General features: G+C 39.9%; 7 protein-coding genes across 10 annotated transcripts; 4 read left to right on the forward strand and 3 right to left on the reverse strand.

The window, feature by feature from the left end:
* Window positions 1–8840: 8840 nt before the first annotated feature.
* LOC110953669 (trafficking kinesin-binding protein 1-like) lies at window positions 8841–28865 on the reverse strand. Its single transcript, XM_022197787.2, has 18 exons — window positions 28695–28865; window positions 27855–28049; window positions 24443–24519; window positions 24085–24201; window positions 23903–24003; window positions 21510–21615; window positions 21336–21414; window positions 20526–20656; window positions 20355–20429; window positions 20110–20247; window positions 19957–20033; window positions 18461–18709; window positions 18019–18296; window positions 15046–15164; window positions 14248–14455; window positions 14014–14119; window positions 12607–12732; window positions 8841–12407 (listed from the first exon to the last, which is right to left on the reverse strand). Exons 3-18 carry the CDS (start codon window positions 24491–24493, stop codon window positions 11813–11815), a joined length of 2556 nt encoding a protein of 851 aa, XP_022053479.1. The 5' UTR covers window positions 24494–24519; window positions 27855–28049; window positions 28695–28865; the 3' UTR covers window positions 8841–11812.
* Window positions 28866–33128: 4263 nt separating this feature from the next.
* Window positions 33129–54917, forward strand: si:dkey-166k12.1 (solute carrier family 22 member 13). Of its 4 annotated transcripts, none has more exons than XM_051955603.1 (11): window positions 33129–34842; window positions 37996–38099; window positions 42360–42514; window positions 45198–45366; window positions 45545–45659; window positions 50612–50718; window positions 50810–51021; window positions 51142–51250; window positions 51333–51376; window positions 51461–51545; window positions 51740–54917. In XM_051955603.1, exons 1-11 carry the CDS (start codon window positions 34504–34506, stop codon window positions 51840–51842), a joined length of 1542 nt encoding a protein of 513 aa, XP_051811563.1. In that variant the 5' UTR covers window positions 33129–34503; the 3' UTR covers window positions 51843–54917. The 4 variants fall into 4 exon arrangements, with proteins under 4 accessions (XP_051811563.1, XP_022053482.1, XP_022053481.1 ...); XM_022197790.2 differs by having other exon boundaries at window positions 33132–34842; window positions 51737–54917; XM_022197789.2 differs by having other exon boundaries at window positions 33132–34842; window positions 51333–51545.
* On the reverse strand, window positions 54314–64879 carry LOC110953671 (digestive cysteine proteinase 2-like). Its single transcript, XM_022197791.2, has 11 exons — window positions 64702–64879; window positions 63889–63948; window positions 63701–63793; window positions 62041–62213; window positions 61299–61557; window positions 61009–61204; window positions 60649–60842; window positions 60475–60566; window positions 57307–57468; window positions 55491–55680; window positions 54314–55405 (listed from the first exon to the last, which is right to left on the reverse strand). Exons 1-11 carry the CDS (start codon window positions 64745–64747, stop codon window positions 55221–55223), a joined length of 1650 nt encoding a protein of 549 aa, XP_022053483.1. The 5' UTR covers window positions 64748–64879; the 3' UTR covers window positions 54314–55220.
* Window positions 64880–68676: 3797 nt separating this feature from the next.
* Window positions 68677–84196, reverse strand: LOC110953672 (SH3 domain-binding protein 5-like). The gene is made up of 9 exons (XM_022197792.2): window positions 83845–84196; window positions 83426–83488; window positions 78301–78429; window positions 73435–73599; window positions 73168–73298; window positions 72825–72867; window positions 71354–71570; window positions 70872–71234; window positions 68677–69924 (listed from the first exon to the last, which is right to left on the reverse strand). The coding sequence occupies exons 1-9, from the start codon at window positions 83920–83922 to the stop codon at window positions 69749–69751; spliced, it is 1365 nt and encodes a 454-aa protein (XP_022053484.1). The 5' UTR covers window positions 83923–84196; the 3' UTR covers window positions 68677–69748.
* Window positions 84197–89193: 4997 nt separating this feature from the next.
* On the forward strand, window positions 89194–102666 carry mturn (maturin, neural progenitor differentiation regulator homolog (Xenopus)). Its single transcript, XM_022197793.2, has 3 exons — window positions 89194–89637; window positions 95321–95443; window positions 101115–102666. Exons 1-3 carry the CDS (start codon window positions 89479–89481, stop codon window positions 101220–101222), a joined length of 390 nt encoding a protein of 129 aa, XP_022053485.1. The 5' UTR covers window positions 89194–89478; the 3' UTR covers window positions 101223–102666.
* Window positions 102667–104700: 2034 nt separating this feature from the next.
* znrf2a (zinc and ring finger 2a) lies at window positions 104701–114140 on the forward strand. Its single transcript, XM_022197795.2, has 4 exons — window positions 104701–105466; window positions 109365–109460; window positions 111784–111889; window positions 113243–114140. Exons 1-4 carry the CDS (start codon window positions 105148–105150, stop codon window positions 113298–113300), a joined length of 579 nt encoding a protein of 192 aa, XP_022053487.1. The 5' UTR covers window positions 104701–105147; the 3' UTR covers window positions 113301–114140.
* A 1630-nt stretch (window positions 114141–115770) lies between these two features.
* On the forward strand, window positions 115771–119746 carry txnl4a (thioredoxin-like 4A). Its single transcript, XM_022197796.2, has 4 exons — window positions 115771–115938; window positions 116133–116307; window positions 119097–119200; window positions 119284–119746. The coding sequence occupies exons 2-4, from the start codon at window positions 116155–116157 to the stop codon at window positions 119453–119455; spliced, it is 429 nt and encodes a 142-aa protein (XP_022053488.1). The 5' UTR covers window positions 115771–115938; window positions 116133–116154; the 3' UTR covers window positions 119456–119746.
* The last annotated feature ends 13461 nt before the right edge of the window (window positions 119747–133207 follow it).

Here is a 133207-nt window from a genome sequence, read left to right on the forward strand (position 1 = left end):
TAAAGAAATCCACAGCGGCGGTGAATTGTAATGAACGATGCCCATTATGCTGCTCCTGGCACCGTGTGTTAAGTGAAAGATGTGTCTGTGTGAATGAGAGGTGGAGAGGGGGATCGATGAACAAAACAGACTCAGTGAATTATTCAGAGAAGTGGTTTTGGATGCCCTCGGGGAAAGAGGGAGCTCGCTGTGTGTTTGTGTGTGTTTGCTGGGCATTAAAGCCACTGCCTTGGACTGAGGTCGCACTTGAAGCAGAAATTTACAGAGACTTGAGATTCACAGAGATCCATGGGAATCGACTAAAACTTTGTGTTAAAAGAGCTGAGGCCAAGAGACTTCAGAGTTAAAGGTGCAGCAAAGCTTTAAAGGTTTGAGTGGGACCGCCACAAAATGTCTCCACTGTGTGTTTGTTCGTGTGTGTGGATGCCTGCCAGCAGTGTCAACGTAAAAAAGGTCAACAGGAAAATGCATGAGAAGCCTACCGTGTCTTACGTAGAGTCATTCTAGCTCTTACACATGCATAAGTGCCCTGGGTTTGCATGCTAATGGGCAAAGCCACACTCTCTTGAAAGGAACATGAGCTCCATGAGTGTGGCTTTAATGAAGATCCAGCAACATTGACGAGCAGATGGTCCAAGCTCTTCCTGAAACTGGCTGAACATACTGTCTTTCATTCTGTCCAGTGTGTCTCCAATATTTCCTTTCTCTGACTTCACATGAGTCAATTCAGTTGCATTTTTACTGGCATCTACAACAGAAGAACTTATGGTAAAAGCAGGAATGCTTCCTCTCTTTGATGTTTGGCGATGCACTCTAAAACCCAAGCTTACATAACGTAGACTCATCTAACAACCATCAGCACAATACAGAGACAAAGAGAGAGATGCAGGAAGCATAACTTCTCAATTTAATGAAGAAATAGTTTAGCACTTTGAGAAAGACGATTATTAGCTTTCTTGCTGAGATTAGCAGAAATACAGTGCCTATCATAAGTATTCACCCCCTTTGATGTTTTACCCTTTTATTGCTTTCATGAATCAATTATGGTCAATAAAATTGAGCTTTACTAACAAAAAAAAAATTGGAAAAAACTCTTTAATGTCAAGTGAAAACAGATTTCTAGAAAGCAATGTTAGTGAAAGAAAATTATCTAAATGAAAATAATTGTTTGCATAATTATTCACCCCCTTCAAGTCAGTATTTAGTAGATGCACCTTTGGCTGCAATCACAGCAGTGAGTCCCTTCCTTGAACAATAATTTGAACAGAATATAGATTCTGATATTGCTGTAAAGAATAACATACTAAACTATGATGTTTTTGGTCACATTTTTGACGACATACAATACTATGACGTTTTTGTGATATTTTGGACCACATACTATGACGTTTTTGTCATAGTTTGCATGACATACTAAACTATGATGTTTTTGGTCACATTTTTGACGACATACTAAGCTATGATGTTTTAGTCATCTTTTGCATGACATACTGAACTATGACGTTTTTGTCACATTTTATACGACATACTAAACTATGACGTTTTTGCCATATTTTGCATGACATACTACACTATGATGTTTATGGTCACATTTTGGATGGCATACTAAACTATGCCTTTTTTGGTCACATTTTTGACCACATACTAAACTAAGACGTTTTTGTGATATTTTTGAATGCATACTAAACTATGATGTGTTTGGTCACATTTTTGATGACATACTAAACGATGACATTTTCGTCACATTTTAGATGACATACTAAACTATGACGTTTTTGGTCACATTTTTGATGACATCCTAAACTATGACGTTTTTGTGATATTTTGGACCACATACTAAACTATGACATTTTTGTCATATTTTAGACGACATCCTAAACTATGACGTTTTTGGTCACATTTTTGACCATATATTAAACTATGACGTTTTTGTCATAGTTTGCATGACATACTAAACTATGATGTTTTTGGTCACATTTTTGACAACATACTAAACTATGACGTTTTTGTGATATTTTGGACCAAATACTAAACTATCATGTTTTTGGTCACATTTTTGATGACATACTAAACTATGACGTTTTTGTGATATTTTGGACCACATACTAAACTATGACGTTTTTGGTCACATTTTTGACCACATATTAAACGATGACGTTTTTGTCATAGTTTGCATGACATACTAAACTATGATGTTTTTGTCATATGTTGCATGACATACTAAACTATGATGTTTTTGGTCACATTTTTGACGACATACAATACTATAACGTTTTTGTGATATTTTGGACCACATACTAAACTATGATATTTTTGGTCAGATTTCCTGGTGACATACTAAACTATGACGTTTTTGTTATAGTTTGCATGACATACTAAACTATGATGTTTTTGGTCACATTTTTGACGACATACTCAGCTATGACGTTTTGGTCATCTTTTGCATGACATAAAATGTGACAAAAATGTCATAGTTTACTATGACATTTTTGTCACATTTTATACGACATACTAAACTATGACGTTTTTGCCATATTTTGCATGACATACTACACTATGATGTTTATGGTCACATTTTGGATGACATACTACACTATGACGTTTTTGGTCACATTTTTGACCACATACTAAACTAAGACGTTTTTGTGATATTTTTGAATGCATACTAAACTATGACATTTTTGGTCACATTTTTGACAATGTACTAAACTATGACGTATTTGTCATATTTTGCATGACATACTAAACTATGAGGTTTTTGTGATATTTTGGACGACATACTAAACTATGACGTTTTTGGGCACATTTTTGACGACATACTAAACGATGACGTTTTTGGTCACACTTTGGACGACATACTAAACGGTGACGTTTTTGTCATATTTTGCATGACATATTAAACTATGATGTTTTTGGTCACATTATCGAGAACATACTTATAACTATGACGTTTTCATTACATTTTAGATGACATACTAAACTATTACGATTTGTCATATTTTGAACGACATACTAAATTATGATGTTTTTGGTTACATTTTGGGCGCCATATTAAAGGATCAGGTTTTCTTATATTTTTGACGACATACTAAACTATGACATTTTTGTGATGTTTTGCACAACATACTAAACTCTGATGTTTTTGGTCACATTTTTGACGACATACAAAACTATGACATTTTTTGATATTTTGGACCACATACTAAACTATGACGTTTCTGTGATATTTTGGACAACATACTAAACTATGACGTTTTTGGTGACATACAAAACGATGACATTTTGAACAACATACTGAGTTATGATGTTTTTGGTTACATTTTGGACGCCCTATTACAGTGTCAGGTTCTTTCTTGGGCTTTATTTTATAGGAGAGAAAGAGGGAGAATGATTGGGGGAAGACATGCAGCAAGGGGCCACGAGTGGGAATCGAACACGGGCCACTGCGTAGGAGACCAGCCACTATACATGGTTTGCCTGCTTAACACATTGAGCTATACAGGTGCCATATAGTGTCAGGTTTTTTTTTGACGACACACTAAACTATGACGTTTTTGGTCACATTTTTGACGACATACAAAACTATGACGTTTTTGGTCACACTTTGGACAACATACTAAACTATGATGTTTTTGGTCATATTTTTGACGACATACTAAACTATGATGTTTTTGGTCACATTTTGGACGACATACTAAACTATGACGCTTTTGGTCACATTTTTGACAACATACTAAACTATGACGTTTTCGTCACATTTTAGACGACATACTAAACTCGAAAAGCACTCAGAGAGTGTTGACCTCTGCCAAAGATAGAGAGGAAAACAGGAAACCCATGCAGTAAAGGATCATGAGCTGGATTTGAACCTGTGTTTCTAACACAGTTCTGGTTACAAATCACCTTCTTATCCAGTTGAGCTATCTGGACACCTTGTTCCAATTTGTTGGACGACATACTAACCTATGATGTTTTTGTCATATTTTGGTCCACATACTAAATAAAAAATTCAAAGTGATCCAGAATCCAGGATCCTTTCCGTATTGCCACCAAAATTAAATCTGCTCTTCCTTTTACCTCAGTCTACATCCCCTCAAAATTTCATGTAAATCTGCCCAGGCATTTTTGAGTTATCTTGCTAACAGACAGACAGACAGACGGACACACAAATGACAGACTAAAACATAAACTATGATGTTTTTGGATACATTTTGGATGACATACTATGATGTTTTTGGTTACATTTTTGACAACAGACGAAACTATGATGTTTTTGGTCACATTTTTGACGACATACAAAACTATGACGTTTTTGTGATATTTTGGACCACATACTAAACTATGACATTTTTGTCATATTTTGCATGACATACTAAAATGATGTTTTGGGTCACATTTTTGACGACATACTAAACTATGACGTTTTGTTGTATTTTGAATGACATACTAAGTTGTGATGTTTTTGGATGCCATATTACAGTATCAGGTTCTTTTTTTGGCTTTGTTTGACAGGAGAGATAGAGGAAACAGGGAGAACAATTGGGGGAAGACATGCAGTAAGGGGCCACAAGCAGGTATTGAACCCAGGACACTGCGCAGGAGACCAGCCACTATACATGGTTTGCCTGCTTAACACATTGAGCTATACAGGTGCTGTACAATATCACGTTTTTTGTTTTTGTTTTTTTTAAATATTTGACGACATACTAAACTACGACGTTTTTGGTCACATTTTTGACGACATACAAAACTATGACGTTTTTGTGATATTTTGGACCACATACTAAACTATGATGTTTTTGGTCACATTTTGGATGACATACTAAATTATGACGTTTTTGGTCACATTTTTGATGACATATTAAACTATGACGTTTTTGTGATATTTTGGACCACATACTAAACTATGACGTTTTTGGTCACATTTTTGACGACATACTAAAATATGACGTTTTTGGTCACACTTTGGACAACATACTAAACTATGATGTTTTTGTGATATTTTTGATGACATACTAAAGTATGATGTTTTTGTGATATTTTGGACGACATACTAAACTATGATGTTTTTGTGATATTTTGGACCACATACTAAACTATGACGTTTTTGTCATATTTTACATGACATACTAAAACTATGATGTTTATGGTCACAGTTTTGACAACATACTGAACTATGATGTTTTTGTCATATTTTGCATGACATACTAAACTGATGTTTTTGGATGCCATATTACAGTATCAGGTTCTTTTTTTTGGCTTTATTGGACAGGAGAGATAGAGGAAATGGGGAGAACAATAGGGGGAAGACATGCAGTAAGGGGCCACGAGCAGGTATCGAACCCAGGACACTGCGTAGGAGACCAGCCACTACACATGGTTCGCCTGCTTAACACATTGAGCTATACAGGTGCTGTACATTAACATGTTGTTTTTTTTTTGTTTTTTTTTATATTTGACGACATACTAAACTACGACGTTTTTGGTCACATTTTTGACGACATACTAAAATATGACGTTTTTGGTCACACTTTGGACAACATACTAAACTATGATGTTTTTGGTCATATTTTTGACGACATACTAAACTATGATGTTTTTGTGATATTTTGGACCACATACTAAACTATGACGTTTTTGGTCACATTTTTACGACATACTAAAATATGACGTTTTTGGTCACACTTTGGACAACATACTAAACTATGATGTTTTTGGTCATATTTTTGACGACATACTAAACTATGATGTTTTTGTGATATTTTGGACCACATACTAAACTATGACGTTTTTGGTCACATTTTTACGACATACTAAACTATGACATTTTTGGTCACATTTTTGGACGACATACTAAACTATGACGTTTTTGTCATATTTTGCATGACATATTAAACTATGATGTTTTTGGTCACATTTTTGAGAACATACATAACTATGACGTTTTCATTACATTTTAGATGACATACTAAACTATTACGTTTTTGTCATATTTTGAACGACATACTAAACTATGATGTTTTTGGTTACATTTTGGATGACATACTAAACTATGACGTTTTTGGTCACATTTTTGACGACATACTAAACTATGACGTTTTCGTCACATTTTAGACGACATACTAAACTCGAAAAGCACTCAGAGAGTGTAGACCTCTGCCAAAGATAGAGAGGAAAACAGGAAACCCATGCAGTAAAGAATCATGAGCTGGATTTGAACCCGTGTTTCTGACACAGTTCTGGTTACAAATCACCTTCTTATCCAGTTGAGCTATCTGGACACCTTGCTCCAATTTGTTGGACGACATACTAACCTATGATGTTTTTGTCATATTTTGGTCCACATACTAAATAAAAAATTCAAAGTGATCCAGAATCCAGGATCCTTTCCGTATTGCCACCAAAATTAAATCTGCTCTTCCTTTTACCACAGTCTACATCCCCTCAAAATTTCATGTAAATCTGCCCAGGCATTTTTGAGTTATCTTGCTAACAGACAGACAGACAGACAGACGGACACACAAATGACAGACTAAAACATAAACTATGATGTTTTTGGTTACATTTTTGACGACAGACGAAACTATGATGTTTTTGGTCACATTTTTGATGACATACAAAACTATGACGTTTTTGTCATATTTTGCATGACATACTAAACTGATGTTTTGGGTCACATTTTTGACGACATACTAAACTATGACGTTTTGTCGTATTTTGAACGACATACTAAATTATGATGTTTTTGGATGCCATATTACAGTATCAGGTTCTTTTTTTTTGGCTTTATTTGACAGGAGAGATAGAGGAAATGGGGAGAACAATTGGGGGAAGACATGCAGTAAGGGGCCACGAGCAGGTATCGACATTTTAGACACCACATTTTAGACGACATAATAAGCTATAACGTTTTGGTCATATTTTGAACGACATACTAAACTATGATGTTTTTGGTTACATTTTGGATGACATACTAAACTATGATGTTTTTGGTTACATTTTGGACAACACATTAAAGTATTAGGTTTTTTCATATATATGACGACACACTAACTATGACATTTTAATGATATTTTGCATGACATAATAAACTATAACATTTTTGGTCACATTTTGGGTGACATACTAATCTATCACAGTTGTAATGACATTTTTGACAACATCCTAAGCTACGACTTCTTAAGGATATTTTGGACAACATACAATAGATAGATACTTTATTAATCCCAAGGGAAGTTCAAGTGAATCCCAAGGGAAATTCACACTCATCAATCCATTCAGTGACCACTTGTGCTCTGTGGATGATAGAATAGTCATCCTGGAAGAGACCGCTGCCCTCAGGATGAAAATGTCTTATCATAGGACAACGGTGATCACTCAGAACAACTTTTTATTGATTCGCAGTGATGTTCTCCTCTAAGGCCAGTCTTAAGCCTTGATAGATTCTCTTGCAGACACACAGATGAACAGTTTCAGACAATACAGATGGATATTTGTTATTACATTGCTTTTCTGGTCCACGGGAGTCTTGGCTGACTTTATTTCATACGTGCGCTGTTGGTCGTATCTGCATATATTGTGCAAACACACTACAGCTTAGCATGCGCAATATTGCTCTTGCATCATAGTTGCCAGGCAAACGAAGAAGAGAGAGAATTCTGGGATGCACGTATATACGTGTGAATGGGTCCATGTGGATTTGTAGACTTGGGGAAATGATGAAAGTTATTTCATGCAGACTTCAGAGGGACCTGTGTGGTCTTACAGATGCAGAAAGTATTATACAGTCCTTATGCTGTTTTTCAGACCACTCGGAGGCCACCATTCCATTATGTACTAGGTTGTATCTATGTCTACACATTACTGCTGAGCATGAACACTATTAAATTTATAGTGTGATTGCTGCCTGGAAAGAATTGTGACACAAATATTGGACTGCCTGTGTAGGGGTTCATGCAGACTCTCACAAACTGCGGAGACAATAAAAGTTACATCACGTGGACCCCAGCAGATTCTCACATCCGTGTAGACAAAGACTACAGCAGTGGCTTTAGAGCTAAATCATGTTTTGTACATATTTATAGGGGTCTGCAAATGTAGATGTGACATAAATTTTGTCATATTCCCACATCTGTGATGGTCCACGCGCAGTCCAAACTTTACAACCACAGGGACTGTTCACATTGCAAGAACAGCAACTTGGCATTTGCCAGGAAAACAATGTGCTTTAAACAAATGCTTATTTTAAGTAGAGGTTGTGTGATGACATGCACAATAATCACAAGTGAAGTAGTGGACTTACACCAATGAATCCAAACACAGTATGAAGTCTAAATTCTCCAGAAACCTTGTGCTATGTCTGCTCACTGTGCTCAGGAATAATCACTGACACAGTGCTACAGTTCAATCAGTAAACAGCTGATCAATTCAGTAAAAAGTTCCATGTCACTCCCAGCCAGTGTTTGTCTGTGTTTATTATAAACAGTTAAAAGACAGTGAGAACCTATTGTCTGCTTTGGTCTATGAATGGGTCTGCAGTAACTATGAACTGACCTTAAGGAGAACTATGTCAGTAAAATGCCCCTCACAGCATAACAACCTACTGGGCAGCTTCACTCTGAGGTCAAGAGTTCATAATTTTTCCTTTCATTCATCACCCATCTGAATTTCAAGGGCAGCTGTGTATATTGGAAATCCAGACTGCAAAACACCAAAAATTTGTTTTCAGTGACTCACAGTTAATTTTGAAGTTTGATACATCCATGGATTAACAAGCTGATCACGCTGAGCTCTGGCTACAGCACACTTATATTGCAGCACACACGAGGCACTCTACTGTGTAAGTTAATAAGAATAGAATACGATACATTTTATTGTCATTTGCACAGGTACATCACAATACAGGTATATTGGAATTCTTGTCTGTGACTCCGAGTCAAAAAAAATTAGAATTTAGCAACAATTAAAAAAGAACAAAAGAAACAAGAGCCCTGAAATAAATCACACTAAAGCACATTATCAGTGCAAATAACATAGTCATAATGATTTTTGTACAGCAAATTAAACTAAACTTAAGGATATCTGCAGCAAAAGATGATTTGACGACAAACTTCTACACTATGTTTTGATAAATAACCAAAAGGGCTCCAAACCTGCTCTGTGGAATTTCACAACTATGAAGCTGTGACATCTTGAAATTATGGAAGTTGGGGAAGTTTAAGGGGTGGTAGTTGAACATCACACAAATACAAAAGTAATTTTAAATCTGGCAACACTGGTCCGAACAAAACCTTGTGCCATTCATTTTAATTGATGTTGAGAAGTGTTCACATATCAAAATAATACCTCTTCATCGCTGTTTAATAGAACCAGAAATTAACTTATCTGAACTATTATGAGAACCAATGCCACACTTCACATCATTTCTGTGTCCAGAAGAGGAAACAGCGTGATACTGTTTGCACCTCACTATGAATCTTCTCTTCCAGCTTTGGAAGTGTTGCTCTTGTGACAAATAGAATTATCAAAATATTATTCCAAGATGACAAATATCAACATGATAGATGTCAGTGGCATTTGAATCAGTTTCATCTCTTCTAATTACACTCCCCGCCTGTCATAGTGGCATTTTTCTGTTATTGCTAACCTCTCGCTCAGAAGTAGAGGTTTATTAAACAGCCCTCATCATGTCCCTCATAGCTCAGGAGCTGCAGATGGTGAATGGCTAATGGATTATGACTGCACCAACGTGGACAGATGGATAAACACAATGTACTACCCTCACATATTCACTACGTATTGAGTTATTTGTGAGCACCATCTGCTGGAGGAGGGCAAAGAAGTCGAATCGTTTTCCTGTCATGATTACCCCAGACCCGAATGAGTCATATTTTCATGAAGAAAAAAATAACATCTCAATGAGCGGAAAAAAAGATTAATTATTGTTTGATAACTTTTTATTTGGAAAAAAAACCCTGACTACATGCTCACCCCGATACTTACAGTGACGTGTGGTTCTTGGTTATGCACTACACATAACAGTTCATTTTTAAGTGTGCCATTGCTGACATTTCAGTGACAATGAACAGTATATACAGTGTGTAAGACAATGTGATTTTCAGGAGAAATTGTTTCGATCAAGGGTAGAATTTTCAAAATAAATAAATACAAGTGCAACTACAGTCGTGTGAGCTACTTAACAGCTGCATGAGAGACATAAATCACCAAACACAAAAGGCTGAGGCACTATATTGCTTCATCTCTCCGACAAAACCTTAAGAAAAATGTCCAAAAGCTTCCGACCGTGAAGGCTGATTAGCCCCTCATCTCTCTCTGTGCTCTTTGTGAGCTGTGGCTTCAACGTATTGATCCATCCAGTTCAGTGAAAGCACCATCAGCTTCCCTGTCTAATGGCCAATTAAGAAACTAAACCAGTGTGTCTTTAATACTGACATAAAATCTATGCAGTGATTTGCTGAAAGTACTTGTGTCAGACTCAAACGTAATCACTTCAAGAGGGATTAAGGTAAGGGTACGAGAGGGAGGAAGAACATGACGGATTTTATGAATTTGGTGTAAAAGTTTTCATCAGATATAAAACGTGGATCTTAATTCCATCATACTGAATAAGAAAAGCATGGTCTAGTCGTGCTACAGCGACTACAAATAGCCCAGCCAGTGCAATGGAAGATCTAACAGTGTGCACCTGTGTGTGTCCGGATGTGTGTGGGATTTTGTGGATGCGCTTCAGAAAAGGCAAGAGTGGGAGTACTACATCTAGCCAGCAGAGTCAGTCTCCAAAGCAGGCATCTGAGTGATCTCAGTCGCTCTCGTTTCAATATATTCTCATATTAATGGGTCAGTTCACCCAATTATATAAAATTAAATTACATAAAACTAGTTTTGTGTGTCCAGATTTTTTAATATCTGAGAGTCAACCTAGCTCTGAGAAAGAAGGCAGGGAACATGAAAGCTATTTAGCTGGTACTGTTCACCATCTTAATTTGAAAATGGAGATTTATCTGCTGCTGTAAATGGGAATTATTTTAGTTTTAACAGAATTTGGGCATAAAGCTTTAGATATGTTAAACTCTAACATGGTGACACTATGATCAGAGGATCATCAAAATGGATACAATTCTGTTTAAAGGGCTTGTGCATGTCTGTGCCAAATTTCACTCCAATTTATGAAAGCATTGTCAAGACACTGAAGTAAAAACGATGCAAACATTTTTGAATGTAATTGCATGTAGTAAGAAATTTCTGATTCAAGCATTAATTTTAGAGATATTGCAAAATCTGGGCACAAAAAGCAAAAAATACTGTGTATATATGGTTCCAAACCAGGACAGGGGTATGAGGAAATACACCAATCAGCTGCAAGACTAAACCACTGGCATGTAAAGTATAGATCACTGATTATCTCTTAGTCCTGGCATTCATACGGGTGTTACTTTGACATGTACCACTGACCTAAACATAGCTGTTGACCAAGCTTCAGGACATTGTGACCCACTACATCTACACAATATCAGGTCAGTGGTTCTAATGTTGTGGCTGACTGCTGTATGTTGTTGTATTTTGGGTGAACTAATCCTTCGTTATTTTGCTTGTATTTTAAGCATGACTTGCCACTTAAAAGCTTTAAAGAGTGGATAGCATCCAGGTGGAAATGGGTCAGTGGTACCATGTTGTAGTCGCACAGTATGAACCTGGTCAGTCCGTGTTGGGGCTCCAGCTGACTGCTCAGCAGCCGGTCCTTTATTCTGCCTGGCTCCTTCTCTGTCACCCTGATGGTCAGCAGCAGTCCAGACTACTCCTGAGGCCCCGGGGCTTTCATGACCATGCTGGCTCCAACCATGCCTGGATAACTCCGGTTCCTTCTTATTCCATCGGGCCCGAAAGGGGAGCCAGATCTGCGCAGCCCCCCCAGAGGCCCCAGGATGGGGCTGGGACTCACCGCTCTGCCCCCCGAAGCTCCAGCGACACCCAACCGCTTCACCTTGTCCAGCAGGTTGAGGTTGTGGACGGTCACACTAACGTCTGTTTGACTTTCACAGTCCCTCCCTCTCTGCCGGCCTCTCATCCCCCCCGTCACTTCCTTCAGAATGGACCGGGCCGGTTTGGAGGCCAGGAAGTTGTCATACGAGGGACTCTTGAAGTCGAAGCCTGCGGAGGTCGGCACAGCTGAAGCTCCCTGTCTTGTGGGGGAGTTTGGAGGGGTAGAGGGTCGCAGAGGGTCAGGGTTGGGGGGTCGGTTTGGGGCAATGGAGGTGCTGAAGAGGACTCCTCCGCTGCCCTGACCGTGCTCCAGGCCCTGGCTCTGGTGATACATGGCTGCTGAGATTCCTCTCTCCTGGAGAAGGCGCACTAAGCCCAGGGAGGTGCTGGTGGTGCGTGTTGCATCTCTGCACAGCCATGAGACAGTCATGAGTGAAAAATCACACAATCTGATTTCTTTTTACAGTCAGTGATCTAGAGTGGATGCCTTTATTAAACTATATAAGTAACAATCAGCTAATTCAATTACAGGCAACATTCTGTTTCCTACAGTAGCAAAAATAAGCTAATGTCTTAGATAACAATCTACTGTATGTGGTGCCTTGCCTGAGGTTAGTTGAGGACTCAGAGGGCCTGAGACTGAGCCTGCGAGGCGTGCAGGGAGTAGCAGCAGGAGTTCCCAACAGAGTGCTGGTCATAACGCAGGAGGACGATGCAGGGACTGGATTTAGACTGGAACGAAGTAAAACAAGACTAAACTACACACTGAGACATAATAATATGAAAAGATGCTACTTCTGGCTGACTTCAACAACTTAAATCGCACTTTCGTGATATGTCATTGTTATAATAACCAAAACAGCAGTTGTTGCGCACAGAGAATGTTTGAACCATAAGCGCCTACATGCATTATTTAGCACCCTCCCACTGTCTAGCACAAAACTGACTTGTTGCTTGGACACAATCCCACCTCATTTAGTCCTGTGAGATTTAGTCACACTATAGGCTTCTACAAGCATAATACAAGATAATTACAAGAAGTTGCATAATATGTTAAAGCTGCATTTATGTTTCTCCCTTAAGTAGCTTTATAGCTTTTTAAAAGCATGCACCATTCAAGAGAGGAGAAAATGCCCATTTTTCTGAGGCAAACACCTGACAGCTCTTATATAAATCTAGTGTTTCGTTATTACTCTGCCAAGGAATGCTGCAGAGTTACGTGACAATCGGCATACATCTGTCGGTCTGTCTTTCTGTCTGTAACATGACTCAAAAACTAAATAACAGATTTGTATGAAATTTTCAAGAAAGTTCATATATGACACAAGCACCAATTGATTAGATTTTGGCAGTGATGCAGCTTATAGTCTGGATCCACAGATTTGTTAAAGATTTCTGTATCATTGCGAGATAGTGACATGGCATCACTGTAACTATGACAACAAGTGAACGCTACGTCAGCTGCCTGCTGCGATCACATGATTGTGATCCAACTACAAATCAACCACTGCGGACTTTTTGGGACTCATCTGTCGGAAATGATACAAGGAACAATTGATTAAATTGTGGGGGTGTTTCCGAGTCCCATCAATTCCCGCCGCCTGCTACATCTTTAGGTCACGCGATTCAATATCTGTACATATCGTACACATGCATAACACACGCTTGCACTCACTGCAAGGTCATTTTGTTTGTGGTCGCATGCATACTAAATGGTCACATTCTATAGTGCCGTGATTTCTGATCATCAATAACTAATAAAGAAATGTTGTATTTATATAAAAAAAATCTGCATTTCTGACAATGCCATATGAGGGAATGAACAGCCTCATTGTAGTACCACGCGTTCTGAGTACTTTTCTAGTTATTATTGTAATGAGGCACATGTCAATAAATAGCAGAAAAGCAAAACTTTGCAATAGTTGACAATGATTGAATTGTGGTGGATCAACAAAGAGTTGACGGGGATTATACATTTTCAGTCAGCAGCAGAGGGATCATGTCCGTGCTTACCTTGGCGTCACCCGCGTCTGCTCATCAGTCGGGTGGAGGATCCGACAGGTTGTAAAGGTGTAAGTAGAGCTGGTGTGGGCCATGCATTTACCAGGGTAGTATGCAGCTGGAAGTCATGCAAACACCGGCAATCATTTTCAAGCAACATGACACACTCGAGGTGTTTCTATCAGGTTCAACAATGTGACAGTTTCACATATACGCATGTAAATGTAGTGCACAGTCTGGCCTCACCCAAAGCGTCGGTGTTACTAAGATGCGGTGATGGGGATGGAGAAGGCGGAGAAGGTGGGGCGAGGCTGGCCGGAGGCTGGGCGAGGTTGGTGTCGCCCGTGCTGAAGGTGGAGGGAACAGCCGGGGAGGCAGAAGCTGAGGAGGTGGGCAGATTTTGGAAGTATTGCTCTCCTGGTTCATCCTCCTCAAAGCCACCCCATGGATATACCTGCAGACACAACAACACAGAGAGGACAAATCAGGATGAACAATTATCAACAAATAAATGAAGAATTATTAGGAGGAGGGTCAGGGTGAACAAATGCAGTCATGATGTATGGGCACATACACAAGGTTTTTTTTCATTTCCCTCTAAAGATTCTAACAAAGTTTCACTTAATTTATTTTTGTTTATGATTCAGTGGACATCGGGAAATCCACAACATTTATCCAATGCATTGATGCATGTATGGTACTGCTTACTTCCAGTGATTGTCTCCAGAAGCACCTTTATATTTTGAAGTTCAGTCATCCTGTCTGAGCAATGATTTATAGTGGTCAGTATATAATTTGGTCATCACTGTACCTTCAGAGCTCAGGTAGATGAACAGCTAGTTGGTATCATCACATCAAAAAGTAGTTTCTGGAGCATTTTACTGTACACTATGCAGTCTGGTTTACAGACTAGTTGATTTACAGTAAAACTTTAAACCTCAATACTTGTTAGCAGTAATATGCTAAACCCAACACAGTTGTACATACAGTATGGAAAACATACAGAGATGCATTAGCTGTAGATGTGGACTCTGATACACAGACCTGCTCCAGCTCTAGTTCCAGTGGTCTGTAGCCTTTTGACACGACTCCCGGCCGGGCATCCAGAATCACACCAAGGTGAGGCTGAGCTAACTGCTGCCAGTGGTGCAGGGTGGCGGAGCCTGGTGGACAGAAAGGAGTATAACTGCACACACAAATAAACCCCCGAGGGAATGTTTAACGTTCAAATGGGTTTTTCATCATCACCAGGCACTTTTACTGAAGAGATTTGTTCACGTGGAAGTGTCCACTGGGTTCTGTTGAATGTATCACCTGTAGAATAATAATAAGTAGTAACTGGTTCTGTATTATGGTGCAGGAAAAACTTGCGGCTGTTCTATCGCAGCAAAGTAGATGTGACATATTCCACACAGGGAATATTTGATGATATGGGCTACAGATCATGTGACAAAAGCATATGGCCAATAAATTCATGTATTTGATGCCAATAACATCTTTTCAATGTCTCTGTAATGAACATATCCACGAAAAAGGAACAACTGAAGAGAAGGATAAGTCTCAGTGACATACACTACCATTCATAAGTTTGGGGTCACTCAGACAATTCCATGCTTTCCATTAAAACTCATGTGCTAACATAACTGCACAGGGGGTTTCTAGTCATCAATTAGACTTTCAACACCATTAGCTAACACAATGTACCATTAGAACACAGGAGGGATGGTTCCTGGAAATGTTCCTCTGTACCCCTATGTAGATATTCCATTAAAAATCTCCTGCTTCCAGCTAGAAATTTCCACAGAAACAATGTCTAGATTGTATTTCTGATTACTTAATGTTATCTTCATAGAAAATAAGGACATTTCTAAGTGACCCCAATCTTTTGAATGGTAGTGTACGTACATGACAAAGGTGAAAACAGAGGCAGTAAAAAGCGATGGATAGCAGAGAAGTAATATGAAAATGAAATGAAATGGAGGAGCAAACCAGCATGAGAAAATGTTTTTATTAGTCACACACATAAATTGATAACAGACAACAGAGGGAGCAAGAAGTGACAGAGTGAGCAATGAAAAACTGAAAGACTGTAAATAAATAAACTGATCATGAAGCACATAAAGAGGGAAGAAAGAAAAAGAAGAAAAAGAATGCACATATAAATAAAATGTATGTAAAGAGAAGAAAAAGTAGGGCTTCTAGATATTATGGGCGTCAAAGGGAGAGCACATTATAAATGAGGTATGAAGTATTACCAGCAGAGGGCAGCACAGGCAAACTGCAGCCACAGTTGAAACTAGAAAAGCACTCGGAGAGTGCAGACCTCCGCCAGGCCATCTGTTTGTCTGTCTGTTTGTTTGTCTGTTAACAGCATAACTCAAAAAGTCATGGACGGATTTTCACCAAATTTTTACAGAATGTCCGGAAGAGCATCGGGTCTGGCGGCCATCTCTCAATTGTACATACTCCTTCAAAAAAATCCTGGATCCAGACGGTGATCCAGATCACCTCCTAAATCTAATCGATTGTTACTTTTGCTCTTCCGGACATTCTGTAAAAATTTGGTGAAAATCCGTCCATGACTTTTTGAGTTATGCTGTTAACAGACAAACAGACAAACAAACTCCGATGATCACATAACCTCCTGGCGGAGGTAATTAGATCAATTCTGAATTGAAGGAGGATGATAAAATGCTGCTGTGAATTTAAAGCATATGTCCACACTCTATTCACTGTCATATAAGAAAAAACTCCAGCTAAGATCAGTCACCACCAAAAAATTGAGTAAAGGTCAATTTACTGGACAACCGCATGTAGATCATCATGTGTTTTCTCTTATATGTCAAGATTATTGAGAAAACCAGCAGCAAATGATTTGAAAGTATTCAGAGACTGTATATAACAGATGGACGAAACCTCTAGGTCTTAAAAGTGAAACCACTGCAGAAGTACCTTAAGCCTGCATTCTTTTTAACCACCAGCAGGGGGAGAATCTACCAGTTAGGAAATAAATCAAACTATATAGAAGTAACTCTACTTCTCACTTTATTTGTTACCTTAGTAAATATATTTCTAATGAGTTTATGGTCTCAATCACTAGTTTAAATACTTCTTCTTCTTTTCCTTTCGGCTTTTCCCTTCAGGGGTCGCCACAGCGAATCAATTGCCTCCATCTAACCCTGTCTGCTGCATCCTCTTCTCTCACACCAACAACCTTCATGTCCTCTTTAACCACATCCATAAACCTCCTCTTTGGTCTTCCTCCATACCTCCTGCCTGGCAGTGGGAAACTCAGCATCCTTCTACTAGTTTAAATACATGATGTTCATTTAGTACAACATGGTTTAATTTGGAGTACAATACACAATGACGAGTATGTTTTAAGGTGTCTCTTATGATTGACAAGTTGCTAACATAATGTAAGCATAGTGCCCTCAACTTCTTGAGAATAAAAGACCAAGATGATAAAAGTCAACCGTGAGGCCTCAAAATAGTAGTTTCTCAAACCAACAGCACAATAGCTACATTCCTCTTTTATATACAGACTATAGACGCCTTGTATAACCAGAGAGCCATCCCCTCTTTCTTCCTCTTTTTAATCCTGAGTGTGTGTCTACAACCACCCTCTGGGCTGTGTGTCTTTGTAACAGCTGTGTGGAGATGCGAAGCTGCCTGACTTGTGATGATGCATCAGAGACCAGAAAGAGTTGAAGAGCATCAGCGACAGTGGCCTCTCCTTCCTCTCCCTCACACTGCTCGTCTTCCTGCCACCAGCTCGGTCTCTGGCCCACCTCTTTCCTCTCTCCCTCTCTATCGCAGCTCCAGTCCTCCTGTCCCACGCCCATCCTCTCTCCCTTTCCCCCTCTAAAGTTCGCCCATGCCAGTTCTCCCGCCTCCTCTCCCCATCGGCCCCCCACCCTCGTTTGCTCCCTTTCTTTGCCCCGACCCCTCGATGCCGCTCGCCTTCCTGATTCTTGCCCACCTTGCAGCTTGACCCACGCTCCTTTTCTCCCTCACCTTCGAGTGGTTTGACGATCTGGAGTTTATCGGGGAGGTAAGGCCCTCGTGAGGCCCACAGGTGGAGGTTCCCGAGGGACATGATGCTTTCGGAGGGGGTCAACACACTCTCCTGGCCCAGGGTGTCCTGGAGTCCCATGTGTCCTCCCCGTCTCCGCTCTCGCTCCTCTTCAAAGAAGCGCCTCTCGCTCAAGTTGTTTTGTCGTCGCAGAGACAGACGACGGAGGGCCAGCCGAAGGTCCTCAGCACCAGTCGACTTCTTCTCTCGGGCCTCTGCACTGTTGACGGAGCAGGAATGAAACAGAAACCAGAGAACAAGAAAGCTTTTCAAAAACTGATTCCTGACAGCACTGTTGTGTAAAGAAGTACTTCTTCACTGATTCATTCACAAATGATCAGTCTTAAAGGTCACTCTGAATCATTATTCATTACTCCTCCTCACCTGTCCTGACTGGATGCCGTCTCCATCAGGATGCTCTGTGTTCGGTTGTCAAGGGCGAAGCCGTCTCCACTGAGGTCACCTCCATACATACTTGAGTGGGGAGTGGAGAGACCACTGGACTGAGGGGATGTTCGAGCTGACAGAGACTGGTTGGATCCCGGGATGTTGGCGCTGGTTGGAGTCAGTGATCTCTGACGAACTGTCTGGTTAACGTTTTTAACCGTCTCAAACACACGCTTCCGATGGCTCCTGAGCAGTCGAACACATAAGCATTAATGTTCTTCTCTGTTATTAGTGTTGGTCAGAGACCTCTTGCTGTTTCTAAATGTGAAGTTCCTCATATTTCTTCATGTATCTTGGGGGAAGAGTTAAATCTCAGTGAATTTCACCCAACTTTCTGCCCTGTAACACTAGTTACCTAGTTGAGCACCCACACTCCAAAAAGCCACATCATTTATTATTTATTGCTCTGGATGGGCTACATCAGCTACTATCAGCTGACAAATAAGACCATTATTTTGAGAGACACGAACACTTGTATAAAATAGGTTGATGAAATGTTCTTGCCTCTATTTATGCCCAGTAACAGCCATGCAGGAGGCCATCCATCTTGTCTCATGAATCCAATATCTCAGGAAGGTGTTTAAGGAATTTATTCAAAAGTGGTACAAACATACACTTAGACTTATGAAAGAACAGATTAGATCTTGGTGCTCAAAGATCATGCTAATTATGCCAACATTTCACACAAATGTCTAACAGGATAAAATAATGATAATGTCTCATATCCAAAAGGTCAAGTCTGGACAGACACAGATGTAAACTGCAACTTGACTGTTTGATGGAGGCAAATAAGTGAGGCGACAGTTGCTTTTCTGCTGTACTCAACATCAGCTAATATTTTTGGTATGTATTATTTCTTAAAGGAGGAGTCAGCAATTCCAGTTCAACACAGTTTTTGTCATTTAAGATGCTGGACAAATTCTGCCTTTCGTCCTACTGCAATAGATGAAATGTCCCAGCAAACACCAGCGTTTCTTTTGATTAGCGCGGTCATAATGGTCATTATAGTTTTTACACAATACAACAAACAAAGTAACTCAAACTGAGCCTCACAACAATAGTCCAGCATGTGAGCACATATCAACACATAAATATACACTAAATATCAACACTCTTTCTCTTGAACTGCAGACTCCACCTTCAACCAATAAACCTGTTTTTTGTCGTCATTCTACACCCCTGAATGAAATTGCAATTCTAAGTTTCTTAGTTTTTCCCACTATTTGTACTTTTACTTGGTTTTCTTTTTCTGTAACACTAAATGGGGCCTGTGTAGAATTATATGTGGAAGATGGCTATTTTTCTTTCCCTAACCAAATTACAAGTGGTATTGTACACTGTAAAAACATCACGTCAAAATAACCTGTAGAGTATACTGATTGTCCACGATACACAATTCTTACAGTGTCACATTGGGTACATATAATACATACTTCTGTTCTTCACACTCAGGGTCATCCAGACTCAGCTCTTTCCTCATGGTTCCCTCAATCTCAGCGGCCAGAGAATCCTGCAACACAAAAACTCGTAAATAAAGGGTGTATGATAATGTGCACACACCGACCCAACGACACACGGTCCCTCACCATCGGGTACAGCCCCAGTGGGTGGTAGCGGCGGGGGGTTCCTGCAGAGTAGTTTCTGTTCCTCAGGTTCTTTAGCTCCTCCTGAGCTTCATGCAGCATCTCGATACACTCGGAGTACTTCTCCTCCAACTCCTGGAGCTGTTGTACAGATGTAGATATTTAAAACAGCCTGATATCATGACAACACTCATAGAAATACAGTGTTAACAAAGAACGAAGCATGATTGGACAATGAGGAGAGTTACCTCTGCTGTGAGCTGCCTTTGAGCATCTTTAGCTGCCATCAGGTGCTGAGACAGCTCCTCATTTTCCACTGCATACTGGACACACATGAGCTTTGCTTAGCAACACGAGACTATCACATTACACCACTTAGGTTGAAATGTGCATGTATGTGTTTAGAACGGTGTACTCACAGATTTGGCTTTCTTTTGCAGATCTACGATCTGAGAGAGGAGGTGTGTGATCTCTTCCTGCTGTCGTGAAGCATCCTCAGTCTTACGAGCCAGTTCTTCTGCTATGGTGGAGATTTGGAGGCTGGACAACCCTGAACATGCATGTAAAGGAAATGGTTAGGTTTAAGAGAAAAGTGTAAGGGTATCATGTGCTGTGTAGAGAATGAAACGGTGAACAATGATGAAAGAGGAAAAAAGACTGTTTTAGTCAAAGCCTTGTTTAGATGTGCACATGCACTACCGTTCATGTTTCTCATGAAAACTCACACTTTTATTCATGTGCCAACATAACTGCACAAGGGTTTTCTAACCATCAATTAGCCTTTCAACACCACTAGCTAACACAATGTAGCATTAGAACACAGGAGTGATGGTTGCTGGAAATGTTCCTCTGTACCCCTATGTAGATATTCCATTAAAAATCAGCCGTTTGCAGCTAGAATAGCCTTTACCAAAATAAAAATATGTAGGCCAGGAGTCACCGGCCTTTTTTAACTTGAAAGCTACTTCAACGGTATTGTGCAGTACGAAGGGCAACTTGTTTGATACATGTTTCCTCAATAGCCAGCTTGTATCACCATCTTTTAATAAAAATAAGTAAATAGACTATCAGATCACTGTATTCCTGATTCATTAATTGTTATCTTCATTGAAAAAAAGCTCTTCTTTCAAAAATAAGGACATTCTTAAGTGACCCCAAACTTCTGAAAGGTATTGCATATGCAGGAAAAAAATGCCACAGAAAAAAAAGAATTCTAAGACAAAACTTACTGAGTTCTTTGACACAGTCATTGACAAGCTGTTGCTCCTTTTCTTCATAGGTTTCGGTCTCCGACTTGAGATGGTTAGCCTGCACACACACATCCCTGATTAAACCAAACATTCTGAGCAGTTTCAGGTTCTCGGTTAACAGTTTCATGTTGCTGCTATTATTGTGTGTGATACCTCTGAGCGCAGTGACAGGTTCTCCTCTTCCAGCTCTTTGAGTTTTCTCTGGAGTGTGTCACTCACAAAGCCTCCAGAAGCTGTTTCCACTTTAGTCTTTTTACCCCTTTGGTTAGACAAAGAAAGAGTGAACTGACTCCACACTATAATGCAAGGTAAAGAAACCAATTTGGAGAGGACAAACTACCAGCCGAAGTAGAATATCTCTTTACTGCCAGAGATATCAGTGACCACAAACTCTCAAACAAAAAAAGAAGACAAAAAAAATCAATAATCACTAAAAGAAAACAGAATAAGTGTTCATTTTTCAACAGGTTGTTGTAGAGACAGATATACTCCTTCTCACAAAATACAATATTTAATGAAATAAGGAATATTTAACAAGTTCAACTCTGTAATTTCAGATTTCAAAGACGTAAAGGACCCTTCCATATCAAAAATCCTCTTATGAAAGGATTGCCACCCAATATGCATTAACAGTGAATGACAAAAACGCACATGTACACACAAAGAATATACTGTGCAAACTGTGTATAATTATTATATACACACGTGGACAAAATTGTTGGTACCCCTCAGTTAAAGAAGGAAAAACCCACAATTCTCACTGAAATCACTTGAAACTCACAAAAGTAACAATAAATAAAAATTTATTGAAAATTAAATAATCAAAAACAGCCATTACTTTTGAATTGTTGATTAACATAATTATTTAAAAAAACAAACTAATGAAACAGGCCTGGACAAAAATGATGGTACCTCTATAAAAGATTGAAAACTATTTGACCAGAGTGACATGATTAACTCAGGTGTGTCATTTAATTGACATCACAGGTGTTTCCAAACTCATAATCAGTCAGTCTGCCTATTTAAAGGGAGACAAGTAGTCACCCTGCTGTTTGGTGAAAAGGTGTGTACCACACTGAACATGGACAACAGAAAGCGAAGGAGAGAATTGTCCCAGGACATCCGAAAAAAAATGATAGACAAACATCTTAAAGGTAAAGGCTATAAGACCATCTCTAAACAGCTTGAAGTTCCTGTGACAACAGTGGCTCATATTATTCAGAAGTTCAAGACCCACGGGACAGTAGCCAACCTCCCTGGACGTGGCCGCAAGAGGAAAATTGATGACAAATTGAAGAGACGGATCGTTGGAATTGTATCCAAAGAGCCCAGAGCAACCTCCAAAGAAATTAAAGGTGAACTCCAAGGCCAAGGTACATCAGTGTCAGATCGCACCATTCGTCGTTGTTTGAGCCAAAGTGGACTTCATGGGAGACGACCAAGGAGGACACCACTGCTGAAAAAAACTCATAAAAAAGCCAGACTGGAATTTGCAAAAATGCATGTTGACAAGCCACAAAGCTTCTGGGAGAATGTCCTTTGGACAGATGAGACCAAACTGGAGCTTTTTGGTAAGGCACATCAACTCTATGTTCATAGACTCAAAAACCAAGCATACGAAGAAAAGAACACTGTCCCTACGGTGAAACATGGAGGAGGCTCAGTAATGTTTTGGGGCTGCTTTGCTGCATCTGGCACAGGGTGTCTTGAAAGTGTGCAAGGTACGATGAAATCTGAAGACTATCAAGGCATTCTGGAGAGAAATGTGCTGCCTAGTGTCAGAAAGCTTGGTCTCAGTCGCAGGTCATGGGTCTTCCAACAGGACAACGATCCAAAACACACAGCCAAAAACACCCAAGAATGGCTGAGAGAAAAGCGTTGGACTATTCTAAAGTGGCCTTCTATGAGCCCAGATCTGAATCCCATTGAACATATGTGGAAGGAGCTGAAACATGCCATTTGGAGAAGACACCCATCAAACCTGAGACAACTGGAGCTGTTTGCTCATGAGGAGTGGGCCAAAATACCTGTTGACAGCTGCAGAACGCTCATTGACAAATACAGAAATCGTTTAATTGCAGTGATTGCCTCAAAAGGTTGTGCAACAAAATATTAAGTTATGGGTACCATCATTTTTGTCCAGCCCTATTTCATTAGTTTGTTTTTTTAAATAATTATGTTAATCAACAATTCAAAAGTGATGGCTGATTTTGATTATTTAATTTTCAATAAATTTTTATTTATTGTTACTTTTGTGAGTTTCAAGTGATTTCAGTGAGAATTGTGGGTTTTTCCTTCTTTAACTGAGGGGTACCAACAATTTTGTCCACGTGTGTACTGATCTGAATTTTGTGTTAATGTTGAAATGACTACTACTGTGCACAACCTAAATATTTGTACTGTCATATTTTGATGCTGATTCTTGAATTGCTGCTCCTTGAAACTTACCTTACATGCTCAAGTTCTTACACTTTCAAAGGGGTAAATTACATATTTTTTTTACAGACTGGAGGAGTAACATTCGGCTGCAAAGAAAAGACACTAACGTTGGGGAGCTGCTGGACTCGTCCTCGCTCTCCTCAGCTGCATTGGTGTAAAACTGCAGCAGCTCATCCTTCAGGTTCAGCTCATGGTGCAGCTGGGCCACCTGGAAGAGGACGGACATGTTGAACACGTGTACATGTGGCGTCAGAACACAGCGAAGCCGATGGTGTGTTGGCGAGCAGACCTCCTCCGTGATTTGCCCCACTTGCTCCTCCAAATAGTCATTCTGCTCAGTCAGAGTTCGGTTCTTCTTCAGGAGCGACTGGCCGATCTTTGCAGCCAGCTCCAGATCTCTCTCTTTCTGTTGGTTGAAAGAGAAGAGTTGTAAAACACAGCTACAGTACCCTAAAAATCACACAATCCGAGATCAGTAAACCACATATATATTCTTGCTGATGTCCTGCTTACTATTACTAGGCATATCTACAGTGTAGGATCCTTTCTGACGCAGCTTCACACTGTGACTGAGTTTGATTAATAAAATCCTTCCCACTGCAGCTTTGAGTTTCGCTGATGAAACAGACAAAAATAGACCATCTCACCTCCTCCAACAAACGTGTGACAGCGTCAATGTCATTGTAGGTCTTCGTCATCTGGCCCACTCTGTCTGCACATAGCACTGTGGAGATCCAAGACACACAAGCACAGGGAGGAAATGGTGGATCAAAACTGAGAAAGAAGCTGCACACTCCAGTTGTGATATACCAACATGTCCAGCGGCACACACACACAGCCACATTATGTAACGTTTAAAAAGCTATCGGCTCAGAGGTGGTGGACGGGTCATGTATAGGACAACCGATGAGACAATGTCAGTGTGTGAACGAGCAGAGTTCAAGGTAAAGAGTTGTTTTCAATGCTGTAGAGTAGCTCTGCTGCCCTGAGGTGACAGTTAGCATTGACTTCACAGCTCCAGTCAATAACACACTGTACACAGTTATTGAATGCATTATGGTAAGCCTCTGCAATCACGTTAATAGTATAACCAGCACAGAATTATTCAGGTAAATCACCTTGGAAATTCTTGTTTTTAGAAAACAAAGATAGGTATCAGTGTTCAAACTACGATACACTCTGAATCACATGGACACAGCATCAAAGAATTTGTGTGTAAGTCTGTGTGTGTGTGTGTAGTCGAGTACTGATGTGTCACAACAGAGCAAATCCAAAGTCAGTAAGCTGCAGGCAGTTCATGTTAGTGATTAGGACAAAGCCAGAGGAAAGCTCCAGTGGACAAATATTAACCAGAAAAACATACACAACTGTTTCAAATTGCTCTGCTGCACTACTGGAGATCCTGAGATCATGAAAATACAGCCTGCAACCTCAAGAAACAAACCGTGACAGGGAAACCTTGAGCTGTAAAGGTCAGTTTCCACTTCAAAAATCAAACAAGAGCACTAGCAAGAAGGAAATGCCACAATGAAACTTATCACAGACTACATCTCATTAAACCTATCTCTCTTTCTGTCCTCTACCTGTCTTGTTTTCCTTACAGCACCAGTCCTCCAGGTCATTAAGCGCTAGCGCTGTCCATATCTTCCTGTGGCTTCACGATGATCGACGAGCACCGACATCCGCCGCTCCAAACACTGCTCCATTCACTTTCCAGCTCTCTAACTCTTACTGCTCAGCTGATGGGTAACAGGCTCAGAGACTGAATTACCCTCCGCCTACATAGACACCACTGTGAGCAACTGTGAGGGAGAAAGAGAGAAGAGTTTTGGAAATGCTCTACAGCTGCTGGAGAGAAACGGAAGCAGAGGTCGTGTTGTGATTGGACAGGAGTTGATGCAGGGTAGAAGATGAAGTGGGCAGTTTAGAAGTACTAGCACAACTCCTACATTTCTCTCCTTTCCACCTTTCTTTCACGACCTCACATCAGCTCTCTTCTGCTCTGTACAAGGCTGCCGAACATAGATTTGCTTATAGCAGCTGTTACCACGGCGACCCTCATCCACAAGCAAACCCCTGACACATGCATGAACATGCACATTATCGATCACACTGCTAACACACACAGGCTGAGCTCTAACACAACAGGCTGGGCACCAATAATCTAACGCCCTCCTGACTCCACACAGTAGGATCCTCAGTTACGATCAGTACTAACAACAATGTATCTTACAAAAATAACTTACATGCTATGTGCTCAGAAGAAGTACAGAAAATATGTCATATTTGAACCAAAAAATAGTTATTGGGCGATGACCCGATAGAGAGGTTAGAGAGCCCCGAACAGTGAGTCTCTGATTTGATTTCCAGCTGGGAGGACCATTTGCTGCATGTTATTCACTTTTTCCTACCAATTCTTCTCTCTCTGTCTCCACTGACATGATGCACTCTCAGTATAAATGAAGCATTAAACGACACACAGACAACTGTGAACCCTTCTGATGTTACAGGAATATTAATAAATTCAGCAACCGGCCAGAAACAACCACAGGAAAGTCTAGGCACAGATGTATAAATTCAACCAACAGTAAAATCAAGACTATAAGCAGCATGAAAGTGGGCACCACCTTGTGGAAGGAGGCTTCAATCTCAGTTACATCAAAACAGGAAAAGGACAAATGAGCCTGGAGGCAGACGAGATACATATCCATATGTATCAGACAATCAAAAACAGATAAAAGGTGGAAACAGATGTACACAGTACACATTATATGGCTATTTAAACAGCCTGTGTTAATGCAGATGAATGTAGTGAAAGTGTTTTTAATGTTGCTAATAAACATCATCAAAGCATTCCGAGCAGAATTTAATTCACCAACAGCAAGAAGCAATATGAATGTTTAATGTGAGGAAGTCTCTGCAGACAGTTCTGTCCTCACTCCCTGAAGCTACCCTCTGTATTCAGAAAGCCTCTTTGTGAACCGTATGTTAGTCAGAGTGGTGATATGGCACAGGGGGAGCAACAGTTATCTTTAATGTAACACGATGTATTGATGTTCCAGAGCCAGCTAACACAATCACTTCCTGTGGTAACGTCGATCACGGAGAAAAGAGCCTCACTGATTTTGACTCAGTTAGGAACTATGACTTTAAAGAGCGGCATGCACTCCATTTAAACAAGGAATCAGAGAAAGTCTATGTGACACAGACTACACAAACATCAGCTTCACTCCTCAGTTAATGTAACCTCGAGGATCAACTGAGTTAAAGTGAGCAGAATCACATGTTCGCTTCACATTAGCGATGAATGGACGCCAGCGTTTAGAAAACAGGACAGTCGAAGGCAAATACATAAAGTCGATGACACTTTGTGCACTTAGTAACAGTTTTTACAGGAGCTAGCAGCATCTCCTGCTACTGGTCTGGTATTTAAGTAAATGGAGCTGTGCTGCTGTTTAGGGATTTATCTTAGCTCATCTAATAACGCTAAACCTCTAAGCACAGCAGCTAATTATAACATAAGCTCACACTATTCATGCACCTGTTTTGTAAAGTTTCCTGCTAATTTAAGACTCTTTGTGTCCCTAATGTGCTATTCGTAGTTGTGCTAATTGCCTGTAGTAGTGTCTGCAGACATTTTTTGTTTGCCAGCCACATCACCCAGTGACAATTACGTCAAAATGGCTATAATCAGTCCAGTGTATCATTAATCAACCCAGTGTATCATATTCCGTTTAGCAATTTACTCAACTCAACACAATTAAATCTTTTTTTGTCTGACGACAAAATACAGCAGTTACATACTTGCAAGGTGCAAAAATACTCATCACTAAGCACAAAAGACGATTTCTGTGGTGCGATTTAAGAGAGTTTTGAGTATGTTTAACCCTGACATGCTCTTACACTCATTCTACAGTCCTGAAATACTGTGTTTTATTATAACTTCATTCTGTGCTATGATAAAGTCCCAGCAAGTCCCTGACTAATACTGTCTATTCTTTCCAAACTGCTTTCACACTGTCTGGATTAAAAGAATGACCCGACACCACCCTGACTTACAGAAGTATTTGAGGGTCTCTTCGATCTGCTCGGTGGTCAGGTCGAGCCTGGCGTCCGCTGCGACCAGGGGAGTGTGCAGCCAGTCATCGTGGTCGTAGCCGTAGACGGTGTCAGCCCGTAACCGGTACACCGGCAACTGCTCCTCCAGAAGACTGATGATCTCAAACTCTGGCAGGTCGGTGCTGTTGCAGACATCTGAGCATCACAGAGAGGACAAGTAAATCTCAACTCGCTGCCACTGAGGCCTCTGGGGTGTTTCTGATGGCAGATATCAATATTTATCAGACTAAATATGTTTTTTATTTTTAGCTTAGCCTCTGCTGGCCACAACATGGTACAAATGCATTCATGTATCAGTTTAAAAGTCACATATTTCAGATTTTAGACGTTTTGTAGTTAATGTTTATGCATTTTTACTTTTAAAAATACTAAATGTTTTAAATATTTTTACATACATACATCATTTCTAGCTGTGTGGTTAAATGGATGGACTATTCTGTACTTTGAATACTACATCCATGGCTTGTGCTTATAAAATGACACTATTTGGGCATTATTTTATAAAGAAAACTGTCAGAAACAATCAAAAATACATGCATTTTTACTAAACCAGTAGCAGAAGAAGTACTATACACATCATTTACTAGAGAGAAGAGCGATTACAAACATTATCGCAACACAATCTAAAAACTGACTCACATATTTCAAGCTGTGCTTCTATTTTTAGACACTTTGTTTTGAGTTCAGTTGGAGGTGTAGCTTTTTAACATTGTGATAAATGTCTAGAATCCTCGGGTTAAAAGCTATTTAATTGAAGCTGCCTGTTCCACACAAACATACCTGTGATGGTCTCGGCGTCCCTGCAGTCGGGAGGCGCCTGGTGGGTGTCGAGCTGGCTTGACTCGCCCTCGCTCACATACTGCTCCTCCTGTGTGTGCCGCTGGTCGGTCTCAGGGTCCGGGTCCGGGTCCAGGTCTGGGTCCGGGGGCAGGGAGGGGGCCGGGGAGGCCAGCTTGGCTCACCTCTCACTGGTGGAGACAGACGGGGGCCATGAGCCGCTGGAGCTGGAGCTCCGCCGGGTTAACAGAGTTGAATGACTGATGGGAGACGTCAGGTAAAAACACCTGGAGGGGACACAGCGCAGCACAGACTTGAACAGAGCCACACTTGATTTGCTCTAATCCAAACTCCACAATAACCAATGCATCGCTTTCCCTACAGAGTCTTTAACTTCAAGTGCTGCTGCTGACTCTGCAGTGTGCCGCCTGCCAGACAGCTGCATAAATCACAGCTTATCCACTGCAGTGTCCACTTTTCATCTGATGGGAAATGACAATGGAGGCAGATGAGGGTTACGAGCTACTGTACACAGGGAGCATGTTCCACTGAATTGATCCCAGTTTCTCTGCAGCTTACCTCCTGACCTCAGTCACCCTGCAGGCTCCTATACAGTCACAGACACTGCTGGGATCTCAGGTCACAACACCGTCTGAAGTGAATGCAGCAGCGGTCGAGCACGGCGACCTTGTATTTCTCTGCAGAGATCAATGTGTCGCTGCTGACCAACAGCAGGAGACAATCAGAAAACGCAGCACAGATCAGGGAATTAACCCAGATCAAACAGTGTGCGCTGCGGCTTGAGGAGGAGAATATAAATAGAGGCAGAAATAAAGGACCCTGTGCATATGCATGAGTGTCTGAATGGTTGGCTGCATCTGAAATGGACATCTGGAGATGAAAGAGTGCATAAAATGTCATTGTGACTGACAAACACCTGCACCTACAGTAAACGGTCCTCAGATCAGCAGCACCTCAACCTTGGGACGTCTTTCTCATTGCAGCAGTTTGAAAGCCGAACTCCCTGTTAGGCGAGTGTTTAGTAGGAAATTAGGCTTTTAAGAGCATTAACACTGGCCATTTGCAACATTACATAATCTGAGGGTGAAAGATGCACATGCAGATTAAAAGTCATGCATCCCTAACGCATCACACAGATGATTAAATCCCTAACTGACTCAACCATTCATTAACTATCTGCAAAAAATGAACAAAAGGCTGCTGGCAAGTAAAAGCTCACTATTAGATACAATATTATCTCCTAAACTGAGGAGAGATTGATTGAAAGTTTAGTCAGATTTGCTGTATTTCTAATTATCTAAAAGAAAAGCAGCAGCAGTTAATGATGTGTCCCAGACAGCCCTTGCAGCAGAAATGATGCTGGAAGTCCTGCAGTCCCACATATTACTCCTGTCTTGCAGTAAACAAGCTTCATTCATTCATTCATTCATTTATGTGGCATAAACAGGCTGTGGGTCTGAGGGTGTGGCCTCATCCTCATCAGCAGGTCGCGTCACGGATGAGAATGTGGGTTTTCATAAATCGTGTCCTCACAGCAACACAGCAGCGCGATCAGCTGACCTTCTGCTGCATGACATCAGCCATTAGGACCATTTGTTGTTGGGAGCAGCAGAAACAGAGTCTACTCACACTCACAGATCCGATGTGTTGTCCCCCACTAAAATGAATAAATAAATCCAACAGGGGGACTCAGGTGCAGTCGAGAAAATTTGTCAGAAGCAGTGAAATGCTGGGAGAGACGCTCCTCTCTGTGCAGCAGTGAGTGTTTGCAGGCCGGGACGTGATGTTTGTGAGCTCCGGAGGCTCCACGGCGCTGACAGCTCCCGGATGAAGGTCACCGCTGACGGGCTTCCAGACTCGCTCCTGACCCGGTCCAGTCCTCCTGCCCTTCAGCCATCTCCCTCCGTGTCTCTCCGCTCTGTCAGCGTCCCTGCATGGATGGAGCCTCCCTCACAGCGTCAAACCCACTGGAGGACAGGAACAGGGCTGCTGGCCTTCAAAATAAAAGCCTTCTTCACCACCAGATTGTCAAGTTACTTTCAGAAAATCTGAGAAAAAGCATTGACTGACATTTTACCTAATTAAAAAAAACGTGCATAAAATGTATATAATGTCCATATTGAGAATTTATGTTTTCATAAATGGTAGTTTGTTTTTATTTTTACTCTAATCAAATAAGCAAAAAATTAATTATGTCAGAGTTCTTTTACATACTAGATCTCTTTGAAAGAAAAAAATGCGTTGATGATGATTAAAAATTTGTACATAATTTGTTAAACTGTTAATTTTTAGACATTCACAGATAAACTACAGAAAATATCTTGTAAAATTAAAGGAAAACAAGAGTCAGTTTAGATGTTCATTGTAAAGAAAGGCCAAATAACAGTATATAATGTCCACGTCAAAAATCTTTGAAATTCAGGACAAAGTGCTTTCCAACAGAAAAATATGACTGATATCACCAATGAACCCGACAAGCTTAAATATACAGATTGCGATCCCACAGTGTTATTTATGCTGTGAGTTTACCTGAGTACTTACTGAATAAATATGACCCTACAAAAATTATATAAAGTGCGACTTCACCAAACTACAGTAAATATTAAGTCTCAGACTCGACAGTATTAATAATTATAGAGATTATCCTTTCTAACTCAGAGCTGAAGTTATGACCTGACAAAAATAGACATGAAAACCCAACAAGTCCAAGAATTTCCTAGATTACCAATCATCAAGCTTCGTTTTATTCTATTTTTATTCTATGTGTTTTTATGCATTATTTTGTTTCATATATATTATTTAGTTCTATTGCTATTGGCTATAATGAGTGTTTACAGTATTTTATATAAATTAATGTGTTTGCTTGTGTTTCATGCATTGGAATTGTTATTTCTGTTTTATTTCTTTCATTGTAAATATCAATGTTCTCTGTGCTTTTAATTTCAAGGCTGCATTTTATCTTCAAACTGCATCCTGGGTAACTCTAGATGACTTCACAGTTTTTGTCCTTGCTGCCATCCAGACATATCTATGTCAGCAACAGTCTCTGAACCGAACCCGTCCTGGGCCAGACTTCACCCACAGCAGGAAGGGGATAAACTAAACACTGTATGACAGACATATAAATAAGTAAACTTCCCTCTAAGTCGCCCCATAGTACATCACAGTTACAGAATATTTATTATTTTCACAGTTTTTTTTTTTTACCCTTAAGCTGGATTCCTATTCATATTAAACATAATAGACCTTCTTCGTAGCAGACATCTTGACTTGTCACTACAGATGGAGAAATGATGGCAACATTACATTTAGGATGATGTTCTTGTTTGGGACCCATATTGGTTCACTGTCGTGGCTCACTGTTAACTTAAATGGGTCATCATTAATGCACTTTTACCCACTGTGACAGGTGAAACTGGTCTATGTCTGCGGCGTATGAAAACATTTTTGGAATAAGATACTGATTAAATAGGAATCCGATTCCCATGATTCTCAGTGACTCCCTCCCACTTGCCAGTTTGACTGGTGAAAGAGGAGCCACTGTTCTCCAGCAAATAACTGAACATGACTGAGTCTCTCAACCCAAACAGAAATTCCTCTCCCTCACCCCTAGTCCTCGGACCTGAAAATGTTTCCATTTTCTAAATAATTTTTGTTCTATTCTGTAAGCAGGCCTGCCAACATCGTGAAATTATATTTCACAATTAGCTGTCATGCAACTACTTATCATTAATGATTTAATTGTCATTATTTTCAGCTGTTTTGAGAGAGGTGGTCAGGCAAATGCAATGATTACTGTATGGACTAATCTTGCTTTTCTGCAACGCAGCTCAACTTATGATAAGCAGATGATATGAGATATGATATGAGAGAAAACAAGGGCTGCTCAGTGGCTCAGTGGTTAGCACTTTCGCCTTGCATCTAGAAGATGCCCAGTTTACTGTGAAGGCAGGGGACATGTCATCAGTCCATCACATATAGAGACAAACAATCACTCTTACATTCACACCTATGGACAATTTAAAATTATTGATTAACCAGGATGTTTTGGGACTGTGGGAGGAAGCTGGAGAACGTGGAGAAAACCCATGCATGCACAGGGAGAACATGCAAACTCTATACAGAAAGAGGCCAGGATGCAGGATGGATCCACAATCCATAATCCCAAATAATCAGTGCCCTATGTTACTCAGTGCACTATTGTAAAGCCTAGATTATGTTTTCAGGAGAGCAGCACCAGGCTCTTCTAAGAAGCTGTGAGGTTCTGGGTTCAAAACCAGCTGGGTGGAATTTGCATGTTCTCTCTTAGCCAGGTGGACAAAAACATGCATGACAGGTAAGGATGTCTGATATTGGCTTTTGTGATAATAACCGATAAGCCAATAATTTCCAACTCTCAATTTCCGATTCAAAGATTAACCGGTATTGATACCGATATATGTGGGCTATTTCACTAATTTTAGGTAACATCACATATCTTCAGTCATGTTGGATGCATTCTCAAATGCAACAAAGCTTTTTCCAAACGTAAACATCGTCTGTGCAAAATACAGAAAACTACTTCAACTTAAGTTATGGAAAAAAATACATCTATCTATCTATCTATCTATCTATCTATCTATCTATCTATCTATCTATCTATCTATCTATCTATCTATCTATCTATCATCATTTGCGCACCAGTAAATGCTGGCAAAATCAAGGCATAATTTTATCGGACCAAATTTAAACTGTTAATCAAGGTAAAGTGCGTTATAAAATATTTAGCCATCTATGAGTAGACCTCCTTCGAACAAATTGATGATTGTTTGTTAGCCAGAAACTGTTCATTTTGATGTAGCAAATGAGAAACCCGAGAAGAAACAGCCATGAATAAAATGAACAATAGATATGATATCCTCTTTTACGCAGTCCTTTGGGTATTTCCGGAGTACAGTATGATCCAGAGCTTTCTTGTTCAAACAGCAGATGGCAGCAGAGAGCCTCCATTGAACAAAAGACATCATGTGTTGGAAATTGGTGGCTGGTTGTGTTGGAGGCTGTTTAATAATTGGGTTTTGTTGGATCAGCATGGTGAATGGCAGCGTGTACAGGAGGTGCTGAAGGCTTGCTGTAAGGTTGCATCTCCTGCAGGTTCACTGAGGGATCAGGGCTGTTGTGTGATGAGATTTTGTAACGACGCTGAGGCCCTGCCCTGTAAGTAACTGATACGTCACACCTTACGCGCTGCCAGCTGCCATTAATGTGTGTGTGTTTCTCCAGATTTACCACCCTGTGGAGAACAACAGGATCGTCTGCAGCAGCACTGGCGCTCCCCGGGATGCGCACTTTTTCATTCATTCTGAATTGTGGATTAAACTTTGAGCACTTTTGCATGTACTTTTCTGTGCATTTAGCTCATTCATTCACTTTACTAGCGCCTATATTATGCAGGGAATCTTTAGACAGAAAACTTTGATGCACCTTTAGGCGCACGTCTGGAGTCTTGACTCGGGTCCACCTGAGTGCAGCCTCCTTTGGAGACGGAGAGGCTGACTCCAGAGAGGTGGGAGCGCGTCGGGGGGAAGATGCTCTCAGCGCGTTTTCTTCAGGTCCCCTCAGGTCTGTGAGGTGTTGTCAGCTTGGACCCTGCGTGGACTGACCGCAACAACAGCAGCACATGAGAGCTGATTTATCTTGTTTAACTCCTTAATACCACAGCGCATCCTCCCACAGCCTCTGCTGGGTATTTACAGCAGCCTCCTTCTCCCCGGCTGAGCTCTGGTTTGGCCTACATTCCCTCCAAAAGGATATGGATTTCGATCAGATCCTCTCTGCCATCGGCGGCTATGGCAAATACCAGAAAATTCTGTACATCTGGATTTGTTTACCTCAGATCTTCCTCGCCTTCCACATGATGGTGAGCATCTTCACCGGGGCCACTCCGCCCCATCAGTGCCGGGAGAACTCCAGCTCAGCAGCAGAGAATCGGTCCCTCAGCTCAGCTACACTCACCCTGAACTTCAGCCTCACCAACTCCTCCTGCTTCTCCTCGGATGTTCAGCTGCACGGCAACCGTACTGAGCGCGTCCCCTGCGGCCACGGATGGGTCTACAGCGGGGAGATTTTCCAGAGCACCACTGTCACAGAGGTACAAAGATAATGTGCGAGAACAGAGTTGAAAAGCAACTTTTATCATCAGCAATTTGAACTGAAAACAAACTGTCAAGTCAGAGAGCATTTCTTATTTTATACTTAACATGACTAATAAAATAGATATGGTTCAAAATTCTACCACCTTACAGTAACTGCATTATTTCTAAGTTGAACAATACAGTATTCTGATCTTATCTGAGATTACATGCTATCAATTTGAAGACAAAAGTAATGCTATTTAGTAACTGCAGAATAAATTCACATGTACAAATCGAGTTAGATGGAGTGCAAATAGAAAGAGTTTCTCAGCATAAATTCCTCGGGGTAACAACAGATGAAAAGATTAACTGGAAATCGCATATTAAACATGTACACAATAAAGTGTCGAAAAGTATCTCAGTGTTATACAAAACAAAACAGGTGCTGGATCAGAAGTCACTCCACATTCTTTACCGTTCACTAGTCTTACCATACTCTGCTGTGTAGAGGTTTGGGGCAATAACTACAAGAGTTCGTTACATTCATTATTCATTCTCGATAATTCACAAGGTCAGGTATCTGGAGCACACCAACTCATTTTTCTTACAGTCAAAATTATTCAAAATCACTGATTTGGTGGGATATCACACTGCACAAATAATGTACAAGGCCCAAAACAAAATACTACCAGGAAATATTCTAAAATTTTTAGTGGTCGAGAAGGGAGATATGATTTAAGAGGAAAATGCAACTTCAAAACGTGTAGTGAACGAACCACCAGGGAAAGCTTTTGTGTTTCAGTTTGTGGAGTCAGACTGTGGAACAGTATGAACGTGGAGTTGAAGCAATGTACAAGTATAAACCAGTTTAAAATACAGTATAAGAACATGATCTTTGCACGATACAAGGAGGAAGAGGGGGCTTGACTTATGCCAGGTGTTTACAGGAGTTATGGTTTATGTTGTTAATTACTTAATTGGTAACTAAGGATGAATTACTGATTGGTTTCTAGTTCTGTTCTCTGTAGTATGAGGGTATGTGCATGTATGTATGTATATGCAGTATATGTATGTATGGGTATGTACATATATATGTGTGTATGAATGCGTATATGTACATAGGTGTATGTATGTGAGTATATGTGTGTATGTATGAATATATATAAACGTGTGTGTATGTGTATTTATATAAAAATGGATATGTGTGTGTATATATATTTATAGAGACAAATATAAAAAGATAATATCATATTACTTTATCTTACATGTATAAATTGAATGTTATATAATTAAATTTTCAGAAGCTGGAAATTATCAATCAATAGTTTATGGAAAAGGGGTGGGATTAAATCAGTGTCTGCTCACTTCTTCTCACTCCTCTTCGAATATGTAAATTCTTCTTCTTTATGAAATTGTTTTGTATGCATGTGTATGGATATGTATGTATATGAGTCTTGGGTATGTATGTCTGTATGTATGTATAGATATGTTTGCAGGTATGCGTATGCATATACAGTATATATATGGATATTTAATATCCATTCTTTGCTCACCTGATACTTGTGTTTACATATTCGAAATAAATATCTCAAATCAAGTCAAATCAAAACAATTTTAATGTATAGTATTAAAAGCACAGAGCACAAATTTCACTACTCTTAATCTTGCTTTTTTAAATTTAATTAAAGTATGATTTTAATTTCCACTTGTATTTTTAGTGACAGATGTAATCCTCCTTGTTCTTGCTGTTCTATTGGATTCAACTCATGTGACATTCTTCATCAGGCCATAGTTCAAACCGTTTTCTTCTTTAGAAATTCCTTGGAAATGTTTGATGTGGGCTTTAGATAATTATCTTGCTGTAATATTCCTCCACTGCCAAGTCTCTGCAGACTGGAAGCCATCTTGCTAGCAAGCATAATTTTCCATAACCACAGGTATTATAGTGCCACCTGTAAATGTCAACTCCCCACTACCTTCTGCATCATGCAGCCCCATATCTTTACGTTTCCACCTTTGTGCTTCACTGTCAGGACTATGCAATCACAGTAGCAGTCCTGATCAGGGTCGTCCCAAAAACACTAGACCCCATCAGATCCAAACCAATATATCTTGGTCTCATCTGACCAAAGAATGCACTCCCAATGTTTATCAGACTTCTTTAGCAAAGTTTAATCTGGCAGTTTTGTACCAAAAAGCAAGCAGGGTTGTTTCTTTGCTTGGTCAGTGTCTATAGACGGTGACATCATGCAACATCCTACTGAACTGTCACAGAAACTCCACTTGATTTCTAACCTTTTGTAAGTCTGCAAAACATGCTCATCAGATCTTGTCTGTTCAACTAGTGCGCTGTCTGCTTACATCTCGTTCTGTACCTCCTGATTCTGCTGCAACTATGTTTCCACTGATTCTTTGTTGGCCGCTGATCAGTTTGCAAAACAGTCATATCTAAATGTGTGACTGTTTATATTCCTCTGGCCATATTTTCCATGTGGTGATGCGGACCTGCAGATAGACACAGCTCACATGTCCAGAACTATGAAAATTCTGCTGTTTGCAAATCGTAAAATAAAATAAATAATCATGTTCACACACTTAGCCTAATTGGAAATCACAGGCGTACTCAAGCTTGTTTCAGTGATCACAGTATTTCTATCTTGTGTGTCAGTATTTACAGATTATATTCACTTTAGTTGCATTGTGTTCCTACTTTGAGGCCTGTATTTACAGTATAATCTTTGTGAAGAACTGTCCATCCTCAGTAACTCTGTGTTCCTTGCTGTCTGATTGTGGTGCAGATCAATCTTATCAAACGCAGATTAAAGAGTAGCGTTTGCATGTACCAAGAACAATATCTATGGAAAACACAGTATTATGTCCTTGATAATATACTGTAGAGTTGCATTATCTCCTGTTCCCAAACAAGGTTCAAGTTAATCGTGTTATCAAGGACCAATGGCCACACAGGGACCTTGGTGGTTTACTGGAGTTTCTTTGGGATTTTTAAACTTTGTCCAGTTGTCTGTTTTCCCCAGCTGCTGATCCCACCTTGGTACCAAACACTGAAGCATCAACATCACAAGGAGCAGCATACAAGCACTAATTAGTTCTATTAAAAAATGTGTCATACAGTAACAGTACAGATATCTTCTGCTTTTCCTGTCCACCAGTGGGACCTGGTGTGTGACAGAGCTGGACTGAACAGTCTTGGATCGTCCATCTACATGTTTGGCCTGTTGGTGGGATCTGTGGTGTTTGGAGCCATGGCTGACAGGTAGGTTCTGCAGCTCTCTTTCTGCTTGCATCGCTGAACCAACAATGACTTCATACAGATACAACACAGAACCAGTTCCTCAACATCAAAGTTTAGCTGCAAGGGTGAACACAGCTGGAGTGCTTGGCATGTGGTAGCTGTGTGTAAGTAGGGCAGTTGGAACAGCATGCTGATGCAGTTCAAGGGCAAAAGATACACACTGTGATTTGTCTGAAACTGTTTTTTTAATTGGACCAACCTTTCCCATAGGTGATGTTTGTACCTCAGGGAGCATTTGAAAAATATCTAGGTCATAAAAAATTTCTGTGCTTCTTTAGTGGAGGTGCTGGATAAGACTTGGAGATCGCAGTAAATGTTTATGGGACTCAACAACTCTCCTATACTTCTGAAATTCCTCAAGGGGCCAGCTTCATCTCAGCTCAACAGGAGTTGAGAACATTTCCCAGTTCTTGTCAGGGATCATTTTTCCTCACAAATAACTTATTTTATGTTGGATTTGGTTAAAAAGTTGTGTGGAACATCCAAGAAACACGAAGGATAGTTTCTAACTAAATAATTATTGCTCAGTGTTTTAGAGTAATCAGTAAAATTTATATCTTCACCAGGTTTTGCGTTATTGCAACCAAATATGCAATCTGTGTAATATTAAAAAAAAAAAAGTATTGTATCGGGAAGTTATATGGTCATGCATGAAAAAAATGACTCCCAAAGGCCTTGTTAAATATAGCTTCAGTACGTAAAACCCCAGTTTTGTGTGTGTGTATAGATAAATATGCTAGCATGTTCCACATGTGTGGATAAAATATTTATCGTAGTTCACTTCGGGAGCTTAGTACACATTATTAGTTTACAATTTCAAACTTTTCTCAATAAATTTCCAACCTCCCCAGCATGAGACATGAGAAACTAGACTAGCCTTTAGAGATCACAGTCCTCCACCAGTGCTGATGCCCTACTGATCTGCCTAATTTTAAGTGATTAAGATCCCTGTCAGAATTGAATGGGTTCTTCACAAGTATTTTCTTCTCCTGATGAAACTGGAGCTGTTTGAGAGGCCACTTGAAGCTGGTTATAAAAGCAAGTCACTCCCTGTGCACCCCTATGTTAAAATCAACTTTACAGTGAAAATGAGCATTTTTACAGCCTGGCACAAAAAAAACTCTTTAGGTCTTTATAGCTAATTTCCACATTCATGATTACTATACATTTGGTAAATTTTCTCATAACTCATTCGTGTAGGTGCTACAAATTACACATAATTAGAGGTGTGACTGTTTTGAGTGATTGATGGCGCTTGTCATAGGACAATTCACTGCCACGGAGATGTTTACATGACGCACGTCTGCTCCTCACTTGATCCACTTCTTTACTCATTTTTGGATTAGTGGGGAGTTAGGAGGAATTCTTAATTGCCAAGACGACAATAGTTGGAATTCTCACCCTGATCTTCAAAACCAGTCTCAAAAACGTGCATACACTGTGTAGTTTTCTTTGACTGTGCTCCAGCTCTCCACCAAGTTTCATAGGGACTGGGTCAGGTGGTTTTTGCATATTCATGCTGACAGACAAACAAATGAGAGCAAAGCTTTGGAGTTTCTAGATTGTTTATATTGTCCTCTTGTGGAGTCTATGGTGGCCCTTAGAACGGTACAGTAAATAGTTTTGAATTTTGCACACTGATTGTCAACAGTCAGAGTGATTCACATCTGTGCCTGATGCACTTCAGCTCCATCAAGGAGCTGGTATTGGAGGTGTATTTATACAGATAACCTTTGAACCATATGACTAATTATCAAAAACAAGTCACAATTGGATTCCTTGAATCAAGGTGAGAGATGCAGTGATGGACTTTGAGTGTATACATGTATCATTATTTTAGTATTTACTACTTTTTTCATTTGTTTTTCATGACTATAACATGATATCAGGTTACCATGGCAACTTTGCCTCGTTGAGAAGTTTGGTCGTCTCATTGTTCGAAAATGGGTCATAGCATACCACTAAGAAGATAACAGAGTGGAAAAAGAATTTGTTTCATTATGAGAATGCTCTGATAAGACTGAGGAAAGACAACTGGACCATCACAAAAAACGTATTTCCTTGTACACCGTTGACAGTTTCTTGTTCAGGTCATACCAGACAGTACGCTTGTTGTACAATGTGAGTATGTTCCTCACTTGAAATATTATAGTCTATAAGTAAACTGACAATGACAATAAAATCATAAAAAACAATTCCAGTTATTTAATATGCAGTCCAAATATCTTACAAAGTCAGCAAGATCTGTGAAAGTCAGCTTTTTATGCAGGATCAGACAATGTCTCTATATGGTAGGTGTAATATGGAGACTACACAAAATCAGAATTAGTTTACAAAAAGCGAAAACCATCAGGATGATAATTTTTGAAAAATAAAAGATTCTTTGTGCAGGTAAAAAAAAAAAACAATGAAAACATTCAGCATTTTTTTGTTTAGAATAACATATGTTGCAAATTATCTTTGGGGTTTCTTGAATGCTCTATACAAATTTTAACCTAATTCAGTGAATTGTTGAAGTTTACAATACAGTCACAAAGCCCAGACGATGAAATTTAGCCCCATGAGTCAAGCTTCATGGTGTGAAATTCAAAGATGTCTCAAATATATGTTCACATAAGTGGTAGTTTCCACCTTTACATTCTAGCATGCCTATTTCTCAAGCCACAGTGGCTTGAAATTATTGGGCTTCAAATTATTCAAATTATTCACATGATCACTGAGATACAGGTGAGAATAGATGTACATTAAAAATGGCTGAAGAAACAATTAACTGGTTCAGTGAACATGTATATAGTGCCTGTGAAAAAATATTAACACTCCCTTTGAGTTGTACCTTTTTATTGTTTTCAATTGATTAATCAATGGCCAATTTAGTTTGGCTTTTGGACAAGAATTTACAATAAGAAAAGCACTGGCTGCTCAGTCGTTATTTCCAACAGATAAGTCCCGATAAGTCTGCAGTTGATTTGTAGTAGGATCGCAGTCATGTGATCGTCAGCAAACAGCTTTTTTTTTTGTCTGCAAGTCCGCTCAAAAATGACACCAACCAACCATGGCGTCATTGCTTAAGCTTCATGTGCAATTTTTTTCTTCTTTGTCAGCAAACAGCTGACATAGCATTCACTTGTTGTCACGGTTACAGTGATGTAATGCTGCTATCTCACAATGATACAGAAATCTTTAACAAATCTGTGGATCCAGACTATAAGCCGCATCACTGCCAAAACCCAATGAGGTCCTCGTGTCATTTCTGACCTTCCCTGAACATTTCATCCAGATTCGTTATTCCATTTTTGAGTAATGTTGTGCACAGACAGAACAAATCATATCGTAGAATAGATTCAGAATATTTATTGTCATTGTCACAGAACAACAAAATTGCGTTCGGAGCATCCATGCAGAACGACAAACGTACGGCGACTGTCGGTCTGTCGCATTCCTTGGCGGAGTAATAAAAGACTCTTTTCATGTCAAAGTGAAAACAGATTAATGTCAGTCAATCAAAAAATATGAAGTTAAAAATCTGTGTTTGCAAAAGTTTTCATCCCCTTTAAGATGCTAATCCTAAAGAAAACACAGATATGATCAGAAAGAGTGACATCAGTGTTCAAACTCAGCAGATCCAAGCAATAAATAACGAAAGAAGCGGCATATTGGGTGGAAGAAGTAGAGGTAGAGCAGGGGCTCTTTGCTTCCCTTTTAACTGTATATAACAAAAAGGTAGAGGAAGTATTTGGAAGATTCATGAGCTGATTTAGGCTGTGATGGTTTATCTTTGTGGTACAGAGGCTGCTGTATCAGGGTACATTTACTTACCAGATGTGATCAGCTACATACTTTAACTCCACATCCACCCTGGAATGATGGGTATGACCCCAGAACACAATAAAGTGTACTGGATCCGTTTCTGAATACCGGTTCATTAGCTGAGCCATGTTCATTCTGCACCTGTTTATCCATCTATTGACTGCTAATCGTTCCTGATTGCAATGCTTCTCACAACCAGAATTACAGGTTAAACCATCTCGACCATTTCTTTCCTCTTTGTTCCACGTTAGACTTTTGTGTCTTCATCTGTATGGTGACACTCTTCATAATACTCTCATGTTCAAGCTTGTCAGTCTTCATTTCCACTTCTATCTCATTGAGTTGCATTAATAATTCATGCTTGTTTTCCCATAGAGAGCAAACTCATGTCCATCTCTTCTCTCTCTGTGCAAGGTACGGCCGGCGTTTCGTCCTGCTGCTGTCCATCGCTCTCCAGACCGTGTTCGGAGTCGCTGTAGCTTTTGCACCAAACTTCCCAGTCTATGTGATTCTTCGCTTTGTAGTTGGCACCACAATATCTGGAGTCATCATCAATGCTTTTGTGCTTGGTACTAACACACACACACGAACATAAACATGACGAGGCATGATATGAGATCACCGCAGGGACAAAAATACATACATTCACTGTGCGAATGTCTCAGTAGTTAGATAAAGTTAAAATCAGACCAAGAATGTAATTTCAAACATGTTGCAGTCGGGTGTGAACATTACTTCCTTTTCAGTGTAAGTTGGAGGGTTGCCTTGACGTGTTTTTTTTCTTCCAGCTTTTAGATTTGTAATTCACTTTTAAAAACCCAAACTAAAAATCAGAAGAAATAGTTTGGCATTATGCAAAATACACTCAATTCCTACCTTGTAGAGAGTTAGATGAGGAGATCGATACCACTCATGTCCATCCATGCTAAATATAAAGCTGCAGCCAGTAGTTAGATAAGTATTGTTTCCTGGTTTCTCAGGAAGTCATTGCACCTCGCTATGGGGATGGCTAGTAACTACGTCATCGTGTCCAAAAACGTCACTTCCGTGTCCTACAAAACCAACGATATAATGGTGCTGTGTTGTGTCCTGTGTTGCAACAATAGAAATGATGTAAATAAAACGATATCTTTCAACCACTTTCCTCTGGACGAAAAGGAGAAGAGAAGATGGCTGACACTGATAAGGTAAGTTGGATTTCTAATCTTAGAAAATACATTTAGCGCCGGGAGCTAACGTGCGCTAGCTAGTATTAGCCGCTTGAATCATGTTATCTTTTTGTGTTATGAGGAGTGTTTGGGCCACATTACAAAAGAAACTAAAAGTGGTCGAGATTAAAGTCTCTGATAATAAGTTTATACTTTTAATTTATAAGAATAAAGTCTGCCGAGGGAGACTTTTGTCCCAGTTTTGGGGACTTGGACTTGCTTGACCAATCTGCCCAAAATACTCGACTTGACTAGGATATGGGTCTATGTGACTTGGATTTAATTGAGTCCAATACTTGGACTGACTTGCTAAAAATGTTTGACTAAGATTGTTTTAACTGTTATGGATTCATGATTAGTGTAAAGAGATGCGTAGTTATTTACATATGCAAATTAGCCATGTGCTCCCGGCAGAAGTTAGCGCTAGAGTGTGCTGCTGGGAATCTTTAGAGTATACTTTTCAAATCTAACATAACAACTCTAACAAAGCCAAGTAAACGACATTTAACCTCACACAGATGATAAAGCTAGCTTTATTTCTGACATCCTGTGTTTGTTAGCTTACACTACTTAGCTCACCTCAACACTGTACGTTTTCCTTTTCATTGACGCCTGCACTTTCCCTTTAAAACCACCTGCCAGCACACTAACTCTTACAACTCTGTTTGAGTTGTAAGAGTTAAGACCTCGCTTTACCGACTTCGGAAAATCCGCAAAATAAGATGTCACAGTGAAAAAGGTGACCGGTTCTTTCGCTACTGCCATTGTGTTTTCATTCGGTACGCCGCGGCTTGGACACGGAAGTGGTCCATGACGTCACACTAGCCATCCCCATTAGAATAGTTACACACATAACCACTGCCTAGTGTACAACCATATTTTTCACTTCATTTTGGTACAGATTAAACAAATAAGATATAACATGTATATTACTGAGTTTTAGAGGTACTGCTGAGTGTTTTGCATTACCTAGAGTGCTAGGCTAGCTGTTTCCCTCTGTTTCTAGTCTTTGTGCTAAGCTAAGCTAACTGGCTGCTGTGGAAGTTTTGTATTTTACACAAATGAGAGCAGTATCAATCCTTTAATATAAGTCTTGGCAAAAAAAAGTGAAACTGCTTTGACCATGGTGTTATATCTAAAACAGGTTAGAGGAATGCACTTTGCACTGGACAGCAAGGAAACATAGCCTAGCCGCGCTAGACAACCCACGGCAACGAATTTAATTCTCTGCCAGGGTGGGTCTAGTTACCCTCCATAAGGCTCGAGGCTGGATTCTCCTAAAACTGGCCAGACCAATCACCATGAAGTGCAGAGTCAGAAGGCGGGCGTAACTAAGTGATGACAGAGGCGTGACGATTCTGACAGAAACAACCAGCGCACAATAAACAGTTGTCTTTCAACTCGGCTTTGGCCACAGCCCTTAAAGATTTGAAGCTAAAATTCAACTTGAAAGATAAACAAAGGACGGCACTTAAGTGTTTCATTGAGAAGAAAGACGTATTTGGACTTATGCCGACGGGATATGGCAAATCCTTAATATACCAGTTGGCTCCGCGGCTCTGCTGGTTGGGAAGCTAATGGGACTTAGCCACAATCCGCCGGTGCTCTCGGAACTACGTCAGCCTATTCGTTGCGTTGATTGGTTGTATACCTACCCAATTGCTGCAGAGGGATTTGATAGACAACCTTTTAGCCCGCCTCCCTCCCTGTCGAGCTTCCCTAGACCCTTGTGCCGTCAGAAACATGGGGATAGCGTGGCTAGGCTAAAGGAAACACTCAGTGAAAATAAAATATATGTTGGCTTTATGAAAGGACGATATTCATAACATATGGGAACAGATGTTAGTAGCAGGCACAGTTGCTTTCATCTCATTTTCCCATATTCATCGGACCTGCAAGTGCGTTATTTTAATGCTGCTTTTGCAAAACCCTTGTTGCTCTTTCCTCAGCCTAAAAGCCCCGAACCAGCACCTCAGTTAAACCCAAGACCCCTGATTCCTTTCCTTTCCTCTCCTCTCCTCTCCTCTCCTCTCCTCTCCTCCAGGTACTGAGTGGACATGCACTAAGAAGCGAATGCTGGCTGGTGTCATCACAGACTTTGCCTTCGGTATTGGTTACATGCTGCTGGCAGGCGTGGCATATCTGATACGAGACTGGAGAAAACTGCAGCTCGCGATATCAGCTCCGGGCTTCCTACTTGTCTTCTATATATGGTGGGAAATTCAACTGACATGTGAACATTAGATCCACTGTTTGTTCATACATGAATGCCCTCTTTGTGATGCTCATTTCCTCTTCTTGCCTCATCTCTACCACCCACATGCCTCTGTCCACTCTATCTTTTACATGTATCTTCTTCTGACGCCGTGTGCTCTCTCTACCTCCTATCAGGGTGGTCCCTCAGTCTGCCAGATGGTTGCTGACCAAAGACAGGAGAGAAGAGGCCATCGCACTCCTCCGTAAAGCAGCACTTGTTAATGGCCGGGTCTTACCTCCTGCTATTCAGGTGGGCCTCTCTGTATTTTACAGCTATGCTATGGGAAAATGGAAAACATTTTTTAAGGAATAGAGATGGAGTTCCTCCATATTTTAAAGTCAACAAATCCAGCCCATCAATCCAATCTTTAGATATATCGCTTTATCTTTTGTCTTGAGAGGATCTTGGGCAGCTGAGTCGATCCCAGCTAACACTGGAGAAGAAGCGGTATAAACACAGGACATGCTACCAGTGCATCACAGGGCTAACACACAGAGACCTCTCTTCTCATCTCTCAGTTTGTACATCCTCATTCCTCTCCTCACGTCTTCCTCCCTCCTACCGGAGATGCAAGCAGAGGAGGCAAGAAAGCAACTGGTATTTACCATAATGAGACATCCTTGCTTTGGAGCTAAATATGAAATGTAGCACAGCTGCATCATCTACGTATTGTTGTGTTACACCATGCTGGTGTATTTTCATATCTCTGTCAGATGAACAGAACACTATTCATGACAGCTTACAGTATACAGTATGTAATAATTCAATTTACGATGTGGAATAATGTGACCAGAATGTTTGGATGTCATACATTCATACATGCTGTGAAATACTAAAAAGGCATGACACACAAAAGAGTACCATGAAAATGATGAATATACGCTCATTTTTCAGTCCTGTTCATGCCATAGTTTGTATATTTTATCTACGTGTTATGCCTCTTTTATACATTAAATGTGCCAAAAAGAGGATTCACCTGTGCTTATCCCTCCTCTAACAAGCTTCCTCTCTCCTCAAGATGCATTTTAGGAAATAATAATAAAAATTTCTATAGCAATTTTCATACAAGAAAATGTAGCACAAAGTGCTTTACATTGAAAGATAAAAACACGCCATCCAAACTCACAATCAGTAGTGACATTTAAAAAAAAACAAATAAAATTGAACAAACTAAAAACAGTGACATAAATAAAATGAAATAAAAATACCTACAATAGATTAAATTAAAAAATTATGTAAAAGCCAGACTAAAAAGGTGGCCTTAAGTTTGCTTTTAAAAGTATTCATATTATGCCTCACCCTCAGATCTTCAGGCAGGCTATTCCATAATCGAGGGGCATAGTAATAAAAAGATGCTTCACCGTATGTTTTGGTTCTGACTTGGGTACTGTTAAAAGTAAACTTCCAGAAGTCCTGAGGGCTTTACTGGGTTTATACGGTAAAAGCAAGTTATATACACACGTGGACAAAATTGTTGTGGTACCCCTCAGTTAAAGAAGGAAAAACCCACAATTCTCACTGAAATCACTTGAAACTCACAAAAGTAACAATAAATAAAAATTTATTGAAAATTAAATAATCAAAAACAGCCATTACTTTTGAATAGTTGATTAACATAATTATTTAAAAAAAACAAACTAATGAAACAGGCCTGGACAAAAATGATGGTACCTCTATAAAAGATTGAAAACTATTTGACCAGAGTGACATGATTAACTCAGGTGTGTCATTTAATTGACATCACAGGTGTTTCCAAACTCATAATCAGTCAGTCTGCCTATTTAAAGGGAGACCCTGCTGTTTGGTGAAAAGGTGTGTACCACACTGAACATGGACAACAGAAAGCAAAGGAGAGAATTATCCCAGGACATTCGAAAAAAAAATTATAGACAAACATCTTAAAGGTAAAGGCTATAAGACCATCTCTAAACAGCTTGAAGTTCCTGTGACAACAGTGGCTCATATTATTCAGAAGTTCAAGACCCACGGGACAGTAGCCAACCTCCCTGGACGTGGCCGCAAGAGGAAAATTGATGACAAATTGAAGAGACGGATCGTTGGAATTGTATCCAAAGAGCCCAGAGCAACCTCCAAAGAAATTAAAGGTGAACTCCAAGGCCAAGGTACATCAGTGTCAGATCGCACCATTTGTCGTTGTTTGAGCCAAAGTGGACTTCATGGGAGACGACCAAGGAGGACACCACTGCTGAAAAAAACTCATAAAAAAGCCAGACTGGAATTTGCAAAAATGCATGTTGACAAGCCACAAAGCTTCTGGGAGAATGTCCTTTGGACAGATGAGACCAAACTGGAGCTTTTTGGTAAGGCACATCAACTCTATGTTCATAGACTCAAAAACCAAGCATACGAAGAAAAGAACACTGTCCCTATGGTGAAACATGGAGGAGGCTCAGTAATGTTTTGGGGCTGCTTTGCTGCATCTGGCACAGGGTGTCTTGAAAGTGTGCAAGGTACGATGAAATCTGAAGACTATCAAGGCATTCTGGAGAGAAATGTGCTGCCTCGTGTCAGAAAGCTTGGTCTCAGTCGCAGGTCATGGGTCTTCCAACAGGACAACGATCCAAAACACACAGCCAAAAACACCCAAGAATGGCTGAGAGAAAAGCTTTGGACTATTCTAAAGTGGCCTTCTATGAGCCCAGATCTGAATCCCATTGAACATATGTGGAAGGAGCTGAAACATGCCATTTGGAGAAGACACCCATCAAACCTGAGACAACTGGAGCTGTTTGCTCATGAGGAGTGGGCCAAAATACCTGTTGACAGCTGCAGAACGCTCATTGACAAATACAGAAATCGTTTAATTGCAGTGATTGCCTCAAAAGGTTGTGCAACAAAATATTAAGTTATGGGTACCATCATTTTTGTCCAGCCCTATTTCATTAGTTTGTTTTTTAAAATAATTATGTTAATCAACAATTCAAAAGTGATGGCTGATTTTGATTATTTAATTTTCAATAAATTTTTATTAATTGTTACTTTTGTGAGTTTCAAGTGATTTCAGTGAGAATTGTGGATTTTTCCTTCTTTAACTGAGGGGTACCAACAATTTTGTCCACGTGTGTAAATACTGAGGAGCAACACCATTAAGAGCTTTATAAACCAGTAAAATAATTTTAAAATCAATTCTAAAAGGAACAGGGAGCCAGTGCAGAGGTTTTAAAAATCAGTGTAGTGTGAGCTCTCTTTCTGGTCTTTGTCAGCATTCGAGCAGCTGAGTGTTGGAGTAATTGTAGTTGGAAAATATTCTTCTTCGGGAGACCAGAAAGAAGAGCATTGCAGTAATCAGTCCTGCAGGTAATAAAAGCATGAATGAGTGTCTCTGCAGTGGCCTGAGAGAGACACTGGTGCACTCTGGCAATGTTTTTTAAAATGTTAAAATGCCTTTCTTGTGATGTTTTTTTTTATAAGAGCCTCAAAATTCAGTTCTGTGTCAAATATTACACCAAGAATTTTGAATTTGTGGCATGGGCTAAAAGAAAAGGCTTGCAGTTTCCTGGTCAGTTTCTCTTTCTGCTCCCCTGTACCAATAATTAGAACCTGAGTTTTGTCCTGGTTGAGTTGAAGAAAGTTATCTGCCATCCAGGATTTAATGTCTGAAATACAGTTAAAAAAAAAGGAACTGAGACATCTTTGGAGGGTGATGTGCCAAGATGTATTTCAGGCCCCAGGCAGGAAGATGGAGGCGGTGAGGAGGCTCAAAATGGAGAAATGACATGAGCTACACACATCCGGTTACCAAACCCAGAACCTTTCTGCTGTGAAGTAACAGTTCTAACCTCTGCAGCAACATGCCGTCCATCACCAAGAATATTTTAGTCTACCTCTCACTTTCCAGCTAAGCCTCTGTGTCTGTGATACTCTGCTTCATACCTGTTTTCATACTGAAGATAGAGAAGGTAGCTGAGAAAATCCATCCATCATCTATACACCGCTTAATCCTTATCAGGGTCTCAGGGGGGTGTAGTCTATCCCAGCTGACTTAAGGTGAAGGTAGGGGACATCCTGGACAGGTCACCAGTTTATCACAGGGCTACATATAGAGACAAACAATCAGACTCACATTCACACCTACAGACAATTTAGAATCACCAATTAACCTCAGCATGTTTTTGGACGGTGGGAGGACGCCGGAAAAGAAAACCCACGCATGTAAACTGAGAAAATGTGTGCCACTTTTATATCTACATGATATGACATTACACTCAGAGGCCTGAGCATAGCTTAGTTTAGAATAAGTGTCCTGTCCAGTATTCTTATTCAGACTACTTCTGACACGCAAATGTAGCTTCAAAGTGAATGTAGTTTTTACCGAATACACCTCAACCAGGAGTAACTAGTAGTAGTTATTTGGGATAATTTTCTTGCCGATTAATATGCACTGATGTTTGTGGCAGAATAGTGAACAACATTAACCCTCCTGCTGTCCTCATTTACGGGCACCAAAAGATATTGTTTCCTTGTCTGAAAAAAAAAAATCCAAAAATTCAGCTAAAAAAATTCCTAAAATTTCTGAAAACTTGCAAAACCTTCAGGAAGAATTATTTCTTAAAATTTTTGTTTAAAAAAAAAATCCCCCAAATTTAGCAAGACAATTCTTGTAAATATTTTCAAAAAATGAGTAAACATCTTCCCAAAAAATTCCTAAAAATATCTAAAGTGATTACATATCAGTAAAACTTCTATTTTCTTGAACAACATTCACAAAAAAATCAACCAAAGTCCAGCGAAATTTGTTTTGTGTTTGTTTTTTGTGAAGGTTCTTAAGAAATATTATCAACATTTCTTTTTTCCCACCAAAAAATGTTCAAAGACTTCCCAAAAATGTTGAAAATCTGGACATCAAAATCTTCACTGTGAAAATATATATATAATAATAAAATATTTTTTCCCACATTTTCAAACTAAAACGGGTCAATTTGACTCACAGGAAAACATGAGAGTTAAAGACATGCAATAGTCAAGTTGTATGTAATAAAGGAACTGTGTGACTCTTTTTTTTGCAAACTGCTTTAGAACAACAATGATGATTTATGGAATAAAAGATAGTCTTTGACAATACACCAAATATCTAGTCAGTTCATTTTCTGTGTTGGTCTTTAATGAGATCTGCTTACAGTTTGAAAGATATGAACTTCCACGAGGTTTCTGATTTACTTGTGTATCCATATTTGCATCAGGTTGAGAAGTGTCAGATTTTAGTTGGAAGGAAGCAAAATCACTCGGCAGTGGATCTTGTACGGACGCCTCAAATGAGAAAGAGATCGTTTATCTTGTTCTACATCTGGTGAGTCATTGCTGTCATGTTGACATTTGAGACTAATCAAATTCTCCATCCGTTTTACTGCAACCTTTCTCCCTTCTGTTTGTTACCCCAGGTTTGTGAATGTCCTGGTGTATTATGGCTTCGCACTGGGTGTGTCCAGGTTGGGGACGAACCTCTACCTGACTCAGTTTGTGTTCGGTTTGGTTGAGATCCCGGCTCGTTCTCTGGTCCTCGTCTTCCTTCCTTGGAGCCGTCGATTCTCCCAGAGTGGCTTCTTAACTGTTGGAGGGATCGGCTGTTTCCTCATGCTCGCTGTCCCTGCAGGTACAACGATCACTGCGTATTTGTTCTGAGAGAAATGTCAACTCATGTCAGCTTTTCATCTTCAAAGACCTGACACTCCCATGTATTGCACCACTTGGATAATTTATGTCCTGTCTTTAGATCATCCCAATGTCCTGACAGGTCTTGCCATGGTGGGGAAGTTTGGAATATCCGCATCCTTTGCTGTCGTTTACGTATACACTGCTGAGATATTCCCCACTGTGCTCAGGTAAGACTTGTGAGTTTTAATTTATTATTCTTTCTTTTCAAATACACTTTTCTGCAACTTTGTTTCCTCGGTGTACCGACAGGCAAACAGGAATCGGCGCATCCAGCATGTTTGCAAGGATGGGCGGTATGTTAGCACCCATTGCCAACATGCTGTTCAACCATTACCCTGCTGCACCCCTCATCATCTTCGGCACTTGCTCACTTGTAGGAGCCCTCTTGGCCCTGGCACTGCCCGAAACTGCCAACATCCCTCTTCCCGACACAGTGGAGGACATAGAGAAGTGGGACATCAGGTACTAAGATATGGTCTCCGTCTTTAGCAGAAAATACAAAAGCTGAAGTAGGAAAACAATCAAGCCGAAAAGGATTTCTTGGCCTCTATTCGCACTCAGTTTAGGCATAATCTGAGTCTCTCTCAGGCTCTTTGTTTCATCATCTATTTATACAGTGTTAAAATAGCTGTCACTTGGTGTTTTGTCTCCAGCAGGTCACCTCCATCCAAGGATAACCCTGACATGCATGAAGATGTTAACCAGCCAGCAAGCAGCACGGAGAAGCAGGAGCTACAACATCCAGCTAGTCAGACCTAACAGTGTGTTAAAGGTTGCACTTGTTCCACTATTCAAATATTTTACTGCCGCAACTCTGATACTCAATACAACATCTTCTATGCAATCACATGTCAGGATCTGGTTGTAAACTCTATGCATAAAAGCCAAACATGATCTTCCCTGAAATGTTTATGCAGTTGTTTCAAATTTTGAGAAGTGGTTTGATATATTTTATATACGTGGGGACGTTGATTAAGTAGTTCCCATTAGGGCTTTGCAGACACACAGATTGTATATTTCTATACGCCATCGGCCACAACATTAAAATCACCTGTTTAATGTAGTATATGTCCACCTTTTGCTGCCAAAACAGCTGTGACCCAACAAGGAATGGACTCAGACCCTAGAAGGTGTCCTGTGGTATCACCCACTAAGATGTTAGCAGCAAATCTTTCAAGTCCTGATGCTATAATGTAAGGTTGCCATGATCTGACTTGCTTGTCCAGCACATCCTATAGATGCTAGATCAGAATTAAGGTCTGAGGAATTTGGAGGCCAAGTCAAAACCTTGAACCGCTTGTTTGATCAAACCCTTACTGAACGGTGTGTTGCAGGGAGCATTATCTTGCATAAACAGAGCATCTCCATCAGGGAATACTGTTGACATGAAGAGGTGTACATAGTCTGCAACAGCTTTTATGTAAGGGACAAAGAAACATCCACAATGCAGGACCAAAGCTTTCCCAGCAGATCATTGCCTAGATCATCACACTGCCTCTGCCAGCTCGCCTTCTTTCAATATCTTCACCAAAACACACATCCAGTCATCCACAGGCTTTCAGCAGTGGATAGGGGTCAACATGGGCACTCCAACAGATTTGTGGTTACACTGCCCCATGCCATAGTAGGTCTTCTGTGGGATCAGACAACATAAGCCAGGCTTTGCTCCCCCCATACATCTATGAACCTTGGGGGCCCATGAGACAGGAATTGTTGGGAGGAGGGAGAGGGAGCGATATGCAGTAAATGCATTCCTTGGGTTGGAATTGAACCATGGTAACCCGTTCAACCAGGTGAGCACAAAGATGGCACAAATTAAAAGGTAATAAATCACTGCATACCAGGAACACCCCACAAAACCTGCTCTTTGGAGATGCTCTGTCATCTAAACTCAACAAAAATATAAACGCAACACTTTTGTTTTTGCTCCCATTTTTTATGAGATTAACTCAAAGATCTAAAAACTTTTTCCTCATACACAATAATCATCATTTCTCTCAAATATTGTTCACAAATCTGTCTAAATCTGTGATAGTGAGCACTTCTCCTTTGCTGAGATAATCCATCCCACCTCACAGGTGTGCCATATCAAGATGCTGATTAGACACCATGATTAGTGCACAGGTGTGCCTCAGACTGCCCACAATAAAAGGCCACTCTGAAAGGCGCAGTTTTATCACACAACAAATTCTCTGAAACGTCTTTGGAGATGGCTTATGGTAGAGAAACGAACATTCAATACACGAGCAACAGCTCTGGTTGACATTCCTGCTGTCAGCATGCCAATTGCACGCTCCCTCAAATCTTGCCACATCTGTTGCATTGTGCTGTGATAAAACTGCAGCTTTCAGAGTGGTCTTTTATTGTGGGCAGTCTAAGGCACACCTGTGCACTAATCATGGTGTCTAATCAGCATCTTGATATGGCACACCTGTGAGGTGGGATGGATTATCTCAGCAAAGGAGAAGTGCTCACTATCACAGATTTAGACAGATTTGTGAACAATATTTCAGAGAAATGGTGATTATTGTGTATGTGGAAAAAGTTTTTAGATCTTTGAGTTCATCTCATAAAAAATGGGAGCAAAAACAAAAGTGTTCCGTTTATATTTTTGTTGAGTGCACTTATAATTTAGCTCTTGTGCAAGTCACTCAAATCCTCACACTGCCTGCTTTTCAACTTCAAGAACTGACTCTTCATGTGCTACCAAGTATATCCCAGTCCTTGACATATGCCACTGTGACAAGATACTCCAAGTTAATTATCATCGGTTTTAATGTTTTGGCTTGTTGGTGTATATTTATATATCTTGGGTCCAAACTTTCTTAATCTGTACTGATTTTAAGAATAAAGCTGGATAAAAAGCTGAACAGATTGCCACTGTCTCTGTAATGCAGTACTCACAGTCCTGTCGAGCAGCTATTTTTGGGGATGTTTCGGGACTTAAAGATTTATTACATTTTGTGCATTTCAAAAAAAAAAAAAACTTATGAATTATTTTTGTATGAAAGTGTCTGAACTGTCTCTGGGATATGTTTGTTGTATCTTAATGCTGAACTGCAAATCAATGCCTCATCTTTTATTGTATGTTCTCAAGCCAAGAAACTATTCGAGTGAGATTGCATGTACTAGCTAACTTTATTATGCCTAATGCCGCCTTTTGTTAGTTTGTTTAGTTTTGGATGGAAATATGGGATGTGACTGTGATCAGCATGTAAAGAGAAACTTGATTTCAGCCGTTTTTAGGAGTTTATTCTTCTTTTGTTATACAGAAGCATGCTCAAATTGCCTGTGGCTATGGTGACTTGACTCTGGAAAAATGTAGTACATTTTACAAGTGTTTAAGGGCCGGTCTTGTGTATATGAATTAGTGCTGCACTGTGGAAAGTACAGGCATGGACCAGAAGCACAGGTCATGTAATAAGCTACAAGAAAGTTGTACTGTTTCTCAGGCACAAGAATTTGGATTTTTTACAAAGGCTATTATTCCATTAGCAAAGAAATTTGGGGCAAATATGCTCTGAATGCATTAAAAGGAAATGTGAAGGTTTAACCAGTAACCTCTTATTCCAGTGCATGGATTTCAGGAAGCATGCCTTTCTGCTGGCTGCAGCATGTGGTTATATCAGATGAATCACAGATGTCACTGAAGCCCGCAACGGAAAACATTTCAGATTTTATTGCAATGATTCTTTGTTCAGTGCATGTGAAAAAAACCTAATTCTTAAAAAATAAAAAAACAAATGGAAATGTTTCATAAAATGTGCTTTGTCTAAATAAAATCAAGTCAGCGTGTTTACAGGTCTCCAGCAATAAAATTGTTTTTAAAAAGTGGATTTGTTGTGTATGTGAGCTGTGCAGCTTCACAGTTCAGTCAAACACTGTTCAACAGCAACATGTAAAACATCATTATCAGGCGGTTCAGTCTGATGCAATCACTGTATTGTGATTAATAAAACATTAAGTGTCACTCGGTCTCAGGCACTCAGTTTAAATCATTTTAAAAATCCCTAAATGGCGAATTCTTTCAGAGCAGTTGCTCAAGATTGTGGCAATAAAAAATGAAAAAGTGGCATTACCAGGAACTAACCAGCATTAACATCCAGCAATATACAGAGGGGACACGAACACCATCTATTACAGCGTCACGTATGTAGCATCAGTGGTGACACCACAGTTGTTATCCTTCATAGACATGAGGATGTAGCCGTCATTGCCCCAGTAGGTGGACCAAGAGTTCTTTACCAGCCAGTATGGCTCCCCACTCAAGCTACCGTATCCCACTGCAAGCACAGCATGGTCCAAATCATCTGGGGTATTACCTAAAAAGCAGAGTGAAACGTGTTCAGCTGTAGACAGAGAAATACTGCTGTAAAAAGAATGAGTGCCACTGAGGTGGGAACCTACCACAAGCAGGTTCATAGTAGACGCCATGGCTGTAGAAAACAAATGAGCGATGCGAAGCGTCAATGCTGACAGCCACCGGCCCGTTTTTGAAGAGAGCTAGCTTAAGGGCCTCTGCATCACCTGATGTGACATTGGTGTAGCTCTCGATACGTGCGGTGAGCTCGGATGAGTTCACGTGGCAAAATCCATTCTGTTCAGAAAGGGAAAACAGGTAAGAGTTCAGAGACGGTGGCCAAGTTTATGTACATACTGAGGACATGTAGGAAAAAAAACCTCAACCAGTCACAGTTGTAACTATAGTCCTGTAGTTTCGACACAAAAGACAAAACAGTGACTGAACACAAGCGCCAGACAGAGCTTTAAAACTGGACCAAACAGACGCAAACCTCTGATACACAGAAAGCAAATCCATTCTTTATACTTCTAAGAAAGCAATATTCAGGCAACTGAAGTATCTGATAACTGGGTATCAACTACAGCATTTAAAAATCTGTAAAAGGCTTGCTGCCTGTATGTTAGGCTGACTGTGAACCTGAAGGGAAAATGGTTTCAGTGTCACAATACTAAAATTACAAAGCTGCACTGTACTGGTGGGAAAGTGTCTTAACGTGCCTAAATGTCTTTTTCCTAACCATAATGAGGAGCAGACTGTTGGAGTCACATTTCATAGAAACTTGTAAATCCAGGACTCGTTTAACCCTTTGAGCACTGGGCTATTTTAAGGGTAATTTCCTTTACTTTTAAGCAGCCATCTCATTATCATAAACGGTGTCTGTAGTTTCTTTTGCTCAAATCAGTCTAGTCCTTTGATATGACAATACAATTTTTATTTTAGCCTTCATGTGAAGGGAAAAAAGTCTATTATTAAAAAGACATTTTTATGCGTCTCTCTTCATAAAATGATAGCAGTAGTCTTATTTTTTCATACTTGTAAATGGAAGATTGTCTGGAATTTGGCAATATCAGAACCACAATGGTGGGATACTGCATGACTTAAGAATATGAAAAAAATATGTTTGGTGTCTAATGGAAATATTTGCCTACTTACACACACACACACACACTTGTCATAAATGCAATAAAAAGTGGATACATTGTTTTTGGTTTATTTTCTATAGAGAGTGGGATGTAATGTCAGCCCTATGTTGGAAACAAAGCAGGCATTCACTGAAACTGGATTACTTTGTAGCGCTTTATCACACAGAGAAACTAGTATCATCAGAAAGCACAAGTTTTGCAGTTTATCCTGTTGTGAAACACTGGGAACATAATCATTACTTCTACGCGTACAAAATACAAATATGTAACAAGTGTAATTACAAAGCTTCCACCCTTTCTTGTACGTGTTCCTTATAAATGCAGTGATGAGTTCAGGAGTAATTGAAACAAAAGTAATGGGTGTGGAGATGGATGCAGAGCTGTATGCAAAACCATGATTACATTTGAATGGAAATTTACATTTCTTTGTCTCACCAACAGAGAAGTAATTGGCAGCGTGAATGGTCATTTTCATGAGACATGCACTCCGCCTTACTGTAATGAGCAATTCATGAGTGAACTGAGAAGGAAGGACATGAATATGGATGCAGTTGTATCTGTGGGATGGGGAGTTGAACATGTTCTAATGAGCCTTGCTGTCTGAGTTGAAATTTCAAATCAATTTTCAATTTTGTTCCAAAACATTCAAAGACGTTTCAGTTTCTCAGGCATAATAAAACATTTCTATTCTTCCTTTAAGAAAAAGGAGAACGATGTGTTTCAGCGCTATTTCAGAATTGTCATGGTCTTTGGGTTCACTGTCATGAAATCATCTCACCATTCCCATATAGGCTCCGTAGGTTTCTGTTGTGGCGATGCCTCCATGTTTCATAATCCACTCATACGCTCTCCACTCCTCTCCTCCATCACAGCCGTTGTTACCAAAACCCCAGGAACAGTCCACCAGCATCTGCTGAGACAGGACCTGCAGGGAACCCGTCTGAAAGATAAAAGGACGAATGTTATGTCACTTGGCTTGCAAATTAACAACCTGCCTTGACTTGCTGTGAATGAATCAGCTGTAAACATAATGGCAACAATTCCACCCCCTTTTTATCGTTAAAACACTGCAGAAACCTCTCATGACAGAAACTATGCCTGAGGCATAATTAAGTAACTGGTTCACTCCTATATTTTGTAACAGTGTTGCCTAAGAACATTTTAGAGCAACTTGTCTGTTTAATCTTCTTCCATCTGAATTATTGAAACATTTCATTGGACTTTATTTTACTGCTCAGCTTCAAATGGTTCAGAATGTAGCAGCCCGGCCTTAGATAAACACCAAACAAACCCACTCACACTGGCTTCCTGTGCCTTTCAGATGCAGCTCAACATCCTCCTGATCAATTCAAAGCTCTCCATGGACTGGCACTCTTTTGCATCTCTAAACTTATAACCAATTAGTCTGCACTAAGATTACGCAGACCTTCAGACCAACTATTCGTAAAAGCTTTTCTGCTTGCCATCATGTCAGATGAGTCTGCACCACTTAAAAAACCAGTGTAGACTGGTATTTCTTTAAGTTGCTCTTTATAATCCCTATTAGTTTTATTTATTTTCTAATCAGAATTTCTAATTTGTTTCCATTTTAGAAACTGTGCATGACTTGCTGCTTTCATTCTGAGTCTTATGAACATTACATCTGAAAAAATGCGGCTTTGAACAGTACCATATAAAAAGTTATTTCGTTTGAAAACACTTGATCAGATGATAAAGAAGTGGATCCTGAGGGTTTAGGAGGGAGACAGTCAGGTTAAAGGGTACAAATAAGAGCCAAAGAGTACAACAAAAGACAGACAAGAAATGTGGCCAAGGCTGGAGATGAAAACACACTGAAGTTCATAACTGCATTTTTACAACATTTTTACACCAGCTGTTATCTACAGGTTGCGAGTCAGACGCTGTGAGATCAAGTAGAAATAAATTTACAAGTGTCCCCTGGGGAGTGGCTCTGTTTATGAACCTGCCTCAGAGGACGAGGTTGCTGCGTCATGCAGGTCACTTCCTGCTGCTGCGCTGCGCACTGGCAAAGGTACAAAGACAAACTGCTGGGGCCTCACAACATTACTTTCTCTTGGCCAAATCAAACTCTTTCTATGGTCAATGCAAAACAATTAGGAGTACTCACCCATACAAAAAGGCTCTGCTCAACCGCTGTGGTCTCATTAGTTTGATGATTGACACATCACTTTAGGAACTGAAGAAATCTAATAAAACTGTCACATATTGTAATATAAACACGAAAACAGAACATAATTGCTTTAATGACCATCCACCCTCCCAGGAGTTTTGGTAATTTTTCTCCTGTAGTGGATCAACTATGTCCTTCTACAATGTAACCATTCACGCTTTGCTACTTTATACTTCTTGGCCACTACAGTCCAGGGGCACACATTCTAAAACACCTTTTACGTTACCACATTTATTAAAAAAAAAATAAAGTGATCAGTCATTTTGCAGATTCTGATTGACAGCACAAAATAAGATCAATAAATAAATCCTGACATATCATTAAAGATTAAAATAAGACAAGACTTTACTGATCCTGTGGAAAAGTACAATTATTTAAGCATTCATAGTGGCACACGGAGAATCAGAAGAATTCATTTTGATCTTATGAAACAGTTTGCGTAATTATCAATTTATTTTGATCTTATGAAACAGTTTGCGTAATTACCAATGGAAGAAATTTACTGCAGAAATCTTGCTTACATAAGCAAAAGAGATCACTATATGTGAAGGCATGAAAATAGTACACGGGAAAAATCTAACTATCTCAACAGATCAAAGTGTTTGGTCCTTGTTACATTATTCTAATGCCATTCTAATCACATAATGCAGTGATCAGGTTCTACCTTGAACATTTTGGTTTGGGTCACGCAGCTTATCATGTCTGCTTAAGCAGTCACCAAGTATTTCATGAGTAAAAAGTAAATGTATTCTCATGATCATGGAATCTGTTTGATAGGATAGGATGATAGGATGATCCTTCTATTAAAGGAAAGATCTCAGTACTTCCCCACTGCATCTCAGTCTATGAATTACACAGTTATCGGACACGAGACATAATCAAAAGTGGTGTGCATGTGAGAGAGAGAGTCAAAGAATTTGGTCACTTCAATGGGGTGCCATCAAATCCCATAATAAACCAGTACTATGTTTGGATCATGTTGCTAGGCAACAACGGAGAAGGAATGCCTTTGAGCTGAGTCTTCTGGAGGATTGAGGCAGGCCAAAGAAGACATTCATTCTGTCTTACACATTCACATGCACTGTCAAGTCTACCTAACACGTGTGAAAGTGGCACGGTGAATCATGTAGGGAACCTGCCCTGAAGGGGAGAAACTCTTTTCATTCACAGGAATGCTTTTCCTAAGCTTAATGGAATCAAAATACTACCTGTAAACTATTTCAGCCAACTGAATGAATACAGACTCTTGCATTTTTCACAGGCATAACAGAAAAAATGCTGCTACATAGAGGATTTTTAATATCCTTTCACCATTTCACGAATATCTCCAATAATTATACTTCCATATATATACACTTCACAATGGATATGTTTAATTCTTCACATTGAATTGGTCTAATTTGTTTTCCGTTTTGCATGTTTTCGGTGTTGGTGTCAAGAATATACATCTCCTCATATGCACAAAATTTACCAATTCTTTTTTAACCTTTGACAAATTATGTCATTTTCAAATTTAATTTGCTGTATATTTCTTCCTAAATAATCCACTAGTCTATTAAAGTCCAACCTTATCATATTGCCACAGATTCATTTACAGTAATAATAATTGCATTGCAAACAAACTAAACCATGACCAGATGAAGCACCATGCTGAACATCTGCGGCTTCAATTGGCATAAGAAAATCACCTCATCATTTAAAAATCACTGGAATGGAGCCAGAGACTGTTTTATAAGATGCTTTTATCTTCCTTACCTTCAAGAAGAGAGCGCCCTCTACTGCTCCAGTGGTGGCAAAGCTCCAGCAGGAGCCGCAGATGGCCTGGTCCTTCACTGGGGTCACAGCACCTGGAAGGGCAGAGTACTGGTAAAAACTGGATGTTCTGTCAGATGGATGCATCTCAGGTAAGCATGTCAGATTACTACGGACCATAAAGCCTCCAGTCAAGTGACTCTGGTATTCCGATCCCCTCATAACTTTTGGAGGGGAACGGGAGCCCTCCATTTGGTGTCTTTCTTTGTTTCCTTCCCCTCATGGTTGCCAGCTCTGACATGCTGCGATCTGACAGGGAGTTCAGTGCCAGGGAGAAGGACAGTCCAGCTCTGTTCTTAGAATGGATGTACCTGCAAAAAACCAGTAACCACGTCATCAGAGATATTTCAATTAAAAAAAAACAAAAAACACTGATCTACATCCATGCTATACTGAAAGCATTCAGTGTTTATTATGAAAAAAATCTGGTAATATCATACTGCAACGTCACATTTCAGTTTTAAATGTGCCTCTCACCGGAGATTCTGAACAAAAGCATGCTCCCTCTTCTCATGCTCCCGTTCATCACCGTACTGACGCTGGAACTTCTCCTTGAAATGCTTGAACATGCCCTGCGAGTGCCCTGATGCTGAGGTGTGGATGAGGTCTTTCATTGGATTGGCCAACATGTGGTGCTCCACTCCTGGGCCAGGAAAATTCCCACAACTCATACCTACAGAAAGGATGACAGAGCACGAGTGTCTTTTGTTCACATCCGATTATTCTAAAAGGTCTGGGAGGTATGAAGCTACAGCTGATTAACAAACCTTCAGGCAGAGAGAAGATTTTAGGGTCCACATGAGTGCCGAACTCCTTGTAGTCCACCAAGTATTTGTCATAATGGGAGCCCAGCAGCGTGTTGTATCCCATCATCTCATAATGGAGGGGAGTGGCTGTCCCTTTGCCGTTTGCACCTTGCTCTGAATGGCTCACCCACAGTGTATATGTGTTCTTCTTGTAACCCACAGTGGTCACATTCTGCCAAACTTCACACAGAGAACCTCCAAAGTACTCCATTCTCAGGAACTAAGGGGGGGAACATGTGAGAACACAATGAGAAAAACATATCTAATGCTTTCAATAGCAGCAAGTTTAAGTTAAATGTGTAACTAAGGAATGATAAATCTGAAGGTGAACGTGACAGATGCTCCATAAACAGTGCTGCGGTTTAACAAGTCCTCAGCATCATTGAGTATTTGTAGTGTTTCAAGCTTGTGAAACTGTGGAGTCACAGAAGCACAATGAACTTAAATCTCCCTGGAGGACCTGCTGGTCTGCTTGCATCGGTTCACCACAAAGTTTGCATATCAGAGTGTCATAGTAGAGTGTGTAATGGTGGGAATATAGTACCACAAATGTAGTAGCTGAAGGAGCTGCAAAGAATTACATTTACAGTCCGTCTATTCACAACTGGGAAAGTAGTTTATTCTTCATCAGGTTTTTTTTCCTGCACGGTATAAAAATCAAGGTCAGCAATAACCTGTAGTTTGTAAGTTCACACACACACACCTGGAAGCCTCGCACATCGGGCAGCGATGCCTGCGGTGTGACAGCTTCATCCTTTGTTCCATTGACCTGGAAGCACTTCATCACATTTTTCTCCTCTTCTGTGGTCTCAGGGGTGATTTTATAGGCAACGCCAAACTGCAGCTCTGATCCCAGCTGGTAAGTCGAAACCTGGCCTGTTGATAATCACAATGAGGGATGTTAAAACTGACTCCTTTATTCTTAGTAAGACCTTTGGTTGTTTTTTTTTTTTTTAATTTTTTGTTAATAAAGTGATTTTATTGTATCATTTTGTTAAAACCTAACAATAAAACTCTAACTTGTCACCCTTGCCACACACATAAATTGAACAGGTAGGTCACCCACTGATTTATTCTAAAACTAATCCTTTGGAAGAAATCCCTCAAAATCCTGTTCCAAAGTTTCCTGCAGTGGTGTGTTTAGTGGTATTCTGGTACATGGTGACCTTAGACACACAGAGTGGTTTTGTAATGGTGAGGTGACCCATAACACTAGGAGGAGACAACACAGATAACTAAAAGGGACAGAGGGGGCAGCATGTTGATAAAATAGCGATCAATGGGTGGAGTTTGGTTTGCATGCAGACGGTCTACAATGAAAAGTGATAAGATCGAAAAGTCTGGCAGACAGCTGACAACAACAATGGAGTGACAAGATCAAGGAGTCCACACATTTGATTAGCTTACAGTCGCATTGAACCCAAGATGATTAGGAAAACAACTACAAAGGATGTGTCTCAGTCATCATTAGTATGCATCCCTTGGTTCTGTTCAGTATTTGGGGCACACAATACCAGGTTTGTAAAGAGTTCTTCCTCCCTCTTGAGTAAAAACTATAGCAAACATGTCTAAACCAACAAATATGTCACAAATGCAGGACCACTCCAAGACAAATCTAAACCCTAAACATGCATTCGTCCCCTTACCTGGGCTCAACAAGCACACTAACTGCTCAGTAAAGTTGAAACACCTATTACTGTCAGAATCAGCAATAAGACTCCCAGATTAGAGTTAATCTTTCAAACTTGTTGAAGAACTAAAGCGCAGATTTGCATAATCTGTTCTCACTCAGTGCCACTCTTAGAGATTATTTTCTAATTTTTCTTCTAAATTACATCCTGTAGTAGATTGGTTTCCACACCGTGTTGCCCTTACACTCAACAAATCTTAGGGTCCCCACAGATTTGGATTCATGTATTAAGTACCTGTACCATCCTATGACTCCCTAAGCTTTCTGCTTTCCCTATATAAAAATGTTTCTGCCGTTGCACCAAGACAGTTGTAATTTACCTGATCCATTTGTGATCATTATGACTGTGTAATAATGGAAAACCTGAGTTAACTTTAGACAGATTGTTTAACATGTACCAGAATTTCAAGTACATAAAAATGCTATGTAAACAGTATAAAAGAGAAAAAAGCCTGCATAACAAAGACTCAAAGTTATGAGTATGTAGGACGAGTCACCAGATCAAGTTCACCAAAACAGCTTATTATGGCGGTTTTGCTTCCTGTATAATGCTGTGATGATACAGTCTGGACTCTTTTCTGACACAACAGGCTTTCCGTTTCAAATCCAGCCAAGCAGGGAAAATACAGAGTCAGGTTTAAGAGAAACAGTCGTGGGTCAGCGGGTTTCTTACCATGGTAGTAGTCTATTCGACTGGACTTTGCCGTTCGGTCTAACCAGGCTTCAAATGGTTCTTTAATTTCAGCGTAGGGTAAAGAGATCACTCCTGCAATGAAAATGTGTAACGTTGCTGTAGTTAGGCCAAAGTCCAAGCACAGAAAACCTTAATACATATATTTTTATGGTGCTTTTACTGCTTACCTTTGACATGGTAGGCGTTTCCAAAATCAGGAAGGGAAGGGACTGCTTTTCCCTCTGCACCTGAAAATAAGCACACATAAGTGGAAAGATTGTTAAGGGAAACTGCATTTTTAGCAGTATGGATGTCTTAAAGGACAATGAGGTAAATTTCAGCCCAGTTCTTAGACAATGCATATGACCAGACTGCCAGAAACGCTGATATCTGTCCCTGGACATTTCCTCTCCTGCATTATTTACATAGGATACAGTCTGCTAGAGAATGTGGGAATATAGCAATTGTTGCAATCTCTCTGTCACAGACATATAGCAGAGACTGAAACCCCTTTAGTGAGGTAGTTTTACTGGCCACTGGGCAGTATATCAATGTTTCACCTAACCAACGACACTGTGTTTTAAAGACCAGGCAGGTTAGTTGTCACACTGGCGGAAAGAGTTTAACAAAGGTTTAAGTTTTGGCCTGCAAGATGGTGTAAAGTATAGTTAATGTTTGCCGAATTAAAAGGTAGACTACGCAGTCTCATTGACATTTAGAAGACATATTTTGAAACGTGCATGGCTTCTCGATGATCACATTAACTTTAAATTGACATTTTTTGACTGCTTTCTGGCGTGGGCTCCCATACGTCAGCATAGGAAAATATATCGTGTGTGTTCCCCTCAGCTCTACAGTCACTTGTAAAGGACAGTATTATTTAACAACCTGAACGTTAACGTAGCTTTTCTAACAATATCACTACATGTTAGCTGTATTTGTAGCATGTAACGTTAGCTAGCTTGAAATATGATGTAGGAAAATGAAATGTCGTTACTTACCAATAGCAGCAAACAAAACAACCACCACAATGTAAGAAAGCCGCATGGTTTCTACTGTGGGCTATGAAATATAGGACAGAAAAGCAGCCAGACTAAAAACAAACAAGTTAAAAACACATGACCGTGCAGAACACCCAAAACACTGATTAACACAGAAAACACCACAAGGAAGTTACTGACGCTCTCTCTCGACCAATCACATTGCGGCAATCAGGAATATAGTCCAATCAGAAGCCAGAGGCGGGTTTTAGGTGAAATTAGTCATGTGATTTGTGTCATATGATCAGAATAACCTATGCTTATAGAGTTCAGGAAAAGGAGGCCCTGCACCAAAAACATTCATTCGTATTGAGTAGACGAATTATGTTTATGGCTAATTTTGAAAGTAGTAACGTACATTTATTTTTAGTTTTATTTTAGAGTCACATACATGACATTGCAGAGCAGGGATGGAAAGCTGTTGGCATGACTCAACAAAAACAGGAGCTGTTTACCTGGAAGTCATTGCTTGACTGTTCAATTTAAATCAGATTTTAAAAAAAATTAATTCAAAAAGTAAAATTCCTGTGTGCTTATTACCAAACAGTTATGTTGTGCCACAGTATTAAATTCAATTTCTACAATCTACAGAGTTGTGACTAAAACATTATCAAAGTGTAATTCCTTTTACTTGGCCAAAACTGTAGCATCTTGAAGGTAATATTTAACTCCAATGTCCCCTGAGTCAGCAGTTAATTTTTATGTTTTGATGTCCATTTGAGTTTTCTGATGAATCTCCAAAACAATGCAAGAGAATGGAATCTTATTGGTTCTGCTCACAGCTTTAAAACTAGAAAAGCACTCAGAGAGTGCAGATCTCCGCCAAGGATAGAGAGGAAAACAGGAAACCCATGCAGTAAAGGATCATGAGCTGGAATCAAACCTGCATCTCTGACACAGTTCTGTTTATGAATCACCTTCTTAACCAGTTGAGCTATCTGGACACTTTGCTCCAATTTGTTGGACGACATACTAACCTATGATGTTTTTGTCATATTTTGGACCACATACTAAAACATACTAAAAAATTCAAAGTGATCCAGAATCCAGGATCCTTTCCGGATTGCCACCAAAATTAAATCAGCTCTTCCTCTTACCATAGTCTACATCCCCTCAAAATTTCATGTGAATCTGCCCAGGCGTTTTTGAGTTATCTTGCTAACAGACAGACAGACAGACAGACAGACGGACACACAAATGCTGGGTGTCACATGACCTCCTTGGCAGAGGTAAAAAAAAGGCATTTAAAAGAAAAAGTAACTCTGGATATGTCACAGCAGGATTAAAGAGTAGCTCACTCTGACTCAGTATGCATTTGTCTGTTATTCAGATTAAATCATAGTAGGACGTCAAAGTATGTTATTTAACACATACATTAGATTAGATCACCATGTTCCACCACTGAGTCAAGAAAAAAAACAAAAAGATACCCTCAGCTAATCAAAAGGGTAACTATTAGCCAAATTACAAAGTGACAAGAATCATGTCTTATAACACATACAGCTTTATGTTTGACATAAAACCTTTTCATTAAGTGTCAACCAAAAGCTTAAAACATTGTTAGCAAATATAAATAATAGTTAAACATCAGCTTTTAATTAACACAGTAAATATATTTAAACCAAATATAATATCCAGTAAATAAGGATAAAATATTAAAAAAATAAATAAAAACACAGTGAAACTCAGTCAATATGGGGTTTCATATTTTAGATCTAATAGTGTTTCATTCTGAAGAGTAAAACATCTAGATTGTTGGAGTGATAATTTCTCTATTCCAATACATCTTAATGAGGAAAAGGAGATTTAAACATTTAAATCCAACAGTGCTTCTCTGTTCAGCAGCATGAATGTTTAGTGGTCAGCATGCCGTTCCAACATATGATACATCACAAGTAATGAAGTAAATGATGGGCCCAGTGTCACATGAGATAAATATTTTATAGGGATTGCTTTACCTGTGTGAGGATAAAGCTGTCAAAGCAGAAAGAATTATTTCTCTGACAACAGTTACTGTAGCAGCAGTTGCCATCAGGTGCTGAAGTACGTTGAGCTGGTATTTTGTTGGGGAAGAGGTGAATGTGCGTTTACTAATGGGTCTCTGGAGTTTTTAACATCTCTTATTTACCATGAAAGGTTGTTGTTGAATACATCCATTAGATGTGATCAGATTCTTGTATATGTTTCTTCACCTGTTCTGTACCAAACTCTTACAGGTAATTAAAGGTTCCACCACTTAATTAAACACATAGCTGCAAAAAAAAAAAAAAAAAAAAAGATTTATTAATTTACATAAACTTTAAATTTAATTGTTTTTTTGTTTGCTTTTAAAAAAAATAAAGTTGTAGCAACTCTGTGTAATTGGCTTGATAATTACATTTTTCTTCACCCCTTTCCTACCTACTTAATATGTCTGGACTATTTCAGGTTGTGTGTTAGAGGGCCTGAGCTAAAGCCGAGCTAATATGATGCAGAGGACGTGTCTAGATGAGGATCAAGCCTTTTATGAATAAATTAGATTAAAACAATGGATTTGGGAATATTTTTACTTGATATGACCAACAGTGGACTCATGTACAGAGTTTAGGCTACACTTGCTCATACAGTTGATGGAATAATATTGTTCTACTGCATGTAACTAAATACTGACATTTGGATATCCTACTCTCCAATGGAACTGACGAATAAAAACAAAACCTAAACTGTGCACTAGATGTCAGTATCTGCCGTGGTTACAATACTGTTGACTACTACAGGACTTGAATCCAGAGCTAATCTGGCACAGATATTGAAATCACAGGATACCACATAATTGAAAATAGCTTGCTCTCATGAGCATGTGCAGACAGGCAGAAGAAAGACAGGACTGGAAGACACAGTTACAAAGTGAAATTGGCTGTTCTGCACTCAACTTTGTCACGAGGCAGTTTCAGGGCACTAACTGAAGTCATGAGATAACAGTCCAACAGCTGAGGACATAAAACAGTCAGTCAGTGTGTGTTCACAGCAAAATAACAGCTGAATGAAAGAGGAATAGTCAGCAGGAAAACCACAGAACAACATTATCTAGTAGCCACTTTGTAGAACATTTCTAAGACTGCTAATGATAATGTAATTATGATGCTACAAGGAAAGCATCATGATGACGTAAATCTAGATTTAGCTGAACTGATTATTATATAGTTTCACAGCGTGCAAGGTCTTGTTGGGAAAAGTTGTTATTTGTAATGTACTTTTCAGTGCACAAAGTCGGCAATACAAGACAGCTGTCCTGCTATTACACAAGAGTTCTCCTCAAGAAGCCAAACACTCGTCCAAGTTAAACGGGCTAACAGGGGGATAGGGTCATTTAAGAGGTTTGACCACAAAACTGTCCCAGCTGATCATTCACAATACAACAATTGTTTTAGTGTGCTATAATTTTTCTGAAATGTTATGTCAAATATGCAAATGAGGATATAGTCAGCTTCACAAGCTTCTTGTTTCATTTTCAAGTTTTACAGCAGAGATTTAGGAAAATTAAATCTAACACTATAAATCAGAAACTTCTGAGACAGCTAGAAAAAATGCATTTTTTGCTATTTTTTTTGGACAAAAATGTTCCAGAAATCAGATTAGATATGGGAATAAAAATGGAACATTTGTTGTATAAGAGCTACTGAGGAGGAGATTTCTGGTTCAGATTATGAGAAAAAACTCATTTTGAAAAAACAGCCTTTAAAGATATGTAATATAACTGAAATGCAGAGATGAAAAGAAGCTAAATGTGTTTTTAAAGATGTCCCCCCTGTAATTGACCAATGCATGAAAAACAATCTGTTTGCCTGTAGTGTCTGACTAACTGCAAATTTTTACACATTCTTCTGGTTAACAGGACAAACTTGCCACTTCCAGAAAACTCGCAAGAACCTCAAGAGACAGGAACCATTCTAAGTCTAATGTTTGTTACATGAAACACATGTTTATTGCCTATTTTGTGTTAAACAATTACAACAGGAACCACAAAACATTGTTCATATACAAGAATACAGGAGTATAAATATAGAATATCTGCGCTACAGGGTAGTATTTGAACATTTGTCAAAAGCACCAACAGACACACATTCAAAAACATCATCCACACAAACAAACCACCTGAGAATGCGGTTTGCACTTTGCACTCGACAACACACTCACTCGCTCACTCACGACTCTAAATGGAAGACCATTCTAAGTCTCTTTAGTGCTCAGAGTACTGTTTGCACTCCAGTTTTTTTCCTTGTTGATTATTTCTCCACAGTTGAATCCACACTCAACAGAATAAATTGAAAAGGGTTGAGAAATAAAGGCAGAACATGACAGAAACTTTGCTTGGTTTTGTCCTATTTCGATCCTCATTTGAAGCCAGTAGAGGCTCGTGGTTTTTTTTTTTCACATAAATACAAAACGCATCTTAGTGGTGCCAACAGTTGCATGTTAACATCAATTATAAAGTTTACTACATTAATGTGGACACGGCACTGCATGGCTGTAGACAAGTTACATCATCGCTGAAATGACAGACAGCCTCTACAAAATGGACAGAATATTCGTCATAGTGCTGTACTACAGAAAGGGATTTATGGCACAAAAGAAGAGCATGGTCTTATCTGGGCAAATACAGATGAAGGAAAATCCATCAAATGGCAAATAACTCTTTGTAACATGAATCATGGAGCCTTATGAGAAATGTAGTCCTTTGAATTACACTAGTCCTAATGCCACAGGTTTGATCATCCCGTCTCCGATCACATCTGTTTACAATAAATCCAGTTTATTTAACACAATATACTGATGTCAAATCCATATAGCACCTCTCATGTGACACCACTGATGTTTAGGCAACACTGAGACAATGTCATACGGGTTTGCAGCTTGCTGTCTCATTGTTTTCTGTGGCTGCTTCACTCTGCTCCATGTCTTCTGACAGTAAGTCCTTTCTGAGGCTTGAAGCTGAGCACAGCGAGTGTTGCAAGCGCGACAAACGTCTTTAGACGCTGTTGAGCAGCAGAATGGCAGTGGCGGCACTGGGAGAGGAGATTTCAGGGTTAATAAAATGGGGGTCTTGTTCATCCCCAGAATCCGCTTCTTGTTCTTGTGCTACAGTCAAAGACAGCTTGTTCAGGCCGGCTTCTAATGTCGCCTCGGCTCCCTCTGCTCTGTCACCTGCAACACACAAGAAAAGAAAGAATGCAAACATTTGTTAATAAATCTGCAAGTTAACAGGGCATACAGCAATTTTCTTTACTAAATAAATGTACTATGCTTAAGTAAAAATACTAGGTACCTGTAGTTGCATTTAAATGCTACTTTATACTTTACACTGATGAACCACAATATTGAAACCACTGAAAGGCGAAGTGAATAACACTGCCCAGATCTCAATCCAATCTAGGATGGAGGATCCACCCTGCAACCCACAAACCCCACAGGATCCACTGCCAGCATCACAGGGCACAGTTATTTTGGCAGCATGAGTGGGACCGAACCAATATAAGACAGATTTAATGTTGCTGTTGGATCTACTGCACTTTTTACTCTCTCCCTCCATTTCTTCCACAGCTACAAATGCTGATTCCAGTTCATATAAAGATTTCACAATCAAAACATATGATGCAGTATGACTAAACTACCCATCAGTAAAAAAAAAAAAGTTAAAATAAGCCAAAAGTTACCAAAAGGCAAACACAGGACCATTTATTTCTGAGCTTGGAATCCCTTCAGCAGCATAAGTTACATATGTACATTATATTGATAGTTATTTACAGCACTGCTACTTTTACGTGCAAATAAATAAACGCTCTGAGCACTTCCTCCATGACTGAATAGGCTGAATGGAAAAATTCCATCTTACGAGGTGCTGATGTTATTGCTGTTACTGATTTGAACATTTCTATAACAAGTTAGATATACCCACTTCATGTGGGAGCTTTAGAAGTGCTGATAAGCAGATTTCTAAGTTTTCTACCGCCATCACCCCCTACTTTCAGTATGTATGTTCAGATAAACCAATCATCTCTTGTTTCCACCTCTGTATCTCCCAATATATTTAAGTGGAGCTTTAAGATAAACAAACATACAAAACATTCCCAACATTAGAGGTCAGTGGTCACCTCTCTCCTGGTCGCAGTCTGGAGAGGAAGCTCCACTGCACTGGCTGCGAGGGCCCAGGAGAGGTGAGGCATGCCCAGAACCGCACACTGAGTCTGGGCTGTGAGAGCTACAGGGGCTCGCTAACTCCAGGCCATCGGGACAAGAGGAGGACTGGATGGTGGAAGATGGAGAGGAAGAAAAGTAGGAGGAGGGTAAAGGGCTGGGCATGTCGAGTGGGGTGGAGGCAGAGGTGGAAGGATGGGAGCAGGAAGAGGAAGAAGGCGAGGAGGGCACTGGTTGGGGAGAGGAGGTGGAGTGAGAGTCGGCCTCCTCCTCTGAGCTGCTACTGTGACTGCCCTCTTCGTCAATGGACACTGACACCACTGAAACACACACAGATATGAACTTTAAACATGCAGACACACAGATGCACCAACAGCACAAGAAACGGTGGATTGATGAAGTGGATGATTCCTGATCTCAGAGTGCTGGTTATACTCACTTGACAGGCCGTCTGACTCCATTTGGAAGTTGGCGATGTCCTCGTTACCTCCGTCTCCTTCGGCACCAACGCCTTGCTCCCTGGTTCCCATGGCGAGGGAGCGTCGCTGGGCGTGGATCTCCTCCGAGATGCTTTCCAGATTGCGTAGCGCCGCACGGTACTCGGCCTTGGCAACAACTAGTTTGGCCTGACGTTCGTCCACATGACGCTTCAGTTGCTATGAGAAATCAATCAGAGTTTCTCAGCAAACTTTGACTACTAGTAAAACTGTTTGCAAATATGAATTATACACAGTTTCATTAGGCTGTGTGGCATTTACAGAGTGAGGATTGTTCCCTAAGGCCAGCAGATGGCAAAATTTATATTCCGAATGACATAAATTTGCCATATGCCCAAGACAGTGAGAGTCTGTGTGAATCTCTCCATGGACATCTGCATACTGACAAAACTGTGTCTGTGTAAATACTGTGCTACAAAGCAGCAGTGCAAATGCTTGGCAGTATTGTGCTTGTGTGGAATACATACAATACTTATTTCATGTAGGTGTCTTATACTACTGAGATAGGTTTTCTTAGTGCTTGCATGGTAGTTTGCATGGTTTCCTTTGGGTGCTCTGGCCTCCCCCCAGAGCCAAAAGAGATGTATGTTAGACTAAATGGTGATCCTAACTCATCTGCCTCTCTGTGTTGGCCCTACAAGGGACTGACGATCTAACCAGAGTGTAAACTGCTTCTCGCCAGAATGTCAGCCAGGCCTAAGCCCCCGTGACTCTCGGATGGGTAAAGAGGAATTAGTAGATGGATGGATGACTTGTGAATATTTTCCAGAAACACATCAGCAACTTGCTACAAACAGCAAACATTCTAGTGAACCTGCAGTAAAAAATGTAATTAAAGATCAATTGTTTGCATTCTAGCCATAAATCCATGACAAGTTTGCCACAAATCTAACTTGCATATGAAAATATGACTTTGTTGCAATTTTTTGGCACTTGCCAGACATTAACTACAGCTGTCTACTAGAAACCTTGAGTTTTTATGACATCCAAGCAGATTAAAAAGTAGTATAATTCAATCACCGTGGTGTCTACAGCTATCCATGCAACCACAGTCATTGTAATAGCTCTGTGAAGCTGCACTTAGGCACAGTGGTGTTTACTAGTGGAGCTACACAGACTCACAATCACCATGCTAACATGTTGACATTCAACAGGTATAATGCCTACCAAATGTGCATTTTTGATTTAACACATAAACATGCAAAAGTACAGCTGAGACTGATGGGAATGTTCTAGATACTTGGTCATAAACCAAAAAAATTGGACAAAATCAATCTAAAGATCTAAATCAGTCTGGATCAAGATGGTAAACCTACAAATCAACACATCAATATTAGCAATGCTAAATATGCACAATCCACATATTTAGTCATGCTAATAGGTTTAAATGTTTGACTGGGTGTATATACATACCTCAAGCTGTAGATAATACTTGGCTTTCAGTTCAAAATACGGCCTGCGGGGAGAGAAAAAGAAGAAAAGCTGAGAGGGGAGGGAAAAACTTTGCCAGTCGTCGTCACTGGAGGAACTGCTAGAAGAATAACACTCCTCTGTGAGCACTCACATTCCTTGGCTCTCGGAAGGGGAGACACCCCAACACTGCACAAGCAACACACGAAACATCTGGATTGCATTAGATGACATTAACGTAGCCCCAATGTCTCACACACACACACACACACATAAAGAGGCCAAAGCAGGGGGAAGCTCATGACCATCAATTCCACTTTATCACAAAGGAAACACAAGCACAGACCTGGATTTATTGATGGAGCGCTTTAGTTTCTTCTCTAACTGCCTCATGTGGCTGATACAGGAGTTGTAGTTTGCTGCTGTTTTTTTGTGTTCCGCTTCACTGCGTGTTCTTGCCTGCTCTGCCTCCATTACCTGAAACAATCGAGAAAAATAAGGTTTATTTTAAGTGTTAAAATCTAGCAAACTTTCACTATCTCCAGAGGCAGAAGCTGTGTAAACCTTCTATTGCAAGAATGGGGCTCTATTTTGGCCTGCATTATGCACATACTCTCTGTGTGGCATGGTTGAGCATTTCCTGCCAGGCGGAGTCGAACTGGCGGGTGTCCTCCTCCAGCAGCCGCTCCTCAGCCAGAGCGATGGTTTCTTTGGCCGCCCGCAGGATCTCCACCGCTCGCTGGAATTCCTGAGTGGCCTTTTGGGCTTCAACTTGGGCCTGGAGTTAAGAAAGAAAGGGCGGACAGTTATAATTTATTCAGTGCTGACTGGAAACCAAAATACAAGACAAAATTCAGCTTTCAGGCGGTAAATACTGCTGCTGAAACATGTGATTTCACTTAATTCTGATGTCATTACCGCTGACAAGAGTGAAAAAGATGACGTAAAGTTGAAACCACAGCATTGTGACAAAGGGTTTGTTCTTACACAACATGAATCGAGCAGCCGTCCTTGTGTGTGTAATTTTTGTCCTGCAGTACATTTCCTCTGACGGAACCATGGCTGATTTCGTCTGACAGCCAAAGGGGAACTAAAGAGACTTGGCACTGCACACACACTTGTACAGAAAGACGACCATGCCCTGATCCGATAGACAAACAGAAGCTTTGTCACTAAAGAAATCTGACACATTATCAGTGGGCTCTTCCTTCCCACTGTCACAGTCAATAGGGGGATTATTCTCATCACGCTGGACATATTTGGACCCACTCTCTCCACTCTGACAGGCGTGACTTAAAGGTCAGCGGTCGGCTGAAAGCCAGGATTAAGCAGTTACAGTAATTCCAATCGGATTTCCTTGAACAAGATAAAAATAATCTGGAAATTTCGGCTATCCCAGATGTTCATATTTAGAAATGGAGACCTTAAACTTAGACAAAGATAAAAGTGAGCCCATGTTTAAATATTAAAATTGGGAAAGCCTATGAAAATGCATTAACCATACTGAGCACAAGTCATAGACATTTACTGTAGCATTTTGGACAGAGATGGACATTTAATGAAAAAATAAAAACACTGCATGCGTTTTCATTCAAACTTGCCTCAAATATTACATACTGAAATATTCCATTCATATTGACGATGATGTTACACGAAACACATTTTTCATCCTGCTACACATCTTGATGACTTTTATCTTAGGAAACCTCAGGGGTTTACAGTTGAAGAGATGCTCTGCTTTATTATTTTATTTGCATCAAACACATCCAAAATGATACTTTACTCTAGTCCTTTATGGGGTTCCTGGACATTTTTAAAAACTGTTTAAGAATTAAAGGAACATATTTTGAGTTTGTTTTAAGTAACATGTAACCCTCTGACATTTTGTAAGTGTCTTGTCTATCATTATGCTTCCTGCGCTGTTTTAACTGTATTGTCTGTCTGTATTGACTTTACACTACAATGGAAGCAAATTTTCTCGTCTGGTTTGTTTTTGTATCCCTCAGTGCTTTCAATAGATTATTGTTGTGATTAAATGACCATTTTATGGTGAAACAAAGCCAGCCATTCATTTGAACACTTCACCATTTCACAGTTCCAAACATCTACTGTTTGGAATTCAAATGTACTTTTTTCTTTGGGAGTGTTTCTTCTCAAGCGATTTTACACAATGTCAATGTGAAATGGCACCAGGGTATTTCTATACAAAAAAATTCCTGTCAACATGTACGCATTACACACGGGTATTTTTATTGTAGAAAAGTTGGAGGTAGAATGTAGCACTTTAACACTGGACCCACTGTATAATAATAAGAGGGTTAAAATGATCTCTGTATGTTAGACTAGTTTGAGTTAGACTATTTAAACCTGCCTTTATGTATTTTGGCATCTTGGAGAAACTGAGCAGAAACTTGTACTTAGAGTTGTGTGATGTAATGCCTGTATGTGTCTTGACCACATATAAAAATGAATGAACCCATCACCCATAGATTTCCTGAACAGTGGTTTTTAAGCTGAATGTGGTGTCTCGAGGTAAAACTTACAACTAAACTACAGGAGTCATTAGTGTGTATCCAGAATACGTAGCAGTGAACAGAGTCTTCCAAGTGAACTCCTGTGGACTGGTAAAGTAGTATATAACAACAGCTACACATCTGTGGGTGTTCACAGCTGTTTGTGTGCTGACCTTTAAGCCCCAATACAACTTAAACGTGTTAGTTATATAGAAAGTTAACGTCTATACAGTTGTCATGAGCAGGGCATTTAACTATAAAGACCAAATACATGTTTTCTTTTTATCAGGCTGCAAACATGTTTATTTCTGCTGTAAAGTTGAGCACTTTAACATGGGGATCTATGGGGATTGACTCAAATTTGGAGCCAGCCTCAAGTGGACATTTGTGAAACTGCAGTTTTTTCATTTCTTTGTTACTTAATTTTTCAGCCATAGAATTTGCTGCTGAAAATCTACCAAGTCACAAGAAAATAAATAGGTATTCAGCTACATTGCTACATGTGTTTACCATAGACATGGTTGGCGTAGCATACGCTGTGTTTATCAGAACCTTTTTGTTAAAACAGCCGCTTGTGACTTGAGATGATGAGAGTGGCGACTGTGAACTTAAAGTTGTGGACCGTAACACCAGAAGAATTTGCTGAAAGAGTCTGAAACACTCAAACCAGGGAAAAGCAGAATGAAGAGGTTCTCTATGTGTTAGCCCCCAGGAGTGACACATTTCACATGAAACAGCTTTAATAGACCAGACTCCCAAAAGGTCAGAGCAATTCCTTTAGGTATTACACTTTTTCTCATGGCCTTCCCTGGCTTTCTGCATTAACCTCTGTAACATGACTTCTGTCACTGACAGCCATGTTTAAGATAAAACCTCCAGCAGTGACGTGAGCAGGCAGAGGTCTGCATCGCCTCACTCAAAATGTAGAAACCAGAAAAGCTGGCATCCTCTGCGTTGGTATTGATATATCAGGGTGTGTCAGCAGTTTGACGTGCTATCCGGGGTTGTAAGGGCCCCTTCGGGAAGGTGAAGAGATAGAGGAGAGGAGTGGGAAGATAACAGTTGCTCGTTACATGCAATCTGTTAGCTTGACAAACCGGGCAAAGATGAATCCTAACTCTTTGTCCCTCATATGACCCATTTCCCAGGCTCTGAGATTAGAGGGGTTGCAGGGGAAACAGAAGGAGGAGGATGGATTTTTAATGAAAGGAAAACATGAAGGAGAAACAGAGAAGTGACGGAGACTTTAAAGCTGCCTGCATCCTTGTTGGTATATATCAAGGTGGAGACTAAAACACCAGGACTTCCTGGACAGAGCAGCCTTCCTCATGCGTCACTTTGTGAACTTCTGCTGTTTCTTTTCTTTTTAGCAGCTGACAAATCTTTGACACCCCATTAAATAGCATGCATCAGAGCTGGAGGACACAATTTGGTGTTATCTTTACAGCACAAAAGCCTGCTGAGCTTCAGACAGTATGCAAATGATGAGCTTTGTTATCAGTTAATTAACTTGATGTCACTGAGCGCACATTATATGACACTCTGAACCACACAATAGGATGCTTTTCTCTCTGTAAAACCATGACACACTGTCACCCCAAGATATGCACCAGGAGCGTAAAAATCCTCCTACTGAAGGATGTTTTTGATGTGTGTGCACGAGTGCGTGTGTGACTGTGCACGTGACTCCTTTATAATTCATGTGTCAGACACTGTCATCCTGTCTGATGCCTTTGTCTCTTGAAATTCACCCTATTTACAGTTTACCAAGATGACAAATGGAGGGCAAAGAGGTGAGGCAGAGGGTGAGGATGGGGGACAGAGAGCCAGACAGACAGGCAGTGGTGCAGAAGAGAATGCTGGGTAAAAAGGGACAAAAGATAGGACAGTACTGGCAAATTCCTATACGCCAACCCCCCCAAAGTCTGCTGGAATGTAAGGGGGAAAACATGGGGGTTGGGTGGGGGTATCTGCAATACTGTGTGTTTGTGCGGGAGGGTCAGTGAGGGTATGTATCTGAATCCTTTTAAAATAGGTCAGGTATTAAATATGAAATATTCATCCATAAATCATGACCAGACAATACACCAGTTTAACCCGAGGCCTTGATCAGCTTTGCTCTATTTAAATCCCCTGATCATACACACACACACACACACACACACACACACACACACACACACACACACACACACATACCTACACACACGAGCCTACAGAGGGCCTGTCATCCTTTCACGTGAACGCAGGTCCTATTAAAATTCAAAACCCCCCAGTAATCCCAGCCACTCACGTGTTGCCGTCAGAAGCAGATGCCACTGGCAGGTAGTTTGTCATATTGCAACAGAGCGAAGCAAGGACAAACAGAAACACACACACACACACAAATACACAGTCTATTTCCATTTAACAGCTCAGCTCTGACACACAAATGTCAGCCTTCTGATGTATGACTCATAAGCTGCTTCTTTATTGGCTAGAATGGAGGAGGCTGCTGGACTTGAAATTTCTGCCCAATCAGATCAAAGCCTCAACAGGCTGGAGCAATTAGACAGCAAAGTACATGACCCACCCGAAAGGGAACAGCACAGTTTAACGAACAAACCACTGGGGAAGTCGTCCTACTTTGTATCTACCTGCGAGAGAGCAGCAAGCATGGCAAGACCTCCAAGATTCAGTAAAAGACAAGTCAGGTCATGCAAAATGTTGCGTCGTATCAGTTTCTCCTCCACACAGAGATGGTGCGTGTGTTTGTGTGTGACATTAGCTGAGGATGCAGAGGTGTGACTGAGTTTAAAAATAGACACCACGTGACTGCGCTCCCTTTAAGTAGATATAAGCAGAGCTCTTTAAACTTCTCACTGCTAATCCTCAGTAAGCCTGCCCTCACACTTTCTGTCTGCCGACCTCGCAGTCACTCCAGCTTTCCTTTGCCAGCATATGTTTGTGCGTGTGTGTGTCTGTACCTGTCTTGCCACTTTGCGGGCTTCCCAGTAGGGTTTGGAGTCATCCACAGCTCGTCCGATCCTCTTCACCTGCTCATCCAGCTTCACCGTTGCTTCTACCAGCACTGCTCGAAACCGCTGACGGCAGTCCTGCACACATTCAAACAGAAAGCATCTGAACTTATGTCAAACTGATGCACATTGTTCATCGCTCATGGTGAAGATGTCCGCAAGTTAGGTCAGAGCACCACCGTGTCAATAGTGTGGCTGTATGTTCCCTTGTGTGTAATATTTTAAGTCACAATTTGGCCCTCGTGGATAGTGCTGTTCTGCTGGCCCTGATAAATTTGGCCTTGTGCCTCTAAAGCAGCTCTTCCAAATCAAGTCTTGACTAAACTAATACCCAAATACAAGAACAAGCATTACCACGCACAGCTGTCTACAGCTGTACAGTATCTCAGTCATGTTTTTTTGTTGCAATGGTTGTTTTTACCCACAGTGCTGATGAGGTGCTACACATTCATTGGTGGTGAACTGGTGAACATTTGTGAGATACGAGGCATAGCATCTAGGTGTGTGTTTGTGTGTACATTCTTTGCCTTAAAGGCCAAAGTGACACTGACAGTACTTGTTATTCATAGATATGATCTGTCATCGAACCTATAGGACAGGTTCACTGATGCCAACCACCTGTTTGCATGTTTGTCAATGTGTCTGTCAGAAGCTGTGTTTCCATTACCCTTAGATATGTGCAAAATGTAAATAGCGCTATAAAAAACTGGTAATGGAAACACCTGAATTTCGAAAAAAGACGAAAATATGGCTAAAAAGTTTTTACGCTCTCATGAGGTGGTTTTTCAGACGTTTCGATATTGAAAAATATCGCAAAAGCGCAATGGAAACACTTTTTCCGCAATTATACATCACCGGACGTGACGTACCTGGTCACATGACCTGTTCTCTTGGAGTAAACATGGCGCGGTACGTGTGGACAGAAGAGGAGACCGAGACTTTTCTTGCCATTATTCTTGAGAAAAACATCACTGCCATACTAGACAGCAAACAGCAGAGGAATGCAGAGTGTTATAAGGAGATAGAAGCGGAAATGATTTCCTGCAGTGAAATCTCGCGGGATGATATTTTACAAGAGTTATGATGCTTCTGCCCAGAACAACCTTCAATGGAAACACGTTCAAAGCGCAAATATACTTTGTCAAAATTTTAGAAGTATTGCTTTTATTTTGCGAAAAACTGTAATGGAAACCCAACTTCTGAGAGCACCAGTTTGAGTTTTAGATCCTCTGTGTGAGGACAATTTGGCCAGTTCTCACTATTTTCTACATTCCCTCAAAGTCTTCAGGCTTGGTTTCAGGGTTGAGGTTTAGGCTGAGGTATTAGGTTTGGTTTAGTTTGGGGTTAGGGTGAGGACAACCTCCAGAGTACTGACAGAAACTGTGATGAGAGAGATCAAATTTCTCCCATATTAGCATTGCTTCATTGACCTTGTTTCCTTCATTTATATGCCACCTTTGCATATCACTAACTTTACAACTTCTTTTCCTCTGTCTAGTTTGTGTTTGTCTTCTCTGCAGGTATCTCTGGTTGCAGAACTACACGTTTCTGTTCTTGGCCTCCCTGAAATGGCCAGCGTTGTGTGGTTTCTTACTGTTCAAAGAGAGTGCTTTTCTTTCAGACATCACCAAAGAGTAGCTCAAGGGGAATCCTTTGGAAATTGTAAGGTATTCCCCCTGATTATGTTAAGTGCCCTGAGATGATTTGTGTTGTAAATTGGCACTAAATGAATAAAACTGGCTCAAATTTAATTAGCGGTTAAGGCAAGGGGCTTGGGAATGCATTATGTCTATGAATGTACTCACAGAAAACCATACAAACATAAAAACAAGAAGAACTGACAAGAATGGAGTGTCTGTGTGTGTGTATGTGTATGTTCATGGGCCTTTTCTTAAACTACACCCCCTTCCTATCCAATTCCTCACTGTTCATTTGGAGAGTCTGCCGCATTAAGTGCTGCAACAAGTGAGTAGAAGTAGGTGATAAAACCTTCCAACAGTGAGGCTACATTGATGCTGACTTAGACTGCGTCCACAATAATACATACTAAAAAAACCTTTCCTGTTCAAACGAGTGTTTTAGAATTGTTTCAGAAATAATCCCTGTCTATACTAACTCGCCTGAAAACATAAACCTCGTGACTGTTCATCTACACTGATCATACATATACCAGCGTGAACAAGAAGCAGAGGGGTGGTTGGTTAGTTGTGGAGGTAGCAGGGGTGTGATAATTAATCAGGGAAAGATGACCCAGTCAGAAGGTGAATGCAAGTGTTTGCACTCCTGTTTACACATTAACACTGCAAATAGAGTTTCTGAGAAATTGATGCAGGGGTAGGTCTGTACTGACAGATCTAAAACTGCATTTGCTTATAGCCGAAAAGCCAGAACAAAAAGAAAAAGCATTGTTTTAAAAATGCACCCATAGACATGTGGACAAGGCCTTAGTAGCATCATGCAACACCATGTTGTGTCTGTTGTGAAGCAAACTCTGTAAAAATATAACTTCTCAACAGCTACCTGCTAACTTAAAGGTAGTAACGTCTAGAAAACGATAGTCTTGCACAGTTAGACTATTCTCTGCACTGTGGAGAATGGTCTGGCTGCATTTCATTATAATTCTACTCTGAGTGAAAAAAAACGCTATGCTGTGTTTTCTTCATGGTCGCTGAAAATAGTGACGGGGGAATTTTTTGTTTGGGAAAAAAAGCAGGGCTGCCTTATTGCACAATCCAAACCTGATTCAGCGTGCAGGTTGTTACTCAGAAATCATTGTTTTTGTTTCCCCAAGTGACCGATTTTCAAAACAGCAACACATATACAGCGGAAGGAGTGGAAAAAGCTGTTGCAAAAAAGTTGCCAGTAGCATAAAATGCAAAATAAGAGATTACATAAGTATTAACACCCTTAAAGTGACTCATCCATTCCAACACAGGTGCAGCCCGTTCATGCTAGAAGTTGCACAACTAGTGAAATGCAGATCATGAATGCAGTGAGTGTGTCTTAAGTGAGTGAAGTATGACGACACCTGTATCTGGAAGATCTGATCACTGGTGAATCAGTACTGCTAGTTATGACTACACCATAATAACAACACAGCACCAAGCAACTCAGTGGAAACGTCATTAAAAAAATAACAGCAAAAGGATAGATACAAGACAATTTCCAAGTCACTTTGACAAGAAAGAGTCTTTTCTTGTAAAGTCAAAAAACTTTGACCATGATTCAATGTTGAAAAGCAAGGAGGTGGAATACTTTATTAGGCAGTTTACCTGAATATACATCTGGTTGTCAGAGTAAGAAAACTGCAAATGTGTTCATTGGATTGTAAAATGTGTTTCCAGGGATTGTTGGGAGAAAATTAAGATGCGTATGAGAGTCAAAAACGGGGAGATGTTTACAAGAAGTTTTCTCCATGCGTTTCAGTTCATCTTGTAGCTTGCCGCTGGATATATTTTATACCTTCCACCTTACGAAGGGTGCTTCATCCAGCTGTGAGTGTGACTACAAACAGAGATCCACTCCATTTCAGAGTGGGAGTGGATCCAGTATGTCTTGTAATTTGCAGAACAGGGGTTTGAAAGGCAGCGGCACCTGCATCCTGTTCACAGCACTGACGGAGGAGAAAAAGAGTGCTTAAAGAGGGAAAAGGGAGAGGGTGCTACAGGAAGCGCACGTCCTGTGACCTCATAATGCTTCCTGACGTCTTCCTGCAGTGACACAGCAAAGAATCCAGGATTTAAATCCAGTAAAAGCACTGCTCATATATTGTAGCCGGTTATTGACGGCACACACTCTTGGCCAGGAGGTTTCTGTGTGATTGTTCCAACACACATGAATACGTGCGGTCTTCCAGCTCTGCCAGGGGCACACGAGGGTTTTAGCATTGTGTTGGCAGAGTCAAAACCAGAATCTGAGCATGGATTTAACCTCATTGCCTGAGCTTCTCCTGAATCCAGTGAATCTACAGCACATCATCCTTAATCAACCCCAGGCTCTGCTGGAAAACAGCCTGCAGCCTGCCAGCGGCACTTTCCACATTCCTCAGCTCCTTACTTTCATTTTGCTTCCTGATGAATCGCCTTCTTTCTTTTTTCTGTTTGTTGTTGTCTGCGTGTTTATTTATAGGGCATCAATCACCTCACTGACACAGATGCTTCATGAAAACATTCCCACAGCAGTGATAAAAAGTGAGTTTTCCAAAGAACAATAAACAGCAGTAGATATCAGATAGATTCAGAAATAATCATGTTTTATAAAAGTTGTCCCATATTTAGCTTGAAAATGTGAATCAAATAAAAATGATACAAATCTGATCCACTCATTCTGTCTTTGTCTCTGCTGTTCTGTTTCTTCCAGCTCTGGTTTGTGGAGTCTGGATGTGAGTGCAGGTCTAATGAGAAACAGAAGAGGCCTGCTCCGAGGAAAAGAAAAACTGTGGTCTCACTCTGGAATGTTTTTGGTTTTTGCTGAACAGTAACCTAACTAGCACACATTTGAATGCAAGCAAGCACTGTAAAAACTCATTTCCACCAACCATCCATCTTTCTACAGTTCCTCTCTTGATTTTAAAACCTTTTCCTCTTTATAACAGTTTCATTTGTGGTTTTAAAGGAAGCCTGAGGGAGCTGCAGGGCGACGACAGAAGTATTTGGGATTTAGTCTGCTCCGAATGTGCCATTCAAATATTATATTTAACATTCAGACCACAGTTATGCGTCTTCTAGCACTGAGCGGTTATACGGTGTAGCTGGATTTTGCAGGAGCAGCAGCTTCAGTTTTTCCACGTTTCCCCTCAAAAGCAGCTCACTCATTTAGGAAATTTCCATCTTTGCAAAACAATCCATGTGAAGCGTTTTCAAAGCAAGCACCTCGTTGCCGGGCAAATCCCTGAAACACACAAAACCCTTTCTGGAAACAAGATGATTATCTCTGACAGGATTTCTCACTTATTTATGGTAAAACTTTAGATTTTAAGTCTAAAAAGTGAGAATTAGTGGCTCTGTGAGATACTGGAAGTGTCTACCCCAGCAGGCTGGGGAATAATGATAATAATGCTGGTATTTGGTCTTACCTCCAGCTCACTCTCCCAGCGGTTAATGTCATCTGTAGACTGGTTCAACTTCTCCAGCTCTCCCTGTTTACAGACAACATGGCAGGGATGGGATGACAGGGGGAGGGAGGACTGCGGTTAAATTAGACATGAGGTTAAACTGTGACTTCTGTTTACTGAGCCTGAAAGAACAAGCACCTTTGAAGCACATCTTTTCCTGAACATACTGGAGCATTTCACTGCATTCACCTCACAGCTACTTCTTTCAACTGAGTTGTTATAGTATCAACAATAAAGTAGCATTTTCTTATTCAAGAAGCATCGAGGTTAACATTTTAAGAACATTTCACACAATCTGACAGTTCTGTTAATTTGTCCATTTCCATCCCAATGTCACTTCACTGGTAGCCACATCTGGACCCATTCTGACCCCGTCTCACCTGGATTCTGGGATCCACCTCTTCTTCCTCCTCAGCACACTGCAGGTCATCCTCACAGTTATTCCCATTTGGTTCCATTCTCACAATATCTTGGCAAAGAATTGAGGGTCCTCACAGTTAACAAAGCCCGACCCCTGGAGTGCTGGGCAGGCAGAGGTGTCCAGCAGTGATCCGCCCTCTCTAACCTTTACGCAGAACGCAGCGCATTGCTCCAGACAGCTGAAGGGTTCTAGTGCAGGCGGATAAAGCAGAGCAGTCAGTCTGGTGTCTGCAGAGACGCGCGTCCTGCCGCAGGGAGATCCAGCGCGCACTGTTAAAAGGATCACCACCTCAGGGATCGACCACGGACAAACTGTGGGAGAAGAAAAAGTAAAATGGCATGTATTCATCAATAGAACGGCTTCTGCTTTGAGTTTTCAAAATAAAAGCATCATACAGTGCAACGTTTGGTTGATATGTACGTCGGATTACCAGCCAATCACAAAGCGCGTTCATCAGCCGGCTCATTAATATTCATGTCGTCTCATTAATATTTATGCTAAGGGAAAGTGCCGTATCCGTAGGCCACAGGCTACGGGTACGGGTCCGTATCTGTAGACACTACCGCAAGGGTTGGCTGAAAGAGGCCTCAGCTCCAACATGTGCTTTCTTCAATGCTTCTTTGCTTGTGTTTGTTTTTTTTTTTTGTATGGAATGAAGTTCTGTGGACTCACCTTGAAATATTAAAGTCTCATTGAAAAGAAGGTCCAGTTTATCGCCGTGGCTCAGTCACAGCTCTCGTAGTCCTGAATATTTCAAGCAAACAAGTTTAGCTTTTCATGCAGAATTTATACATCACACACAGACCTTTTAATACCTTAAATTCACAAATTAAGTCTATATTTTGTTAACAATTTTAATTGCAATTTCTTGTAATAAGCCCAGTTTTAGCCCAAATGTTATTGGATCTTTGTGTGACTAAAACAATTACTATTGTAGATACCCAATATAAAATATGAAATGATTATTTGACTGGGCTAAGGGCTAGCTATAGTTAATCAGAGATATTCTGGGCTTCATAAGAACTGAGGCACTGACAGAATCTGTTGAGCTAACGATAGCCCTCTTTTATCGCAATCAATTTATTTTTCATATTATAGTAGCATCGTAGTTTAAATACCTCTGATATATATGTGTGTAAATTGCACACTTTTAGTATATTTGCATACCTGCTGAGAATGAAGCTGAACCAATGGCTAGGTCTGATTTAGACGCCTATTAAACTTGCTTTAGAATCAAATCTAACATGATAATACGGGAATGTACCTTTTAGATGTCAGATTGGTGGAATATTGATCAGTTGATCAGTTTGGAGGCCAGTTGTGGTTCGACAAGAACCGTTTACAAATGTGATGTGGAGAACTGAGGCCTACATTCCACACACAACAAGAGTAGACATTGAGTTATGTGCATCACTTGCTCAGGACACACAAAACACTGATATGCAGATGAGCACAACAAGACAAAAGCCTGATCTCATCTATCATAGCAACCCTTAACAAAAGGCCAGCATGAAAATGACACTTATATTTTGAACAGTGTTTATGTGGAATGTGTGTTTTTGGTCTGTCCTGTCAATGTAAACCAAGCAGAATGGTGCTGTGGAAAAGAATTTCCCCAATGTGCACAAGTCTCAGTCTAAAAGTCATATGCATTTTATGGATACTACTGATTTTAAACTATCTATGAACCCATTTTAAAAATCAATAAACAACAACATATGATATATGGTCATTCATTTGACATTCAGAAGTGCAGATGGTTTCACATTGTGTAATTTTGACTTAAAAATGTGGATTGTGTTAATCATATATTTAATAAAAAGATTTGATTTTGTGTCATTTACAAACATTTTGGCCTAATTTTTTGACTTAATGCTTGATCTCTGGATACTTTTTTGTTGTTCTGGCTTTGATCAGTCTGCTCACTATAATTTCTAAGATTGTCTCTGTGTTGTTGTTTTATGATATCTTTGTCTGTTGTAGAAATATCAAGGGATAAAAAATATTTTTGGTAAGAATTAAATATGATATTATTTGCTGTGTTTATTTTTTGCTCAGTATATTTTTTAAAACCCAAATCAAGCATTGCTTTCCTCAACAATACCCTTTTATTTTGAAATTTCACCCTGATATTTTCTGTACTTTTCGGATCTACCTTCTTCTTGCTTGATGGAGTTCAATGTGGAGGTTTCTCTGGTTTCATTCGCCCTCTGGTGGTGATGACTCCAGGGAACAGGGAGGGTCAGGCTGGAGGATAATGGCAGCGAGCCGGATTCATGTAAACACTGTGGTCTGAGTGTTTGTTAGGGAAGTGGTTCCCAGTAGGATGTTGGCCAGATGCCCTTAAAGTTTTGAAGGGCTGTATGGAAATAAAACAAGAAATCAAGATAGGTTTCTTGGAGTCAGTCAACAAATTTGGTGGATCATATTAATTGTGAAGCTGTCAGAATTATAATATATTATAGAAAAATTACCAGTGGACCCGTATGAGGTCATTAAACCCCAGTGGTTAGATTTGTCTCAGGCTTTGTTTTATCCTTATATATCCATTAGAATGTCCCTAGCACAAGGTCAAACAGACTGACTGCAAATTCTCAGAACCTTCAGTCATATCTGGTGACCTTTATCAGTTGGCACAGATTATTTTTACACTGAACAATCACCACAGCGCCAAATCCTGAATCCCCAACCTTGCACCACTGCATATGTGTTTCATAAATGTTAATATTTTCATTCTAGCAACATTGTTCTCTGCTCTATTGTTCACCAATCCCATGCACACTGCTGTTCAAAGGTTTGGGGCCACCCAGACAGTTTCATGTTTTCCATGAAAACTCACACTCTCATTCATGTGCTAACATAACTGCACAAGGGTTTTGTCATCATCAGTTAGCCTTTCAACACCATTAGCTAACACACTGTACCATTAGAACACAGGAGTGATGGTTGATGGAAATGTTCCTCTGTACCCCTATGGAGATGTTCCATTAAAAATCAGCCGTTTCCAGCTAGAATTGTAATTTACCACATTGACAATGTCTAGACTGTATTTCTGATTAATTTAATGTTTATCTTCATTGGGAAAAAAAACTGCCTTTCTTTCAAAAAACAAGGTCATTTCTAAGTGACCCTAAACTATTGAGCAGTAGTGTATATAAAGTGCAAATAAACCTGTATTTATTCTTAATAGTTGCATTGATTCCTGTGTTTTCAGAATCTGCAGAATGTGTGCTTAACTTTTGTTCACTTTTAAACATGGTCGTACACATCTACAGCTGTAGCTATTCTCTTTTCTTTAGATTTTGTTTAAATGAATGTTTTCATTGAGCAACTGGAGTCAGATTGCTATGTTTACACATACATGGTGAAAAAAATTCTCTAATTCTGATTTGGGGATTTTGAGTTTAGAGGTTGATAGATAAAACAATATATAATAAATCAGATGCTGAAATTGCTTTTTTGTGCATGTGAGTGATTTGGATGTACAGATTGTTTAATTTTCTTGCAGATTATGTCATGACAGTGCTGGTGTAGTTCTCATTTACTGGTTTTACTGGACTCAGTTGTTGGCAGTTCCAATGAAAAGACAAAACAAAAGTACTGCCTAAGACTGAAAATCATCTCTCTTATTCCTTTAAGTCGCACTGCTGGTTTTATGGCTTTTTGATCCAGATTTTTCTATAGAAAATAAAAAATCCCCAGCTATGTCAGAGGCTGCCAAATGAGTGAATGGGCCCAATTTTTGTTTTACTCTTTTGTTAACATTGTAAAACATTGTGAAGAACAATGTACGAAAATGGAAAATACTGATTGACGACGTGATTTTACACATGCATTCGTCTCCATTATCAATGGCTGTTTTGTTTCATTCGCAATAAATGTGATTTTAAACCAAATTATTTTAATTGCACTGTGTGGAAATTGTTGACATAATCAGTAAATTATAAGAATGAAACCCAGTTAAGTGAAACAAAATGGCACTTATTTAACCCTTAGATGCCCAAGTGATTGGACCTACACTCTTCCCGTAAGCAACCAGAACTCTGCACTAAAACCCAAAAGCTCAACCCAAACTATTCTTGACTATAGGGAGCTAACACAGCCGCTATGCTAACCTAGGGAGATTAGTATAACCTGCGTCTGATGACACCAGGGCTGGGGGACCTTGCTGCCTCTGGGGGGGGGGGGCTGACAGACAACAGATGATTTTCCTTGACCCAGCCAGAATCCACGGAGGACCAGGGGCAGACCAAGGAGCCGGAGCAGTCAGGAGCCATTTTGCCACACGTGCGCAACTCCCATAAAATATCAAATGTTTCGCCAGTCCTGATGTGCATGCAAAATTTGATGCATTTTGAGGTATGTTTAGGCCGCCAAAGTGGAGTTTGAAAAGAGGGGAAAAGAGTGAAGAAGAAGAAAAAGAAACCCTAGGGTTTCAACAGGGTCCTTCGGCACCATCGGTGCTCAGACCCTAATTACAATTTCTTCAAAAGTATGAACTTAAAAATTGAAATGGAATGATACCAAAAACATGTTTTTTTGAGGTGTGGCTGGAATATGAAGTGATTAAAAACTTTTCATTACAGAGATATTGCAAGAAAATGACCTCACCGGGTCATTTCTGACGCACTCAAAGAGTTAAGTCAGTTAACCCTTTGATGCACAACATGGGTGAAAAGTGACCCAAATCCAATGGAAAATGGGTATCTCCTGAACTACACTGTGCATCAATGGGTGAAGTTGGAATTACAAGGTGTAGTTTAATTGGTCTTATCAAATACAGCTGAGTAACAGAGGTCCAACACTTCATTTATATTTACACAAGTGAGTTCAGCTGGTGTACCAACATATCTTCATGTTGCTATTAATCAAAACATGAAATTCAGACAAAAGAAACACTGTTAAGTTGAATTTATGTTGGTCAGTTTAGTTAGCTAATGTGTTAATTAGGTCCAACTTTACAAGATCATGTTGAAATTATTCACTGCAGTCTTGTTGTAGTTATTGCCACATTAATAATATTATTAAATTAGATCTAACACAACTCAGTTTAGTGGAAATTGTTGCGATAACCGTCTCCTACAATTTATTTTTTGAGTGTAGGATTACTGTTACCATGGTAATGCTGTCACCTATTGCAGGCTGTGCAGAGACAGCCTGTCAGTCGGTCTCCTGCAGGTTAAAACGCTGCAGCAGTGTCTGACAGTGAGAAAGTTGGGGGTAGGCCTATAGCGCCTCAGATATGGACGGCTGCCCGGCTTCACTATTCGTCATCGCGTTTTTTCCAGCGTCCTCCTGCGTATGCATGTATGCGACCGACGGGCTGATTTCATAACGTGAGGAGGAAGAGAGGAATGGGGCTTTGAGCTCGGATCAACAGCAGCAGACCCCGGCAGGCTCCGTGCACCACCGCTGATCTGTTTCCTCCCGGGCCATGCAGAAGGTGCAGTAGAGGAGATGCGGTAGTTGGAGGCTGCTGATGCTGCGGTCCGATCAGCTGTTATTTGCGTCTTGAGCATCATCGCCGCGACGGCCACAGAGATAGAGATCAAGCTCCTGGAAGCCAGGGACACCGCAGAGCGGATCACAGAGGATGGAGTTCAAGCATCTGGTGGAGGCAGCGGAGAAGTGGTGCTCCGGTAACCCGTTCGACCTCATCTTCGCCGAGGAAGACGACGAGAGGCGGCTGGACTTTTACGCAGAGCCCGGCGTCTCCTTCTACGTGCTGTGTCCCGGCGGCACCGACAGCTTTGTAAGTGAGGGCCTCGAGCTGCGTGTGTGGGGGGGTTCTTGTAGGTGTGTCGAGGGTGGGCTGGAGGTGGGGTTGTCCCGGTCGGTCCCGGTTTTCAGGCTGATGGACGTGGGAGGGGGGTGGAGGGTGGAGGGGGGCTTTGGGCGACGAGCGCAGGGGATGATGTCATTTCAGTTCTGGTGGACTCCCCCCTTCTCTGGATGTGTCGATGCTGTGTTTTTTCCCTTCCTTCCCTCCATTACGATCAGCTGCGATAACCCTCTGAACCAGGCCAACAGAACCAGGCCCGGACCTTTCAAAGTAAGAGCCCCAAATACCTTCATGCTGGATTCAGAGCACTGCATTTCAAAGTAAACATCAAAACACAATGAGATGTGGGCAGAAACGCGTTCATTCTCCTTAAAATATAAATTAATTTTTAAAAAACTATATGTGTGGAGATTCAATCTGAAGTTTGGTTTATTCTACTTGACATTAAAAAAATAATATATCAACTATATACGTCGATATACTTCGATATACTTTTCCCCCTCACATATGCATATCACTTATGTGCAATAACTGTTCAGCCTCAAGCTCATGTAAATAGTCTTCTTTAGAAACAAAACATCTTCTGTGTATATAATGTTCTCTGCGTTTTTGCACTGTGTTTCTCATTTATTCTGCATTGCCTTTATACTTTTTTCTCCTTGGAGCTGCTGTAACGGTGAACTTTACCCAATGTGGGATCAGTAAAGTTTATCTTATCTTATCTTATCTTATCTTATCTTATCTTATCTTATCTAAGCAGAAAATGGTTTATTCTTCTTGAAATAAACTTAAAAATAATAACTGTATCTGCTGAGATTTAGGCAGAAAAAGGTAATTCTCATTTAAATCTAAATTTAATCATTAATAACTGTATGTGTGGAGGTTTTATCAGAGATTTGGTTTATTCTACTTGGCATAAAAACAAAATAACTATATCAGTGGAGATTTAAGCAGAAATGTTTTTGAAATAAACACAATAACTATATGTGTTGATATTTAAGCAGAAAAGGGTTCATTCTAGTGAAAAATATATTTAAGTTTTGAAAACTATATGTGTGGAGATTTAAGCAGAAAATTGTTATTTCTTTTTGAAACAAACATAAGAAATATACTTATACCTGTGAGGATTAAATCAAAAAAATATTAACTACATATGTCAGATTTAAGCAGAAAGTTGTTCATTCTCCCTAAAAATAAAAACAACTATATATGAGGAAATTTAAACAGAAAATAGTCTATTATCCTTGAAATAAGCTTTAAAATAACTATGTATGTAGAGACTAAAGCAGAATTTTGTTTCTTCTCTTTGAAATAAAAATCAGAACAATTATATTAGAAGATCTAAGCAGAAAATTATTTATTCTCTTTGAAATCAGATTTATTTTTAAAAAAAAACTATATCTGTGGAGATTTTAGCAGAAATGTACTTATTCTCTTTTCATTAAAAAAAGTTTGAATAATAACTGTATGTCTAGACTAAGGCAGAAAGATGTTTATTTTTCTTGAATGTCATTTTTATGACATTTTATTATTTCTAGACATGAAAGCTGTTGTTTTACTGCCACAAATGGTAAAATCTTCCTGCTGAGACGTTTCTCTCCACAGCTGATCCCCTGGCCTGTAGACATGCAACAAATAAATCATGGCTTATTTTATTATTGCTACAGTTTTCTGCACTGATGCACTTTATCTCAGCTAAACCCCACTCTTCAAAAACAGCTATTTGTCTTGAAAAGTAAACTCTGCAAATTTGAAATTTATATTTGTTTATGTTGTCATCCTATATGATTTTCTAATATGACTGTGCAGAAATATACGATTTTCCTCAATTATCCTCATGTTTAATGTATTTTCCCCCAAACAGTCACATGTAAAGGCCTAAACACCATCAAAATCACCCTTAAAACACCCACTATTTTGTCATTTTTGGACAAAAACTGCCAAAGCCACACTGTCCTGTAACTGCCCTATAGAGTTCAGCGTCTTCATGGCACTTCCAGCACTGCTCTGATCAGCCACAGACGGCCGTTCCACTGTGGTGCAGTGGTGTTATGAGTCCTAAAGCCCCAGAGGCCACACCCGCCCTCCTCCTCCTCCTCCTCCTCCTCCTCCTCCTGCCCAGTGACAGGGTCTAACAGGGCGGAGAGCAGATGGAGATGACCCAGGAGCCAGGGCGTCTGTTCACTCAACAACACATTATGTCACGCAGACTCGTGTTGTGCGTTTGCAGGCCTCGTCTGGACCGGACGGCAGATCAGCACTGCTGTAGCAGGGGTTTTCCATGACTGCTCGTAAAATAAATAGTTAAATGCACATGCAAATTCTGCACTATCAATCCCTCTTAGTGAGAATGTCGTCACGAAAGAGCACAAAGGAGAGTTTAATCTCACAACCAATCACACAAGATCCAGGTATTTAAATATGCCGTGTGATTTGTTGTCTCCAAGCACCGACTGCTCCATCTTCCTCCCTTTTATCTCTCTCTCGGCTCTCAGTTTTCTCTGGATTTCTAATCTAATGCTCCTAAACTGCTGTGAACTTATACGCACGCACACACACACAGACACACACAGACACACACACACACAGTCATCCGTCTGCTATGCACTCTCAAAGCAGCTAGAATAACTCTTTGTCTCTCTGCTGGACTCTCGAGATCTAGTTACTCTGGTTCGATCAATACTGCTATCAGCAGGACGTCTCACATGCTGTTTCTCTTACACACACACACACACACACACACAATCATACCCCCCCCCCCAACACACACACACACACACACACACACACACACACACACACACACTCACACACTCACACACTGTCCTTGCCAGTTTATCTTGTTTTTCCCAAATCTGAGGACATCCAGAGCATCACCTTATCAACTAGAGGGCGCTGTGAGATCAGGTCAACCATAGCAGAAGTGCTGCTGCCCTCCGCTGTCTCCAGCTCTGTGATTTCTCTTTGCGTTAGTAGTTTTCAGCCTCCCAGGTTGTGCGATACAGTGTCTGACTGTTAAAAAAAAGACAGAATAATTTAATTTGCCATGTGGCTCGTCCGTGTTGCTCTGCTGGAAGGTGGGGTTTGAGCTGTTCCTGTGGAGACTCGTGTGGGAGGCCATCCATCAGCATCACCCCCCCACAATATAGTCACAGCTGAGACGGTCTTTACTTCTGTCTACATCAGTGTATTTTTTTTAAATACAAGCCTTTTCCCATGAGCCCTTGAACTCTCACGTGTGTGTCTTTATATATCATGAAACCAATGTTCAATTTTCACAAATTTTCTCATTATTATTGGTGCAAATAAGGCATTTTAAACGAGTTTTAAAGGGTTGAAATAAGAGATAAAGCCTTTAACTATATTAGGGCATTGATTGTGATAGATTATATGCACAATTTACAGCATTTAAGGTGTAAAAATGCCTTGATATTGCAGATGACAAGCATTTACATCTCAAGAGGACCCTCGGTTCTCAGTTAGGGTGTAAAAGTAAGGATTGGTTTTTTGAGCGTCCATCTAATCCAGTAAAAATAGATTGCAGTTTACTGAATTATCTGTTAATGATTCCCATGTTTGGCATGAAGAAGGCCATTTTCACTGTTACTGAACAACTCGTGTCTTTTTAAGGCTAAAGTTAAGAAATTGTTTTTCATGCTCTGGGAGTTAAATTGACGAGCTTTAAATCTGAGCTGTAAATACTCGAATAATACTCTTATATAAATCTATATGTATATAAATATCTGCAAATATTGTTAATGTTCCTGTGAAAACATTCCTGTTTCACTTTAAATGTCATGGCCTCACATGCTGGCTTATCCAACCAAAAAACCCTCTCGGCTACATATAAAATCATCTTTTGGTTCACACCTGCTGCTTGTTTTCTCCCTCACTGGACACCACTAATAGCATTACCTAATACATCACCTAGCAGTTTGGCCTTTAGACTCCAATTAAACACTGAACAGGTAGAAACGCTCCACTGGCCTATCCCAGTGTTTATCAAACAATTCTTGTAAAAGGTTTTCGGTGGCCGATAGCTCCCACTGATGTGGAAGTTGACTTTAATCCAGGAGGAATTACAGTTTACCAATATTTAATGATGTTTTATGGACCATAACTGAACTACTTTTATATTTCCTTATCAGAGAGCTGAAGCTCAGGCTATGAACACATCATTTTCTCAGACTACTCAGGTGTTGTGGGATAAAAGAGTGAGCCTGTTCAGTGTGTTTGAAGACGTTTGTTTGGGTCTTTTGGAAACATTTTATGATAAAATCCTTGACGAGGAGTGTCGTTCACTAACTAATGGTGCACACACACTTAAAACACAAACAGTTTAAATAAAGGTGATTCAGGTATGTGGTGATAATGTTTTCCTTTTGTCAACACAGTGTGATTCACCGCCTTTATTGAGGGCAAGAAAACACAATAACTAAAGCAGATAGCGCTGATCTAAGGGGATTTCCGAAAAGTCTCATCTTAAAAAAATGGAATAGAATCTGTTCTGTAGTCTTTGATTCTCATTTTTAACCTATACACATAAATAAATTCCATAGAAAATAACAAAAGTCTGGCAGCAATGTTGCTGGAAAAAATATGTTAAAAAGGATGCAAACAACAACAGAAAAAACCAATTGCAAATGTAATGACAGATATTTGCAAAATAATGTTATTTCAGCTCATTTAAATACAGTGAAACAATGTAATTTTGTGAATGAACACTGCAGAAAAACATTACATTTTTGATTCTTGTTGTGGACATTATGTGTAGTTTCAGCCTGTTTTTACTCCACCAAGGAGGAGGAGTTATGTGATGATCGGTGTTGGTTTGTCTGTCTGTCTGTCTGTGTGTCTGTGTGCAACATCACTCAAAATTAGACAAACAGATTTGGATGAAAATTTCAGGGAAGGTCAGAAATGACACAACGGTCAATTGACTAGATTTTGGAAGTGATGCAGCTTGTAGTCTGAATGCAAAGATTTGTTAAAGACCTCTTTATCAGTGCAAGATAGCGGCACAGCGTCACTGTAGCTATGACAACAAGTGAACACTACACCAGCTGGACCACAAATTTTTTAAAGATCGATCAGAAATTATACAACCACTGAGCACCCTTGGCAGAGTACTGCGCTCTCTGAGTGCTATTTTAGTTTTGTAATAGGTTTTTTTATTTATATTTTTTCTCTCGTTTACTAGCTATCACCTGCAATTCAACAAAACAGGGAAAATCTGTAAAAGAGCATCAAAATCTTCACAAAAACATGCTTTTTTTTTACAGTGTGGGATTTCCTTATTCACCAGCTTACTGTTGTAGTTTTGTGTCACCCATGCTTGTGCTACTTTCACTTATTTTGCCTGCTGTATTCGTCCTTCAGCAAACATCCCTTTATCAGGTTTAATTGCTTTGTTCTAGTTTTTTTTTTTTGTCGTGTCACTTAGAGCACAGATTTACTCATAAATGCAGCTCTCTGTCACTGCGTAGCCCACACGAGGCTACACGAGTGGAGGAAGTGCAGCAGCGTTACATCATGCGCTCTATTGTGTTAAAGCTGCATATAAATGAATTTCCTTGATCACACTTCATGCCTTGTTTCCGCTGTGCCTGCTCAGAAAGATGTTAATAATCGCCGTGTTTATCTGTGTGTGCAGCATGTGTGGAGCGAGAGCGAGGACTGCCTTCCCTTCCTCCAGCTGGCCCAGGACTACATCTCCTCCTGCGGGAAGAAGACTCTGCTGGAGGTGCTGGAGAAGGTCTTCACGTCCTTCAGGCCTGTAAGGAAACAAAAGCAGTGGCGCTGTGGGAGTCACAGTTTACTTTATGACACGGTGCATCAGCTGCAGCACAGTGAGATCTGCTTGCTGTGTTGAAGCCTGTTACAGCCCTGAAACATTCTGTTCTCTCTGCCACGAGCTAAACATCATGTCCAACTACACTCGGATAGCAGATGATACAAACCGTGAGCAGGATACAGACAACAGTTCAAGGCCTTGAATGAATTTGTAGAATATTCACATCCAGGAGGACTTATTTTCTTTTTTCTCTTTATGCAACCTCCACTCTAGATTTACTCTGCCTGATACTTTTGGTGAACAAAATAAACTGTAACCAGTTGTACCAATTCTTTAAACTTCAAGTAGGTTATTATCACAACAGGAGAGTCCATTTATTTCTTTTACCAAAGTACATTTTTTCAAGCCATCAAAATGATAAAATTAAGGTATTATTATTAAAGGCAAAGGAATAATCAAGAGGTAACCAGTGAGAGTTTTTTACGGGGTAAAGATTTATTAACTGAAAAGAAACATTCACTGATGCTGGTGGTCCATTAACACTCCTTAATGTATTATAATTGATTCATTTATTCAATAATTAGTTACAAATTTCTGGCTCCAATTCTGCATCTTAGTTAAAAACTAAGGTCCTTTAATAAGTGATGTTCCCCAAATCCAGTACTTAAATGTTTTATACACTAAAATACTGAATAAAATGTTTTTGAAATGTTACTAACTCATACCAGGAAGTATTCTAGACTCCTAATAAAAAGAAACACATATCAATCATAGTTGATTGCTTTGTTAAATACATGATTTCATATTTATATACACACGTGGACAAAATTGTTGGTACCCCTCAGTTAAAGAAGGAAAAACCCACAATTCTCACTGAAATCACTTGAAACTCACAAAAGTAACAATAAATAAAAATTTATTGAAAATTAAATAATCAAAATCAGCCATCACTTTTGAATTGTTGATTAACATAATTATTTAAAAAAACAAACTAATGAAATAGGGCTGGACAAAAATGATGGTACCCATAACTTAATATTTTGTTGCACAACCTTTTGAGGCAATCACTGCAATTAAACGATTTCTGTATTTGTCAATGAGCGTTCTGCAGCTGTCAACAGGTATTTTGGCCCACTCCTCATGAGCAAACAGCTCCAGTTGTCTCAGGTTTGATGGGTGTCTTCTCCAAATGGCATGTTTCAGCTCCTTCCACATATGTTCAATGGGATTCAGATCTGGGCTCATAGAAGGCCACTTTAGAATAGTCCAACGCTTTTCTCTCAGCCATTCTTGGGTGTTTTTGGCTGTGTGTTTTGGATCGTTGTCCTGTTGGAAGACCCATGACCTGCGACTGAGACCAAGCTTTCTGACACTAGGCAGCACATTTCTCTCCAGAATGCCTTGATAGTCTTCAGATTTCATCGTACCTTGCACACTTTCAAGACACCCTGTGCCAGATGCAGCAAAGCAGCCCCAAAACATTACTGAGCCTCCTCCATGTTTCACCGTAGGGACAGTGTTCTTTTCTTCGTATGCTTGGTTTTTGAGTCTATGAACATAGAGTTGATGTGCCTTACCAAAAAGCTCCAGTTTGGTCTCATCTGTCCAAAGGACATTCTCCCAGAAGCTTTGTGGCTTGTCAACATGCATTTTTGCAAATTCCAGTCTGGCTTTTTTATGAGTTTTTTTCAGCAGTGGTGTCCTCCTTGGTCGTCTCCCATGAAGTCCACTTTGGCTCAAACAACGACGAATGGTGCGATCTGACACTGATGTACCTTGGCCTTGGAGTTCACCTTTCATTTCTTTGGAGGTTGCTCTGGGCTCTTTGGATACAATTCGAATGATCCGTCTCTTCAATTTGTCATCAATTTTCCTCTTGCGGCCACGTCCAGGGAGGTTGGCTACTGTCCCGTGGGTCTTGAACTTCTGAATAATATGAGCCACTGTTGTCACAGGAACTTCAAGCTGTTTAGAGATGGTCTTATAGCCTTTACCTTTAAGATGTTTGTCTATAATTTTTTTTCGGATGTCCTGGGACAATTCTCTCCTTCGCTTTCTGTTGTCCATGTTCAGTGTGGTACACACCTTTTCACCAAACAGCAGGGTGACTACTTGTCTCCCTTTAAATAGGCAGACTGACTGATTATGAGTTTGGAAACACCTGTGATGTCAATTAAATGACACACCTGAGTTAATCATGTCACTCTGGTCAAATAGTTTTCAATCTTTTATAGAGGTACCATCATTTTTGTCCAGGTCTGTTTCATTAGTTTGTTTTTTTAAATAATTATGTTAATCAGCAATTCAAAAGTAATGGCTGTTTTTGATTATTTAATTTTCAATAAATTTTTATTTATTGTTACTTTTGTGAGTTTCAAGTGATTTCAGTGAGAATTGTGGGTTTTTCCTTCTTTAACTGAGGGGTACCAACAATTTTGTCCACGTGTGTATGTAAATTTAACAGAAGAACCTGCTAAAATGTACTGAAGTTGTTGAACTTTTGAAACGTAAAAAATATTTTTAGGTTTATTTTTGTCAACTACTAGATAAAGAACACAAAATCTGCCCACTTGACAACTTTATGGTGACAAGAGTCTGCTTCCTGGGAAACAGGACTTCGGTAAACTGAAATCATACAGACTGCAGTGGCAGAAGAAGTATTTAGATCCTTTACTCAAGTAAAAATAATAGTGTAGAAATACTCTGTTCTGAGTTAAAGTTCTGCAATCAAAATCAGACATATTCAATTCACGTTTTATACAAACGGAAATGTACCATAAAGTACTTTACAGAACAAAAGAAAAACAATAACTCCCAAACCATTATCCAGCCTCACAGTCTCAACACCCTGATACACTCCAAGAAGTATTTCAAGGCACATATTCTCACCACAAAATTAAATGCGTGCAAGATTTTAAAAATCTTTTAAGTTTGGAACATTATTTTAAAATACCAGTGTTCATAATTATGGTAATCAAATACTTTAAATACCATAAAATACTACTTTGAACAACTTGATTTTTATGAGTCACTTAAACTTTTGTGCTTAACTGCTGATCATTAAGTTGTAATCAAACATTGTAGAGTAAAAGCTAATTACCCCAGGCCAGTGTAGTTTGTTGATGACATAATTTGATAACAAGCTGCCATAACTCAAAATGATAACAGTGAACTGTGGCATTGTTATTGCGTGTGTGTTGAGCCCCAAAATGACCTTACAAATATTGTTTTTATGGAAATAAAGGGCACAATAAAAACAAAGATGTAAGAACTGAGGAAACACAGTCATAAATAAATGCAGTGAAGAAACACCTAACAGCAAAAGTCAAAAATTCAAGTGAGACAATAACAAAAAACGTTTTTAAAAACAATTAAACAGACTAAAATGTACAGATAAATAGGTGGTAACAGTCAGTCTTGAGTTAAAAGATGTCACCACTCCGCTATACTCAGGTCTTCAGAATAACGTTGTTCCAGAGACGTGGACCTTAATGACAAAAGCTGGAGGTTTTTGGTCTGACTTTGTTTTAATTAAAAGACCACAACCAGGAGACCTGAGGGTTCTAGATGAAACTGAATCCAATAAACAGGCAGGACCAGGATCATTAAGAGTTTTATAAACTAATAAAATGGCCTAAAATCAATTCTAAAACAGACAGGTAGACTTGAAATGAATGCAACGTGTGCTCTTGAATCTTGTTTTGCTCTTAGGCAACACACTGAACACCAAGATAAAAGTACAACAGTAATGTGGTTATAGTACCTGACGTAAAAGCATTCATGATACTAATTATATTGTTGATTCATTAATGTGTACAACACTTTCACGTGGCAACTGGAGACCGTTTTAATCACTTTACACCAAGGGTGTCGAACAGAGAGTCAACTACGGCCCGCAGGATCACTTTGCAAAGTTAAGAAATTAAAGAGGTGAAAAAGGAATACTTACTGTGAAAATATTCAAAGACATTGAACATTGTGCAATATAAGGTCAGTCAGCAGCTGAAGTACAACAGAGACGACTTTTTTGTATTTTTTTATGTGTACATTTTCTACATTTCAGTCAGAAGGTCAGGATCACTGCACAGATGTGGAAATGAATCTAAATTTGAATAATTTCTACGTCTTGACAATTTGTTTCGATCATAAAGTAAAATATATCATTCAGTTCCAGATACCCACAACTGAATGTTGTGTGCCTCTGTGGACACTCTGTGATCTGTAAGTGGTAATCTGTCAGTGATAAACTGAGGCTTACTATTGTTGAAATTCCACTTATTTTTCTTAAGACATTTCACGTTGTTCATATTGTTTTGTAAACAGATAGTCCATTCAATGCGAACATTTTCATGGTGTAATTTTTTTGCACTAAAACAAAGGAAATATTTGGAGTAGTGGGGATTTATAGGTAATTATGCTCTGATTTTGCTCGTCTGACCCACTTGAGATCAAACAGGGCTGAATGTGGCCTCCTAATTAAAATAAGTTGCTCTACTGGATCCATCCATTCTCTATACAGGTGACACCCTGGACAGGTCGCCAGTCTGTCACAGGGCTACATATACAGACAAACAATCACACCTACAGGCAATTTAGAGTAACCAATTAACCTCAGCATATTTTTGGACTGTGGGAGGAAGCTGGAGTGCCCGGAGAAAACCCACGCATGCACAGGGAGAACATGCAAACTCCATGCAGAAAGATCCCAGGGCCACCCCAGGATTTGAACTGGGGATTTTCTTGCTGCAAGGCGAAAGTGCTAACCACTACACTAACCTGGCAATAGCCAGATTAATAATTGTGTAGTACTTGATAGTACACCACAATATCAATCTGGGACCGCTCCATGTAAAGAGGAGGAAAGAGGCACGGATTGGACAATGCAACAGTATGTCCCGCCTCTGACAGGTTTGTTTTTAGCCAATCGCGGGATCTTCACAACGAGCGGAGCCAATTGGTAGATTAAACTCTTACCAAAACCCGTAGGTAAAAAAGCACAAACGTCTTTACCGTCCAGAAATGCGCAAAGAGCCTCTCGTTGTTCTTCCTTCAAAGAAGCGATAGGAGATTCAGCTAAAACTGACTTAATAGCAGCATCTACACGATCGTTGTCCTCCGTTGCCATGTTTGTTTTGATCTACTGGCGCTTGGTGTCGTCTTCACACCCGGATATCCCGCCCCACACACGAATACTGCTGCGTGATTGGCCCGAACCAACTTGGCTCTGTACGAACAGTGAATGCGGGAGCGGAGCAAGATGGTTTCTTGAGAGATTTGTGAACTCACAAATATCGCGAGAAATCAACTTGCTGGCAAGGTTAGCACTACACCACTGTGCACCCCCCCTCAGGATACAATATCATTCTAATTTTACAAAATAACAACCAACTAAAACTTTAAATTAAATCTTGTGTTTTACAAAGCAAAATACCAGCCTCCAGTGGAAGTACAAAGTAGCGTAACATAGAAACACTAAAGTACAACTACATCCAAATTGCTCTTGAGCACAGTACGTGAGCAAATGTACTTTGTTACATTCCAACACTGCAAGCCATTAAGAAATTGTATTGTAGATCTTTAAACACAAACACACACTTGAGCGCCTCTAACACAACATTCTCCCTCCTTGTCTCTCTCTCTCTCTCTCTGCCAGCTGCTGGGTCTTCCAGACCTAGAGGATGACAGCTTCGAGCACTACCACGCTGACATGGAGGGGGAACCTGGGCCCGACCACCAGCAGATGGGGGTCAGCCAGCAGTGATAATCCCCAGGAAGAGAGGCCTGAGCTGGGGTTGAGCTCCTCCAAAGCCCCCCCGCCGGGTCTCCGCACATTAGCCCGATCACTTAACAACACACACACGCACACATACACATACACGCACACACACATACATACTGATAGTCAACTCGCTAAAAAAACGCACCACCATGTTCTTGAATGTCTCAGTGGCTTTTGCTTCCCAAAGAGTGCACTTTGTTGCACTTTGTTGACCCCCCTTAATCAACACGCACACACACACACTTATTTTGGGGCTACGTGAGCAGTAGCCACGTACAATGCAAGTACCATAATCATTCACTATCTGGTTAGTTAAAGTTCCACAGCACAGCAATATTACATCGGCCGCAGCTGGCTTTTGTTATGCAGAAATACAGTCAGATGTTACCGCAATACACACTTACCCCCCTCCCCCAAACCAACACCCCCATGCTGTGGAGATGAATGTGGCAGATAGCCTCGTTTCTGTTGACACAGAGGATACACGAGAGATGAGTGGGTTAAAACTGACGGTTTGTGGCCACATGAGGCAACTGGAGTGACGCAAGGAGGGAGCAGCAGGTATCATTTTTCCACTTTACAGAGGGAAAGGAGGCGGGAGCCGAGCGAGGATATGTAATTGTGACGTTCAGGTGGGGCAGCTCTCAAACGATCCTCTTTTAGACACACACTTAAAAATAGTCGTATAGATAAGAGACAAAAAGCATTTTACACAGTCGCTCCTCATGTGGAAGTGTGCAGCTTTACAGTAGCATGGATCCCTTCTTTTCTGAGGTGTGTTTGTTAATGTTTCCAAGGCAGTACACCTCAAAGTCACTTTATGAGGATGTTTTAATAAATGTTACTATCATATGACCATCACAAACAAAAGGCCCATGCTGCAGCTTAAAGCCCTTCCCGGTTTGGGTGTCTCATTGTCACATGACACCTGAATTCTTGTATCCCGTAGTCTTCCTGGTTGTTGATGGTTCACAGTTTGCCCTCCTTTTCTCAGCACAATCTGAGGAGATGCCTCCCTGAAGCTTGCCAAAATCTCTCTTCCCTGCGTTGTTTTATGAACTTATCGTCTCATTTAGCAGTCTCCCCAAATCATAAATCGAATAAGGGCACACCCAAACCCCTGAGTGATATCACAGGGAGGAGAAAATATTTGTTGTCAGCCTCCCCCACCGCCTATCTCTCGCCTGCCCACCCTGTAATTTCTAATCTTGCTGTGTTGTTGTGTCACATCCAGTGCACTGCAATGCTTCAGGCCTCCCTCAGCCACTAGATCCACACGCAGAACCTCTTTAAGATATTTTGCCCATTTACTTTTGGCTTGTAAATGTTTGTCTTTCCGTTGCCTCTTTGAATGTTTCTCATCCAGTGTATCTTCTGTTTGTCCTCTGATGTGTGTGAAACTGGTCAATAAACCGTGTGAACAGAGTGTTACTCTCTCCTTACCGGCCTCAACTTTGTGGCGCACAAAGCGCCAAACATGGAGGGCTTTTCATATCACAGTGGACTGGTGACCTGCTGCTGCCAACAACCCCGCTGGTCTTACTGGGGCTGACGTCACGCGCCACCTGACGCGCGCTCTCAGAGCTGCGTCAAGCTCGAGGCTGTGTGACATACAGGAGGCAAGCGTCTAATTTTCAAAGTAAAAGCACGAAAGGAATGACTTGGCAATCCACTGGTTGTTTCCAAGATTCAAGACACACAAGAAATAAATATTTAGAGCCTACGTACACTACCAGTCTAAAGCTTGGACACACCTTCTCATTTAATGGTTTTTATCAAATTGCTTTATACATTGTAGATTGATATGGAATATACGTCAAAACTATAAAAGAATACATATGGAATGATAATGACCTGTCTGGGGTGTCCCCTGCCTTCGCCCGAGTCAGCTGGGATAGGCTCCAGCACCCCCCGCAACCCTAGTGAGGATAAAGCGGTGTATAGAGGGTGGATGGATGGATGAATGGAATAATAATACTGCAAAAGTATTACCGGTAATCTACAATGCAGAAAATAAAGCAAATAAATAAAAAGCATTGAATGAGAAGGTGCATCCAAACGTTTGACTGGTAGTGTCTACATGCATACATGCATCAATTTGAAATGTCTTTAGGAAAATAAGTGCAATTTCAACAATATTATGACTCAGTTTATCATTTACACATCACAACTTACAGATCACAGTCTATACAAGCACAACACATAGAACTGAGCAATATGGTATTTTACTTTATGATCAAAACAACTTATCAAGATCTAGAGATTACTTTAAATTTACATTTATTTCCACATCTGTGTAGTAATCCTGACCACCTGAACTGACACACGATTAAGGAAGAAGGTTCAGTTCTCCCCCTGCCTTGTAAATGTACAAAATGTATACATAAAAAGTACATAAACGTTGTGGCAGTGAATGAATAATAGGGTTCCATCAAACCCAACTCTATCGCACTGAAGTAAATAAAATATTTCCACCGTAAGTGGTCATTTTCACAGAGCTATATTCTTCAGGGTGCAAAAAGCAGCATTTTATATGACTTCAGCTTACTCACTGTTTAATTTGCTCCTGAAACTTGCTATCATTTTTACACTTTGCAGTCATTTCTTTATTCCACTAAATGTACTCAACAGGTTTATTTACTTCCTAAATATGATTTTAAATGCAACACACATATGCAAAGTTACTCACAGCTTGATCAGCTACAACAGTAAAAGGCTACTGTGCACAAACTTGCATAATTCATAATTAATAACACAGATTTAGAAAACTCAAAGAGGTCATTTTTCTGAATTATGAGTACTTTTATGTTGATACTTCAAATACATTTTACCACCAATACTTACTCAAGAAAAAAATATATCAACGTAGGATTTGTTGCAGTGGAGTACATTTATATTGTGCAATTTCTACTTTTACTTAAAGGATCAGAGTAATTCCTCCACTACTGATTACACGTCACCTGTAGATGTTTGATAAGTTCTTTAAAAGCTTGTACTGATTAATTATCTGAAACTAAGGGTTTTCATGGAATTCGTCATGCTTCATCCTCCCTTTCGATGATCAATCAATACACTGATTACATGAAAGGGACTTTGCCATCAGACCAGGATGGGATTACACAGTCTTTGAGCCATTCATGTGATAGGACAGTGAGGAGCAGCAGCATTCAATGGGTGTCAGTCATGTGATAAGTGCAGGTAATACATTACTACTATAATGCAATTAGTGTTACTCAAAATACTCAAAGGGCAGTGCTACATATATATGTGTGGGTTTCTGCAGAATGATCCTGTGAAGACAGTGTGGTGGGAGAAATACAGATTATAATATACTGAGCAGCTCTTTTGGACGAATTAAGTTTTGCTCTACAGGTCAGTAAATCTTCAACACATTTTGAATACTTTTACTTTGAAAGCTGTGTGATCTTAATCCAGACAACTTCAGTCAGTTTGACAGAGCTTCCTCTCCGGAGGAGGAGGGCAATCCCTGCTTTTATTTTTCTTTCCAGACGGCCTCAGTTGAGCACAAAAACAAACTTGAACCAGACGAGCTTTGGGTCAACACTGGGCGCTTGTGTCTTCGTCTGAAGTGGAGCAACTGAAGGCGTGTTACAGACGAGGTTTTCTTTCTTTCTATTAATCTATTGTTGAAAAAAAGGGAAGGGCTCTGCCAAGAAAAAAAAGAGCAATTGGAAATTAAGTTATGCGTCAGTGAGTGCGCACTTTACGCACCATGAAAGTTTGAGATGCGGGATCAGCTCGTCTGTGTCTTCGTGTGCATGTGTTCGCCTTGATTTCCTTTGTTGCTGTCAGCTCTTCTGGACTCGCTCTGATCATGTGTCGTGGCTGAAAAACTTTGTAGCAAAAAAACCCAACAAAAAACCTGTGGAGGTCAGCCAGAGACAGCATGGGGGCCAAACAGAGCAGCGCGGTGTTTGACGGCAGAGCTCGGGCTTATTCCAGCTCCGATCTCCCATCTGGAAACTCCGGCGGAGCGGAGAGGTTCGGCTTTAGGTACACCAACGGACCCGACGGGCCCCGGATCCGGTACACGGGCGGAGGACCCACCAGCTCCGGGCTCGGCATACCGGCCGGCCGCAGGTCAGGGTCACACAATCAGAGCCTGGATGGCACAGATGGAGACGACGAAGGCCAGCTGCCCCCTGAGGGCCACAGGCTGCTCATAGGGTCCCTGCCGACTCACCTGTCCACCCATCTGCTGGGAGGTAAGACAGCAACACAGACCCACAACACATCTGGACACACAAGCAAAGTGTGTTGCAGAGTTCTCATTAAAGTACATTAACAATCGTGTTGTCCTGCGGGTCAAAATTGACCCATTTTAAAGTTTGAAAATGTGGGAAAAAAAATAAAAATTCACAGTGAAACTTCTGATGTCCACATTTTTCAGAAATCTTTAAACATTTTACGATGGAAAAAAAAGAAATTTTAAAAATGTTTGTTTAAGAACATTCACATAAAAATCAACCAAAATCCAACGAATTTCGTTGGATTTTGGTTGATTTTTATGTGAATGTTCTTAAAGAAACATTAGAAGTTTTACTGATATATAGGTAATCACATTAAATATTTTATAGGATTTTTTTGAAGATTTTTACTCATTTTTGAAAATATTTACAAGCATTTTTGCCATTTTTTATTTTTATTATTAAAATTTTTATTTTTTCAAAATCAAAATTTTTTTCAAATTTTTAAGGAATTATTGGAATTTTCTTCCTGAAGGTTTTGCAAATTTTCAGAAATTTGGGGATTTTTTTTGCTGACTTATTGGATTTTTTTTTTTTCAGACAAACAATATTTTTTGTTGCCTGTAAATGAGGACAACAGGAGGGTTACTGATGTTTTTAATCTCCTGAGTTAGTCAGTGTTCCTTGTTCCTCCAGTTTATTGCTCTTGGAACAGAATATTTCACAAAACATCCACTTTTCTGTGTGTAACTCTAACATCTCTGGTCTTTATTCTGCATCTGTGCCGCTTTTTCATGCCATTATGCTCAACACATGCAGGAGACCGTACGTTTCATGAGCTGCATACATGACAGTTGCAGTCTGGGTTGTATTTTTCCATCTGACATGTGATACCTGGCATATGGTAATAGATGTCTGATGACTGAGTCCTTTGTTTAGCACTTCTGCACTTTTATTGTAACCACAGGTGGCTCTGCTGTACTACGCTGGCCTTTGTCTTGCGTCGTTCTTCACCGGCTTCTTCTCTGTTTTGCAAAACGGCTCTGTTTTTCACTGCGGGAAGAGTGCATTATGTAGGTCAGCAGATAAGAGCTTCCTGCTGGTTACACATTGTCTGACACACAAGCGCACCAACTTCCTGAATCCGCAAGTCTAGCTTTGTTGAAACCGGCGTGTTGTCTCTCTCCAGACCGCAAGCCAACAAAACAGGAGCCTAACCAGCGTAACAGAACCGTTACAACCTTTTAACGTCATGTTAGTGAAAACACCAGAACTTCCTGAAAGAAACACTCGAACATTTTAGCGTTCCTCAAATCTCTATTTTCCTGTTAGAAGTTACACATGCTTCTATTTCTTCATCGTCCATGAAAGGATCCATGAAAATGCAGCCGAGTGTTTGTTCCAATTCTTTCTAATTACTGGTTCGACTGGTATCTAATCGTTGTAAGCCTCATCAGTGACCTTCGCCCATGAGAACCATGTGATTGTGACACTGCAGGCCTCACATTGTGTCCACAGGCTTATCCCATTGCCTCACCTCCCTAACAGACACATGACACAAACAGCAGTGATAACCACCGCCTGCATATAGGATGCCTTTGTTGTCCTTTTCTCTACTGAGGCGTTACAACGGTAAACAGCAGGTTAGTTTGTCTCGGGTCAAGCAGCTTTCGGCCTATTAATCTTTGAGCAGCTGACAGGGCCTTGTATATGTGGGTCAAATGTATTAATTAATAACCCGATTTATAGCTGCAGCGCCATAAATGTTACATGTGAGCTTAAGCGTGTGTTTACAGTAAATGTGCAATGACGTATGAAAAACTGCATGAGGTAAGCAGATTGTTAGAGATCGGCGCATGTGCACTACCAGACAAAAGTTTGGACACATCTTCTCATTCAGTGTAGTTATTTTGTACATTGTAGATTAATACTGAAGACATCAAAACTATAAAACAATACGAAAATGGTATTGGTAGTACGAGGTCAGCCACAAGGGGTGATTGTGAAGTAAAATTTAGAAAGTCTGCCTTTGCACAGAATGCCTCATCTATTAAAGGTTGCACAAACTGGAATACTTTACCTGTAGCTATCAGAGAAAGCTCCACTTTTGTCAGTTTTAAGAGACAGTATAAGACATAGCTGGTTGACAATCAAGCCTGTGAACATTGAGGAATTCAGGCATTTTAAATTCAGATGTTTTGGCCCTCGTGTCATCCCGCGGGTCAAATTGACCCGTTTTAAAGTTTGAAAATGTGGGGAAAAAATATATATTTTCACAGTGAAAGCTTCCACATTTTCAACATTTTTGAGAATTTTTTTGGTGGAAAAAAAGAAATGTTAAAAAAAATGTTTCTTTAAGAAAATTCGGGGAAAAAAAATCAACCAAAATCCAGTGAAATTCGCAAGATTTTGGTTGATTTTTTTCCAAATTTTCTTAAAGAAAATATTGGAATTTTTACTGATATATACGTTAGCACTTTAGATATTTTTAGGACTTTTTTGGAAGGTTTTTATTCATTTTTTTTAAATATTTGCAATTTTTATTTATTTTATTTTCTAAATCTTTATTTCTTGCCCAATTTCGGGATTTTTTTTAAAAATAAAACTTTTAAGGGAAACTTTTAAGGATTTTTTGGAATTTTCTTCCTGAAGATTTTGCAATTTTTTAGATAAATTTGAAGAATTTTTTTGGCTGAATTTTTTAAATTTTTTTAGACAAGGGAAAAATTTTTTTGGTGCCTGTAAATGAGGACAACAGAACGGTTAAAAATAGGCTCTTTAACTATATTCACTTTATGAAAAAAGCTATGCCTTGAAAGCACTTTTCTAAAATAGTAGCACTTTAGTAGCCTAGCCGCGCTAGACCCATGTTCTGAATTCTGAAGGCACAAGGGTCTAGGGCCGCTTGACAGGGAGGGAGGCGGGCTAAAAGGTTGTCTTTCAAATCACTCTGCAGCAATTGGGTAGGTATACAACCAATCAACGCAACGAATAGGCTGACGGAGTTCCTAGAGCGCCGGCGGATTGTGGCTAAGTCCCATTAGCTTCCCAACCAGCGGAGCCAACTGGTATATTAAGGATTTGCCATATCCCGTCGGCATAAGTCCAAATACGTCTTTCTTCTCAATGAAACACTTCAGTGCTGTCCTTTGTTTATCTTTCAAGTTGAATTTTAGCTTCAAATCTTTAAGGGCTGTGGCCAAAGCCGAGTCGAAAGATAACTGTTTATTGTTTCTGTCAGAATCGTCGCGCCTCTGTCGTCACTTAGTTGCGCCCGCCTTCTGACTCTACACTTCATGGTGATTCGTCCGGCCAGTTTTAGGAGAATCCAGCCTCGAGCCTTATGGAGGGTAACTAGACCCACCCTGGCAGAGAATTAAATTCGTTGCCGTGGGTTGTCTAGCGCGGCTAGGCTAGCACTTTAGGGTAGGTTTAACCCAGTTATTATTAATCACCGTTGTCTTTATTTTACTATATTGTTTTTTATACGTCTGTAACGCTGTATTTTTTTAAATTCTTTTATGTGTGGGACAATGGATGGAAATTAGCCTGCAACTGTGTAAACTATGATGAGATTGTATGTTCATTAATATACATTACATCCCGTCCAAATCAATAAATTAAATTCTAAAATTAAATTACATATGGAATTATGTTGTAAACAAAAAATAATAATCTTCAGTATTAATCTACAATGTAAAAAATAACACAAATAAATAAAAAGCACTGAATGAGAAGGTGTGTCCAAGCTTTTGACTGGTAGTGCAGGTGTCCAATCATGTAGTTCTGCATAAGATCCCGCCCACAGCAACAGCCCCACATCCGATCTCGTGCACGTCTCAGTAAAATGTTACAGCAGAGACATTTGCTACGTCTGAGGCCTCATGTTCTTGTCTCTGTGTTTTCCTCCTCTCAGGTTTTCACTGCCCTGTTTGCTCCAAGTTTATGGCATCGGATGAAATAGAGAAGCACCTGCTCATGTGTTTCAGCAAAACGCGCCTCACATACAACAGTAAGTCTGTAGCAGATTCTCAAAGCCTGTGGTGCTATTACTTTGTACGATTATTTGCTGCAGCTATCTGTTATGTCTCCAGTTTTGCTTGTTAAGCTTTGCTCAGAGTTGACATGCAAAGCTGAACAATGGTGAAGGCAAATGAAGGTGCTTCAGATGGCTGAGGCTAGTAGAAATATTTGGGCTATTTTCTTATGTAAAGTAGTAATACCACAATGTGGAGATACTCTAGTGCAGTGGTGCTCAGCTTAGGGCTTCTGGGCCAAATTAGGCCCTGATAGGGCAATCTGACTATTTACTAACTTCCTGGTAGAACACATTGATTGGATGGACATTCTTTTTGGTTGTTCGTTATTTGTATCAGTGCACACAGAATGGACAGAAAACCAACTGTGAGGAGATAATCACTGACTCTGACAAAAAGTGTATTGGATTAAAATCTTTGATTAATTAATTACTCAATTAATGTTTCTTCTCTCAGTTATATCACTAAATACTACAGTTCTTTGGCAAGTTTTGTGAAGCTTTACAGCAAATTAATGTCTCCTTGCAGCCTCTCATCCCACATTATACATCTACATTCTATAGAGTTCCCCTATGGAGATATTCCATTAAAAATCAGTCATTTCCAGCTAGAATAGTAATTTACCACATTAGCAATGACTAGACTGTATTTCTGATTAATTTAATGTTATCTTTACTGAAAAAAATGCTTTTATTTCAAAAATAAGGATATTTCTAAGTGACTCCAGACTTTTGAACGGTAATGGTAACAGTAATGTGTACACATATACACTGTTATGACTAATTCAGCAATAAATGATCATTTTGTGCCTTAAATCTACCAACCACTTCATGGTAAACCAGTGTCTGGCTGGTGCTAATATCCCACCGTGGTGTGCAAGTTTGTGTAAATGGCTTGGAGCGTGTTAAACAATTATTTTTGGAATAAATCTTGTCAATTAAAATGTTGAAACATGTTCTAAAAACTGTCACTGTCTCACACAATTTCATCGCAACAAATAAGCTTTGAACATTGCAACTTACATCGCAATTTTTTAGAAAAGCTGCCACGAATTCAGGCATTTTAGGCTGCGACAATCTTGAAAACGCTCGCGAAAGGGGGGGTTGATTTTATATTTTAAAAATTATGTCGGCGAAAATTTGAAACTTGACCTCAACCTGTATGAAAGTGATTGTAACTTGATTAATATTTGTTTTTCTTCCTCCCAGTGATTCATCTTCTTTCAAAAAAATTAGCAAAAGAAAAAAATTTGAACTGAAGAGGTTTTAAAAAGCAAGCTAAGTTGATGTGAAATAGCCCAGGAGCCATTTAATGCGCCTATTTTTCCTATTTTATCTATTGTCAGGTAGTTAAATCTGTACCAATGTGTCACCACAGGTTTCAGGAGTAAAATCTTAACTTGTTAGTTAGAGCTGTTGGGTAAGAGAGTAAAGGGTGTATTAATAATTCACAAATCCGCAAGAATGCACCTGGTCTAGAGTGTTACACAGTGCAGCATGAAACTGTGTGAGGCAGCTGCACATCTACTCAGCCAGCCATAAGCATGCAGATTGAGTGTGAGCACCTGTGTAGCACACATTCATAGAAACAAGCATAAACATACAGGCTTGACATTGTTGCATGCATACAAATTACAGTAGATTCTTCCTCATCTCATCTCAAGTGTTGCCGTGTATGATGCTTCATGCGCACACACACATATAGCCTTCAGATTGCACACACCCACAGCGGTGTGCATGTTACTGATAAATACACATCTGCAGCTCATTTACTGTACAGTGTCTCCCAGCTTTATCACAGGCATGCAGATGTTTAAAACCTGTACAGTCAGTGTCTTATCCTGATGTTTAACTCATAAATATTTTCAAAGTACATGTAAATGAGTCTGTCTTTTGATATATTTGCATGAAAGCTTAAAAGTAGATACAAGCGACAGTTATTCGTTCACCTCAGGTCTTGACACAAGGGCATGTTAAAGCTGATTATGCTGGTAAATACAAAAAAACCCAAAAACTAAATCAGTGTTACCTGACCTTAGGTTAATCTCAGCATTTTTTACTACTAATAAAATACACCATCCAATTTTCATTCAAAGAACAGGATAATTAAAAGCCCATTCCCATTAGAGACGGCTCATTTCTCCTTTTCTCGTCTGGACACAGATGACTATAGGTATTCTGATATCAGAGGTTAAACAGATGGTTGTGCAGGATTCAGCAGAGTGAACATCTGATACAAGGTTTGGTGTGTGAAGCAGCTTTTTGCTCATTTTCTCTCTGTCCGTATTGTCTTTCTCAGAGGACATCCTGTCCAGGGACTCTGGGGAATGTAGCATCTGTTTAGACGAGCTGGAACAGGGAGACACCATTGCCAGGCTGCCTTGCCTCTGTATCTACCATAAGGGGTAATTAATATGCATGAACACTGAAAACACACAAATAAGTTTGATAGAAAATGTTTGACAATTGCATAAAATGAAGTAGGTGTAAATATCCACTGTATACTAGTCTATACACACATTTTGAACGATAAATACTTTAGCGGAAAAGTTGTCATTTTTGTAAATTCATATATTGTTTTTTGTCTTTTTTGCTGAGAGATAGCTGGGAAGATTATCACCACTCTCCCGCTTAAGATCCATTGGCTAAAATGATAAAAAGACGAGAGCGTTAGCTTAGCGTCAATACCGGAAACAGGGTGGAACGACCAAGTAGCAACCCTTGGAGCTGGGAAGCAAAGCCAACGCAAAAATATTAAAAACTGCAGTTTCTGAAATGACCACTTGAGGCTGGCTCCAAAAGTGAGTCAGTTCCAGTAGACCTCCATGTTAAAATGTCCAACTTTACAGCAGAAATACACATCTTTCCAGCCTATTTTATTATTAGTATTAATATTAGTATTAGTATCTAGCCAGGAAGGCAGCTTAGCAGCTCAGCTAGCAGCTCACCTGGCGAAAAGTATGGGGCAAGAGGCCCCCCCGCGTCAAAGTCCACCCTAACGTTCTTTTTTTCCCCACACTGACCGGCCTGGATAGTCTCAACGAGTGTCCCACAACATACTAGAGATGAGAAGTGAATGAAAACCTCCACATTACCTGGCGATCGCTCTTTGTTGTGGTCTGTATCCAAAGCTAAGGATGCTAGAAAGCAAATCTCGTTCCGAAATCACGCGATAGCTCGCGCCGAGCTATCGCGTGATTTCGGAACGAGATTTGCTTTGACACTCGTTGAGACTATCCGAGCTGGTCAGTGTGGGGGGAAAAAAGCACGTTAGGGTGGACTTTGACGTGGGGGGGGCCACTTGTCCCATACTTTTCGCTAGCTGAGCTGCTAAGCTGACTGCCTGGCTAAATACCGGAGCTATGTTGAAAATTAATTTCTCCATCACTCACATGTATGAAATGACATATGAAAACAGACCCCAGGTTGAAAAAAACTGAAGTTCCCCTTTAACTGTTGTTTTGTATGTTTTTAGTTTTTTTTTTAACCTAAAGATCAAAGCAAGAAGTAATCTTTTTGAAGAGTAAAGAGAAAGTTGCAGGGGTACACAGATACTAGAATTATCGTTATCGACTGATAACGGCAAAATGAGTTGGAAAATACTTATTTTACTTAATTCTATGTCAGAAAAAAATCAAACATTATGTATCCCCAGAAAAGTGTTTGTGACTGTACTTATTTGTGTTTCCTAGAACTAAATATTATTACAGCTTTCTTTGACCACATGAGCTAAAAACATCCCTGTTGCCTCGTTTCAGGTGCATAGACGAGTGGTTTGAGGTGAATCGCTCATGTCCAGAGCATCCTTCTGACTAGGAGCTTCAGAAGTACAGTTTGAGTCTACAGCACATTGCTGTGGTCGACTGTGTGCCCTGACCTCATCCCAACACTGTTCCAGCCGAGCTTCAACGCTCCTCAGGGATTGCAAGACGTTATTGTGTGCAGAATTTTTCAGATCGCCTCATGGAACAGTGACAGACTTTGGATATGTTCCTCCACATTTCATGGGATGTTGAAACAACCACTGGTGGAGTCATTTTGTCTCCAGAAAATATGTGAATGTTCCTTAATGCCATCTGCTGGCCTGAAGTGGATTCATGCAACCTGGAATCTGAACTGAACCGTGTTGCCGAGCAGGGTGTGGTTTTGTAACAGAGGACTTGTGTGCCCAACATGGTGGGAGCCTGACACCTCTTTTCAGTAGAGACCATTCAGAGACTTAATCAGAAGGCTGATGTTGTGCAATATAAAAAAACAGCCATACAGAATAAAAAATGTCAGCTTTAAGGGATGATTGCAGTGTTGATGGTAGTCAGGAAATAGATCTTAATTTCAAGGCAAAATTGGCTATCAATATTGTTTGTTAAGCAATCATGTGTCCTAGACCAAATAGTCGAACGTGACTTTGTTAATCACTTGGCCTTTTAGAACCACAGTAATGTGATTGTGTTGTTTAGTGGTGGAATTAAAGTAGGTTAAGACATATCTAATGATGATTCATGTTGTCTCTAAGGAGTGCCATAATATGCTGCTATGTCATAGACTGGAAAGTTTTCCTATAACCTTTGAACCTGTCTTGGTTGTTCTTTCTATTTGTACTGTAATGAACTGCACAACAATAAATGTTTTGTCTTTGTGCCTCTTTCCTGCATAAGAGCTCATTTGTATTTTTGTATCTACACACTGACTGAAATAAGTCTTCGACCTATATTGAAATCAGCAGGAGTGTGTCTGTCTGACATGGACAGTTGAGAGGAAAATGAAGGAGTGAACTGAAGCAAATGTTTTTTTCAGCATATTTCTTTTTTTCAAGTACATGGTTGTGTAATTTGTACAAAGTCTTGAGTTTAGCTCTGAAAGCCTGTGTTATAGACCTGCCACTATTACAATCGAAAAACAAGAGAGCAGATTGCTGCAATCAGCTGAGAGAAGGCAGCAAAGTGGGCATGCAGAGACACGAAGTCAAGTGTTATTTCTGTTTGTTGCAAAATGAGCCGTCGGAAGAAAGGCAATCTTTCCTTTGACTGTGTTTGGTAATGCATGGGCGACACAGAAGGTGTTTTTGTAATAGCAAGTAGGAAAAAACAGTCTTCAGGAAAGAAAAGCAGTTGAAAGATAACTACTTTCATCTGAGAATTTCTTTCCTGATAGTTATGCTACTGCGTATTTTAATGCCAGTTAGGGAGTTGTAAAAAAAGTTTGTCTCTCGAGAGTTGCTGAGTAGAGACATGCTGAATGAGTCATGTTCCATAAGTCAAAAACAAACCAGTCTTTCTTCTTACTAATTAAGGCTGAATGATTTGGGGAAAATATTCAATTCTGATTTTTCTGACACACAGTGATTTGGTTTGAGATATAATTTCTTCAAGACATGGTTCAGTTCACTCTGCAATAGAATCAAAACATGATGGAGCATTACCATATAAGACAGCATGCAAAGTGACACTATATGTCAAGGAAGACAACATCAATCACTACATGAAAAGTAGTTGTCATAATAGTTTAAACCCTGGGTCAGAGGGTGCTGTAAAATGTATAAGGGGTGGTCTTTAAATTAAGAGAATAGGCTTATGTCAGTCAATCATATTGTGTGTACATGAACCACAAGGTTAATAGACAGCATAACGCTCACTAGAAGTTTCAATATGATGCAATAAATCAAATAACAGAATCAGAATAATTATTTTACAGCAACACTTCTGTATTCTATATTGTAGCCTTTGAGATTTGTTAATTGCACATTTCAAATTGGTGGTCCTGTGATAGACCTCTCCAGGGTGTCCCTGCCTTCACCCTAAGCCAGCTGGGATAGTCCAGCCCCTGCAGCCCTAATGAGGATTAAGCGTAGTGATCATGGATGGATGGATGATGGATGTTTCAAATTGTGATTTGTATTTGAAATCAATTATTTGTTCATTGCAAATTCTAACTTAGATAAAAATGGTCTTAGTTTTGTTACTAGACTGTTCCATAAAAGATTTTGGTTTCCTGAGTTTTCATTCAAAATTCTTCTCATTTATCAGTGTATATAGACTATCTAAAAGATTAGTATACGTAATACAGATATGTAAATAATATACAATACAAACCATTTTCTCTGTTTTTTTTGTTTGTTTCTACATGAATAGTACAGTTGATCTAGTTTTGTTTGCTTCTTGATGTTGTATTAACTTATTTAATCTTATTTATCTGATCTCGTATCATGAATAGAAGTTTGCATTTTAGAATCTTTTAGTGTAAACAAAAAACAAAACAGTACGCATAGTTGTGACGCAAGCGAGTCGCGTCCACGCTGTCGCTAGTTTGATGACGTAGTAAACGTACAGTTTGCGAACGTAAACTACACAGCAGCAACATTGAAATAAATTATCAGTATTTTGGAGGTACTAGCTACGTTTTCTACCGTACGGAGCATATATTCCGCCAAACAACACAATCTCATTTGTATTTTAAGGTGAGTGTTTCTCAATCTTCTGTCAGTTCCTTATATTAAGGTCCCTTTAGGTCCCCTTCTAGATTTTTTACTCGGCTAACGGTAGCCATTAGCTAACGTTAGCAGCCAAAAGACTGACTTCTTACTCACTTAAAATAAAATCTTACTGTTGCTGGTCCAAACGTTGTACTCACTGTTCTTCGTTTTCACCTTAGGAATCGATAATTTTGGTTCAAGATGTCGTACATGCTACCACATCTCCACAATGGCTGGCAGGTTGACCAAGCCATCCTGTCTGAGGAGGACCGAGTCCTCGTCATCCGCTTCGGACACGACTGGGACCCAACATGTATGAAAATGGACGAAGTTCTTTATAGCATCGCTGAAAAGGTTAGATGCGTTTGTGATCTTTGCTGTAGGTCAATGTTATGCCGAAAAGTAATCGTCTGCCAAAAACTGCTGTCAACTATCGTCATGCCTCAGTGTTATTTCACCTGCTTTGTGCCTTTGTGTGTTATTTTAACCGGTTTGAATGTAAAGGCCCAAGTCAGCTCACAACATGCGTTTTTCCACCTGCCCAAAAATATCTGCAGCCTCTACATTGTGACTGCACAAAAAATCCTAGATTTAATTCAGGAGAGTTACATTTTAAACAGTAAAATCTATAAGGTATTTGCACAAAAGATCATTTCTTGATTACATATATGAAACCCATATGTAGTCATGCTAATTGTTATCTAAACAGTAGTATTAAACATATCAAAAGACATACAGCCCAAACATCCAAAGAAGTACTAATGCTGTAAAATGCAAATATGTTTTTTGGTCACAATTATTTGTTTACTAGAAATAATTCCCAAAGATTCAGACCACAGACACATAAGTGGCACATAAGTTTTTATGTTATCGCTGTTTGTTCCAACTGAACAGCTGTAAACATTTCTAAACATATTACAGCTACAACAAGAAGGGCCCAATCTTGTCAGCTGCAACCACTTTTTGACAGACAGTAACATCTTAACACTAAACCTGGACTGTGAGAGCATTTTGTTTGGTACCTGATATGAACCTGCTTAGTGGTTTGTCAGTGCTCTGTCAATAACTTAACTGTAATTTAGAACAGGTTTAAACCTATGTTGTCTTGGCCAAAGTCACGTAATAATGATAATAACAGTAATGATGATGATTATGATAGTAATAAATTTATTTACTATGGCACCTTTTATAATAAGAGTTACAATAAAATCAGTAATAGAACATTAGCAAGATCAATCATGAAAAAGCATTGAATAAAACTTTACAAAAAGATTAAAAAATCTTATACAAACATCTGTCTACACAGATGGATTTTTAAGTCTTTTTGAAGTGAGGTGCTACCTGAGCTGTTCTCACAGTAGATGGGAGCTAGTTCTACAGCGTTTGACCTAAAACAATTAAAGCATTGTCCAGCTTTGTTTTAAACCTGAATGTGGGATTTTTAGGTGCAACTGATTCTTTGAACTGAAGGGTCGAGAAGCAGAATAAGAGGTTAAATCCTCTCAGATATACAGTGGAGTCAGATTACGTCGTAGAGATTTTTAAACTGATCAATAGAATCTTACATTGAAGTCTGTGAGAAACAGGGACCCAGTGTGATTCAAGCATGACTACAGTGATGTGGTCCCTGTGTGGAGTGCTTGTAAACAGTCACGCTGCGATGTTTTGAAAGAACTTTGAATGGGTAACTGCTGCATTGCTGAGGCAGGTAAATAATGAGTTCCCAGAAGTACTGAGGTTTAAGTCCATACTATAGGGCCACATTTATGCAGCTCAGATAATGCTATCAAACTCAAATTGCAAATTAAAATGTTTTACCACGTATCTTCTTTAGACAAAAAAAGCATAAAAAGCTAACACTTTAAACCTGTGCTGCCAGAAACAGGGTTACTGGGCTGTAAGTCCAGTTTGTAAATGTCTGAAACAAATAAATATACATGCATTTTCAGGCTAATTGCATCCTAATAAACAGTAAGCTCATGCTGTATTTGACAAATTATTGATACTGTGACAGATTAAAGTGATACAAAATGGTAAACATGCTGTGATATTATATGATTGATATATTTTGTGTGTATATATATAATAGTGGCAGTGCACATTCTCTGTCATAAGAAGGTTTCCAAGTAGGAAAAAACTTCAGAGGGAGATGGTTGATCACATGTGTTGACCTTATCACTGTCAGGGGTGGCAATCCTGATAATCAGATACACAACATCACTCTAGCTGTAGTCATTCACTCGTAGTGATTAATTATCCAATTATGTGAATATGTGAATAACTGTTTAAACAATCACACCAGGAACTGCCCAGGAACAACAATAATTCCATTGCCCCAGTAAATGCTGGTAAACCATTAGATGCCATTTTATTTGTAAGTGCCAGTTCATTCTGCACTCGGGTAATTATTATGACACTCAATATTAACTGTTTCAGAATTTGAAAAGTGTGAAAAAAGCACAATGTGTCTGTACAGTTCAGGCATTCAGCCGTTAGAACCAACAGGAACGTTGCCGTTTATGTTTTGACTTGACCTTGGGCTTAAAATCTCATGAAATCTTACACTTTACACTCATATGAGAGTTCTTTTTTGAGCCTGTAGATTTTCGCTAGTGCCGGTTATATAATGTCTGCTGGAGGGATGTGAAGAGTCATCACTGTGTTCACAGCTCTCAGGGGTTTATTGCTAATTTTACAACCAAAATTCTCATTACAGTATGTTATGTAGGAGTATCTCGCTCTCAGTCAGCAATTTGTAGATCATTTTCAGGAGAGGCTGCCCAGCACTATTAAGGCTTAAAAAGCGGGCTTCTTGCTATAACTTTGAAGGATAACATCTATATTCCTGCAAGCTTATGTAAGCTTGCCTATTTGGTTTAAACCACTGGACTGGAAAGGTGAAAAGTTTGAGGTAATGAAAAGGCAGAGGAGGTTTGGGGCACCACTTTAAAACTAACAGGCAACTTTCACAAGTAGGTCATTGTGCAAGGAATGTGTCATGACATGCAGGTCAGTGTGAGCTGAAAAATCATGTGTGTACTTTATAAAGAATTCTTAGTCTGAGAGAAATGTTTTCTTGTTCTGAGGTCTGGCTGTTATTCTGAACATACTTTGCTGATCTGTGTCTGCCTTTATCTTTACAGGTGAAGAATTTTGCTGTCATTTATCTGGTGGACATCACAGAAGTGCCCGATTTCAACAAGATGTACGAGTTGTACGACCCCTGCACCGTCATGTTCTTTTTCAGGTAAGATTAAAGGGACATTAATGACTGTATAGAGGCCTTGTCAATCCGAAGAATCCTATCATATTTCGGTTGGTGTTTTCCAGGAACAAACACATCATGATTGATTTGGGCACCGGTAACAACAACAAGATCAACTGGACGATGGAGGACAAGCAGGAGATGATAGACATTATCGAAACGGTGTACAGAGGAGCAAGGAAAGGAAGAGGTCTGGTGGTGTCTCCAAAGGATTATTCTACAAAATACAGATATTGATTTTTCTCTTTCTTCTTTTTCTTTTTTTTCCCCCCCCGAGTGTTCTTTTTATGATGTTTTGTGACACCACACAGAGACTACAAATTGCAGAAGTCAAGGAATATCTTTGTCAGCGTTTTGGTTTTTCCAGTGAAAGAGGACAATATTTGCGCGAACAGTCATGATTGTGCCATTTGTGTTTTCTGTGTTGTTCCTTGTGGTTTTTAAGACTTATTTCCGTTGAACAAGTGCTGAACAGACCGGACACAACTCATATTTACATGGAATAAACGTGGACTTTTTGCACAGTAAGGCTTTTGCTCTCGGTTGTTCTGGGATGCGTAGCTGGTGCTACGGCATCAGGTTTGGGGAAGTGATATCAGGAAAAGAGGTGCTGATGGTGCATTTATGTACATCTATATGTAAATTATATTCCTGGCTCATCATGTGTCGCATTGCAAGCTCATTTGTATGGGTAAAAACTGTCCCTATGCCCTTCCAGTATCAGTTTGTGGGGCTATTTTCTGCAGCACTTGGTTAACTTGGGTGGTTCAGACGTAGCTTTGGTGATATTAGGTTGCTCTGCACGAACTCTGCTTGGATTACTGTTAGTCTTATTGCTCCCCCTGGCTAGAATGCCCAGTAAGTAATGTGATGTCCTTGGCGACAGCACAGCTTTCATTTAGGGACATGTTTTTTTTGGTTTTTTTTTGCCATAGGAGGACATCTTTATTGGGCAATGTTTCAATGTTACTGGGATAAAGTTTTCTCTTTTTTCTTAATAGTGCCACGTACATTTGGATAGATGAAGAGGATAGAAATCCATTTTTTAAAGTGTTCATATAATTATTTCAGTAAGGTTGACATGTCCACTAACAAAGAAGGTGTCATTTATTTTCACTGGGCAAGATGCATAGAGGTTGTCCTCCTTAGTGCAGCGCAAGGCAGTTGATTGTTGATTTATAGACATGTTGTGAATGCAGCCACCCACAATCACTGAGAAAACCCTCTGCTCACAGGAGGCGGACAAATGAACACCTCACAGCGCTTCATCTCTTCAGTAAAATCTGTTGAAGTCCAAATTTGGGTTTTGCTCAATTTTGCCTTTGTGTTGGATGTTTAATGAAGCTTTTTGCTTTGAATATCCAAGGCAGAAGGATTGGGAACATCCGAAACAAAGCAACCCTTCGGTGCTCCCAGCAATTAAAATCTGACCAGCTTTTCATGCTCTGAGTTGCAGAAAATGAAAACCCGATCACATCAACGCCTTAAACCACAGGGTGCACTTCCATAAATTCTCCATCAGGTGGAGCCAGAGATATTTGACAGTTGGCACCACAATCTGAAGAGTCAGTCTTTTTCACCAATCATGGGTTTAAATCAATTCTATTGGACAGGAGTGTCAGACACCACAAAGACGTATTCAACACAATAAACTGTACAATAAACATACAAATGGTAAAAATTAAGAAGTCATCCAAGTAGCTGGGGATCTTAGGACACAAGATTGCATTCTAGTCAGTTACTGTTTGTGTAAAAAGTGTTAAAAATGGTCAGAATAGTGGTACAAAGAACACTGTAGTAAATAGTATATGAACTGAGAGTGGTAAAGGAAACCTAGAGGCATCTGTATGTGGAGCTCTGGCACATGAAAACAGCCGTGTGTGTCCATATAAACTGGGTTGTGAGTGATGACGGTGTGATGTGAAAACTCGAGGACTATTTTGTACAACACAGGAGGACAATAAGTAGCTGCTGGCTACTGTAGTGGCGCTGCAGGGACACATTCAGATAACTGAGCTGGCTGTTCAGGAGTGTGACGTCCTTTGGGAAGAAACAGTTCTTGAGTCTGCTTGTTCTGGCGCCCAGTGTTCTGTAGGGGCAGCCAAACGGGAGAAACACACAGACGTTTTGGATGGGTGTGACGTGTCTGTGATGAGCAGTAGACAGCGACTGAAGGAGTGATTTTTCCTGACCGAGGACTCTACCTGCCTCACAGGAACAAAGATATGCCATATCTTCATCAGAAAGGTTAAAACGTGTGCCTTTGTACATTTGTTATATTCATAAATCAAAATTTAACCTGAGATCCACTGGAAAATTTGAATTCATAAATTAACAACATTGAGGTGAGCTTTGAGTCCTCTGTGAGATAATAAACCACCACAGTCCTTGAATCTTCCACTGAGTTTCCTCACAGTTTTCAATGTCAGCCCACAACCCTGGCAGTTATCCATCAGTGAGAGTGATAAAAAAACAAATACTGTGCTAAAACAAAGCACGAAATGAAAGAGAAAGAAAATAGAAGGAATGATGGAGATATCAGTGGACGAGTCTCATTAATATCCTTTTACTGTCTGCTCCATCTCTTCTGGCTCACTATAATCAGACACCACACGCTGCACGGGAGATGGAGTCCAATTTATTGAATGACAGATGAGGGGAAGGAGACAAGTTCTGTCTGTTTCACTTTATGAGTGCGAGTGTTTGGACCGGAGACAGAAAGAAAAATCCTCTCCAGAGAAAGTAGGCTGACCTCCTCACCTCTCCTGAGTGAGACAAGTTGGGAGTCGCTGGGGATAAGACCTCAGAGTCAGTGTGTGTGTGTGTGTGTCCTCGCAGACAATTCACTGCACTATATGTCTCAAGAGTTGAAATACTGCCCCAGTGTGCTGCATGGAGGAGAAGATGAGGATGGCTGAACAGCAGCTGGCCGTCGAAAAGGAGCCGAGGGAGACGGGAAAGAGGCAAATAAACTCCTGTGGACTGCTGCACAGACCAAACACTTTGACCACTTGGCCACTCTACAGTAAAAACCACACAATCTCTTAGAAATCTACTTCTCAGGAACCAGAAGAATGTTGTGTTTTTAAGTTGAGTGCTATTCATTTTTTAAGCATAACAATATAAAAGCTGCAGCTACAGGATGACCTCACCGGCCTAATGTGTGTATACTGGCAGGCATGAGCATATTTGCAGTTCAAAATAAACTAATTCCCTCATCTTTGCCTGAGTGTAAACCATGATGAGAACCTATATGCACCCCCTCCAGGCCTCACATGTCCTTTCCACTTACATTAGTCTGGCGTGGCTTTGTCTCTGTCTGGCCTGTCCCTGCAGGGCCCATGTACACTATTACTGTGCCACTGTCCTCATATGGAGCACGGGGCCAAAGGCCGCCTCCACTGGCCCATTATAATTCACATTATCATGCATTGTTGTTCCCTATTACTGTTAATCAGCTCAGCCTCAGGGGAGAGCAGAGGTCTTGACAGCTCAGGGTTACTAGGAAACTCCAGTCTAGACGCAGACAGAGACAGTAGGATGGACAGAGGTGAGTTAAGAGACGGAAGGAGCTGGAGCTGCTTGTCCTATAGACTGTATAGGGAATATGCACACTCATCCCTAAAGCTGTATTAATACAGGCTCTGTTTTCAACTCTGTGTTTAAATTGATGAGCACAAAGAGGAGGCAGACCATGAGGACCATGTGGCTGCCAGAGGGAAGGCGTGCTGGCATCCCTCCATCTTCTCCATCTCTTCCCTCCTCCTTTTCTTGTCTGTCACCATCCATGTGGATGCCCAGTGTGGGGGAAGGGTGAGGGGCAGGAGCCAATTTCTGGGACACCCCACCCCATCCCCACCACCCCTGCAGCTTCCCCTGTTGGCAATGGCACACACATACACAAATAATGTGTTAGCCCCTTGCCTCTACCTAGTAACCGTTTGCTCAGTGTCTCTGAAAGTTGACCTCAAAGTTCGTCTGGATCGTCACTCTGAGAAGGTCGCTTGTGCAGATAGACTAAAGTCCACCTTTTCACTGGGGAAATCATTGCATTTAAACTGTGACGCCTAAAGTTGAACCCCAAACCACTGATTACAGACACAGATCCACCACAACATTTAAACCATGACCTAATATTGTGTAAGTGCTGCCAAAACAGCTCTGACCCTTCTGGCCATGGACACAGGACCTCTGGGGGTGTCCTGTGGTGTCTGGAACGGGGATTTTGGCAGCAGATCCTGGGTTGCCAGGCGGGGCCTCCCTAGGTCGGACTTGTTCCAGGACATCGCACCAATGCTAAGGAGAGTTTTCGAAGTCTGGGCGTAGAACACACTGAACTCTTTGCCGTGCTCCTCCAGTCATCCTGAGCAGTTCTTGTCTGCTGCTATCTTTTTTGGAGTGCCTACAAATAAACTGTACGTACTTTTGAATGCCATTTTACAGAACTGTCCTGTATTTTTTTCACATTTCATGTGTGCGTTGTGCACACACTCAAACTGTATTAGCTACAGAAATGTCCCCAGTGCCCCTCAGGAACAATGACGCTTTAAGGAAGTGTTGCAATCTGGGTGCAGTGCAGTTGTTGGTTATGTTTTCTGTCTCCAATTACAAAATCATCATCATGCACAGTACAATGAGCAAAATGCTGGCAGTTAGTTATAGAATGCTGTTCTCGTTAGCACCATGAGGCTATGGGCTCTCTGCTGCTGATGTACAGTCAGAGAGAACTGGATCAGCTCAGATTCAGTACTGATGTGATAAAGAAGAGAACAACAGAAGCACTGCAGACAGGATGGCTAAAAGTTGTCATCACCAAGCCAACATGTTAGTTGCTTATTTAGAGGCTTCCTGCATTAGTTGTTGCACCTTTTTACTCCATAACCTCTCAACCTGTTTAGTTTACAGTAAACTTTACTGTAGTAGCAGATCACATGTAACAGGATAAGACATTGATTGAACAATGTCTTTCATGATGCTGTCAATCAAAGCAAGCTGAAGCTCTCAGGTTGCGATTTTTCTTAATGACAAATTAAATTTGTTTTTTAATTGTGTTTTTTTGGGATACTGGAGTTTTTATTCCTTTTTATTTACACTGAAAATGCATGAACATTTTCAGTAATGGCGACTCGAGTGTCACAAGTCCGACAGCAACAAAAACGTACACAAAAGAAACATCATCATACCTGTTGTAGAATACATAAAGGATGCCTTGAGTTTGTACCACAACTGTTTTGGGGAGAATAATTTGATTTAATTTGTTAATTTCAGCAAAATGGACTTATTTACAATTAAAATAATGGGAAGCAGCATTTTTTAAGCATAAGATGCAATATTTTCAGCGTTTGATACGGAAGTAATCCAAAAGTATTCAGATTGGATCATAGTTTGGATAATTCAAAGGATTGCATTAATTATTACTAAAAACAAATTCCAATGTTATTTGCATTTAATAACTGATTTTGCTTCAAAGTAATCTGACTCAACTATGTATGTATTTCCTATCCTATTTTTTATTGACTTATGCCAGAGATTATACTGTAAATTATAGCTGTGTTTGTGCCTGTAATTTAGAACTACAAACAGCAATAGTTAAGTATAATTTTCCATGGTAGAAATATGTTCTACTGCTTCTTTCAAGGTTGGAAACCTCTCCATCACTGCTTAAAGGTTCAGTATGAACACAGCCTGCATATAATGTGAAATAAGGGAATAATGTTTTACTGTAAAGCGCAGCCACTCTCACATAAAGGACCATTCGGTGCCCATCATCCTGCCGATGGATCTTCATCAGTGTAAATCTGTGACCTTGTTCCTGCTCATCCTTCATCTTACACATCCCATACACTCCACCTCTCCTGTTGGGTTATATCACAGTCTCTTTGCATAACTGACACGCCAGGGAGAGTTATCAAGACTCTTAACTGTTTTACTTCTTCAATTCCTTCAAGGGGAATGTCGATTGAGAGACATGATGGAGAGATACGAGGAGCTGGTTCGCTGTGATACATTCTGAGAGGGGAGATGGAGAGTGCACGCTTATCTCCCAACTCTCTGAGTCAAGATGCTACTTATTCATCTGATCTGTTCTCTCCTTCTTAGATCTACTCAGCTGCGTGGGCTTGAGGGTGGGTTTGAGTTTTGGGCCCCATGGGGGAATTACTCAGAGTAAATGAACTATCGCCGACAGGTTGTTAGAGATTAGCAAGTGTGGATGTTTCGTACTGATAATATGCCAAAGCAAACACACACAAACCCTACGCCTTCAAACGGCTCCCCGCCTGCCTCGGTTCATAGATGCTGACACACTTAGCAGCTGGATGTTATGTTGGTTTAATTCCCTTTACTTCTCCCCCCTTTTGCGTCTGCCTTTTACTCCACTCAGGGACCTGTGACTAAATGGATTTGCATCTCTCTTCCTGCACCGCTCCCAGAGGGGTATCATCCCTCTGTATGCGACTAAATAAGGGTTTTTGAGGTACCAGCACACAGAGACAGGAGGTGTGTTTATGCAGTCTGTGGCGATGCTGACGCCATGATGTACTGTACACATGCTGAACAAACACACGTGAATCGCACCAGGCCTCCTCGCCCTGCGCATTCACCTCCATTCATGGCAGGCGCCTCCATTCAGAAGCTTCAGACCCAATTAGCACCTTCTCTGTCCTCACAGGCAGACCAGGCCTCCTGCTACTTAGTGGGGAGATGCTGCGAAACGCTCCAGCTGAAACAACAGAGCTGATAAACACACACACTCACACACACACGCTTAAGCTTGAGAAGGGAAAACTCCATTTGTATTTTTATCTTATTTCAAGTAGTGCATTGTGGGTAATGCAGGTGACAGGTTAGTGACAAGCAGGAAGAACGTGCTGAATGAAAAAGATGTGCTCTTTTATCTACATGGATTTTGTTTAAAAAAAAAAAAAAACAGTGTTATGGTGTCATGCTAAATCGGCTGTGTACTCCTGTTATGTTATTACGGGATTGAAGGGGAAATCCTTTGATTTTACATATGAAGATCGGTTTACTTGTCAAGAAGAATGTTGCTCAGCCTGTGCAAACAGTTGTGTCATGTCTCCTGTGTCTCTGGAGGAGCTTTGACATGTGCCAGAAATGAACCTTGATGCTGTCACAGAGGTTTTGGGAGCTTGTGAGTGCAGACTACAAATTCTGAGAGGAAAATTTCCACATCCTGCTGATGCAGAATTTAATAGATGCAGGACATTTACAGACAGGGATGGCCTGATTTACAAAAAGAAAAACAAAACAAACAGCTCTATCGAGTTGGATCAAACAAAGGACCAACCATTTTTGGAGAATGTCCCATTTGTTTTCAGGTATTTTTTTGCCCCCAATTTAATTGAAGTGGACATTCATGATCCACCCCTTTAATATACTGACTACGTATATTAGAATCTAGATATAAACTGACAACAGTACATCCAGTCCACTGCAGATATGGTGGTGTGTGTTGATGGAGACCTGAGAAGCAGGGGTGGATCCAGATTAATTTGGGGGGGGACAGATATTTTGCGGGGGCCACTGAAAAGTTGTAATAAAAAATGAAAGCTGCTACCGACTTCTTGCTTTTACAAAGTATTTTTCATGTTTTGTTGAGGGGGTCTTTAACCTAATAGGAAAGCTGTATATGACCTTTTCATTTTGGACTATTAAATTATTATTATCAAATTATGATGAAATTGTTTTCTTGTTTATGTGAATTACAGCATCTTTAGCTGCACTATTTGCCTGTTATGTAAAACTGGTAAGCTCAACGACAGTATCCTGAGGACAATTAAGTGACAAATATTGTACAAGAACAATTATCACACCTAAAATAAGAAATAATATTCTGTACTTTTAGCAACGAGTTCTCAGCTGTATACCAGAAACATCATAGGGTTCGGTATACTAATCAGTCTAAATCAAAATGAATACTACCCAATACACAGTGAACAACAACAATCTGTAGCCTTGATCTGTGGTAAAATAATCTGAAATGTTCTGTGCAGTGATGTAAATTTTAAAATACAATAAAATACAGTAAGTAGCACTCTGTACATTTAATAGTAAACCTGAGAACAATAATAAACAGTAACAATATTCCATACTCTTAAATCAAATACAATAAAATACAAAAAGCAACACTCTATACATTTAACAGTAAAAATTAAAACAATAATAAACAGTAGCAATATTTTTAAGTCATTTAATAGTTCACAGCTCACCAAACATCACAGTGTTCTGCATAAAAATCACAAATGCCGATGATGTACTTCATGTTCTTGGATTGGTCAAAGCTCGGGAAAAGGGCCAAAGACGTCAACAAAAACCAGGTCAGGAGTGATCGGACATGAACGAAAGCTGACAAAGAGAAGGTTGCAGCAGGAAACGTCAACTACTGGAGTCCTCCATGGCACTTGAGTTTAGTGAGTAAGGTAAGAGCAGAAAGGGAGCTGCCACTCGGATGAGTTTCTTCCACCCAGAGAGGACCTCTTTCTGTTGTCGCTGCTACACATACTGCCCTAGTTAAGGTTTTAGGTGGAATATTCCTTTTAACCAGCCCCTCAGGTCTCTTTGAGGATTTTGGATGGAATACTCAGTTAAACCAACATTTTAGGTGCATGTCCAGGGATTTTTGGTGGAATGTTCCTTTAAGGTTGATGTGTGAGGACCTTGTAGGTGGAATACTTCCTGAAACCAACCTTTTAGGTCAACATTCAGAGATTTAAGGTAGTATATTCCTTTAAACCAACCTAAATTTCATGTTTTGATAATTATCAAGTGAGAAACCTCAATCCAGACTCCTCATAATGACGTTTAAGATTTATGCTGCTGTTATTTGTTTAGTCCAGACTAATGACAAAAATCCACAATTTTATTTCAGGACTCGGTTATTAAATGTTAAAACAATCCATGTGAATCTAAAAACTCAATAGCTTTCTCCACAAGGATCCAAAATAAGTTGGACTTCTACATGAGAGCTTTAATTATTCTTCATCGACTTCCTGAAAAGGGCTGCTCAGTGGCGTAGTGGTTAGCACTTTCGCCTTGCAGCAAGAAGATCCCTGGTTCGAATCCCGGGGTGGGCCTGGGATCTTTCTGCAGGGAGTTTGCATGTTCTCCCTGTGCACGCGTGGGTTTTCTCCGGGTACTCCGGCTTCCTCCCACAGTCCAAAAACATGCTGAGGTTAATTGAGTACTCTAAATTGCCCGTAGGTGTGAATGTGAGTGTGAGTGTTCGTCTGTGTATGTAGCCCTGTGACAGACTGGCGACCTGTCCTGGGTGTCCCCTGCCTTCGCCCGAGTCAGCTGGGATAGGCTCCAGCACCCCCCGCGACCCTAATGAGGATAAAGCGGTGTATAGAGGATGGATGGATGGACTTCCTGAAAAGTTTGGTCAATAAAAAAGACACAAAACTAATATTTTCAGCTGAACTAAAGACAGACTCTGTGATTTTTCTGCTCACATGTTGTGTTGTTGTAAACTTACTCTTTCAAATAAATAGCTGCCTAACCCCCTTGAAACCAACGTTTGGTTAGAAGGAAGACGACTAGAAGAGCAGGTCTTTAACCAGCATCCCAAAATCCATGGAGTCGCCTCCAGAGAAATGAAGGGAGGTCAACTTTTATCAACCTCCATCCAGATGTTCAACTTGATATCTTTGAGATTTTTAGCACCGCAAACATTTAGTATCACACTTTATTATCTTTTATTAGGAATTCAATGGAATCCACCAGCAGATTTAGTTTTTGTTGAGAAACTTTACTTTTGTAATCATGGGACTGCAGGATTTAAAACTGTTCCTTCTGTTTGACCTCATGTTTATTAATTTTAGTGGAGAAAGTTATTTTAGTTGTCGATTACTCTTTAAAAAACAAAAAATGAATTGGATTAGTCAAGAAGTTTAAAATTCATACTTTGTCATATTTTAAATATGACAAAAAATATAAAAACAAAGTTTCTTCAGACAATTTGACCTGTAATTGGCATTATATGAATACAATTTAATTAAAACTATCTTGTAATGTTGGAGGAATTCAGCCATATATGTTGGAAAACACATTTTCTTTGTCCATTAATCTGATTGTTTTCTCCAGTAATTCATTTCTTGGTTTGGTTTATAAAATGTCAAACCCAAATATATTCAGTTTACTGTCATAAATACCAAAAAGATTTACATTCATGATGCAGGAATCAGGCGGTTTTTCACTTTTTATCTTAGTTTAGTCAGAAAAATAGTTGATAATGTGTGAACTGTTGCAGCTTGTGAATAGTAAAAGGTTTTAATCTTTGGGGCCGAGTGTCAGAAAACATTTAGAAACCAACATCAACAAAACACTCAACAAAAATTTAAACATCATTAAAGGGAAATCCAACTTTTGCATGACAATGTCTAATTAAAAGACATTTATTTCCAACGTAAATGTGTGATATTCATCCTCTGGAGCTTCTCTTCACATCATCTTCCACCTGGACTGGTTTGGTCGGGAGCATGAGCAACAAACATCTGAAAAACTGCGCTTTGAATGACACTGAAGTTTAATCTCTACATAAATGAGACTTAGTCTGGATGTGCTGCTCTGTCATTAACTCCTAAGTTTAGGGAAAGTTCAAACTAAAGAGGACAGTTCAGATAAGACTTGAGAATGAGCTTATTTTGAACAAACATCTCAGACTTTCTGAGCTTCAGCACCAATAGAAAGATATTTAAACAACAAGCAAATCAAGAGATCCAGAAGTTGCAGAGAGTTAGCTTTAGCTGAGCCAAAGAACATGTGGGACGCTAACCTAGCAAACATTTCAGACTTTCTCTGTGAATTCTGAGAAATTATTTCCTATTTAATGACAGAGCTACACATCTGAACTCAGTCTCATTAAAACAGACTCTAATTCAGTGTCATCCATCCATGTTAAAGTGCAGTTACCCAAAATGCTTGTTGCATGAGCTCCAACAAAACCTGTCCAGGTAGAAGGCCAGAATAGTTCTGTAAATAAACACATACCAATTACTGAGATGTCGGGCACTTAAAGATGTCCAGTTAACTTTAGAATAGAGCTCACAATGGTGAGTAAGGGGACCACATCTGATTATAAAGCTCAGCGCCCCATGGTAAACACTATCCAGCATGCTAAGACAACTGGCAGGAGCCTTCATATACAACACATCTCCATAGTCAATAATAGGCAAAAAGGTTGTTTCTACCAATTTCTGTTTCACACAAAAGGAAAAGCAAGACTTGTTTCTGTAATAAAATCCTAATAAGAGTTTCAGGGTTTTTTTTTTTTTTTTTTTTTTTTTTACCATATACTGAATGTGCTCCTTAAAAGACAAACGGTCATCAATAAAAAAATCCTAGATATTTGAAAGTAGATACCAACTCTATTTGCTGACTGTTTCTCGTAAAAATGTTTCCAGACAATGCTGATCGGGCAGTTTTTGAAGTAGTAAAGAAAATACATTTTGTCTTGTCTGCGTTTAAAACAAGTCGCAGATGACAAAGTTGTTCCTGCACTCTATTAAACACAAATTGTAAAGACTGAAAGGCCTCAGCAGGAGTGGGTGCTGTACAATGACAGTGTCATCAGTGTAGAAATGAAAAGTTGAGTTTGGAATATTCTGTCCGAGATTATTTATGTAAATAGTGAATAATAATGGACCTAGCACAGAACCTTGAGGAAGGCCTTTTTTTCACTTGCAATACCTGAGAGGAAGAACCTTCTATCTGAACAGCCTGGGTTCTGCTTGTAAGATAATTTGTAAACCACCCAACTGCTTGCTGAGAAAGACCAACAGCAAGCAGTTGGGTGGTTTACAAATTATCTTACAAGCAGAACAGTAAACTTTGTTGATACGTTTGTGTTTTGTTTACAGATGTTAAGTTAAAGGAGTTTTATCCGTGATCTATAAACCATCAAATCACTCCAGAAGACAGAGTGACCACAGGTAGATAAAGGTTCAGAGCCAAAGTAGCGCCATTTATAAATTTATTTATTAACGTAAATCAGTAAAAAATAAAATACTACTAATAATAAATGAAAAATTAACCCATATTCTGGCTGTTTATGAACCAACAACAGCATCCCTGGAGTGACCGGAAGTTAGCTAACCTAGCAGAAGTGCTAATGAGGTCTGCTCTGGCACGGATTATTACCGTCACACATCTAGCTTTTAAAATAAATCCTGTCCAAGACACAGAGCTGTAGCTCCGTTTCAGTGTAAGGTCTAATGTTTCTCTGTGTGACTGTGGCTGACTTCCTCTCATAAAATCCTCCTGTTCACTGGGAGCTGCAGCCATAGATATCTATCTATCTACTGACTCATATCTATGCTCACTAATCTTGTCTGATGCAGTCTCGATGATGATGTTTCACGAGTACGTGAGAACGCAAGTATGGACAGTTACGGTACTGAGAAATGGCCATGGTCTTCTTACCGCAAAGGTACAAAGCCGCTCGTCTTCTCCTCCGGCATCAGGAAACGTCGTCAAAGCTTCTTCAAATCCAAACAACATATAATGAAAGGATTAAACTAACGTCATTGGTGCATTCAGGTGCAGTCGGACAACAAAGTTGCGTACAGCAGCGTTGGAAATTGGAATGTTAGTAATGTAAATTTCCAACGAAAATTTTGAGGGGGGCACACGGGGTGGCCAATCAGATCACAGGGGGGGCACTGCCCCCAGCTCCCCCGTGCTCCCACGGAAGATCCGCTACTGCTGAGAAGGAGTAGTTTTGATCGAGATAGAATAAGGGGTGCCCATTTTTGGGGTCTTTCTGGTGGTATCAGCGGTCCTTTGCTGACTGTGGGTGAAGCCTACATTGCCTCTGTTGCAAAGGGGAAATGGCATCCTAAAATGCCGTTTTTTGTAAACAACCATGTCACACATCACATGACATGGTAACAGCCACTCAGATGTTGGCAGAACCACCCATGTCAGTTCAGATCTGTGAGGTCACAGATAAAGTCCCACTTGTATACTGAACAAGCATTACTATACTTTTAAATAATTGATTAATATTTAACTTTGTGTCAGTAGCAGTGCTAAAAGGGTTTTGACCTTTAGTAGCATTATGGAGTTGTTTTTAATGAGGATGGAAATGTTCTCCACCTATGGATGATGTCCCGCTATGTGATTTTGAGGAGAAAAATACACTTAAACATGTTTGTTGCAGCTCAAGGATATACACAATTTTTTCTGAGTAACACAAACATTTAAACACACTTTAATTTGTTTACAAGAAAACTCCATAGGGGACTTTAATCTGAACTGACTGTGAAATGACATGTGATCAGACTCGGCGTAAGCACGTGTAAATGCATATTTATGTGAACAGGATGACAATCAAGCCATATGATCACTGCGATGATGATGAAGAGGAGGAAAATTATGTTGATGATTAAATGGTGATTATCTGTTTCAGCCTACTGGGGATAATAAATAGCTTTCACTAGGAGGATTGTATTGTGCAGATTAAAGACATATCACCATGATGAAAATACTCAAAATGTGGAATGCAAGTGGAGGAGCCAAAGCCTCGTTTGCATAATATGAGCGTGTTATGTTAAAGTCATGTTAGCTTGCCTCTTGTATTAATCAGCACGACCGATGCATAGATTCACCGAATTGTTTAAATTTATGAATGCTTAATTAAACAAGCTCTTCAGTTGGTAGTCTGCATTAGTTAATTATGTAAATGACTGATTAACTGATTAGCTGTCATGTGGTAAATTCAGCTGCAACTATTTCAATAATTGATTCATTTGATTGATTGTGTTTTTAAGACAAAAAAGTCCAAATTCTCTGATCCTAGCCTCTTAAGTTTGGATATTTTCAGGTTTCTTTACTCCTCTGTGACAAAAACTGAAAATATTTGGGTTGTTTACAAAAGAAAGCATTTGAAGATGCCATTTTGGGATTTGCAACACTGACTGACAATTCCTTCATTTTATAGACCAAGCAACTAATCAATTAATTGACAATCAA

This window comes from Acanthochromis polyacanthus, chromosome 11, assembly GCF_021347895.1.
Source record: "Acanthochromis polyacanthus isolate Apoly-LR-REF ecotype Palm Island chromosome 11, KAUST_Apoly_ChrSc, whole genome shotgun sequence".
In the NCBI taxonomy this organism is placed as follows: domain Eukaryota; kingdom Metazoa; phylum Chordata; class Actinopteri; family Pomacentridae; genus Acanthochromis; species Acanthochromis polyacanthus.

Coding starts and splice junctions, on each gene's coding strand:
- LOC110953669 (XM_022197787.2), bottom strand. CDS start 24,493: ATGACGAAGACCTACAATGACATTGACGCTGTCACACGTTTGTTGGAG. Junction 21,616..23,902: donor GAGTCCAGCAGCTCCCCAAC/GTTAGTGTCTTT, acceptor GTCTAACCAAAG/GGGTAAAAAGACTAAAGTGG. Junction 20,034..20,109: donor CACTGGGGCTGTACCCGATG/GTGAGGGACCGT, acceptor TTTGTGTTGCAG/GATTCTCTGGCCGCTGAGAT.
- si:dkey-166k12.1 (XM_022197788.2), top strand. CDS start 34,504: ATGGATTTCGATCAGATCCTCTCTGCCATCGGCGGCTATGGCAAATAC. Junction 50,719..50,809: donor TTTATCTTGTTCTACATCTG/GTGAGTCATTGC, acceptor TTGTTACCCCAG/GTTTGTGAATGTCCTGGTGT. Junction 51,546..51,736: donor ATAGAGAAGTGGGACATCAG/GTACTAAGATAT, acceptor TTTTGTCTCCAG/CAGGTCACCTCCATCCAAGG.
- LOC110953671 (XM_022197791.2), bottom strand. CDS start 64,747: ATGCGGCTTTCTTACATTGTGGTGGTTGTTTTGTTTGCTGCTATTG. Junction 63,949..64,701: donor TGTTTTGTTTGCTGCTATTG/GTAAGTAACGAC, acceptor GCTTATTTTCAG/GTGCAGAGGGAAAAGCAGTC. Junction 60,567..60,648: donor ACTTGACTGGAGGCTTTATG/GTCCGTAGTAAT, acceptor CTGCCCTTCCAG/GTGCTGTGACCCCAGTGAAG.
- LOC110953672 (XM_022197792.2), bottom strand. CDS start 83,922: ATGGAACCAAATGGGAATAACTGTGAGGATGACCTGCAGTGTGCTGAG. Junction 78,430..83,425: donor GCTGGGAGAGTGAGCTGGAG/GTAAGACCAAAT, acceptor GAATGTGTGCAG/GACTGCCGTCAGCGGTTTCG. Junction 71,571..72,824: donor AGTATTATCTACAGCTTGAG/GTATGTATATAC, acceptor GATTTCTCATAG/CAACTGAAGCGTCATGTGGA.
- mturn (XM_022197793.2), top strand. CDS start 89,479: ATGGAGTTCAAGCATCTGGTGGAGGCAGCGGAGAAGTGGTGCTCCGGT. Junction 89,638..95,320: donor CCGGCGGCACCGACAGCTTT/GTAAGTGAGGGC, acceptor CTGTGTGTGCAG/CATGTGTGGAGCGAGAGCGA. Junction 95,444..101,114: donor TCTTCACGTCCTTCAGGCCT/GTAAGGAAACAA, acceptor TCTCTCTGCCAG/CTGCTGGGTCTTCCAGACCT.
- znrf2a (XM_022197795.2), top strand. CDS start 105,148: ATGGGGGCCAAACAGAGCAGCGCGGTGTTTGACGGCAGAGCTCGGGCT. Junction 105,467..109,364: donor GTCCACCCATCTGCTGGGAG/GTAAGACAGCAA, acceptor TCCTCCTCTCAG/GTTTTCACTGCCCTGTTTGC. Junction 111,890..113,242: donor CTCTGTATCTACCATAAGGG/GTAATTAATATG, acceptor GCCTCGTTTCAG/GTGCATAGACGAGTGGTTTG.
- txnl4a (XM_022197796.2), top strand. CDS start 116,155: ATGTCGTACATGCTACCACATCTCCACAATGGCTGGCAGGTTGACCAA. Junction 116,308..119,096: donor TTTATAGCATCGCTGAAAAG/GTTAGATGCGTT, acceptor TTATCTTTACAG/GTGAAGAATTTTGCTGTCAT. Junction 119,201..119,283: donor ACCGTCATGTTCTTTTTCAG/GTAAGATTAAAG, acceptor GGTGTTTTCCAG/GAACAAACACATCATGATTG.